Source organism: Oncorhynchus keta, chromosome 12 (assembly GCF_023373465.1).
Source record: "Oncorhynchus keta strain PuntledgeMale-10-30-2019 chromosome 12, Oket_V2, whole genome shotgun sequence".
In the NCBI taxonomy this organism is placed as follows: Eukaryota; Metazoa; Chordata; class Actinopteri; order Salmoniformes; family Salmonidae; genus Oncorhynchus; species Oncorhynchus keta.
Genome location: NC_068432.1, coordinates 20,341,941 through 20,486,119, shown reverse-complemented (window position 1 = coordinate 20,486,119; position 144,179 = coordinate 20,341,941). Strand labels below are relative to the sequence as shown.

The 144,179-nt window shown below is 42.2% G+C and overlaps 2 protein-coding genes and 1 pseudogene across 4 annotated transcripts; all 3 read right to left on the bottom strand.

Annotated features, from left to right (window-relative positions):
- Positions 1-25,770: 25,770 nt before the first annotated feature.
- Positions 25,771-82,335, bottom strand: LOC118391103 (protein phosphatase 1E-like). 3 transcript variants are annotated; one of them, XM_035782128.2, is made up of 7 exons: positions 82,048-82,335; positions 35,254-35,375; positions 32,550-32,749; positions 30,401-30,589; positions 30,053-30,196; positions 29,722-29,815; positions 25,771-26,821 (listed from the first exon to the last, which is right to left on the bottom strand). In XM_035782128.2, the coding sequence occupies exons 1-7, from the start codon at positions 82,227-82,229 to the stop codon at positions 25,896-25,898; spliced, it is 1,857 nt and encodes a 618-aa protein (XP_035638021.1). In that variant the 5' UTR covers positions 82,230-82,335; the 3' UTR covers positions 25,771-25,895. The 3 variants fall into 3 exon arrangements, with proteins under 3 accessions (XP_035638021.1, XP_052313791.1, XP_052313792.1); XM_052457831.1 differs by lacking the exon at positions 82,048-82,335 and adding an exon at positions 45,383-45,649; XM_052457832.1 differs by lacking the exons at positions 35,254-35,375; positions 82,048-82,335 and adding an exon at positions 32,945-33,035.
- Positions 82,336-87,376: 5,041 nt separating this feature from the next.
- On the bottom strand, positions 87,377-111,741 carry LOC118391777 (DNA repair protein RAD51 homolog 3-like; annotated as a pseudogene).
- Positions 111,742-113,635: 1,894 nt separating this feature from the next.
- Positions 113,636-138,851, bottom strand: LOC118391102 (spindle and kinetochore-associated protein 2). The gene is made up of 7 exons (XM_035782127.2): positions 138,751-138,851; positions 117,567-117,656; positions 117,197-117,373; positions 117,006-117,080; positions 116,681-116,723; positions 116,280-116,421; positions 113,636-116,090 (listed from the first exon to the last, which is right to left on the bottom strand). Exons 1-7 carry the CDS (start codon positions 138,781-138,783, stop codon positions 115,964-115,966), a joined length of 687 nt encoding a protein of 228 aa, XP_035638020.1. The 5' UTR covers positions 138,784-138,851; the 3' UTR covers positions 113,636-115,963.
- Positions 138,852-144,179: the final 5,328 nt, after the last annotated feature.

Here is a 144,179-nt window from a genome sequence, read left to right as displayed (position 1 = left end):
TCTGCCCAAATAATGGACCTGGGGTTTAAAGAGATCACACTTACTTGGTTTGAGTTTAATGCCATACTCTGAGACGCTGCAAAACTTTTCGCACATCATTCACATGGCTGTTGAATGTTTTACTGAAAACTAGCGTGTCGTCCAGATAAGGAATGCAGATGTTATTCCGGAGCCCTTCCAAACACTCCTCCATACACCGCTGAAAAGCTGCAGGAGCGTTCATGAGGCCGAATGGCATACGTATCCACTCATAGAGTCCCCACGGTGTCACAAATGCTGTCAGTGGTCTGCTTTCTTCAGAGATGAACCCCTGGTGATACGCTTTCCCCTGATCTAAGAGGGAGAACCAGGAATTACCACCTAAACTGTCCATGATGTCTTGGACCCGAGGGATGGGCTGGCGGTTGGGATGTGTCTTTCTGTTCAGGTCTCTAATCTATACACAACCGGAGGGTCCCGTCCTTCTTACGAACGCACACGACAGGTGAAGAATATGAAGAGTTTGACTTCCTAACCCAGCCCTGAACTATGAGGTCATAAATGTAACCCTTCATCTCCTGATACAGTGGCCTGGGCACTGACATGTATGTGCGCTTTACTGGTTCAGAGTCCTTTAGAGAAATAGTCATTTTCAATCGTTCAATGCAGCCAATGTCATTGTCTGATCTGAAGAAGGAGTGACACACTTCTCTAAGCATTTGCCTAACAACCTCTCTCTGCTCTTCGGTTAGGTGAGTTAAACCTACTGGTGGATCCCACTGTTCAGTAGCAGTACATGGGGTTCAAACGCTGGTGTGATTCACTGTGGCTGAGGTGAGTTTTTTCAAAGTCTTGGGCAGGTAACACAGTCATAATGGTTTGTACTGTACCGATTATTGTGCGTCCTAGCAGGGCAATGTCGTGGTCAGTGGGGTTAGAGACATCAAGCAGGATAACTGGAAAAACATGTTTCCTGACTCTGACTAGTGTGTCAAAGAACTCAAGGTCGTCTGGCCACTGCGGGTTCAGGTCTGGCTGGAAAAGCATTGTCATGTCATCTTTGAAAGGCTGGGAAGCTACACGGCACTCAATCTGAATGCTACTGTGTTTTGTACAGCAACCTTCTCTTTCTTGGTTTTCACTGCGTATTCATCTGTGTTCTGCGCTAGCAGCCTGTATAAAAGCTCTCGCCTTGTTTCTTTTGAGGCTTGGGAAAGCTGTTTTTACTGTACTGTATCGTTTAGTCTTTTCGGTCATTGTCAGGATGTGCTCGATAACATTGAAACCTATGATGGGATGAGATAGGTGACAGCCTTTCATTACCAGCACCGGGATGATCAGTTCCTTTGTTTGGTCAGTTTCAGAGGCTAGCCGAAAAGTTGTTTCAATCCATCCCAGGTACGGCATTTCAGTCCCATTTGCTGCAGTCAACCTTAGATCATCAGGTGAGTCCAGGATTTCTGAAACATCTCTCAGCCTTGCGTTTGGGAGAGATTCCTCTTTCCATCGGTCATCAATGACCGATACCTGAGAGCCTGTGTCCCATAGAGCTTGGAGGTGGTGGCAATTCAGGTGACACTCAATAAGGCACTGTCTGCCGACTAGCGAGGTGACCTTACGGGGGTGGCAACCTTGAGCTACGGATGGTAAGGAGTGGGCATTTTCCTCTGTGCAGGAAAACCTTTCACTGGTAGAGTACATTTTCAGGTGAGTGCATTTTTCCTTATGTTTAGTCCAATAATGGTTTTGACATACTTTGGAACAGTACAGTGTCTCTTTACATGATGAACATTGTTTCAGGTTCTCAAATGAATCTTCTCTGGCACAATTTGCACATTTCTGGGACTTTTTGGTAGCTACGGTTAACACTCGTCCCTCAGCGGTAACCCGTTTCCGTTTAAAGGGGCCTCCCTTGATGGTCTGGCTCCCCGGATTTTACATCCAGCTTGAAAATGTTCTCCACTCCCACATTGGAAGCAGTGTGTGCAGCGTGCATCTGTTCTGGACTGCTGGCAGACAAAACACCTCCTTGGAGCTTGAGCAGAGCGGTTGGTATACCAGTTAGGTGCATATTGATGCTGCGCAGGGTCAGGTGCTTGGGACCGACTGTAGCTGCTGTAATACTGCTGCTGGGAAACTGGCGGCTGGGGGTCCCTATCTGGCCTCCTAACTGGGGGTGGGGCATAGGCACAAGGCGGTGACTGAAACAGGCTGCTGTAATGTCTCCTTAATCTGAGCAATCTCTGCACTGAGACCTTTTAGAGAAGCTACACCTGTCGTAAGTTCAGCTAACTCTGTCAACAGTCCTGCGGGTATCTTAGCTTTGGCTTCCTTCACAGGACACTTTGCAGATGGCATATCTTCTAACTGGACTACACTTACAGTTGTAGCAGGCTGTGGGGCATTAAACTGCTTTTTGTTTCGTCTTTCTATCTCATTAGCACAAGCAATGTTAAGCTTCTCTAGCAAAACCTTATCTGATGTTTCGCTCTCTAGCAGGAGAGGCTGCATGTCTATCCTGATACTGTCACTCTGGAGACCCGTAAGGACTGTGTGAAAACACATGCTCTGGACTAGAGCAGGGTCATACTTAAGCCCTGATTCTGACTCCTGGGATGTAAACAGTACTTTTTGCCTCAAATCTAAAACACGCATCAGGAAGCTTTGAGGGGTCTCCTTGCTATGCTGTGCTTCTGAAGCTAGCTGTTTGTAAAAGCTCTTCTCTTGGAAGTGGGAACGCAGGATACATCTAAGTGTGGGAAGAGTTAGCTGGGGTTTACCTTCCAAGTAGCTGTGAGCCTGGAGAAATAGCCCTGACTACTGCGTCTACTATTTCTACCTCAGGATAGCCTCTGTTAAGTCCATTTTCAATCTGATGGGCAAGGCTGGAAAAAATCTGTTTTTCTTTCTGGCCCGGTTCACCTATCTGACCAGAAATTTTAAACTCTTTGCGCCAGTATGAGCTGGGCTGTGCAATGGGTGAGAGCGGCACGCTCCCCTGAAGATTGGCATGGTGTTGGGGCTGACGCAGAGAATCACTGGCTTTGGCTGCAGTAATCTGCTCAATTCCCACCCCTTGTTGTTGGGTTACAGTTCTCAGTTCCTCTATTCTGTGATGTGTTCCGGCTGTTTTGCCCTGTTTTGTTATCTATGCCAATGATCATCTCTGTCATTTCGTCTCTAAGTAGCAACAATTCCGACATGCCGCCATCTTCTAACTCTGCGACTTCCTCTCTTTCAAGGAACATCATAATGCGAGTCATTAATGATATGCGGGATTTGTCTTTAACATCTCTTCTCTGTTCGCCTGATATTTCAAGGAAATCACATATCTCTAGTCATTTGTCTTTAGTCAGGGTGTGCAATTCTCCTACCTCTTCCTGTAGTTCTTCCAAGGCGCTTGTCATGTTGACAGAACAGGAGGAACTTTTACTGTGCAGGAGTTGACTCTGAATTAGATGGTCCTTACTGTCTCTGATGGTCGATCAATGGCCTCAGTTGACACGTACTTAACCACTAACTTCCAACTTCCCCCAAACAGCAACACTTTCCTCACTGCAGCCTGCCTGAGTTGTTATGTGGAGATTTAGCTGGCTCGGAATTCAGCGACCAGGGTGTGGAAACTGGACATCTGAGCAGCTATCTCAGCGGAGCCTCCAAAAATGTTACGCCCCTGAAAACAGGGGAGAAATAATCCCGAGAGTGATACGGTGTTGTATTCTCAATTCAATTTTGAGTTCAATGAGAAAAGACCGAGATTTTCCCCAGGAATATGGGTGGAGACCAGAGCAATCGATCTCCGGCTCATAGATTAAGAGCATTTCGTAGATCACAGATTAACACTTTTAGGCACCACAAAATAAAGTAATCAATATAACGTTTACACATTACTCTCACAATTCGTACCCTTTGACAGATTTGAACTTTAACACAATTATATGAATGTTATCAATCTCTATCAACTAATACTGAATGCATATTTTTAACCTTAGATGTTTTAAGATACTCACATACTATGAATTTACTAATACTTTTTAATGTATAACAGGCTATGAATATTTCCTTTAACCTGTCACATATACTAGTCTGTCTGCACATCCTAACCGCACTATTTGTGAGCTGTTGTTGGCTTGAGCTCAGTTGCCAAAACCGGAGTAGGCGCATTTGCTGTTTAACAGTGACAACTATTGGTAGTTGAAAATGTGATGTAAATACGTTTTTAACTTTTACAGTTGTATTCGGTACAATTCAACTTGAGCGAAAAATTAATTTGTGTGCACTACCTCATCACGCACTGATTTTTATCTACAAGTCCATTTGGTGAAAACGCCACTGGTGGGAAAATGAGCATATTCATATTTTACAATACGCTATTTGCATTTAAATCTGCTGTCAGCAGTTGGATGGAAACCTTGCTAGTAATGACTCTGTTGGCTGCCATTGAATGCTCTATCTAGTTCTTTTGGATCTCAATGCTGCATTTGACCCTTGATAAGAACATCCTTGTTGACCATCTGGAAATGTGGGTGGGAATCTGGCTTGGTCCTCAACTAGTTCAGGTCCTATCTTTGTGGCAGATGTTTCTCAGTGAGCATGGGTGGTTCAGTATCATTCCCAGCACAAATAGCACCTACAGTGGACGCATCATAATACGCCTAAAACCCGGTAATGGTTCCAATTGTTTTTTTCACCATTCATTTTTGCTTCTGGAATTTTAGAACTACTTCATATAAAGTGCATTCGGAAAGTATTCATACCCCTTCCTTTTCCCACATTTTGTTACGTTACAGCCTTATTCTAAAATCGATTTAAATAATTCTCAATCTACACACAATACTCCATAATGACAAAGCGAAAACAAACAGGTTTTTGACATTTTAGCAAATTTATTCAAAATGAAAAACATTCCTTTGTTACATAAGCATTCAAACCCTTTGCTATGAGACTCGAAATTTAACTCAGGTGCGTCCTGTTTCCATTAATAATCCGTGAGCTCTTTCTACAATTTGATTGGAGTCCACCTGTGGTAGATTAAATTGATTGGACATAATTTGGAAAGGCAAACCGCTGTCTATATACAAATACCACAGTTGACAGTGCATGTCAGAACAAAATCCAAGCTATGAGGTCAAAGGAATTGTCCATAGAGCTCCGAGACAAGATTATAGCGAGGCACAGATCTGGGGAAGGTAACCAAAAAATGTCTGCAGCATTGAAAGTCCCCAAGAACACACTGGCCTCCATCATTCTTAACTGGAAGAAGTGTTGAACCACAGAGACTCTTCCTAGAGGTGGCACCCAGTCCAAACTGAGCAATCGGGGGGAGAAGGGTCTTGGTCAGGGAGGTGACCAAGAACCCGATGGGCACTCTGACAGAGCTCCAGAGTTCCTCTGAGGAGATGGGAGAACCTTCCAGAAGGACAACCATCTCTGCAGAACTCCACCAATCAGACCTTTATGGTAGTGGCAAGACAGAAGCCGCTCCTCAGTAAAATACACCTAAAGGACTCTCAGACCATGAGAAACAAAATCATCTGGTCTGAAGAAACCAAGATCAAACTCACCACTGTGCCAAGAGTCACATCTGAAGGAAACCTTGCACCATCCCTACGGTGAAGTGTGGTAGCAGCATCATGCTGTGGGGATGTTTTTCAGCGGCAGGGACTGGGAGACGAGTCAGGATCGAGGGAAAGATTAAAGGAGCAAAGTACAGAGAAATCCTTGATGAAAACCTGCTCCAGAGAGCACAGGCCCTCAGACTGGGGTGAAGGTTCACCTTCTAACAGCCCAATGACCCTAAACACACAGCCAAGACAATGCAGGAGTGGCTTCGGGATAAGTCTCTGAAGGTCATTGAGTGGCCCAGCCAGAGCCCAGACACGAACCCGATCAATCAAACATCTCTGGAGCAACCCAAAAATAGCTGTGCAGCACCACTACCCATTCAACCTGGCAGAACTTGAGAGGATCTGCAGAGAATGGGAGAAACTCTCCAAATGCAGGTGTGCCAAGCTTGTAGTGTCATACCCAAGAAGACTCGAGGCTGTAATCACTGCCAAAGGGGCTTCAACAAAGTACTGAGTAGAGGGTCCCAATACTTATGTAAATGTGATATTTCAGGGTTTTTATACATTTGCTCAAATTTGTAAAAACCTGTTTTTGCTTTGTCATTATGGGATATTGTGTAGATTGAGGGGAATAAAACAATTTAATCAATTTTAGAATAAGGTTGAAATGTAACAACGTGGAAAAAGTGAACGGGTCTGAATGCGCTGTAGGTTAATGAGACGATACAAATGTGATGTGACATAACTTAAAAGGCATTTAGTTGACTAAAATGGCCTACTGTTTTTAGCATTTTGACAATAACTAAACTCAGCAAAAAAGGAAATGTCCCCTTTTCAGGACGCTGTCTTTCAAAGATAATTTGTAAAAATCCAAATAACTTCACAGATCTTCATTGTAAAGGGTTTAAACAGTGTTTTCCATGATTGTTCAATGAACCATAAACAATTCACGTCCATTCCACAGGTGCATGTTCATTAAGACACTAACAGCTTACAGATGGTAGGCAATTAAGGTCACAGTTATGAAGAATTAGGATGCTATAAAGAGGCCTTTCTACTGACTCTGAAAAACACCAAAAGAAAGATACCCAGGGTCCCTGCTCATCTGCGTGAACGTGCATTAGGCATGCTGCATGAGGACTGCAGCTGTGGCCAGTGCAATATATTGCAATATCTGTACTGTGAGAAGCCTAAGACCGCGCTACAGGGAGACAGGATGGACAGCTGATCGTCCTCGCAGTGGCAGACCATGTGTAACAACACCTGCACAGGATCGGTACATCCGAACATCACACCTGTGGGACAGGTACAGGATGGCAACAACAACAACTGCCCGAGTTAGACCAGGAACGCACAATCCGTCCATCAGTGCTCAGACTGTTCGCAATAGGCTGAGAGAGGCTGGACTGAGGGCTTGTAGGCCTGTTGTAAAGGCAGGTCCTCACCAGACATCACTGGCAACAACGTCGCCTATGGGCACAAACCCACCGTCGCTGGACCAGACAGGACTGACTAAAAGTGCTCTTCACTGACGAGTCGCAGTTTTTCTCAGCAGGGGTAATGGTCGGATTCACATTTATTTTCAAAGGAATGAGCATTACACCTAGGCCTGTACTCTGGAGCGGGATCGATTTGGAGGTGAAGGGTCCGTCATGGTCTGGGGCGTTGTCACAGCATCATCGGACTGAGCTTGTTGTCATTGCAGGCAATCTCAACGCTCTACATTACAGGGAAGACATCCTCCTCCCTCATGTGGTACCCTTCCTGCAGGCTCATCCTGACATGACCCTCCAGCATGACAATGCCACCAGCCATACTGACAGACATGTCAGTGTTCTGCCATGGCCAGCGAAGAGCCCAGATCTCAATCCCATTGAGCACGTCTGGGACCTATTGGATTGGAGGGTGAGGGCTAGAGCCATTTCCACCCAGAAATGTCCGGGAACTTGCAGGTGCCTTGATGGAATAATGGGGTAACATCCCACAGCAAGAACTGGCAAATCTGGTGCAGTCCATGCGAAGGAGATGCACTGCAGTACTTAATGCAGCTGGTGGCCACACCAGATACTGACTGATACTTTTGATTTTGACCCCCCCCCCCTTTGTTCAGGGACACATTATTCCATTTCTGTTAGTCACATGTCTGTGGAATTTGTTCAGTTTTTGTCTGTTGTTGAATCTTATGTTCCTACAAATATTTACACATGTTAAGTTTGCTGAATATAAACGCAGTTGACAGTGAGAGGATGTTTCTTTTTTTGCTGAGCTTAGACAAAATCATTATTCAACTGACAAAAATGCGACTAAGCCTTAATGATATTTTAGTCAAAACAACTAAGACTAGACGACAACAAAAAATGTGAAGTTCCAAAATTAATACTGCACTATCGACAGCCACTGTCAGTTTTTATACCCACATACATTTATAACTGTCACTTTCGTGTTAGTTTCCTTACATTATGCATCATTCCATTCCATTGTTAGTTTACCTTTCTTTCCTCTGTCACGTACGTGGTTGTTCCTGAAGATCGCTTGCCGTAGTGGATTATATTAGGCTAATGTATTACATGTTGTGCAATAATATGGAACATGTAACCTATATGAATCATTATGATACGCAGGCTATACATAGCAGGTTAAGTTTGGAGCCTGTTGCACGGTTCACTGATGACTGGAAAGTTGTCATCACAGTTCAAATGACATTTTATTGGCCACATACACATGGTTAGCAGATGTGATTGCATGTGCAGCAAAATGCTTGTGCTTCTAGTTCTGACTGTGCAGCAGTATCTAACATGTAGTCTAACAATTCCACACAACTACCTAATACACAAATCTAAGTAAAGGAATGGAATAAGAATACATATATGGATGAGCAATGACAGAGCGGCATTGGCAAGATGCAATAGATGGTATAAAATAGAGTATATACAGTGGGGCAATAAAGTATTTAGTCAGCCACCAATTGTGCAAGTTCTCCCACTTAAAAAGATGAGAGGCCTGTAATTTTCATCATAGGTACACTTCAACTATGACAGACAAAATTGGAAAAAAAATCCAGAATATCACATTGTAGGATTTTTAATTAATTTATTTGCTAATTATGGTGGAAAATAAGTATTTGGTCAATAACAAAAGTTTATCTCAATACTTTGTTATATACCCTTTGTTGGCAATGACAGAGGTCAAACGTTTTCTGTAAGTCTTCACAAGGTTTTCACACACTGTTGCTGGTATTTGGGACCATTCCTCCATGCAGATCTTCTCTAGAGCAGTGATGTTTTGGGGCTGTTGCTGGGCAACACTGACTTTCAACTCCCTCCAAAGATTTTCTTTGGGGTTGAGATCTGGAGACTGGCTAGGCCACTCCAGGACCTTGAAATGCTTCTTACGAAGCCACTCCTTTGTTGCCCAGGCGGTGATAGTCGTTTAGTTCAGTTACCTTTGCCTTCTTGGGTACAGGAACAATGGTCACCTTGAAGCATGTGGGGATAGCTGACTTCGTTCGTTATTAGTGTAGGTTCATTGGACTAGTGTTCAACCCATATTGTACGCTTTTCTCGCCTTCCAATATTTCATGGATTGAACCAATGGATATAGTAACTTTCTGGATGAATCAAACCACTGTATTTTTGATTCACCGATCTTTATCCAAACCTGTTTTTTAAAATTATTATTCATAAATACTTTCCTAACCCTAAATAAGGTAAAGATCGGAGTACCAGTCAATCTACCAATTGGTGCTGAAAAGGAGACTAATATGGGTGTATTTACAATACATGGCTTTCTTTCATTGACCCCTTATTCTGAACAGTTATCTCCTAATGTGTCTTGCTGACATCACATTTTGGATGTCTGACCATTTTCTCTACCTTAATGATACAAAATCTGAGGTTTTTATTTGACCACCACCTTGAACTCAGATGATAGATAAACTTGGTAATTTGTCCACAAATGTAAAGCCTACAGGCAGAAACCTTGCTGTCGGCTTTGACTCTGACCTAAATCTTGAGCTGCATGTAAAAAAAAAGGTTGTTCAGCCCTGCTTTTATAATCTAAGAAATAATGCTAAAGTCAAGTCTTATCTCAGTCACTGATCTGGAGAAACATATTCATGCTTTTACGTCGTCATGCCTGGATCACTGTAACTCTTTCTATACCTACCTGTCTCAGTCAGAAATCAGTCAATTCACAGTTAGTTCAAAACGCTACAGCTCTTACTAGCTCGCTACCTTTTTGAGTTTGGATCCTGCGTTGCAGTTGGCATCAGTTTCTGAGACTGCTGCTATCGGTCCAGGGATCCTGCTGACCAAGGGGTTTGATGAGCTGCTTGGCCACTGGATGCCACTGTTAGCTGCCTATCAAGCTAGTGGGGTTTCCTTGAGGGCTTGAACGCCGCCCGCGACGGGGTTAGTCATTGTGGCTGGGACAGTGGATTGTCCCGGGCTTGTGACGGCTAGATCTCTGCTGTTTGTTGCTTCCCTGTGACCTGAACTGCCAGGAGTAACAGTGTAACCCACGTTGATACCATGACAAAGACCAAAGCTGGTGGGAGTACCATTGAGGACAGTGGTGTCTCTCTATCACAGGTGAAGGGTCTTTTAAACTAAAACAAAAATTGTTCAACAAGCAGTTGTTACAACAACATGAAAATAGCTTCAAGTGTTGTGTCCAAATACTTGTGAAGTCAACTAAAGGAATGGACGACCTGACCAGAAAGGTCCAGTACCGCACTGACCTAAATGACTGATTAGTTGAATGATAATAAGAAGATTGTGGGAGCTGTACTGTTAGATTTCAGTGCAGCCTTTGATATTATTGATATAACCTGAAAAGTGAGGTTTTATTGCTTTTCAACCTCTGCCATATTGTTGATTCTGAGCTATCTATCTAATAGAACTCAGAGGGTTTTCTTTATTGGAAGCCTCTCTGTCAAACATGCAGGGTGTGGTGTACCACAGAGCAGCTCTTTAGGCCCTCTACTCTTTTCTATTTTTACCAATGACCTGCCATATACGTGTCAGCAACCTTCACATTTTCAAACAGTACATTTATATTTTCCACTGAGGAGGTTTTTTATCACCTGAGTAGCCTCGTTTCACTGCCAAAAATAAAATTAAACCATCTAGTGTTTAGCGAAATAACAACACAATGTCAAATACAGGTAGCCTAGTCAAATAATTAAAATCCAATCACATTAACCGTCACTCTCTCATGGGAAACCTTCAAGCTTGCGCAGACATTTAGAAAGTAAACATGACAATTTAAAAAAAATAAGCCACAGGACTTTTTTGAGTGGGAATAAAAACAACTTTCAAGTAGTAAGATGTATAAAATCAACAGATACCATTAATAAGAAGGGGCTAGAGACGTATTATATGGTGAGCTACCGAGTGGCAAGGACAGGCAAGCCCCATACTATTGTGGAGGACTTCATTCTTCCTGCTGCCGTGGATATGGCTGGGACAATGCTCGGGAAAAAGTTTTTAAAAACTATACAGACAATATCTTCATCAAACACTGTTTCACAATGCCTCAGTGACATGAAAGGGGATGTTTTGAAACAATTACTGCTTTGCATACACGCCAGTGAATTATATGCGTTACAGCTGTGTCATGTCTTTGGCATCATTAAATTGAAGACTGTTATTTTATCAAATCAATTCTCTGTAATTATTATTACATGATTAAACTAATCATGTAAATGTAATTAACTAGGAAGTTGGGGCACCAAGGAAAATCTTCAGATTACAAAGTTATAATTTTCCTATATCTGATCAATTAGTCTTCTAATTAATTAATCTGTACCTCACTTTTTTTAACCTTTATTTAACTTGGCATGTCAGTTAAGAACAAATTCTTATTTTCAATAATGGCCTTGGAACAGTGGGTTAACTGCCTTTTTCAGGGGCAGAAAGACAGATTTGTACCTTGTCAGCTCAGGGATTTGATCTTGCAACCTTTCGGTTACTAGTCTACCGCTCTAACCACTAGGCTACGTTGCCACCCCACATTAGTCTCATTCTCAAACAAACAAATATTAGATATGGTTACAAGGAAATGATAGGGGAGGTTCCCTAGTGGGTTAAACTGATATGGCAGCTTGGTGAACAAAGGGAAGTGGGTGTGGACTGAGAAGGGCGAGAATTACAAGAGTCACTACACAGTTGATAATTATTAATTGAAATGCTAATCCTTTGCACATGAATGCTCACTCTTTCGGGATAATAATTTTGCACGCCCAATTTTTCAGTTTTTGATTTGTTAAAAAAGTTTGAAATATCCAATAAATGTCGTTCCACTTCATGGTTGTGTCCCACTTGTTGTTGATTCTTCACAAAAAAATACAGTTTTATATCTTTATATTTGAAGCCTGAAATGTGGCAAAAGGTCGCAAAGTTCAAGGGGGCCGAATACTTTCGCAAGGCACTGTATATTTACGCTCAGTGTGTCGTCAGAGATCTCTGTTGGAATCATCCGTCTTTCTGTTGGAAAGTTCATCCGCTCGTCTCTCCATCTGCTTCCAAAACGTCTTTCGTGGTTAGAATGGTTACTTCAGAGTCCCATTCAGAGATGTTCTTACAGAATAGAATTTTGGCGGTTGTCGGTCCTCACATTCAATGTACATCATTTCTAGCTGCAGACTAGTAATTAGTATCGAAGATTTGCTCTTATTCTGTCGGGATCGATGGTCTCGGAGTTAAACCATTTCCACCAATGTTCCACGTGGTTTGGTTAGGAATTCAACAACCATTACAACCTTTAGCTTATACTGAGGTTTTTGTGGTCTCTACTCAAACCTTTGCCCTCTCGGTGACCGAGGTACGCATGGTCTGAAGTGGGTTTCTTCAGGTGGGGCTTTTATTCGTAACAGTAGAAAAGGGCTGTCCCATGAGCCAGATCATGTCTGTGCTCATGGGGGCGGACCAATGACTTAGTTAAACTTTGAAGGGAATAAAATTCTCTCACATTAACGGTTCAACATCACCTTACATAATTTCACAAATAGTTTCATCTTTACTCATTCATTTGATACAATAATTAGACGCAAACCTCATAACGGAGGCTCCTGTATAAACAGAGTCATGGTAATGTAGCTGTATTGTCTTTCATGAGGTCACAACATGAAACAAAACGGACCGGGTCATTGCTGGCTACTCCACCGACACATTCTCCAAAACATGGATATTGTTCGGTTCTCAAGTTCTGTGATGTAGACGAAGTTCCTTTGTTCTACTATGAAACTCTCTCTCTCTCTATACTGCATGGCCATGAGGAGAGAGTCTCCTCCAGGAATTTATGACCTGAGATAACAGAACCTGGATGAAGGAGGGAGAGAGAGGTGGTGAGAGAGAGGGTGATGGTACTCGCTATACCCAAAGAGGGCCACGTCATGACAGCTCGATGAGTCAACAGACGTGGCGGGCCTGGCACAGCTCCTGGTATATATCCGTTACGTTTATGGGGGGAGGTCAATTAAGGAAGACATCCTCTTCTGCAAACCACTGGAAACGAGGACAACATTCAAGGATATTTTTAAAGTACTGGACAGCTTTGTGACATCAAATGGTCTTTGGTGGTCAAGATGGTCAGTGTTGCTATCTCTACTGATGGCGCAAAAGTCATGACAAGGAGACATAGTGGAGTGGTAACACGCGTGGAAGCAGTTGCTCCCGACGCCACATGGATACACTGCAGCATCCACCGAGAGGCTCTTGCGGCCAAGAGAATGCCTGACAGCTTCAAAGACATTTTGGACACTATAGTGAATATGGTTCACTTCGTTAAAGCAAGACCCCTGAACTCTAGTGTATTTTCTGCATTATGCAATGATATGGGCAGCGACCATGTAACGCTTTTACAACATACAGAAGTGCACTGGTTATCAAGGGGCAAAGTACTGACGCATGTTTTAATTGAGAAACAGGCTTAAAGTTTTCTTCGCTGACCATAATTTTCCCTTGTCTGACCGCTTGCATGATGATGAGTTTCTCACACAACTGGCCTATCTGGGTGATGTTTTTTCTCGCCTGAATGATCTGAATCTAGGATTACATGAACTCTCCGCAACTATATTCAATGTGCGGGACAAAATTAAGGCTATGATTAAGAAGTTGGAGCTCTTTTCTCTTCTCTGTCTGCATTAACAAGGACAACACACAGGTCTTTCCATCATTGTATGATTTTTTGTGTGCAAATTAACTCAAGCTTACGGACAATGTCAAATGTGATATAGCGAAGCACCTGAGTTAGCTGGGTGCACAATTACGCAGGTACTTTACTGAAACGGACAACACAAACAACTGGATTCATTATTCCCTTTCTTGCCCTGCCTCCAGTCCACTTACCGATATCTAAACAAGAGAGCCTCATCGAAATTGCAACAAGCGGTTCTGTGAAAATGGAATTTAATCAGAAGCCACTGTCAGATTTCTGGATAGGGCTGCGCTCAGAGTTTCTTGCCTTGGCAAATCGTGCTGTTAAGACACTGATGTCCTTTGCAATCACGTACCTATGTGAGAGTGGATTCCCGGCCCTCACTAGCATGAAAACTAAATACAGGCACAGACTGTGTGTGGAAAATTACTGAGAAAGACTGAGACTCTCTCAAATACAACCCAACATTGCGGAGTTATTAGTATCCTTTCAAGCACACACTTCTCATTAACCTGTGGTGAGTTATTCACAATTGTTTATTCACAAATAAGATCGCTAAATAAAGATAAATTATTGATTATTATATTATTAGTTGTGCCTGGTCCTATGAGAGCTCTTTGTCACTTCCCACGAGCCAGGTTGTGACAAAAACTCACACTCATTCTTATGTTTAATAAATTTATCATATAGTGTTTGTGTGTGTGGCAGGCTTACAAATGACATTTAAGAGTGCGCTGACCCTGGTGCTAGAGAGTGTACGAGGCTGGAGGTTGAATGTTTGAAAGGGTACGGGACAATAAAACATTTGGGAACCGCTGCCTTATACTGTAACTCAGTAAAATCTTTGAAATTGTTGCATGTTGTGTTTATATTTCTGTTCAGTATAAGAGCATTGTATTTGGTACAAATCATTCCCTTAGCTCTAGACCTCAGCTGAATCTGTTAATGAATGGTATGGCTGTTTGACAAGTTGAGGAGACTAAATACTTGTTACCTTAGATTGTAAACTGCCATGGCCAAAACATATAGATTCAATGGTTGTAAAGATGGGGAGAGGTCTATCCGTAATAAAGAGATTCTCTGCTTTTTTGACACCACACTACAAAAAGCAAGTCCTGGAGGCTCTAGTTTTCTCTTATCCTGATTATTGTCCAGTCGTGGTCAAGTGCTGCAAAGAAAGATCTAGTTCAGCTGCAGCTGTCCCAGAACAGAGCGGCATGTCTTGCTCTTCATTGTAATCAGAGGGCTAATGCATGGGCTACCATGCATGTCTTCCACTGCATCACTTCTTCTTTTTATAAGAAATATTGTGTTGAAAATGACATTGTTTGCAGTCATCTTACACACAACTCTGGCACACACACTTACCCAAGCAGACATGCCACCAGGGGTCTTTTCACAGTCTCCAAATCCAGAACAAATTCAAGAAAGCGTACAGTATTACAGTTGAAGTCGGAAGTTTAAATACACCAAATCCATTTAAACTCAGTTTTTCACAATTCCTGACATTTAATCCTAGAAACATTCCCTGGCTTAGGTCAGTTAGGATCACCACTTTATTTTAAGAATGTGAAATGTCAGAATAATAGTAGAGTGATTTATTTCTGCTTTTTATTTATTTCATCACATTCCCAGTGGGTTAGAAGTTTACATACCCTCAATCAGTATTTGGTAGCATTGCCTTTAAATTGTTTAACTTGTGTCAAAGCTTCCCACAATAAGTTGGGTGAATTTTGGCCCATTCCTCCTGACATAACTGGTGTAACTGAGTCAGGTTTGTAGGCCTCCTTGCTCTCACACATGCTTTTTCAGTTCTGCCCACAAATTTTCTATAGGGTTGAGGTCAGGGCTTTGTGATGGCCATTCCAATACCTTGACTTTGTTGTCCTTAAGTCATTTTGCCACAACTTTGGAAGTATGCCTGTCCATTTGGAAGACCCATTTGCGACCAAGCTTTAACTTCCTGACTGATGTCTTGAGATGTTGCTTCAATATATCAAAATGATTTTCCTTCCTCATGATGCCATCTATTTTGTGATGTGCACCAGTCCCTCCTGCAGCAAAGCACCCCCACAACATGATGCTGCCACCCCCGTGCTTCACGGTTGGGATGGTGTTCTTCAGCTTGTAAGCCTCCCCCTTTCTCCTCCAAACATAACGATGGTCATTATGGCCAAACAGTTCTATTTTTGTTTTATCAGACCAGAGGACATTTCTCCAAAAAGTATGATCTTTGTCCCCATGTGCAGTTGCAAACCATAGTCTGGCTTTTTTATGGAGGTTTTGGAGTAGTGGCTTCTTTCTTGCTCAGCGGCCTTTCACGTTATGTCGATATAGGATTCATTTTTACTGTGGATATAGATACTTTTGTACCTGTTTCCTCCAGCATCTTCACAAGGTCCTTTGCTGTTGTTCTGGGATTGATTTGCACTTTTTGCACAAGTACATTAATCTCTAGGAGACAGAACGTGTCTCATTCCTGAGCGGTATGACGGATGCGTGGTTCCATGGTGTTTATACTTGCATACTATTGTTTGTACAGATGAAAATGGTACCTTCAGGCATTTGGAAATTGCTCCCAAGGATGAACTAGACTTGTGGAGGCCTACAAAAAAAAATGGAGGTCTTGGGTGATTTCTTTTGATTTTCCCACGATGTCAAGCAAAGAGGCACTGAGTTTGAAGGTAGTCCTTGAAATACATCCACAGGTACACCTTCAATTGACTCAAATGATGTCAATTAACTTATTAGAAGCTTCTGAAGACATGTATTTTTTATAAGAATTTATAAGAATTTTCCAAGCTGTTTAAAGGCACAATCAACTTAGTATGTAAACTTCTGACCCACTGGAATTGTGATACAGTGAATTATAAGTTAAATAATCTGTCTGTAAACAATTGTTAGAAAAATGCACAAAATAGATGTCCTAACCGACTTGCCAAAACTATAGTTTTTTAACAAGAAATTTGTGGAGTGGTTGAAAAATGAGTTTTAATGACTCCAACCTAAGTGTATGTAAACTTCCTACTTCAACTGTATATAGAGCCAGTATTGCATGGCACTCCCTTCTGTCTCATATTGCTAAAACGAACAGAAAACCTGGTTTAAAAAAACAGATAAAGCAACACCACATAGTACAATGCCTCTCCCTTATTGACCTATATATGTTGTGTGTATGTATTGATATGTAGGCTATGTGTGCTTATGTAGTTCTGTCCTTGAGCTGTTCTTGTATATTAATGTTCTGTATTATATCATGTTTTGTGTATACCCTAGGAAGAGTAGCTGCTGCTTTTGCAACAGCTAATGGGGATCCTAATAAAATACCAATACTAAATACCATACCTTTTAATGTATGATTTTAAATAACTCTTGTTTTTGTTTCTTTGTTAATACTTTTATTTTATTATTCTATGATGTGAAACACTTTTACTTGTACTGAAAAGCACTATACAAATAAACGCGTCTGGAGGGCGGTGGGGAGTGGGGGCTCAGTCTGCCAGGTTGGCGCGGGAAGAGCTCAGCAGAGATTACTTGGGTGAGTGAACGTTGGCACTGGCCATGTCCTGCTTGCATCCGGTCCCCACCAACTCTCCCCTCTTTCAGAGGGCCACCATGCCAGGAAGCAGGGCTTCATTTAGGAGGGTTGGAGAGGAGGACATGTTGCACATTAGTCTGCAGCCCAGAAAACCCCATAGGAATTAGCATGACTCAAGTATATTTATTCACATTACCAACTAAGATGTAACGTGTGAAGACACTACTTTAAGCTTTATGATTAATTTAATGTCATGGCATTAAGTTCCATCACTAATGCTCCACCTCCACACTTTTTCTTGGTTAAAAGCTCACATTTAGTTTTAATTGATTCTCGATTCCTCATGAATAAGTTGTTTCGAATAGATAGATTTTAACAGCTTTCTAGGCCGATTAAACCAGTGTGTAGTTTGGTTAGTGTGAAGTCTTTTCTTCAATCTTTGTCACAGTTAAGGCCACATAATGGACCGGTCATATTGTACACAGGTCTCTTACCATCATGTTGACAGTTTTAACCTGTAACCTGTTAAGGTTATGTTCAGGAAGCTGCTCCACTCAAAATGTCTTTCTTGTAATCCCCCCGAATTTCATCACCCATTGCTTTCACCCAACTACAACGACGGATTGAATAAATCCAGATTAAGTGTTGAAGCTGATTATTCTTTTTATAGCGACAGGAGTCTGTTGACGACTGCCAAACCGAGCAGCTCTGACTCACGCCAGACTCCATTGAAGTGGTCCCTATTACAGCCTTCGTTTAATGACCCTCTCGCAACACTGTACATCTCCCACCCTTATTCGTAAGCACTCGCCTAAATGAGAAAATGGGGCAATTTGGTCTCTGATGCCCGAAATGTCCTTTAATTGATCACTAATGTGACTCCTCGATTAAAGCCATGGCTTTTCCTGTGGGGTTGCCTCTTGATTACATTTGGAACACACAATTCTCTGTGAACCCTGGTGGATATTAATGCACACTCATCTGTCATGTCAGCGAGTAAACCGCATAGTAATTAAGTAGTGTGTGAGTGTCCTCAAGCTGATGAACAACATTACTCATTACTTGAGTGTGTCTTAAACCTTCACATACATACAAGAACCTGCACATTGGTCTAAATTTGAATCCTTCAGAATCCAGCTTTTGCCTGACATGACGTGGCCTGCAGCAACAACAAAAAGTACAAAAACTCAGCTGTGGTGCTGCTACATGATGTAAAAATATAGACCACATGTTGCGTGCGCGAGCGTTGCAAAATAAATGTGCACGTTATTCAATCATTTCATCCAAACTGCTTGCGCGTGTCATCGGTTTTTACATGCATACTAACCCACATGGGTGATTGAAAGATGAAGGAGAGATTATTCAAAGAAAACTAACTAAAAACGAACTAGGTTTAGCCTTTTATCTGGGTATTAATTGTCAGAGTAGAAAACACACGTTTTTGTACGACTCAAAATGGGTCAAAATTCTACAAAGATCCAGCAAAAAAAGGACCATATGAATTTCAGGTAAAATAACAACCCCAGTGTTCATCCCCTGGACACATGAGCTAGCAACTGCAAGCTAGTTAAATGTCCATGAGTGTTTCATGTGTTTCGACCTGTCGTCAGATTCATATAGTTGGTTCACAGTTGGTTTTGGTATTTTAACCTGCATGAACGCATCTGGTGGAGACAAAATGAACATGTACACTCGGAGATATGTGTGGGTTCGGTTTGGTCAAGGTATAAGCAGCTTCCGCACATACCATACTATATGTGCAGCACAAACTTTTAACGTATTAAGTCTGAAAAGCTGTTTCCGAAATTCAGGTGGGATTTGTGAAGTGTTCTTGACCTATAATGCGTTTTAAAAAGGTATACATTAATAAGTAATGATGATTCATGTTTTATGATGCCAGAGAACAGATAAATGGACATCTGACTGCACACCATTCATTCCACCTGGACGGTGAAATAGAAACAGCAATGTTTCCGTTTCTCTGCTTGAATGTTAACAAGGGAATGCCCTCTTCCTTTTCCAGTATATTTGATTAAAACGCTGTAGCTTGCCATCTGTATTTTCTATCTGAAGAATGCTTGATGCACTTTACAGGGTGTTGGCATTCCTTTAATGGAAAACTACACCCACAAACTATCTTTTAGTATTTGTTGCATGTCAGCAATTGAGAAATGCATCATATGGGCCAGATTTCTCTATTTTGAAAGTTACATATCTTGAAAACTTGATTACTGACATGCAAAATATTGTGGGAATATATCAATAATGGACTAATGAAACAAATACCAAAAGATAGATTTTGGGTGGAGTTTTCCCTGTAAATACTGGCCATCGTGTACATACATGGGCATATGTGCATATCACCACAGGACAGTTGGAGGGCTTGATTAAAAAGCATCTTGGGTAGTTAATTAAATATGGCTGTTCTATTGCCACAGCTTGACAGGTGGAGGCTGAAGACACTAAGTCCCCTGGAGCTGTAGGTGGAGCAACTGGAGCCACAGCACACACACCTGAGTGCCTACACACACACCAATGGTGAGAGTAACACCCCCAAAAATGTTTGGGAAAATTCAGGTCTAATTCAAATCCATCCGGTTGCAGAAGAGGTCAAATAAAACCATTTAGACAAAAGACTTGGTCTAATCTTTATACATGATAATAGTCACCGTTAAGATACACATTTGTATACTACGAGAACAACACAGAAGATAGAGATACTGAAACTTTTTACTGGTTTACCTAACCTGCAGGTTGGGGAAGAGCTGGTCATGGGTTTGTCTTCAGAGAAGCCTGGCATACAGAGTTTGAACCACCCTGTCACATGGGGACTGGCCAAGCTTAGAAACCCTTTCTAGTGTTTCTCTTTGAGACTAATTCAATGTGGCCGCCAAACGTGGTAGTATTTTATATACATCGACAACTTTCTACGGGGTACATCATAGGTTGTGTCCCATTCTACCATCGAGCAGAAGTAAAGTGGTGTGTGCCCATCAATGTGAATGTGAGCACTGGTGAGAGTTTAGGAGGGTGTCTGTGGTTAGTTTGATCTGGCTATAGCTCCCTCCGCCTTGCTCAGTGAAGACAAACCCTCTGAACAAAAGCCTTTCCATGCGCGACTTGTAAAGATTCATTATTGCTTACAGGAACAAAGCATTTTGTGTACATGGACACACAGTGCAGAGTCATGGAGAGCAATGGAGTGGCATAGGAAAAAGGGGAGAGGGGGGAACAGACCTGAACAGCGTGGTCTGTTTCTATCAGCATGGGAAGGGTCATACTGGCATGGGGTTTTAAGGGAAGGGTCATACTGGCATGGGGGGGTTAAAAGGGAAGGGTCATACTGGCATGGGGGGGTTAAAAGGGAAGGGTCATACTGGCATGGGGGGGTTAAAAGGGAAGGGTCATACTGGCATGGGGGGGTTAAAAGGGAAGGGTCATACTGACATGGGGGTTAAAAGGGAAGGGTCATACTGGCATGGGGGGATTAAAAGGGAAGGGTCATACTGGCATGGGGGGGTTAAAGGGAAGGGTCATACTGGCATGGGGGTTAAAAGGGAAGGGTCATAATGGCATGGGGGGGTTAAAAGGGAAGGGTCATACTGGCATGGGGGGGTTAAAAGGGAAGGGTCATACTGGCATGGGGGGTTAAAAGGGAAGGGTCATACTGGCATGGGGGGGTAAAAGGGAAGGGTCATACAGGCATGGGGGGGTAAAAGGGAAGGGTCATACTGGCATGGGGGGAAAGGGAAGGGTCATACTGGCATGGGGGGGTTAAAGGGAAGGGTCATACTGGCATGGGGGGGTTAAAAGGGAAGGGTCATACTGGCATGGGGGTTAAAAGGGAAGGGTCATACTGGCATGGGGGGGTTAAAAGGGAAGGGTCATACTGGCATGGGGGTTAAAGGGAAGGGTCATACTGGCATGGGGGTTAAAAGGGAAGGGTCATACTGGCATGGGGGTAAAAGGGAAGGGTCATACAGGCATGGGGGGGTAAAAGGGAAGGGTCATACTGGCATGGGGGGTAAAAGGGAAGGGTCATACTGGCATGGGGGTAAAGGGAAGGGTCATACTGGCATGGGGGTTAAAAGGGAAGGGTCATACTGGCATGGGGGTTAAAAGGGAAGGGTCATACTGGCATGGGGGTTAAAAGGGAAGGGTCATACTGGCATGGGGGGGTTAAAAGGGAAGGTTCATACTGGCATGGGGGTTAAAAGGGAAGGGTCATACTGGCATGGGGGGTTAAAAGGGAAGGGTCATACTGGCATGGGGGGTAAAAGGGAAGGGTCATACAGGCATGGGGGTAAAAAGGGAAGGGTCATACTGGCATGGGGGGTAAAAGGAAGGGTCATACTGGCATGGGGGGGGTAAAGGGAAGGGTCATACAGGTATGGGGGTAAAAGGGAAGGGTCATACTGGCATGGGGGTAAAAGGGAAGGGTCATATAGGCATGGGGGGTAAAAGGGAAGGGTCATACAGGCATGGGGGGTAAAAGGGAAGGGTCATACTGGCATGGGGGGGTAAAAGGGAAGGGTCATACTGGCATGGGGGGGTAAAAGGGAAGGTTCATATAGGCATGGGGGGTAAAAGGGAAGGGTCATAGGCATGGGGGTAAAAGGGAAGGGTCATATAGGCATGGGGGGTAAAAGGGAAGGGTCATATAGACATGGGGGGTAAAAGGAAGGGTCATATAGACATGGGGGGTAAAAGGGAAGGGTCATATAGGCATGGGGGGGTAAAAGAGAAGGGTCATATAGACATGGGGGTAAAAGGAAGGGTCATATAGGCATGGGGGTAAAGGAAGGGTCATATAGGCATGGGGGGTTAAAGGGAAGGGTCATATAGACATGAGGGGTAGAAGGGAAGGGTCATATAGGCATGGGGGGGTTAAAGGGAAGGGTCATATAGGCATGGGGGGGGTTAAAGGGAAGGGTCATATAGACATGGGGGGTAGAAGGGAAGGGTCATATAGGCATGGGGGGGGGTTAAAGGAAGGGTCATATATGCATGGGGGTAGAAGGGAAGGGTCATATAGACATGAGGGGATAGAAGGGAAGGGTCATATAGGCATGGGGGGTAAAAGGGAAGGGTCATATAGGCATGGGGGGGGTTAAAGGGAAGGGTCATATAGACATGAGGGGGTAGAAGGGAAGGGTCATATAGACATGGGGGGTAAAAGGGAAGGGTCATATAGGCATGGGGGGGGTTAAAGGAAGGGTCATATAGGCATGGGGGGGGGTAGAAGGGAAGGGTCATATAGGCATGGGGGGTAAAAGGGAAGGGTCATATAGGCATGGGGGGTTAAAGGGAAGGGTCATATAGACATGGGGGGTAAAAGGGAAGGGTCATATAGGCATGGGGGTTAAAGGGAAGGGTCATATAGGCATGGGGGGGGTTAAAGGGAAGGGTCATATAGACATGAGGGGGTAGAAGGGAAGGGTCATATAGACATGGGGGGTAAAAGGGAAGGGTCATATAGACATGGGGGGTAAAAGGGAAGGGTCATATAGGCATGGGGGGTTAAAGGGAAGGGTCATATAGGCATGGGGGTTAAAGGGAAGGGTCATATAGACATGGGGGTAAAAGGGAAGGGTCATATAGGCATGGGGGGTTAAAGGGAAGGGTCATATAGACATGAGGGGGTAGAAGGGAAGGGTCATATAGACATGGGGGGTAAAAGGGAAGGGTCATATAGACATGGGGGTAAAGGGAAGGGTCATATAGGCATGGGGGGGGGGGGTTAAAGGGAAGGGTCATATAGACATGAGGGGGTAGAAGGGAAGGGTCATATAGACATGGGGGGTAAAAGGGAAGGGTCATATAGACATGGGTGGGTAGAAGGGAAGAGTCATACCGCAGAAGTGGATGAGAGAGAGAGGAACTATGGGATATGTGATCAAGCAGGTTTAGCTGGGGAATTATAGCATACACTTTTCTGTTTATGGCTTGAAGATTCAGCGTCTTATGAAAGACTGCAGAGTTAGAGGACTGCGAGGTGGGGGACCATTTTGACATTTCAGTGGAAATGTGGCCCAGCATTTGAATTCCCATGTTCCCTTGTCACTCAAGCACTGCTAAAGTACACAACTCTACTTCCAAAGGTGACACATGAAAAGTACTGGGGGCTGGGGGCTGTGAAGCTTGATATCAACACAGAATATTGTTCCACCATCCTGCTGACTTTACAGTGTTGATTTTAAATAGTAGACTTATAAGACAGACCACATGAATACCCTCAACACGTATACACACACCCACACGTACGCCTTCACACATTCATACCTACATGTACATAATATGTGAAATTACGATAAATTCCAATAAGCAATTGGTGCCCCATCCGAGGAACATTTAAGATGGAAAAGATGTGCGTTTTTTTTGCTCTCAAAAAGAAGCAGAAAGCTTTGAAAAAGCAGTTGATGTGGGTGGTGGTGGGACTGGGGAGGAAGTTGGGGGGGACTCGGGGCATTTCATAACTACCCTTACATATTCGACTTTCTGGTTGTCTTTCATAACTGGTCAGAAAATGTCAATTTGTGTGGTCCACTGTTCCAAGAGTCAAAATGCAGGTGTTGCTTACGCAAAGGGAAAGATACAGAAGCATGGGCATCTTTCTGCCTGAGAGTCAGTGTGCTTATCCACATCCTGCTCTCTCAGAGTGGAACACCAGGATAGAATACTCAGATTTGCGAGGATACGGTGGATAGCTGATAAAGTATCTCATGATGAACAAACGCCTCCAGAATAGTGTGTCCTCCAGGTGTACCGCATCAAGACACGGTTGTCTTACATCCACAGTCCAAAAACCCCATTACTGTCTCAGTCCTACTGGCCCATCTATGAAGGTCCCGGGAGAGCTCCATGTACATTCGACAACTGGAATACATTCTACTTTCTGGGGATCTTTCACGATGACACTGTCCAAATGGCCTTCTGTAAATGACTACCATGTTCTTCAGTGGGGAGGCCACCAGGCGACCAACGGCTAGGTGTTTCAGGGTAGCAGTAAGCAATGACAGTGACTGGGAACTGACTGACTGGCTGGGGGTATTTCTCTGTGTGCCTGTGGGTCAGTGAGGGGATTTGGCCTCTCATACCCTGTGTCCTTGTCTCCTGCTCCTGGGAACTCAGTGGGATTGGGGAGGGAAGGGGGGGGTAAGTATGGAAATGGCACAATGTGTTAGTAAGAGTTAAAAATGTCAGGAATGGCACAAACAATTCCTGTTTTCTTAAAGGTGAAAAGATTGGGAGTTTTTCCAACAGCAAGACTGAACTGTCTTTGATATATATTAAACAACGGTTGCCTGGGCCAGGAGAATGGAGGCACATTTTACAGAACCTAGTCATTGCTACAGTATATAGCATCTTCTATGGAGTTTCAATATAAAATAAACATTCACATTTGAAAGGATGGTGAGATTAAGATTCATTTACTATATTTGTCAAACCAGAGATGAAGTCTTTGACATTCATCATTCTTATGCTCTAATGTTGTTAGTGAACTTAAAAACCAGGATAGTCAGTCGTTGGTTAAGTAGCCCCTGTAAGCGATATGAAACACATGGGTCCATATTGTAATGGGAAGCTTAGAAAGGGTTTTGTTGACTGAGGCTCAAAATTCCCATAAACTTTTTCTTGTTTAGGGAAGGCACATGTTCTGCTGAGTCGTCTGAACTATCTTGGCCAAGTAAGTCTGGCAACTTATTCACACCCAGTCTGTTGGGAATGATTTCTTGTCAATGAGAACACATCTCGTGTTTAGTTTTATGTAAACGTTACCTCAATTTGACAGGCATGGCAAGGACTGACTGTCTGCTCTTGGATGACGTCATCCCCAAAATTATAAATAGAATATAATTTCTTAATAATATCCCTTCTACATGCCATTATCCTCTATTGTACTCCCATCTGGAATACATATCAGTCTATATATGTTGGGTTTATTCAGGTAAGTGACCACTACTTATAATCCTGTATTAAGTACTCCCATCTATGAAGATAGAGTGGGCGGATAATGTGTTTTGCCATTATGAATCGGAAAGTACAGTACAGTGTGTGTTTGCAATACGGGCCAGGAGCAGGAATTGTTATTGCCTCCTGAATGGGGCTGTGTGGGTATGGGGAGGGGTAGGTAGATTGTCTCCTGAATGGGGCTGTGTGGGTATGGGGAGGGGTAGGTAGATTGTCTCCTGAATGGGGCTGTGTGGGTATGGGGAGGGGTAGGTAGATTGCCTCCTGAATGGGGCTGTGTGGGTATGGGGAGGGGTAGGTAGATTGTCTCCTGAATGGGGCTGTGAGGGTACGGGGAGGGGTAGGTAGATTGCCTCCTGAATGGGGCTGTGTGGGTATGGGGAGGGGTAGGTAAATTGCCTCCTGAATGGGGCTGTGTGGGTATGGGGAGGGGTAGGTAGATTGCCTCCTGAATGGGGCTGTGTGGGTATGGGGAGGGGTAGGTAAATTGCCTCCTGAATGGGGCTGTGTGGGTATGGGGAGGGGTAGGTAGATTGCCTCCTGAATGGGTCTGTGAGGGTATGGGTGTGGAGCCAGTGTCCTGGATGGGGAACTCATGATGGATGGATGAATGAAATAATGACTGTAGTCAGATAGAGGAAGGGGCAGGAGATCGAGGAGCTAGTGAAGATTAGGTCACATCATCAGATTCTGCTGCCGTGGGGCAGGTGGGGAAGGGCCACCCCGGGCCTCCTCTCGGGGCAGCGCTGGGGGTAGGGCACACTACAGGTGGAGTGCAGCAGGCCAGGGAGCTCCCTGGGGGCACGGCCCCAACGCCGGGACACCCACCCCCACCTGGGGCTCACGCACTCCATCCTCCGGGTGCGCCTCCCCGCGTGGCCAAACAGGGAGGCCGCCAGGGGCCATTGTCCGTCTGAGCTGGGTTCCTGGCAGGCGGGGACACAGGGTTTAGGCTGGGACTTGTGCCTGGAGCCCTGGAGCCCCTCCTCTAGGCAGGGCAACCAGGCCGCCCCATGGCCCTCGGTAGGCATGAGATTCTGGGTGAGGGCTAAGGAGGGGGTAGGGTGTGAGCAGGCAGGGGGGAGCCTGATTCGACCATCCTCTCCCAGCATGGGCCCCAGCAGGCCTAGGCTGGTTCTGTCTGTCAACGAGTCTGTGCGGTCTTCATAGCCCAGGTCGGCTGGAGCCGAGCACTGCTGCAGGAAACAATGACCCTTCCCCCCAACGTCCGTGGTGCTCCCGTCCTGGCAGCCCATCTCCCCTTGACCTTCTTCCTCCACCTCCGCCACTTCCTCATCCTTTCCCTCCTCCCCCTCTTCATCCTCCTCTCCTGGCGGGGGCGCGCGGAGGTCTCTGAGGAAGACCACAATGACTGAGATGTTGTCGCTAGAGCCGGCGTCACGGGCCGAGGCCACCAGCTTGTGGGCCACCATGGTGCTGTCGCCGCTGTTCTCCGTCAGGTGGTCGCTGACCACACGCACCGCCTCTTCGGGGCTGACTGTGTCGTAGAAGCCGTCGCAGGCCAGGATCAGGTAGTCCTCCGTGCCATCCAATGGGACGATGTGTTGGTCAGCAACGCCAGAGATGTAGGGCTTGTGCTCATTGTCACCTGTCAATCACCAAGATAAAGAGAGATAAGAAACAAAGAAAACAAATCATGTATTCTATATATTGTCAAATGTTTCTCATTGAAGCACTTTTTATAAAAACAGGAACCTGTTAAAACCTCAAAGAGCTGACAACAACTTAATGTGATATTCAGTGCTGCTTTATCTGTCAAGTCCACAAGGCTATGCATCTGTTTTGAAATCATGGTTGAGAAAAACAAAGAATAAATGTTCATTTAAAATGTAATAATAAATGATACATCTTCTACTTGCCACCTTATCACCTAAACGTGTTGTTCAGTACTCCAAACCGAGTCAAGAGCGCCTAAACGTGTTGTTCAGTACTCCAAACAGAGTCAAGAGCGCCTAAACGTGTTGTTCAGTACTCCAAACCGAGTTAAGAGTGCCTAAACGTGTTGTTCAGTACTCCAAACCGAGTTAAGAGCGCCTAAATGTGTTGTTCAGTACTCCAAACCGAGTCAAGAGCGCCTAAACGTGTTGTTCAGTACTCCAAACCGAGTCAAGAGCGCCTAAACGTGTTGTTCAGTACTCCAAACCGAGTTAAGAGCGCCTAAACGTGTTGTTCAGTACTCCAAACCGAGTCAAGAGCGCCTAAACGTGTTGTTCAGTACTCCAAACCGAGTCAAGAGCGCCTAAACGTGTTGTTCAGTACTCCAAACCGAGTCAAGAGCGCCTAAACGTGTTGTTCAGTACTCCAAACCGAGTTAAGAGCGCCTAAACGTGTTGTTCAGTACTCCAAACCGAGTTAAGAGCATCTAAACGTGTTGTTCAGTACTCCAAACCGAGTTAAGAGTGCCTAAACGTGTTGTTCAGTACTCCAAACCGAGTTAATAGCGCCTAAATGTGTTGTTCAGTACTCCAAACCGAGTCAAGAGCGCCTAAACGTGTTGTTCAGTACTCCAAACCGAGTCAAGAGCGCCTAAACGTGTTGTTCAGTACTCCAAACCGAGTTAAGAGCGCCTAAACGTGTTGTTCAGTACTCCAAACCGAGTCAAGAGCGCCTAAACGTGTTGTTCAGTACTCCAAACCGAGTCAAGAGCGCCTAAATGTGTTGTTCAGTACTCCAAACCGAGTCAAGAGCGCCTAAACGTGTTGTTCAGTACTCCAAACCGAGTTAAGAGCGCCTAAAGGTGTTGTTCAGTACTCCAAACCGAGTTAAGAGCGCCTAAATGTGTTGTTCAGTACTCCAAACCGAGTTAAGAGCGCCTAAACGTGCTGTTCAGTACTCCGCTATTCACCTGCTATTCGTTCCGGGTGGAAATCTAAGAAATTAATGTGTGGCAGAGGTGTGTCTACAGATACGCCTTATTCTGACCTTGACTTAAATCCTTCATAATTCCACCACCTTTATGCGAGAGGAAACCATGAATAAAGTTGAGTGAATCTGCAGTTTCCAAGTGGAAAAAGCATCCACTTAATTTTTTATGATAGAAATAACATAATTCTCCATGCACTGTAATTTACAACTTGATACCCGCTATTGATAAGAGCTAGGTAAATGAGTAATCCGTTTGGAGAAGGGAATTGTAAATATAAATGATACTTGTTTTATTTCACCTGGAGACAAATGTGAAACCAGTCATATGGCAGCAAACTGAAGCATAACATTCCCACATTAAAGTTTATGAAATACTGTGCCATTATGTCGAATTTTAATTGTACAGCCTTTAACTTGCAGGGATAGGAACTCTTGAATGGCTTAATTATAGGCTACCCTAACACCAGGTGGTGCTAAAACGGAGACAAATCTGCATATATTTAGATGGCTTTATTTGATTGATCCTTACTTCCTTAACCCGTTCTCTTGATGTATTCTAGTCTGTCGACAAAATAAAAGGTACACCGTATTTAAAGGGATGGCTTCAGATAAATGTACCGAAAACCCTATTGAATGAAAACTCCACGAGAAAAGTTCTGCGGTTGAATTACATTTATTCAGGGAACAACACCTGCAAAGCCCGTTACGCACCTTCATAAAGTACGTTTGAAACTGCTGAGAAGTGCATATGAAAGGCTGCGTAAGAAAAGCGTAATTTTCGGTCCTTTGTGACTAATGTATTTATATATACATATGAATATCAGTGTTGCAATATCTGTCTTCTCTCCTCTCCTTCATGCAGCAGGTATTAAACCGTTGTTATGTAGCAGCCATTTGCTGTCGAGGAAGCGGTTGTTTTGATATCAGATTAGTGGAGCTTTAGGATTAGGGAACAGCAGGTCACAGTAGGGCTTTCTCACTAGCCACCACTAAAATAACTATCAGGAAATAAGACTAGAAGCTAGCCTCAAGTTACCTTGTGCATCAAGGCTGGGGGTCAATTAGAATTGAGGTCAGTTATTTCCATTTTTTGGGGGAAATAAAATCGAATCACTTCTTGAATAGACTTCAATTCAAATTGACCCCAACCCTATTGTGTATGTAAATGAGTACAGTTGGATTCTAAGGAAGTCTTTACAGTGGATTCCAATGTAAAGGCCATTTGTTTTCAAGAGAACAACAGTATTGTTGTGATTGTGATGATGTATTATTGGAGCTGTGAGATTATTCCATCTAATCCCATTAGGATTTTAAATACCTGCTGGAAAATCAGACTGGTCACCTAACCTAAAGTTACATACACTTGTGTATGCATAAAGTTACAGGAAACCCTCAACCCCCACCTCTGGGTTGCTATTTGTCTCCCACTCAGCACAGTGGCAGCTGATCCTTGGCTGTGGCACTCAATCACCAAGATAGTTTAGACTGATTATGGGCCTCCTGCTGAGTGGTGAGTTGCACACACACACACGACACACACACACTCTCTGCTCGACACACTCCGACCTCTTGTACTTCATACGGTAATTGTATAAATACAAGGCATAGAGTGATTGTTTGCACCTATGGCTCTGGATACGGACAGGCTGCCATTAACCCTCCACGTGCCGAACCAGATGACACAGCCTCCCAGAGCCTCAATACGCTGCTTCTCATCCTGCAGAGGGAGAAAGAAAGATAGTATTATGTACAATGATATGTGGTTGTATATGAGACAGACATCTATGCTCAAGTGATGTTAACCACTGTGTGTGTGAAGTGAACAGTGATTAAGTGAGTGTGTGTGTGTGTGTGTGTGTGTGTGTGTGTGTGTGTGTGTGTGTGTGTGTGTGTGTGTGTGTGTGTGTGTGTGTGTGTGTGTGTGTGTGTGTGTGTGCGTGTGCGTGCATGTGACCTCTCGGTCAGGCTTGTGAGGTTTCATCAGTTCCACGGCCTGGCCTTTCTTGACCAGCATGACCTGAGAGTCCCCTAGCCAGGCCACATACAGGGTCCGTCCCCTTAGAAAGGTCACCACCCCCGTGGTGCCGCAGCGCAGGTTCTGTAACACACAGACACGCACAGACAGACACACACACATATACATACATACGGGTGGAAGCACACACACACATTTAGACATAAACATTTATGAATGTCCGGTAACGTGTCTACTGGGTCTTTCCATTTGATTTCAATCCGTTTTTGACCACACCCCATTTGATTTGAATGAAAATGTCCATACTATACCAATTTCAGCCCTTACCTCCATCTTAGCTTTACGGATGAAGCGTTCATCGGTGACTCTGAAGGCGCGACACAGGGCCTCCCCCGGATCTTGGCTGAAGCACTCCTGGTGCACCATATTGACGTGAAGGTGGTTGGCGGCGTAGATGGCGGCGTCCACGCCCCCATGGCCATCGAACACGGCGAAGAAGGCCTGCTCCTCCTGGTCCTGAAAACACACACACAGGTCAAAGGTCAAAACAGTATGACAAGAGGATGAGCCTGCAATGTCTTAGAGCTTCAATACTTTCAGGAAGCACTCTTATTTCTGCACTTCATTGGAGTCATCACCTGTTCTAACATGATATTAATTCATGTATAGACTCTCATCAAGAGTATGAAGCAATGCAAAGCATTCATCTGTCTCAATCATTTTTACAACAAGCTTCCATAAAGAAATTGAACTCATCATAGTAATGTTTTCTAAATTACAGTTGCTTCTACAGCATAGTTCGTTGCGTGTCACTCTCGTGACGTTGTGTGTTTTCCATGATGCCAGTTGGCTCAGAGTGGACGTAAGGGGAGGGGCCATAATCGTTGGGGATGACTGGAAAACTAATAAGGATAGGACTTCAATGACTGATTGACTCAGTGTGGCTCAGATAACATGCTATTATCTGGCTGGTGTGTCTCTGTCAAATCAAATCACATTTGATTGGTCGCGTATACATATTTTGCAGTTATCACAGGTGCAGCGAAATGTTTCTAGCTCCAGTTCTATCTGTCTGTTTGCCTCTCTCTGTGTGTGTGTGTGTGTGTGTGTTTATGTGTGTGTGTGTGTGTGTGTGTGTGTGTGTGTGTGTGTGTGTGTGTGTGTGTGTGTGTGTGTGTGTGTGTGTGTGTGTGTGTGTGTGTGTGTGTGTGTGTGTGTGTGTGTGTGAGGGTGTGTTGTTCAACTTCATTGAAATCATTTCCTTCATGCCCGAGGGGGCACGTTAGAGTGCTGTAGCCAATAATGCTATTAGAAGCATTTCATTCACCAGCGGCTACCTACTGTGCTATCATTTACTGTTCTTATTGGGGTTGTAATGGGAATAACTCGTATAGGGGAGTTTTATTGATCTCCCCCCATAGTGAAGTGAGTCGATAGCTTCCCAGCTGGGTTAGCCTACTCAGTGAGGGGGGTCTCTTCATTAGCTGATATACACAGAATAATAAAATGCTCTTTTTAGCCAGTCGACAGCGATTTTGAAGAGTGCCTCGACAGGGTTGGGGTCAATTCCATTTCAATTCAGGCAATTCAGGATGTAAACTGAAACTCCTCAATTTAGAATTGGAATTTCAGTTTACTTCCTGAATTGATGGTGATACTGTGTTTTACTGTTCTTGCATCAAGTGTTAGGCCAAATGTTGCTAAGAAACATTCAAACAATGACAGACATCCTGGAGTCTTTGATAGGAGGATATATTTTGAGTGTGGCCAAGAACAAGGTATTGATTTTGTGGTCGATCAGGATGCCATCCACCATGTGTCTTGGGGTTTCTAGAGAGCCCTTTTAGAGTAAGCACTTTAAAGGCCACTATAGGGTTGAGCAGTATCCATATTTCATACCGTTTCTGTACCACACTGGGATATATGGTATTACCGAATGTAAAACACCAGGGGGGCGCCGAATGTAAAACACCAGGGGCGCTATTTCTTTAAAAAAGTGATATTATAAGCAGTGGCGTAGCACGCACCCCCCGCAGCCCACATTACTTCTATCTATATATCTTTTTTGTAATGATATTGAAAATCATAGCGTCGTTATGTCTAAATACCCCGGTATAAGGTATATCACCCAAGCCTAGCCCACTAGGGAGAAGCCATAGGGCAGGGCTACAGTAGTGTTCGAGCCCTCTTTTCCCACCCTTTCCTCCTATGCTTTACCAGAAACGGCAATCAATTGTAATTGAATGTAAAGAGTCCATATCCCTTTAATGGTTACGGTAAGAACTGGAGGGTCATCTGATCCTAGATCTGTGGTTGAAGGCTGCTCTCTTCATCAACCTAGCGACATGCTGGAGTCACCCGTACCTGTATGTTGAACTGATCCTAGACCTGTGGTTAAGGATTACTCTGTTCATGCTTACCTGTATGTTGAACTGATCCTAGACCTGTGGTTAAGGATTACTCTGTACATGCTTACCTGTATGTTGAAGAGGGTGTTGAAGTCGGGAATGACGATGTGTTTGTCCTCCATCTTGCGGCGCATGTTTTTGATGGCGTGGATGGAGGTCTCGTAGTAGGGCTGAGGGCGGCGGCGGTAAGGGAAGTCTTTCAGCCACAGGCAGCATGTTTCACACAACTTATTGAAGATGAGCCGGGCAAAGGCCACCGACTCAATCTCTAAAAGAGAACACACACAAACCGCACATGCACGCACATAAATGGCATGTGATTAGACCTCAGGCTAGCACACATATATATTATACACGCATGTATCCATGCATAAGTGCACATGTGAAAATATTGCACATCATTTACAGCCTCCAGATGTATATTCACGTTAGTTCACATTAAAATACACACATGTAGACTCACATGAAACCATACACACGTAATCACACATACGCAGGCACACACACACATTTGTTTGCAATCAGTCCCAATTAACCTGGTAGTCTGGGACACCTGTATTCCATACTAGAGCTCTGTCACACTTGAACCCAAAGGCACTCAGGTAAGTCAACAACAGGGTTTATTGGATTACTGTCAACGTTTCTGATGATACATTTTTGGTTGCAATAAATATTCTTGCATTGATATTGACATTTTGCATTGATATTGCATATTTATTGACATTGAATTGTTTAAATGCAACTGTATAATCTCTCCTGTCATAAGTGACATAAACATGTTTTGGTTGGTTATCATAGTCTGTGTACCTACAGTACTCCCATTAGAACAGAACGCATCAATCATTTGAGCTTCAATTTGGATGTTTGTTATTTCTGTATGTTTCAAAAATGTGTTCATAGGTGAATAGAAATGGCTTTGGGGTTTTAAACAGCATCGGTGTGAGCTCACTGACGGAATTTCGAGGAAGTTAACTCACTTAGGGCTCGAAAGTTAAAGGTCATTTCCAAATGAGCCGACACAGGCAGCGTTTACCGTGAATGGAGTGTCCGTTAATGTGGGAACATTGCCTTTAAACTTATATCGTGCTGTAGCGCAGCTCTTCAGGACTACGGATTGAATCAAGCCCTTAGCCTTATTCTTCTCTGTCACAGTGGGTCGAGCAACAGAGAGGGACTCAGGAGACAATGTTAAAGTGTTTGATTATATTTTGATGAAATTGAAATATCGATAAATCTCTCTAAGTACTCTGTTTCCTAAGTTACCTTGGTTGTTGTTAGGGGGGATTAACTGGGTGACTGACATTCGGAAGAAAACTTGTGGGCTTACTGTTTGTTGCAAAGGGCTCACCAATTGTTCATTCGTAATATACAGAATAGTAGCGGTTGTAACTCGTCTTAAGAAGCTCTGATGCTTACTATAGAGTCCTATGTTTTACTATAGATACCTATAATCCTATAAATACTGTGAGATTCCAAGAGTTAAGTCGTTTTTCTACTTACCTAGAGAACTCATGGATACCATTTTTATGTCTCTGCATTCTCCTCTCAAAAACAGGGAAATAGACCTAACTATTACAAAGCTTGGTGGTTAGCACTTGGTCCTCTATGCATTTTTTACAAGTTCGTTTGAAACGATAATATTTAGATTATAGTTGTTTTAAATGCATTTTTACTTTACTATTTTCTCTGATGTACGCATTTCATTCATCCACTGTGGGCACACGGATGACAGGCTGCGCGCAACCTCTCAAGTCAACACAGTGGCCAGATGCGACAGCGGGACAGAATGAGGAAGTTGATAGTTTATATGAGTTCATTTGACTCAGCGCAAGTAGAAAAACAACCAAAATCTCGCAGTATCTTTTAAAGACTCCATAGCTTCTGTAATGAATATCTGGACGAGGTCATTTTGAATGAATTCTCTGCTCCACCTAGTGGAACTAAGGACTTAGTCTTTCCACTCTCCAATCCTCCTCACTCTCCTTTCTTCCCCTTCTCTCTATTCCTCTCCATTCCTCTCCTCCTCCTCCTCTCCCTAACTCCCCAGGCTCTGTAGTTAAATTTAACCTCCCATTCCATCTCAGAGCCCTGTCAGTGAGCAGTGGGAGCTCTGTGTGTGTGGGTGTGTGGGTGTGTTCGTGTGTCTCCTCTGCCCTGGGCCTAGATGGCCAGGCTGTCTGCTATCCTCTGTTCTTACCCACTCTTACCGCCCACCTGACATTCACCAACCCACCCTCCGTCCCAAGACAGCAACCCCGTCACGCAAATCACCATAGCCAAAATGATCTTTCCCCTGCGTTCTCTTTTTGCCTCACTCTCTCCTCCTCCCTCTCTCTCTCTCTGATAAGAACACAGAGATCTTAAAGGACTGTCGCAGGGTTATTCATTGCTGTTCCCTTCTATTCTAAGAGACCTCTGCTCTCGCCCGCTCCACAGAGTGCTTTGTTTTGTAACTAACAAAGTAAAGGGAATTCTAAGTGACAGCGGTTGACATCAAGCTGTGGTATAAAACAAGTGAGCCAGGAAGCGCAACTGTTTTAATGCTAATTATTCGCTAAGAGATTGTAGCAGCTGTGCCACAAATACAATGTGTTTGTGTTAAAGTTGGTGATTTTCTCATTTGTCCACGGTGTTGAATAAAACAACACCTGAAATGATTAAGGCTTTGAGTCAATATATTGAATAAGAAATACCTCTGTCCTTTCAGTAGCCTAGCTAGGTCAGTACATGACCTGATTTTGCATGTCATGCGCAGGCTGACAGGGGACTCACGGGGGAAAGGGTCTACTCCATCCTCGACGGTCTTCTGGATGTGGTAGATGGAGAGGTCACTCTGCAGAACACTGTCTGCCGTAGCCCGCGCCAGGGCAGCCGCCAGGGAGAAGGGGCAGTTACTGTAGTAGAGAGAGAGAAAAAAGAAAATGAAAGGGGTTAAAACATCCATTCAACACCAGGGAGGAAGTAAGATAAAAGCCTCGGAGGAATAGATGGAAGGAGGTATAGGACGATTATACTGTAGCAACCAGATCTAACAATCATATAGCGTAGAGATTGAGAGAGAATGATGGAGAGAGAGTGTGTGCTAGGTTGTAGCTGTAACATCCCCATCAACCTTACTTGAGTTATCATACTCCAAAGAGACCAGCCTATAGATTTACAGTCCTCAATGACCAGCTCTCACTTCAACCATTAGGCCTACCATCAATTCATTCCACTGAAGTAATTCCCTCAATCGAGCAGCTTTAACCAATCCCAGAGTAGAAGTCTGTCTGTCTGTCCTTTGGCATGAGACAGGCCTGTTAATTTTCTACGTTCCAATCGCTTCTGGGTTGTAATTTTTTACCCCCTTTTTCTCCCCAATTTCGTGATTACGATTTTGTCTCATTGCTGCAACTCCCCAACGGGATGAGTGACACGACCAACCTTTGGGATCCAATGGAGGAGTTTCCTTACACTGGCGGGGGATCCTGAGCATTGTTCTGCCACCACTCTATTTAGGATCTTTTAGTTGCGTATTCACCTATGATGCCCTGCCCACTTGACCTACTTCCTGATCGAACACAGTTGTTTCCCTCCTTACATTTTAGGTTCTCGGCACCGGATAGCTAGCTATCTAGCATCAAGTTAGAGATGGCGCCGCTAGATCAATTGGCATGCAAGTTCTGAGGAACGCTGCCGGAAGTAGGAAAACATTCACAGTAAATGGACACGCCCTTGTTCCCTGGCACCGTAATGTGGCAATTGTATTATATATGGCAATTGTATTGGAGTCTTTTTGCAGGCACTAACTCTACCATGGTACTATGGTGTTGAACGCTGAGCTATAGTCAAAGACCAGCATTCTAACGCAGGTTGGAGAGGGCAGTGTGGAGTGCAATAGAGATTGCGTCATCTGTGGATCTGTTGGAGGCGGTATGCGAATTAGAGTGGGTCCGGAGTGTGTGGGATGATGGTGTTGATGTGAGCCATGACCAGCCTTTTAAAGCATTTCATGGCTACAGATGTGAGTGCTCCGAGGCGATAGTCATTTAGACAGGTTACCTTGGCGTTCTTGAGCACACCTGGGCACACGGACTATGGTGGTCTGCTTGAAACATGTAGGTCAGGGAGAAGTTGAAAATGTCAGTGAAGACACTTGCCAGCTGGCCAGCACATGCTTTGAGTATGCGTCCTGGTAATTTGTCTCCTTGTGAATGTTAACTTGTTTAAAGGTCTTACTCACATTGGCTACGGAGAGCAAGATCACATAGTCATCCGGAACTCCTGGTGCTCTCATACATGGTTCAGCGTTGCTTGCCTCGAAGCGAGCGTATAAGGAATTTAGCCCAACTGGAAATCTCACGTCACTGGGCAGCTCGTGGCTGGGTTTCTCTTTATAATCTGTGATAGTTTGCGAGCCCTGCCACATCCGACAAGCTTCAGAGCCGGCGTAGTAGGATTCGATTTTAGTTCTGTATTGATGTTTTGACTGTTTGATGGCTCGTCAGAGGTCGTAGCAGGATTTCTTCTAAGTGTCCGGATTAGTGTCCCGCTCCCGCGGCCTCTATCTTTTAGCTCAGTGTGAATTATTTTGCATGTAATCCATCGCTTCTTGTTGGGTTATGTACGTGCCGTCACTGCAGGGACATCATTGTTGATGCATTTATTAATGAAGTGGTTGACTGATGCGGTAAACTCCTCAATGTTATCAGATTAATACCGGAACATATTCCAGTCTGTGCTAGCGGAACAGTCCAGAACAGTCCGCTGGTACTTCCTGTTTGAGTTTTTGCTTGTAAGTAGGAATCAGGAGAATAGAGTTATGGCCAGATTTGCCAAATGGAGGGCGAGGGAGAGCTTTGAATGCATTTTTGTGTGTGTAAAAGTTCCGCCTCTGTATGTGCATTTTCTTGTTTGCTTATGGCCCTATGCAGCTCGTTGAGTGCGGTTTTAGTGCCAGCATCGGTTTGTAGTGATATATAGACAGCTACGAGAAATATAGATGAAAACTCTCTTTTGGTAAATAGTATGGTCTGTAGTTTATCATGAGGTATTCTAACTCAGGTGAGCAAAACCTTGAGACTTCCTTAACATTAGAGATGTCAGTAACAAAGAGACACACACCTCCCCCCTTAACCTTACCCGAGGCTGCTGTTTGGTCCTGACAATGCATAGAAAAACCAGTGATGTATAGTATCCATTTCATTGTTCAACCACGACTCAGAGAAACATATAGTCTCAAACAGAGCTCATCTAGTTTGTTCTCGAGTGATTGTACATTCAGGTAACCGGCTTGTTTGTCTCACTTGCGCCGTCTTTTCCTCTTTATAGTCCTGGGGATTAGGGCCTGGTTCGAAATGAGCAGTACATCCACAGCTGCTGACTCGTTGATGTAGAAATCTTCATCCAAATCGAGGTTAGTGATCGCTGTTCTGATGTCCAGAGGCTGTTTTCGGTCATAGAAATTGATGGTGGAAATATTATGTACAAAAATGTTAAGATCAGCGTAAAAAAAACTCACAAAATAGCAGAATTGGTCAGGAGCCCGTAAAACAGCAGCCATCATATTAACTGTCTGACATTATTTTACAGAACAAGATGTATTAGATCTCCTTAGCCTGTGTTAACCTCAGAATGTATTTTCGGCATTTATCCCAAAACCTTATTCTTTCCCAATAGGAATGGCTGAACAAACTAGAGGTAACTCATTTCCATTTTTTAGGATTACAAGCTGGCGAGCTCTATAGGCACTCTACCGAGCGCTGGGCACTGTCATATTACGAAATCTAGTGCTCGCACATGAGCCTGGCCGAGCTTTTGTGTTGTTGTTCAAATTCTATCAACTGTAGCTGCCATGGGAGATACAGATCCGTACAGTAGCCCTTTCTTGGCGGCTAACAAGGGTGAAGCACCTGGATTGATTCAAAGGCAATGCCAAACTATTTCAGTGAAATCTTGTATTGCAATCAAAATATTAATGAGGCCCTTGAACTAGCCCCATTGTGATTTCTATACTGCAGAAGTCACATTGGGGCTAGTCCCCAGAGCAACTTGGCTCAGAGACCCAGTGGAAAAATCCAGTTTTTAAGTGTCGTTATACTATCACTGCTAAAAGTACAATGACTTTTAAGGACAGTATATAACCATGCAATCATGAAAGCCTTACTGGACTGATGAGAAAACAGCAAAATACATAGAACACATCCATTTAGAAGCTCCTTAAGCAAACTAGACTGAGAGATATGTCCTCTTTATGTTGTTCCAATAGAAAAGAAAAACGACAAGTCAGATGAGAAGAGACAAATACTCTCCCTCTCCAGAGATGTGCCAGTATAGATCTGTTTGTCTAAACTCAATCCATGTCCCTGTTGGAGGGGAAATTCATTGAGTGATTCTACTACTATTGAGCTATCAGACCTCCCCGCGGAACTGTGGTTATGGTGACCAGTTCATTTTTAAATTGTCCTTCAAAACCATGCAATGGCCGCAATTAGAGGAAAGTCATGAGTGAACCATTCAAATGTCTACATCTGGGTACTCTCTAGGTTATGTACTGTACATCAATGTGCTCCCTTCAAATAGGCCTAGGCCTAGATTCAGTATTTAGCAAGATTTACATTTAAAGGTCATTTTCAGATTGTGACAACATATGCATCATTTACCGTGAATGTGGTCTCCGCAAACATTGTCTTTAAAACGTGCATAGCATTTAACATTGCCTTTAAAACGCGATAGGAATTAATCTGGCCCCTAGCCATGATTCCTACTTACCCTAAGCTGAAACATTCCAGTGCACTGATGCCAATACATTGCCTTTAAAACGTGCATAGAGGTTAACATTTCCTTTAAAACGGGATCGGATTGAATCTGACCCCTAGCCCTGATTCCTACTCATCCTAAGCTTAAACATTCCAGTGCACTGATGCCAATACTTGCCCCGCCTGCAAATAGAACTACTCAGCGCTGACGAGGTGTAGCGGAACTATGTGTTCAGGTGCACCCTGGGAGCCTCAGGCAGCTTGGAGGGGGAAGAGAGGGTTTGGGTCACATGATCTTGGTCCAGGTGCTGCCTTCATCTGGGCAGGTTATACGCCATTGTGGCACTGAGCTCCTGTACCCATGGTAACCTGAGACACCCAGTGTGTTGACAGCCGATGATGGGGTCCCCATTACATCTGCACTGCCTGGCAGTGACAGCAGGTACAGGAGGTTCATTGGGCAGGCGGCATGCCCACAGTCTACCTCAGAAGGCTACAGGTATTGTGTGTGTGTGTTTGTGCGTGTGTGCGTATGCAGCAGGGGGTGACCTTACACAGCCACTATAGCCCCAGAGACAACACAGGGGGTGAGGATGAAGGGATAGAGGAGGAGAGAAAGGAGGGAGGGATAAGCCCTTCCCTTGTCTAAGGAAGTGGAGAAGCAAGCAGCTCAACAGGCAGCGAGCGAGGGGAAAGTGGAACATTCTCAAACAAGGACAGTCCACAATGACAGGCTGCTGCTCTACATTAAGGTGATCCGGGTCACCTCTATAGTGGGTATCATAAGTATTCACCCCTCTTGGATTTTTCACATTTTGTTGTGTTGCAAAGTGGGATGGAAATGTATTTAATTGTGAATTTTTTCTGTCACTGATCTACAAAAAAAATACTCCATAATGTCAAAGTGAATGTATGAATTAATAAAAGATAAATAACTAAAATGTCTTGGTTATTAAAGTATTCACCTCCTTTGTTATGGCAACCTCAATAAGTTGAGGTGTAAAAATCTGCTTAACAAATCACATAATAAGTTGCATGAACTTACTCTGTGTGCAATGATAGCGGTAAACATGATTTTTGAATGACTACCCCATCTCAGCACACCATACAGTATATACAGTTACCTGTAAGATCCCTCAGTCGAATAGTGAATTTCAAGCACAGATTTTACAACAAAGAGCAGGGAGGTTTACACTGCCTTGCAAAGAAGGGCACCGATTGGTGCTTAATTTAAATTTTTTAAAGCAGACACTGAATATACCTTTAAGCACGTTGACACTATTAATTAAGCTTTGGATGGTGAGTCACTACAGAGATACAGGCGTCCTTCCTAACTGAGTTGCCCAAGAAGAAGGAAACCGCTCAAGGATTTCACCATGAGGCCAATGGTGATTTTAAAACAGTTAATGAGTTTAATGGCTGTGATAGGAGAAAACTGAGGTTGGCTCAACAACATTGTAGTTACTACACAAAACTATCCTAAATGATGGCGTGAAAAGAAGGAAGCCTGTACAGAATAAACATATTCCAAAATATCCACCCTGCACCTACAAGTAATACTGAAAAGATGTCCTGAATACAAAGCATTATGTTTGGGGCAAATCCAACCAACACATCCCCAAGTACCACTTTCCATATTTTCAAACATGGTGATGGCTGCCTCATGTTATAGGTATGCTTGCCATCAGCAAGGAGTCGGACTGCAGAGTTTTTTGGGATAAAAATAAACAGAATAAAGTTAAACACATGCAAATTGTAGTGGAAACCCTGATTTAGTCTGCTTTCCACCAGACACTGAGAGACAAATTCACCTTTCAACAGGACAATAACCTAAAAACCCAAGGGCAAATCTACACTGCTTTACCAAGAAAACAGTGAATGTTCTTGACTGGCCTAGTTACAGTTTTGGTTAAATCCACTTGAAAATCTATGGCAAGACTTGAAAATGGCTGTCTAGCAATGATCAACAACCAACTTGATAGCGCTTGAACATTTTTGAAAGAATAATGGGTAAATATTGCACAATCCAGGTGTGCAAATCTCTTAGAGTCTTACCCAAAAAGATTCACAGCTACAATCGCTGCCAAAGGTGTTTCTAACATGTATTGACTCAGGGGAGTGAATTCTTATTTAATTAAGGTATATTTGTGTTTTTCATTAATTTTTTATTAATTAAAATAAAATGCTAGAATTGTTCATACACTTTGAAATTACAGTATATTTTGTGTAGATTGTTGACTAAAGAAAATTAAATACAATTCAATCCATTTTAATCCCACTTTGTAACACAATACAAATTGAAGATATCTACGTGGGTGAATATTCATGATAGGCACCTAGGTATATTGAGGTAACCAAGGTAACTCGGCCTAGTTACTCTATAAGAAGAACACTTAAATTAACATGAGAAGATAAATGATCTCAGATAACAGGCTAAATTGCCAACCACGGTCACCATTCCATCTTATTGCGGGTAACCAGCGATAACCAGTCTAGTTACAATACCTGTTTAATGTATTTGGTCAATTGTAACAATCATCATCAGGGAAGTTGATGATACAAGTAATCTTATCTTTCAGCAGAGAATAGAAAGTTAAACATTTTGCAGCATTCCTCTGAAATGTAGGTAATTTTGAAAGTGCAGCTACATTAAATACATTTGATAGCAAGGTCACAGGTTATTTTGAAAGTGCAGCTACATTAAATACATTTGATAGCAAGGTCACAGGTTATTTTGAAAGTGCAGCTACATTAAATACATTTGATAGCAAGGTCACAGGTTATTTTGAAAGTGCAGCTACATTAAATACATTTGATATCAAGGTCACAGGTTATTTTGAAAGTGCAGCTACATTAAATACATTTGATAGCAAGGTCACAGGTTAAGTGCAGCTACATTAAATACATTTGATAGCAAGGTCACAGGTTATTTTGAAAGTGCAGCTACATTAAATACATTTGATATCAAGGTCACAGGTTATTTTGAAAGTGCAGCTACATTAAATACATTTGATATCAAGGTCACAGGTTATTTTGAAAGTGCAGCTACATTAAATACATTTGATATCAAGGTCACAGGTTATTTTGAAAGTGCAGCTACATTAAATACATTTGATATCAAGGTCACAGGTTATTTTGAAAGTGCAGCTACATTAAATACATTTGATATCAAGGTCACAGGTTATTTTGAAAGTGCAGCTACATAAAATACATTTGATAGCAAGGTCACAGGTTATTTTGAAAGTGCAGCTACATTAAATACATTTGATAGCAAGGTCACAGGTTATTTTGAAAGTGCAGCTACATTAAATACATTTGATAGCAAGGTCACAGGTTATTTTGAAAGTGCAGCTACATTAAATACATTTGATAGCAAGGTCACAGGTTATTTTGAACTGCATACGAATCTAAGTTAGATAGAGACGTTCAAAATTAGTTAAAATTGATCTCAAGCCTAAAATGTGATTATTTGGACTCCAGATACTACAGCCAATTAAATTAACTCAGGCACAGATTGTTTGACAGAATCCTGGTTGTATTGTAAATAAAGATTTGTCCTCGTTGCAGATGTCTTGTGTAATAGACTCTCATGGTCTGAGCGAAGTAGCCTAGTTTGGTGGAAAGCAGATGGCACAGCCTATTAAGAAGAGTTTACTCAGTACAACGCTACTATCAGTGCTTACGTAACTCCTGTGTTACTAGAGAGCAGTAAGCAGGATATTCTCTGGGGTTTAAAGTTGGTGGTGTGTCCGTGTAGAGAGCTGGACAAGAGAACTTCTCTGACAGACACACTCCTGTAAGTTGCTCTGGATAAAAACATCTGCTAGATGACTCAAATGTAAATGTAGCATTTTATTCAGCAACTATCTAACTCCAAAACAACCCACTTTCCAGTTGGACCCACTTGCTTATAAAAAATACTATTCTATTTGAATGTTATGCCCCTATTAACCGACTCCATTTCAACAGTTCATAGGTTGTTAATGAGGGTACACTATACACAATAAGTAACAGTGCCCACTGCAGTTCTCTTCATGCTCAATTTCTAATCTGACTAAAATGCAATGTACCTGGACCATTGGGTCTCTACTAATTGATAACTTCTTTATTGAATCAGTAGAGAGGAGGGGATGTGGAGAGGACAGGGAGTGAATGTGTAAATGCCCTGAGGGTGTGTGCGTGGGTGGGTATGAGGGTAGTGTATGTGCATGTGTGTGTAGGAAGATAATATGGGGTTGGGGGGTGGGTCTGTGGTTAGTGGTGTGCGTGGGCATGCATGTGTGTGTAGGAAGATAATATGGGGTTGGGGGGTGGGTCTGTGGTTAGTGGTGTGCGTGGGCATGCATGTGTGTGTGTGTTTTTATTCATGTGAAGAAAATATGTGACAAAGGTAAGGCATGGTCTCCTTATATGGGATTGAGAGAGAGAGAGAGAGTGAGAGGGAGGAGAGAGAGAGAGAGAGAGAGAGAGAGAGAGAGCGAGAGAGAGATGCTAACAGTCTCATCGGTCTCCAGCTGCCATGCCAATGGCTGGGCTGCACTCTGCGCTGTTCCTCCTCCACATTTCCATTCATAGAAATTCTCTCTCTTCCGCTCTTTTTCTCTCTGTCCTCTTTTCACGCTCACTAGCTCACATACTCCGTCACTGCTTGCCCAAGATGGGTGGGTGCCGAGGTGTGGGGCCCTCATTGGCTGAGGGACTCCAGCACATCCGTCGGTAGCCAATAAGGTCCCTCATCTACTTGTGCGACACAGTGAAGTCAGATCAGTGTGAGGAATTGGGATTAGGAGGAGAGAAAAGCTTTTTTCACACAGCTATCTTTGTGAATTCTATTTCACAAACCTAACAACGCACATTGCTTTTATAGTGACAACAACAGATACAACGCGTTCGAGCTTCACAGCTTGCAGTATTTTTTATCTATTGGCTGACTCCTTTACTGGGTTATTTCTATATATACAGTATATTCCATATACACTGAGTGTACAAAACATTTCCATTAAATAGACTGACAAGGTGAAAGCTATGATCCATTATTGATGTCACTTGTTAAATCTACTTCAATCAGTGTAGATGAAGGGGATGAGACAGGTTTTTTTTTTAATTATTTTTAATCCTTGAGACATTTTAACCTTTATTTTACCAGGGAGTCAAACTTAGACCAAGGTCTCTTTTACAGATGAGCCCCGGATTACAGACATTACAGAAAATACACACACACATGTATTGTGTATTTTCTCTTCCCCTCCCCCTGCCAGCTAGCCTATAGCGAGCAGTTTTTCACCCTTTCGTTATCGTCATGGGTGATGTTAGCGTTTGCATGGTGTATGCCTATATTGACATGCATAGTGTAGCAGTGAGGCTGGGAGAGACAGAGCATAGCGCTGAGGGCTTTACTGCAGCTTACTGCAGCTGCTGTCTGTGGAAGTGAGAGATCTGGGTCAGGAAGCCTCGCTTTGACGTCACACTGAGAGAGAGGAGGCTAAGCCCGGTTTCACTACTGCATAGAGGGAGGAAGAGACAGAACAAGAGAGACAGGAAGCGGGAGAGACAGTGGGAGAGAGATAAAGAGAGAGAGCATACCCTCGGATTGATAAACGAGTAGTTCTCTCTGCAGCGTATTTCTCAAACTAATGGAGAAGACTGCTGGCAGCTCCATTGTTTAGGGTTTGAGCCTCCCAGAGACATCTCTCATTGGAAAATGAACATCACATAACTAGGATCCCAGTGAACCCTGTAGCAGGTTACGTTGTCAAGGTTAATGCTATGAGGATCTCTTGAAGTCATAGGCATAGCTGCATGTCAGAGAGTTGAGTGTGTATTGAAGAGAGGGCAGCTGTGCGATTGGGTATGTGTCAGTTGCATTGGTGCTGATTTTGAGGCATCGTGTATCAGTGCAGAGTGATCCCAACAACAGCGTCACAGGCAACTGTGTGTGAGGGCAGTGCCTGAGCTCAGACCCATCCCTGCAACTGTGTGTGAGAAGGCAGTGCCTGAGCTCAGACCCATCCCTGCAACAGTGCGTCACAACCGTCTCTCAGGGGGCTCCTGTTCCTACATTAACTTTCAACTGTCCTTGACAGAGACTTGGCAAGATCTCTACACACCCACACACTGCAGCCTGAAAGTTTGTCCTTACATAGAGTGTTCCTTCTATTACATACCTGTATAGAGAGCTTCATCCAAACCTTGACTCATCTTATGACAATACAAATTCCCATACATACAGAACTTGTAGGGATAAATGTACTGGGCTGTCTTGACTTAGGGCTGTCCTCCTCCCCTCTTGCTTGCCAGAACTGTGAATGACACAGTCGTGTCCACTGGACGTCACTGGTGCGTGGCTGTGATGCTGTTCACAGTGCAGACCATAGCTAACGTCACAACGCCCACCTCTCCTTCACATACACACTCTCTCCATCACCCACTCTCTCTTTATCCCTCTCTGGCGTCAGTGCGTTCTCTCTCTCTTTACCCCTCTCTGGCGTCAGCGCGTTCTCTCTCTCCTTATCCCTCTCTTGCGTCAGTGCGTTCTCTCTCCCTTTATCCCTCTCTCGCATCAGTGCGTTCTCTCTCTCTTTCTTGCTAACCTGAGTTTTTCCTCTTTGCTCTCTTTTATATATGAATTCACCTCCCGAGTCACAGGGGGTTTGATGGGCTCTGTGTTCCCTTAGCTGAGCAGGTTAATCTACAGCAGTGTGTGTGTGTGTGTGTGTGTGTGTGTGTGTGTGTGTGTGTGTGTGTGTGTGTGTGTGTGTGTGTGTGTGTGTGTGTGTGTGTGTGTGTGTGTGTGTGTGTGCGTGCGTGCGTGCGTGCGTGTGTGTGTGAGAGAAACAGCTATGACTCGGCTGGGGGCAAGGTGGGTGGGAGTAGATCGATCAGACTTCTTGTATTTCTTGACGTATTGTATTGGGGCAACATAGGAAAAGTGGACAACAAGTAGTCAACTTTGGGCCGTAACATTTTCTGTCAACATCACGGGGAACCACTAAATGTAGACATGGTTAGATTTGGTTTGTTTTATGGACTGTATGTGTGTTGTGGTTTTATCAGACTAAAAATGCCATTGAGCTCTGAGCTCAGTGCCAAGTAATTAAGTAAGTCATGAATCCATCCATGTGGAAGGAGCTGGCAAGCACATTGAGTAGACATTGTTATGGATGCCTCGTATCAAGGAGGAGCCCCTAGGGTTTTTTGTTAAAGTTGGCGGAACGAAAGCACCTCCATCGTCGCATGACTGTGGCCTCAGCCTCAAAGAGGACATTCCTGTGGAGAATCAAACTGCTATGATCTACATTAACCGGACTGTGCTACAATTCCTCCTGGGCACTATTGGTATTCGATATCTATAGCTACGCAGTACGTCAGACTATTAATCAGTGACAGTAGCTTTGTTTGAACAGATCCGGTTGTGAAGTGAGCTTCTTATTGGCTACTTTTCAGTGTAGCACGAACCTGTGACATGGCTGGGGGACTCTAGCAAGGCTCTGGCAACTGACTATGTATTGAAAGTAAATGAAAACTAGACTGAGCTGTGCTTTGACTCAGGCACAACCGAAATGGAAGTCCTCGTGTTCCTGGCACTTGGAATAGACAGCTCTAATAGTCTGGCTGAGGATGGACTCTCAGTCTCTCAGTGATGTTGGTCCAAACATTTGGGGTGAATGATTTCAGCATCACTCCCTGCCACTCCCTAAATGTCTTTACTGTTGATGGTTTCATAGATTTACGTGAGCTCTTATTCAAAGCGATAGACATTGTAATAATTCACTGAATTTAAGGATTTCATTCCCATTAGTTGAGAATATTTCAAATGTAGCATTCATCAATAGGGGAGAGTGGAGCAAGTTGTTTCTAGGAAACCAGACACAAAATGTATCATTTGACCAAATATTTAGGAATATGTCATAATGTTATGGAGTCTGTGAAGGAAGAAACCACATGGAAAAAGTAGTTAGCAAGTTCGGTCCAAAAAACAGATTTTCATCATTGAAAGGAATGTATTGTGTTTCGTGATGTATCTAAATTATATAATTTTAAGATTGTATCAGTTGTATCAGTTAATGACAAGTTGAGCAAATTGAAGTGTTTTCTTCCCAGGTGTAATGCAAGGCAACAACAGGGCCTGGCCTATATGAAAATTGTAAACAAGGTACAAAGTGTTTGTTAGGTGTTAAGCTTGTGTTAAAATATGCTTAAAATGTGATTATGTTGAATTGTGTTTGGGAAATAAAGATAGACATTGTTTTTAAAGGAAGTGGTAATATTTAATTCAGAACAGAAATGTGTAGGCAGCTTAATTTACCCTGTCCTGCAGCCCATAAGCTATGTTGTCAAATGATTAGATGAATTCTGATTATTTCCATGGATACACAACATCCTGAAACATATGTAGATATCTTTGTTAGAAAGAATACTCCTCTTTTCTTGACGGAGTGATAGAGAATGTAAAACATGGCTCAACTGAACCCACTCTCCCCTACAACATAGTCAAACCAAAGCCAGACCAAAGAGAAAGTGCTGATCACTTTGCAGGGGTTTGTTTGTGCATCTTGTCTAACACAGTCTTTGGTAATAAAACAAGGACAAGTAAGTTCATTGCCTGGCATTGTGGCTTGGGAAAGAAATTTGAGCTGAATGTTGGTGATATGGGCTGGCTTAACTCAATTTGTTATCTTATATATCGTGTTTGGTCCTGTGACCACCCATGTGGATACACATATAGGTTTCAGCTGTGGCGGTAGTGACGGCATTATCTGCAAACGCTTCCGAATACAGGAGGTTCACTCTTATATCATATAGAAATGTACAGATGCCACAACTAGCAACTCTTGAGGGCAAATGGCTATTTTTACTCGTAATGGCAAGCCATTCTCTCTTTCTCTACAGCTGTCCTTTTATTCCCCTCTTTCTTTCTTATCAAAAGGTCAGAACACTGGAAACACGTCACTAGCCATAAGATCAGCATTGATATTCTAATCTAGGGAGTTGATGTTTGTTCCTGGAATGCAGGGAAACAGCATACAGTGTGAATTAGATTGATCGTGGAAAAGGAAAATGTCTCTGAGATAAATATATATATATATATATATTTTTAGGCCTATTTAATCCCCGTCTTCAACATCTTTATGAACATCTTGTCAATATATGACCTGGAAATTTCAGCATTTATAAGGGCCACTTGAATAGTAGCAAGCATAAAGTCAAGGTCGTCTTGTTTATTAAGCAGTAGATTGTATGATAGAGCCATCACAGGCCCAGAGCTAGCTTTGCCGAAAGCTTGGGAGCAGATCACGAGGGGCTGTAATACTGAATGTAATACTCTGTGCAGATACCAGAGCAATTATCTTTGCTCAAGATACTCATGGATTAGAAATGGAAATGTTCCTTCATCAAGGGTTACAGATGTAGGATCTTAATTTCATCACCCTCTCAATTCAGGAAATGTAAAACTTGTAGTGTATTTGAGATTTAAAAAGCCTTCTGAAGTTTGTAATTTCCACTTTGAAATGTCAGACTTTATTTTCCCTCATGAAAAATGTCCATTAATTATAATCCACATAATAATTCACATTTCCTGTTGCTGCAGGATTGTTTTCCTGCTGTGGCAAACCGGCTCAAATTAAGATCCTACAACTATATAGGACAGGTCACATTGCTATTATCTTTGGAACAATACATTGATATCCTGTGACAGTAAGACAATCAAGGGTAAACATTGCCTACTACGGGTGAAAGGTTGAGTTGAGTATTAGCCATTTTGCATTGGTGTTGTGGTGGGGATGCATGTCTGGTTCAAGTGTGACAAAAACAATGGTAACTAATGGGACAAATCTCACTCGCTTCGAAAGTATTTGCTTGGGCCCACAGCAAATTTGTTACCAAACTCTGGTTCCAATTCGTAAAAGGAGCATTTAGGCTGAAATTAAAGCCAGGAAGAGGACACACCGACATGTCATTATGGGCAAACAAAGATGTAAGGTTAGCTTTGGAGCCAAGTGTGAATACTGTAAAACTTCCATTAAATGCAGTCTCAAATAGCCGCCTGTACCTTTTAATAGCCGGGCAACGACACACATTTCAGCAAATAAACGTTTATTTCAAATAAGCTGTGGGTCTGAATGAATTGTTTATGAGGTTACCATGAATAGTGTACGAGGTTTAATGTTTGATTTGTTACATAAAAAAATGATGGCAATCCTCCGTTTTTATTGGCAGTAAGAAACTGCTTGCCATTGGCTGCTAAGAGCTGAGAATGGCTAACTAAAGCAGTCAACAACTTCGGGAGTACAGACCCCTAGAAATTGTCTGATCGCCCTCTAGTGGCGAAAGTAAGAACTCCCAAAAATGCAGTCAACGAGGAGAATAATTATTCTGTCAAGGAATGGTTTTTGGAATTTCTTTATACAGGCACACTGTGAGAAAGGAAATGTGACACAGTGTGTAAACGATAACACATTAGTGAAGGAAATTAAGAAATTGATTAAAATGCTGGAAGTGAATGCTGGAATGAAACAATTAACTATGCAAATGAGCAAAAGCTGTGTGCATTAAGGAATTAGATACCTGGCTCAAATAGAAGCCTGACTCTAATAAGCGCCTGTTGTGTTCAGTGATTAAAGCAAATAAACACCCCGATTAATTAAATACTTCACATTATATGTGTTGAGTAGTTTTTCTAGTGTAGTGAAGGTGTAAACAAGGTGAGACGTGTCAGATCTGAGATTAACCGAGCAGTGAGACTGGCTCTATTTACGAGAGGGTGACTTAGCTGGGCCAAAGAGGACAGTTATTTGGGCTGTTGTGACATTGAAGGATGAGGAGCTCTACATCCCGGTATTTCGGCACTTAAGGAAAGAGGCTGGTCGAAAGTCCCCATGCATCACAATCAGAACTGCATCTTATACAGCAGTGACATACCATATAGAGTGGGCCTGATTTTGACATACTCTGAACAGAGATTATAGTATGGAGAACAGATGAACTTGGGGTTGAATGTATTGATTCTGTATTGACTACACCTCAAAGCAAGTTCACTCAACTTTACTTGTTTATCATGTCAGTCATGATTCATGAATAAACATATGAATCTAAATCATATTATTTATACACAATCATGTTGACACAACATGAAGAAAATCAGCTTTCCTAAAACCATTCCAGTATCATGTAGCCTGTTCTCGTTTATTCATCTCAAATCTCTCTTCACACACAGTTGGTCTAAGATAGTGCCCTAATTGGATATTTGCGTCTTCGTTCAAGTAGAATCTGCGATCAACTTTGGTTTGGGAGAAGCAGTTACATAATCTTGAGATCTTGAGAGACATTCCAAGCTCGCTAACTTTTTTTTAGGATATTTCTCCTGCAGCTATAAAAGCCTGAAATACAGTAGCTGTCTCTATCAATTTCCTGTCAAACTCACACAAAGACTAAAACAAATGTTTACATACTGTCATATGAAAGAGAGAAAGCAATATTTGTAAGGTCACAAAAACTCTGGGCTCGTACTAGTGACGCTGGAACACAAGCATTTCGGTACACCTGCAATAGCATCTGCCAGATATGTGTATGTGACCAATAACATTTTAATTTGATTTAATTTAGTGACGCTGTATGCCAGGGTCGGGGAAGCTGATAGTTTCAGTCCACCTTTCATTCTATAGTCAAATAGGATGCCTGGCTTTCTGGAAGAAAAACTGCACTGGGAAGAAATGCCCTAATTATTTTGTTTAAAAATGCATAGTGACAGGGTCAGAGTTAATGTAATTGTTTTACAACTGCACCCACTGTTAATTGTTTCAGTCCTTCATCAATTACTTTCATCGACTGCTATATTTGGGCACAATATTGCAGGGAGCGTTGACAGGCTGTACTGATAAAATGGAGATAAATTGCTTGAATGCTATGAGATGTTTTGGAGAGGAATACATTTACCAAGTACTCTTGTGCAGTACTTGGTACGTGAGTCATGCATTGATCCAGGGTTTGCTTTATTGTTATGCCAAAGCACTTGTTCTTTCTGAAGAACTAGCCATCACAGGTCAAATATAAGGTTGTCATGGTAACTCAGATTTGTCATTTTGAACTGAAATTGACAAGAATTGACGCTCGGGGACCAAATTATTATTTAATTTTAGGATATTTTCAGCGTAAACAAACCATTTTCAACAGATGACATTAATTCAATCAGTCGATCTGCTCTTTTGTATGAAGTACACATTGGAAAACTCCATCACTGCTGATCTGACACACACAATTCCCCATTTCACCTGGATGGGCAGATAATCTTGTCAGTCGATGGCGTGTAGTGATGAAGAATGGAGGTTGATGATGAAAGACAGCTAGGGAATGTTCTCAGAATGAAAATGAAGATCCTTGAGGCCTTTTGCAAGATTGATGTTCTTTATCTTTGACTCCAGGCATGACATTTTACCTTCATATATAATAACAATGTATGAAGAGCTGCAGGGTTATAAGCCTGATAAGAGTGTGCCCTGTGCTGTCGGATGTTAACAGGGGCTTGAATCGGAGAAACCAGCTGGAACCGCACAACACAAACACTCAACAATCAAATCTATTCAGAGCCATTTTGGGTCATTTTGATCCCTAATGGACATTGCCCAGCAACAACAGCATGTGAAAGCAGGGAGGTTTTTCCTCTCACCTGCATAAGCCATTGTTCAGTGGCTCCTCATGGGGTTGTTTGTGTTGTTAGTGTGGGTTAGACTCATTTCCCTCTGCTCTATTCGCCACTAAAAGCCTCTCCAGAGTGTGTTTGCACAGCGGGGAACACTGAGCCAAGTGGCTCTGGAAAATCCCATGTGAAGCAGCTCTGAGCATTGAGAGCAATGCCATAGATGGAGGACTATTACAATAGAATGGAATGATACCAAACTATCAGTCCATTTCTATCATTTTATTCTGTCTATCAAAGAACTCTCTGGAGAGGCTATATCTACACATAGTTAAGGAGTGAATCATATTTCTAGTGCTACAGATAGATAATACCATGCAAAGAATGATCCATTAACATGGACAATTGACATGGTAGTCGTGTGCATGTGGAAATGTATTGGAAAATGTGATTATGGGTCACTAAAACATAATGACAGAGGTGACTCTTTAGACAGTGCTCAGATGCTGAGTAGCCTGCCGGGTTTCAAGGAAACAAATCAGCAATATCTTCCTCTGTGTCGCGGCCTGGGATTAAATGTTAAATCTCTGGGATTATGGTGCGCACTGTTTTCCACCATTGTATCGCCAATGAGAGCCCGCTTTCCAAACCGCTTTCCATTCCAATGGCAAATTCATACTTTTGCTGTCCTGGGAAGTAATCCATTTCTGAAACAGTGACATGGAGATTATGCCCTGCCTGCCTCCTCAGAGACAGAAGTTACGTAACGGAAGCGCGCTGGGAAGTGAACATGATAGAGACACAGAGTCAATGTAGGTTGTATCTTGGTTGTAGATCTGGTATGCATTTATTTTTGTACTTCTGTGTAATCCAGAATTCTCCATAGCACTCCCACTAGCACAACCCTAGACATTCATCTAATAAATTGACGTCCATTTCATTTTTTCAACAAAACATCCCTAGAAAATATAGGAATCATTCCTGCGTTATTATCGTATACCTGCCCAACCCTAGTATGTGTGCATTGAGTCATTTTGAGAAAAGGCATTTTGAAGGTTGACTCCGATAGCCTTTGTTTCATAATGACACAGATGACACATTTGTTGGATGAAAAGAGTAATAAATCTACTCTTCATGAGCTATGTCACATTGATGTATATTGTAGAGCATAATAGTGTGTACTTTTCTCCCACTGACAGTCTGCCTTATCAGACGTTAGGCATTGTGGAATTTCTCAAAGGGTTAAATTGTCAACCAGCTGTCACGGGCCACAGGCATGATGCACACTCATAAACACTCCACCACACAAACAGGCACAAACAACTAGGGCTGGGAATTGCCACAGACCTCACAATATGATATTTTCACTATACTTAGGCGGCAATACGATATGTATTGCGATTCTCACAATGATTTTAGTTTTTTTGTAAGACTGTATTTTATCTTTTATAAACAATACAAAACATACACATACAATCGACAACATCATACAAACATAAACTACATCACACCTGCCCAGACTCACTAGCACACACCCCCATCTCCAAAACCCGCATCACTCTCCACCACATGGCCTGGAACATCACAATCACAGTTTCTCTCCGTAGGCGACGCCCTTTCAATATTTCACTAATAAATCATTTGATATTTCCATTGTGTTAATGATGGCGAAGTGATTGATTTTCACGTTTTTGGTCTACATTTTCTCAAGATGAGTAATGAGTACCCATCAGATATCTCACTACACCCCCATATACCATGTCTTGAAATATGCAGACTGACTGATTAAAAGTATGTTTACATTGTAATACTTCTGTCAGCTTGGCCCACAACTTTTGGACTTTATAACATTCCCAGAAAGCATGGAATATTGTGTCATTGTTAGTTTTACACTTAAGACATGACTGCCGTTGTACTGTAGAATTTGTGAATTCTGTCTCTTGTATAATAAATCATTTACATGATCTTATAATGGAGTAAGCATATATTTTCGTCAACTGTAATTTTGTTAGTTATACTTTCCCTCCATCTTGTGCCAACATCAGTTATTTTTAAGCCTTGGTTCCAATAGCTAATTGTCAGTTGGATATGCTCTCCTCAAGGTGTTTTCATGCAGTATCTTCCTTATCATATGAACATCCTTTCTGACTCAAATAATATTCCCTCAAGGTTGCTCTGATGTCCAAAAGATTTCAAATAGACATTTTGTGATATGTAACTTTAAAGTTGCATGTTTTTGAAACTATCTACATTGGTCAGTCCAAAATTACTTTTTAATTCTGTCATGGAAATAAATGTATTTCTTGTTACAAAGTTTCTATGGCTTCAGTTTTTCATTGTGGACCAATTTATCTGTGAATTTGGAAAAGCTATCCAATGATTGTTCCACACAAGGTTGTGTTTTTAGGACGTGATATTGGTTCTTGTAGAATACGTTTAATTTTCTTCCGAATTGTTATAGTGTTCTTAACTATCAAGTTGTTAATGTAACAACAGACACGTAAAAAATATTCTGGGGATGCGCATAAACATCTTCAATATGTACCCATGGTTCTTCTTTAGTGCATTTAACTATATGTCGCAAGTAAAAGCCTTGGGTTGATACAATTCCAAGTCTGGAAGGTTAAAACCACCCTCGGACTAAAGATGTGAAATGTTCCTTTTTATTCTATGAATTGTATTTGTCTGTTATAACCGAGTATACTTTTTTAAAGAACGTCTTCAGTGTGGTAATTGGTATTACCGAAAATAAATACAAAAACTTTGGTAGCCAAGCCATTCTAAAGAGGTTTATTCTACAGTACCTGTAAAATGTGTAGAAAGATTATTCCATTTAATTAGATCTGCTTTCATATTTTTGAGTAATGGAATAAAGTTAACTTTATATATTTGTTGCTTGTTGTCACGTATCAAGCATCCTATGTTTTTAAAACATGTTGTGGTACACTTAAAGGATTGCTGTAGATCGTGAGTTATTTTTTTATTTTTCCTATTGCCATTTTTTTTCTCACAGAAATGTTATATCCTGACATTTTTTTTGTATTCTGAAAATAGTTTTAGCAAAGGGATCATTGAGTTTTCAATATTCCTGTCACGTTGGTCATATGAAGGAGACCAAGGTGCAGCGTGGTATCCGTACATTCTCTATTTATTAAATGAACGCCGAACAAAAACAATAAAGAACAAGCGAAACGTGACGCTACTGGAGTGCACAAAGAAAACTTACTGTAGACAAGATCCCACAAACACAAAAAGGAAATGGCTACCTAAATATGATCCCCAATCAGAGACAACGATAAAAAGCTGCCTCTGATTGGGAACCATATCAGGCCACCATAGACATACAAATTCACCTAGACTTACAAAAACTCTAGACAAACAAAAACCCTAGACAATACAAAAACTAGCATACCCACCCGAGTCACACCCTGACTTAACCAAAATATAAATAAAACAGAGATATCTCAGGCCAGGGCGTGACCATTCCAAATTGAATCTAAATGTGTTTATCACATGCACCGAATACAATACAACAACCTTACCGTGAAATGCTTACTTACAAGTCCTTAACCAACAATGCAGTTCAAGAAATAGTTATGAAAATATTTACTAAATAAACTAAAGTAAAAAAATGTATAAGGTCAGTCGATGTAATTTGTACATGTAGGTAGGGGTAAAGTGACTATGCATAGATAATAAATAGCGAGTAGCAGCAGTGTAAAAACAAAGGGGGGGTTCAATTTCTTGGGGGTAGAAGCTGTTAAGGAGCCTTTTGGACCTAGACTTGGTGCTCCGGTACTGCTTGCCGTGTGCGGTAGCAGAGAGAACAGTCTATGACTTGGGTGACTGGAATTTTTGAAAAGTTTTTGGGCCTTCCTCTGACACCGCCTAGTATATAGGTCCTGGAAAGCAGGAAGCTTGGCCCCAGTGATGTACTGGGCCGTACGCACTACTCTCTGTAGCCCTATGGTCAGATGCAGAGCAGTTCCCATACCAGGTGGTGATGCAACCAGTCGGGAAGCTCTCAATGGTGCAGCTGTAGAACTTTATGAGGATCTGGGGACCCATGCCAAATCTTTTCAGTCTCCTGAGGGGGAAAAGGTGTTGTCGTGCCCTCTTCACGACTGACTTGGTGTGTTAGGACCGTGATAGTTTGATGGTGATGTGGACACCAAGGAACTTGAAACTCTTGACTCGCTCCACTACAGCCCCGTCGATGTTAATGGGGGCCTGTTTGAACCTCCTTTTCCTGTAGTCCACGATCAGCTCCTTTGTCTCGCTCACATTGAGGGAGAGGTTGTTGTCCTGGCACCACACTGCCAAGTCTCTGACCTCCTCCCCTTAGGCTGTCTCATTGTTATCGGTGATCAGGCCTACCACTGTTGTGTCGTCAGCAAACTTAATGAAGGTGTTGGAGTTGTACTTGGCCACTCAGTCGTGGGTGAACAGGGAGTACAGGAGGTGACTAAGCATGCACCCCTGAGGGGCCCCAGAGTTGAGGATCAGCATGGCAGATGTGTTGTTGCCTATCCTTACCACCTGGGTGCGGGCCATCAGGAAGTCCAGGATCCAATTGCAGAAGGAGGTGTTTAGTCCCAGGGTCCTTAGCTTAGTGATGAGCTTTGTGGGCACCATGGTGCTGAATGCTGAGCTATAGGCAATGAACAGCATTCTCACCTTTTCTCGAGGTGGGAAAGGGCAGTGTGGAGTGCGACTGAGATTGCGTCATCTGTGGATCTGTTGGGGCGGTATGCAAATTGGAGTAGGTTTAGGATTTCCGGGATGATGGTGTTGATGTGAGTCATGACCAGCCTTTCAAAGCACTTCATGGCTACCGACGTGAGTGCTACGGGGCGGTAGTCATTTAGGCAGGTTACCTTTGCTTTCTTGGGCACAGGCACTATGGTGGTCTGCTTGAAACATGTATGTATTATAGACTCGGTCAGGGAGAGGTTTAAAATGTCAGCGAAGACACTTGCCAGCTGGTCCGTCCGTGTACGCTCTGAGTACACGTCCTGGTAATCCGTCTGGCCACGCGGCTTTGTGAATGTTGACCTGTTGAAAGGTCTTGCTCACATCGGCTACAGAGACTATGATCACACAGTCGTCCGTAACAGCTGGTGCTCTCATGCATGCTTCAGTGTTTCTTGCCTCGAAGCGAGCATAAAAGGCATTTAGCTTGTCTGGTAGGCTCGCGTCGCTGGGCAGCTTGCGGCTGGATTTCCCTTTGTAGTCCGTAATAGTTTGCAAGCCCTGCCACATCCGACAAGTGTCAGAGCCGATGTAGTAGGATTCAATCTTAGTCCTGTATTGACACTTTTCCTGTATGATGGTTCGTCTGAGGGCATAGCGGGATTTCTTATAAACGCCCGGATTAGTGTTCCGCTCTTTGAAAGCGTCACAATTCTCATAATTCTATATGTATTGCAATTCAATACTGTGATTTTATTGCGATTTGATGTTCCAAACATATTGCTCCTCATAAGTCTTCTGCAGGGGGACAAGAGAGAGAGCCATGAGATAAGAAGTTTTGAACAGACATGAAAATGAAGGAAAAATACTGGAGTTTCGGTGCAGTTAACCAACTAGAGCAAGAATAACATTGTGATATTGTCAAAACTATATCATATATCGTCAAAAATAATACTCGTGGCATAGACTCTACAAGGTGTCGAAAGTTGGCTGGATGTACTTTGGAAGGTGGACCCTTCTTGATACACACGGGAAACTGTTAAGCGTGAAAAACCCAGCAGTGTTGCAGTTCTTGACACAAACCAGTGCACCTGGCACCTACTACCTACCATACTCTATTCAAAGGCACTTTAATCTTTGTCTTATCCATTCACCCTCTGAATGGCACACACACAATCTATGTCTCAATTGTCTCAAGGCTTAAAAATAATTATTTAACCTGTCTCCTCCCCTTCACCTACACTGATTGAAGTGGATTCAATAAGTGACATCAATAAGGGATCTTAGCTTTCACCTGGATTCACCTGGACAGTCTATGTCATGGAAAGAGCAGGTGTTCATAATGTTTTGTACACTCAGTGTATAGTAACTAAGGCTGAAATGAACCATCACCCGCCACGCAGACACACAAAAACACACCCATGGCTGTCCCTTTAACTGTCAGGGAGGACGTGCACGGACATGATTTCATTCCACTAGCTTCAGTCCCCTGACTGGTTCGGGTGCCTCTAATTCCTTCCTTCACCAGTTATTGTTTCCTCTGGAGCACCCACTTGTGTTTTCTTAATTACACTACAGAGACTGTCATTAGGCAGCAGGCTAGTTTAATTGTTGTTCACTGGAACATCGTCAGGAGGACCATTGCTCAGAGCTAGGAAGTCACTTGTCCTCCCAAGACCCTGCTGCTGGTTCACCTCTTTCCCTTCTGACCACTTCGTAATCAGCCGTATCAAAGATTGTCTATTATATTGACAAGATATTCAAGGGACTACTCTAACAATGAAAATACATGTCCTCAAAGATGGAAGGCAAGTGGAAGGAGGCGAGATCAGGTGGGACCATTCTAGCAAATGAGAGGGTAGATACGCCCCTACCAGGTGACGTGGAGAGGATCTGTGTCTGCACCACGCGCTCTCACTACTGGTGTCCCCTAGGGCTCAGTTATAGGCCCTTTCCTCTTCTCTCTATACACCAAGTCACTCGGCTCCGTCATATCGCCTATCATTGCTACAATTTTCAGCTTCCCCATTCTGACACCCAGGTGGCGACACGCATCTCTGCGTGTCTGGCAGATATCTCAGCTTGGATGTCGGCCCACCACCTCAAGTTCAACCTCGACAAGACAGAGCTGCTCTTCCTGCCGGGGAAGGCCTGCCCACTCCAAGACCTTTTCAACTCCACGGTGTCCCCATCCCAGAGTGCAAATAACCTTGGCCTGACCTTGTACAACACCCTGTCATTCTCTGCAAACATCAAAGCAGTAACTCACTCCTGCAGGTTCATGCTCTACAACAGTGGTCACCAACCGGTCGATCGCAATTGACTTGTCGATAATCAAGGCATTCCTAGTCGAACACTCAAAGCATTCCTAGTCGAACACTCAAAGCATTCCTAGTCGAACACTCAAAGCATTCCTAGTCGATCACTCAAAGCATTCCTAGTCGATCACTCAAAGCATTCCTAGTCGATCACTCAAAGCATTCCTAGTCGATCACTCAAAGCATTCCTAGTCGATCACTCAAAGCATTCCTAGTCGATCACTCAAAGCATTCCTAGTCGATCACTCAAAGCATTCCTAGTCGATCGCCAAACATTTCTGTAGAACAGCCAATGATAAAGGCTTGTGCTCCTTTTCTTTTTTTCTTGTTGTGCTGTTGGCTGTAGCTGTTCGTGATTCATAAGCCCTGCGTACCGGATAGGCAAAATATTCCCATTTTGAATCATTTCCTTTTGTCTGAAAATACAAACCCCGCCTACCCAGTGGACCAGGAGTTCTGTGGCTAAATTGAGTTGCGCTGGCCAATCGGTTAGCTCAAATCACCGTGCCTACAGCTTCCATGACCCGGCCACAGCAACGTTTGATAGTCTACGTGAGATTTCATAACTTTTAAACCATGACCAGCGAGAGACTGTCAAAGAATATAGCAAACAGCTGCTGTTTTTATGAGTGAGTTCATGTTTAAGTATTGAAGCACTGTCAACACTGTTTTTATTCAATACTATTACAAAACATTAAACATGCTTTTTCCTACATACACTTGTGCTGCAGCTGCAATGATATCTAGAAATATTTCACTTTCTCTGCCCACAGGAAAAACATGAATTTGTGCATGATGCAGATGCGATGCGACTCCAGTTTCGTAATCAGTTGAAAAACAGTGCCCCCACTCTCTGGTCAGTCTCACCGAAGGAAAGGAAGGAAAGAGCAGCAACCATGAGAGATGGATCCTCTGCTGCGCTCTTCCTCCCTCCGCTGAGACTAATGACTTGTTCAAAACAACTGGGAACTCGGAAATCTCAGACTTCCGACTGAAAAAAAAGAGATTCAACTATTTTTGAACAGTCACCCAACTCGTAATTCCAAGACGGAAACTCTGCCATCTTTCTAGAGCTTCGACTTTCCGACCTGAAGATCACTGATGTCATGATTTGACATAGTTCTCAGTTGTATTGAAAGCATCATGACAGATGCAGGTACCAGTCTAGTAAAATAAAAAGCAAATGATTTAAATTTATGCTCAACTGTGCCTCGCAAGTGCTACACCAAATGATCTATTTTGTTTTCAAAGCTTGAGCTTTGAAATATAAAATGATCTGAGAAGAACAATATTGTCAGGCCAAGCATGTATGCCAATATGCTGTGATAATGTTTTAGACCTACTGCACAAACTTAATTTATACAAAATTACTTATATTTGCTTAATGTTACATTTAGGTAATGTTTTAAAAAATCTGAGCGGTAGATCTCGGCTTGCTTTTTGACTGCAAAAGTGATCTTAACTCAGAAAAGGCTGCTGACCACAGCTCTGCAAATCCGTAGAGTATGACCCTACCTCACACAGGAAGCGGTGCAGGCACTAGTCCTCTCCTGTCTGGACTACTGCAACTTGCTGTTGGCTGGGCTCCCCGCTAAACTTTTGTTAGTGACCAAATACTTATTTTCCACCATAATTTGCAAATAAATAAAAATCCTACAATGTGATTTTCTGGATTTTTCTTTCTTGAAGTGTACCTATGATGAAAATTACAGGCCTCTCTCATCTTTTTAAGTAGGAGAACTTGCACAATTGGTGGCTGACTAAATACGTTTTTGCCCCACTGTATATGCTTTCTTGAGCAGGGGAACCTTGCGGTCTCTGCAGGATTTCAGTCCTTCACGGCGTAGTGTGTTACCAATTGTTTTCTTGGTGACTATGGTCCCAGCTGCCTTGAGATCATTGACAAGATCCTCCCGTGTAGTTCTGGGCAGATTCCTCACCGTTCTCATGATCATTGCAACTCCACGAGGTGAGATCTTGCCTGGAGCCCCAGGCCGAGTGAGATTGACAGTTCTTTTGTGTTTCTTCCACTTGCGAATAATCGCACCAACTGTTGTCACCTTCTCACCAAGCTGCTTGGCGATGGTCTTGTAGCCCATTCCAGCCTTGTGTAGGTCTACAATCTTGTCCCTGACATCCTCAGAGAGCTCTTTGGTTATGGCCATGGTGGAGAGTTTGGAATCTGATTGATTGATTGCTTCTGTGGACAGGTGTCTTTTATACAGGTAACAAGCTGAGATTAGGAGCACTACCTTTAAGTGTGTGCTCCTAATCTCAGCTCGTTACCTGTATAAAAGACACTTGGGAGCCAGAAATCTTTCTGATTGAGAGGGGGTCAAATACTTATTTCACTCATTAAAATGCAAATCAATTTATAATGTTTTTGACATGCGTCTTTCTGGATTTTGTTGTTGTTATTCTGTCTCTCACTGTTCAAATAAACCTACCATTAAAATTATAGACTGATCATTTCTTTGTCAGTGGGCAAAAGTACAAAATCAGCAGGGGATCAAATACTTTTTTCCCTCACTGTATGTCTAAACAAAATACTCTACTATGCAAGTAACCATTTCACTACACCTTCTGTATCCTGTCATGTGACAAATCAACATTGATTTTATTTGATACATTATGTGTTTTACCAGAGACGGTAATGTGAAGAACATGACCTGCACCAAAGTCAAATTAGGATGAAACGTTTGGTCAACGAGACAGTGTCCAAGTTCTAAAATCCTTCAGTAGAATGCCCTGATTTTATTTTGTCACACTCACAACCTATTTTCTGTCATTTGTTCGCCATTAACTTGTAAATAATGAACTTGTTGTGAGTTTATTTTCCTGTAACAATGAACCTGGTTGGTTAGCTAAAATGAAGACGTTGTCAGCTATATAATATGGTCACTATTTGAACTGGCTAGCCAGCTAATTTAACATTAGCTAGCGAGCTAACAAGCTAAAAACTAACCAAAACATTGTTTATAAAGTTGCATTTAGTTGCCTGGTTTGCTAGATTGACATATATTAAATTCATTTTTAAAATGGGTGGATTTATTGGTGTTAAAATACACTAGTTATGATATTTTGGACCACCGGGCTGCTGATGTCATGCAGCCTGTAGTTTTTGTATTTATACTTTTCATAACGACAACGACAAGTTTGATGTCAGATGACAATAGATTGTTCATGATGTCATTACGACAACTGTCGATAGACAGTATAAACCAGCCTTGTTTTGTACACGGCCTCACATGTGAATCATTAAAGAGATGAGTCGGGCTAAGGCTTAAGAGGGTGGGAACGATGCTAAATGGGTGTAGACAAAGAAGAGCTCTCCAGTAGGTTTACCAAAACATTCAAGGGCCATTTCCTCAAAAGTGAGGTTGCAAGTTTATCAACTTTCAAAGCAGAATTACTTTCCCATTGTTCCTCAACTGTAGCGTATAATATACACTTTTCTAGCTCTGAGTCTCTACTTTTATCCAAAGTAAAAAACACAATTTCAAATTTTGCTACATAGGACCGAATTGAGCCGGTCGGTCACACATACAACTTTCCTGAATTGGATCCTTTGTTCGTACCCCCCAGAGCAACTGAACTTATTCCAGAGGCTGCTCCAAGACGCCCTCGATGGAGAAGAGTTATTCGGAGTGGAAATGTAGTCCAAGTCGGGAGGCGGGCACACCATCCACAGCTTCCGAGAATATTACTCGCTAATGTTCAATCCTTGAACAATAAAGTAGACAAGCTCAGTGTGAGGATCTCCTTCCAGAGAGACATCAAGGACTGTAAAATACTCTGTTTCACGGAATCATGGCTCTCTCCGGATATACAGCCTGCTGGGTTCTCAGTACATTGTGCAGACAGGAATAAAGAACTCTCCAGAAAGAAGAAAGGCAGTGGTGTGTGATTCATGATTAACTACTCATGGTTTGATAGTGATAACGTACAGGAACTCAAGTCCTTTTGTTCACCCGACCTAGAATACCTCAATCAAATGCTGACCGTATTACCACCCAAGAGAATTCTCCTCGTTTATAGTAACAGCCGTGTATATTCCCCCTCAAGTTGATACCACGACGGCCCTCAAGGACCTACACCACCCTTTGTGCAAACTGGAAACCACATATCCTGATTCTGCATTTACTGTAGCTGGGGATTTTAACAAAGCAAATTTGAGGAAAACACTACCAAAGTTCTAACAACACATTGCCTGTGGTACTTGTGCTTCAAAAACTCTCAACCATTGTTACTCTTCCTTCCAGGATGGCTACAATGTCCTCCCCCGCCCTCCCTTCGGCAAATCAGATCACATCTCCATTCTGCTCCTCCCTTTCTATAGGCAGAAACTCAAGCAGGAAGTACCTGTGCTAAATCTATTTAACGCTAATCTGACCAATCAGAATCTATGCTTCAAGATTGTTTTGATCACGTGGACTGGGATATGTTCCAGGTTGCCTCTGAGAATAACATTGACGTATACACGGACACGGTGACTGAGTTAATCGGGGAGTGTATAGGGGATGTTGCTTCCACTGTGACTATTAAATCCTACTCAAACGAAAAACCGTGGATAGATGGCTACATTCACACAAAAATGAAAGCGCCAACCACCGCATTTAACCATGGCAAGGTGACTGGGAATATGGTTGAATAGAAACAGTGTAGTTATTCCCTCCGTAAGGCAATCAAACAGGCAAAACGTTAGTTCAGAAACAAAATGGAGTCACAATTCAATGGCTAAAACATGATACATATGTGGCAGGGTCTACAGACAATCACGGATTACAAAGGGAAAACCAGTCACATTGTGGACACCGACGTCTTGCTTCCGGACAAGCTAAACTCACTTTTCGCCTGCTTTGAGGATAACACAGTGCCACTGACGCGGCCCACTCCCAATAACTGTGGGCTCTCATTCTCCGTGGCTGCAGTAACACGCTTAAATGAGAAAGACATTTAAGCGTGTTAACCCTCGCAAGGCCGCGAGATGGCTGCCCTAACCGCGTCCTCAGAGCATGCACAGACCAGCTGGCTGGAGTGTTTACGGACATATTCAATCTCTCCCTATCGTAGTCTGCTATCCCCACTTGCTTCAAGATGTCCAACATTGTTCCTGTCTCCAAGAAAGCAAAGGTAACTGACTAACTAAATGACTTTCGCCCTGTAGCACTCATTCTGTCATCATGAAGTGCTTTGAGAGACTAGTTAAGGATCATATCACCCCCCACCTTACCTGACACCCTAGACCCACTTCAATTTGCAAACCGCCCAAATAGATCCACAGACGATGCAATCGCCATCGCGCTACACACTGCCCTATCCCATCTGGAAAAGAGGAATACTTATGTAAGAATGCTGTTCATTGAATATAGCTCAGCCTTCAACACCATAGTATCCTGCAAGCTCATTATAAAGCTCGGGGCCCTGGGTTTGAACCCAGCCCTGTGCAACTGGGTCCTGGACTTCCTGATGGGCTGCCCCCCAGGTGGTGAAGGTAGGCCACAACAGCACCACTACACTGATCCTTAAAACAGGGGCCCCACAAGGGTGCGTTCTCAGCCCCCTCCTGTACTCCCTGTTCACCTATGACTGTGTGGCCACGCATGCCTCCAACTCAAACACCAAGATTGCAGATGACACAACAGTAGTAGGCCTGATTACCAACAATGACGAGACAGCCTACAGGGAGGAGCTGAGGGCCCTGGCAGAGTGGTGCCAGGAAAATAACCTCTCCCTCAACATCAACAAAACAAAGGAGCTGATAGTGGACTTCAGGAGACAGGAGAGCACACCCCTATCCACTTCGACAAGACCACTGTGGAGAAGGTGAAAAGCATCAAGTTCCTCGGCATACACATCACTGACAATCAGAAATGGTCCACCCACACAGACAGTGTGGTGAAGAAGGCGCAACAGCGCCTCAGGAGGCTGAAGAAATTCAGCTCTAAGACTTTCACAAACTTTTACAGATGTGCAATTGAGAGCATCATGTCGGGCTGTATCCCTGCCTGGTACAGCAACTGCACCGCCCACAACTGCAGGGCTATCCAGAAGGTGGTGTGGTCTGTCCAACACATCACCGGGTGCACACTGCCTGCCCTCCAGGACACATACAGCATCCGATGTCACAGGAAGGCCAAAAGGATCATCAAGGACATCAACCACCAGAGCCACGGCCTGTTCACCCCGCTACCATCCAGAAGGCGAGGTCAGTACAGGTGCATCAAAGCTGGGAACGAGAGACTGAAAAAACAGCTTCTGTTCTCAAGGCCATCAGACTGTTAAATAGCCATCACTAGCCGGTTACCACCCGGTTACTCAATCCTGTACCTTAGAGGGTGCTGCCCTATGTACATAGATATTGAATCACTGGTCACTTTAATAATGGAACACTAGTCACTTTAATAATGTTTACATACTGTTTTACTAATTTCATATGTATATACTGTATTCTACTGTATCTTAGTCAATGCCGCTCCGACATTGCCCGTCCCAATATTTATATATTTCTTAATTCCATTCTTTACTTTTAGATTTGTCTGTATTGTTGTGACCTGTTAGATACTACTGCACTGTTGGAGCCAATAACACAAGCACTTTGCTACACCCGCAATAACATCTTCTAAATATGTGTATGTGACCAATAAAATTTGATTTGATTTGATGCCGGTTGGACGTACTGCCAAATTCTCTACAACAACGTTGGAGGCGACTTATGGTAGAGAAATGAACATTCAATTCTCTGGCAACAGCTCCAGTGGACATTCCTGCAGTCATCATGCCAAAATGCATACTCCCTCAAAACTTGAGACCTCTGTGGCATTGGGTTGTGTGACAAAACTGCTAATTTTAGAGTGGCCTTTTATTGTCCCCAGCACAAGGTGCACCTGTGTAATGGCCATGCTATTTAATCATCGTCTTAATATGCCACACCTTATTTGGTCGATGAATTATCTTGGCAAAGGAGAAATGCTCACTAACAGGGATGTAAACAACCAGGTGCACAAAATGTGAGCGAAATAAGCTTTTTGTGCATATGGAACATTTCTAGGATATTTTATTTCAGCTCATGAAACATGAGACCAACATTTTTGTTCAGTGAAAATTGTAGCTTTAGACCTGGTACGAGAGTGCCTAGTTTCCACTATCAATGATCCAGCAAAACTCATTCCCATACTCGGCAAGATTGGGAATTTAAATGTACTTCGCTTGGAGGCATTTGAGCGAGCTCTGTGCAGCTCTACACAGAGCCTCAAGATAGTATTATGTAATCCACCAGCTGGCAGATCAGTTGTTTCATAATAGCCTAAGGGGTAGCTAAAACGTGTCCACGGCCTGCCTAATCGCAGGGACTCTTGACTAGCCAAGGCTCCTGGGTCCTGACCCCACACTAGTGATGTGGGAAAAATTGATACAGTTACATATTATTTTTGGTGATATATCGTATTGTTTTGACAATATTATTTTTGCGCTAGTTTGGCTGTACCTGCACCAAAACTCCTTCATAGCTTGTTTTCCATCTTCTTTTTAATTAGGCAGTCATTTTTCTCAGCACTTTTATTTCCACGACTGATCAAAACTTGTATTCTCATGGCTCTCTTGTGCCTCTGCAGCAGACATATGGTGAGCAATATGTTTGGGACACTGAATCGCAAAAAAATCGCAATGTATATAGAATCGTGAGAATCGCAATACATACCGCATTGTCACCAAAGTATCGTGATAATATCTTATCAGCCCCACACTACCACTTGACCTAATATTATCAAAGCATAAGAAAAGGATCCAATGGTGCTCGTAGGCCTATAGTTACCATGGGGATACGGAAAGACAGGGTGGATGGTGGACAGAGACGAGGCTAGGGTGTTAGTTAGCCCCTAAAACTATAGGCACTGTTGGCCCTGCTGAGGAGAAAGCCAGCGAAGGTCACACTGAATCACTGCCAATACCTGGGGGGACATGCCTCCCGTTATTCACCGGTGACTCATGGCTTCTGTGGATGAGAAGCTCACTTGACTAAAGTGAAGCAGCTAATCGCTGGGCTTTGGAGCGCGTCAGCCTGTCAGCACACTGCCTATTGTGACTCAGCCCTCACACAGCAAGCTTGTTTACCTCTCTTTCGCTCTCTCTCTGGGTGCTGACAATGTGAAGGCCACCACAGAGGTGGGGTAATAATGTGAACTCATGTTCAGCGTATGCAGTCCAGCAAAAGACCGGAGGGGTCCTCACAGGTCTGTCTGTGTGCCACACTGCAACTTGCCACACACCTGTGTTACCCTAACCATGCAATTTTCAGAGGTTGTCCAAATCAACAGGGATTATTTCACATGTTAGCTTGGGCATGCCTGTTTGTAGTTTCTTTATGTATACATTTATTTTCGTCACTATCTGAACAACACAACAAACCGCTTGGACTGGCCGACCAAGAGCTTCTTCTCCCGATGCTGCACTTCCCCTTTAATTTCCCATTAAATAGCCAGCATCGGATGCGCAACGGGGGTGACGTGGCGTGAGAGACGTAGTTCCAACCTTCTGTTCCGAAGCTCCTTTACTCCGTTTTGTTTTTGTTCTACTTAAAAGTGTGCATTGCAGTTGTGTCGCAAGATCAACAAGGATCGGATCCACTCATTTTATTGTTGGACTACACATCTCCAGTGGTCTCGGCTGTTCTCCGTGGCCTTTCTCCGCCAGAGATCTGTTGGCGGATTGACTGACTGACTGACTGACTGACTGACTGACTGACTGACTGAATGACTGAATGAATGACTGACTGACTGAATTACTGACTGAATGAATGACTGACTGACTGACTGACTGAATGAATGACTGAATGACTGAATGACTGAATGACTGACTGACTAACAACTTTTCCTAAGCGGTGTTTCATGTATTTTCTTGTGATCTACTCCAGTTTGGGTTGGTTGATATGTTCAATTGTTGGAGAAGAGTAATGTGAGTCCTGCTGATCTTTATTTGTTGTGTGGAACGGGAGATTTGTGATCTGAATGTATAATGAGACCGGTTTTCTGCCTCACATTATGAACGAACATTGCGTGACTGAGGTCACTTGGGTTCACTTGGATCATTTACAGAGCCGGACCATTTTTTATGTCCTAGCTACGGGACTTTCCCTGAGTAACTTCTATTATTATTTTGTGACAATTGTTTGTATGATTATTATATTTTATATAATACAAACAATTCAAAACAATCATTGTTTTGAAATGATTTCTAATGTTTTTAAGGGTTTATTACTTTTTCACGAGTCCTTTGTATTGGTCTCTAGACTATGACGGATAGATGAGACCGACTCACAAACTTAATGGAGAAATCAAAAATGTCTCTGGTAGGCACAACCGACCTGGCACCACTAAGAAACAATAACCTCAAGTCAAAACCATTACAATGTGCATCCAACATGGTCCTGAAACAATTTCTCACATAGATGCACATCTTAAATCAGGTTGCAGACCAGTTAACTAGGCTTCATAACATTATCACTAAAACGCCTTTGTTCACAAATTAAATCAATCCTGCAGATCCAATGAACTGGATCTAAGAACAAACAAGGCAATTATAATGAGAGCCCAAAGGAAAAACACACTTTCTGATAACCATGCAGCATAGAGAACTAAATCAGATGGGGCTGAGCTTTTTGTCATGGGGGGGAGAGGGAGCACTGTAAGTTAATAGCACAGCATCTCTATTAAATATGTAGGCCTTGGTGGAAGCTGTCTCAATAATGCAGACTTACTTTCTCTATCCTGTTTTGCGGTGTCATAGCCAGGATACCAAACAAGGCCTCAGCCATGTCTATCTGCCCCACAGCAAATGATAGAGGGTAGAGCTGTTTAGAGGCCGAGACTGGATAAGAGAGGCCGCTGCCATCTAACACAATAGGCCAGACTGGGCAATGTGCTCTGGTGGGGGTGTGGGTGGGGTTCATATTGAGAGGAATCTGAAATCTCCCCTGGTTTAATGTGTTCTTTACGCATTCACTTTATTAGATGCAGCCGACTGTACTTTCAGTGAAGAGACTATCAATGAATCAACAGACGCACATTCCACACATCTTTCTGCGGATTGTCTTCTGCTGCATCGCTCATTTTGTTGTCATGTCACAAGGTCGGTTGAAATTTGTGTTTTGTTGAATGTTTTTCTACAGAAACTACACAATACATATTGTTGAAGCAGTCATGCACTGTAGTTAATTGGGCACATAAGCACATCTAAAATGGAAGCGCTAATAACCCGTATAGACAGATTTATTGACTTATTATGCATGACTGCTTATGTCGCGTTCAAATCAACTGGGAACTCGGGATTGGGAAGTCAGAAATATCCCACTTCTGACTTCAGTGCGTTCAAAATAACTGGGAAATTGTTAAAAAAAAGATCTCTTGACTGGGAAAAAACTATTTTAAACTGTCATCCAACTCGGAATTCCAACTTTCGGGCCTCTTTCTAGAGCTCTGACTTTCCGACCTGAAAATCACTGACGTCATGATTTGACCTCGTATTTTTCGAGTTCCCAGTTGTTTTGAACGTGGCATTAAGACACGGGTGATATTCAATGTTGGTATTTCTTAAAGAAACTTGCTTACCTGATCTCGCCTCAGGTATGGCTTGTTTTTATGCATTTCTCTTAAGAGCAATAAGTTGCCTTTTTCGCATGATTGGATTCGTACATGGACTGGCATATTACCTGCTGGAGGAGGCAGACTCCCTCTTTTTGCATTCTATTCAATGGCAATCATTTGCATTCTGCCAGGATAGACAGAACACTAGGTGGGCAGGTAGGGATTCCAGTCTGTCAGTCGGAGCAACTGCTTTGCATTTGCTTCTTCTGCTGCAAACATATGACTCAACATTTGACTATGGGCTGCTCATAAACAAAGCGGCTGGATATACTGGCCAAGAGCAGACAGGAAAAACATCTGCACATGTATCTATAATATTGTTTCAGGGAGAGAGACAAGAGGAGAAAGAGGACATACAGTAGAACAGTTCAGGACGTTTTGAAGGTCATTTTACTTCCACAATTGGGCCACCTGCAGAGCTGACATTTTACAAAATAAATAACCTGGACTCAACACTTAAATTATTATTTCAAAGATTGCTCGGATTTTAGCACAATAAATAAGGAAAATACCTACTGAGATAGAACTACTGTTTCAAAGGTGATGGCATCATTACATTCCCCCTCTACAGGAGCAGCTTTGCAACCAGCATGTGTCTGATTAATGGGACCATAGAAAATAATCCCATTCATAAATCTACCATCATTGCCCCCAGAATAACATTGATTATCCCTGCCCCCTTAATCCACCATTCAGGTTAGCTTTACTGTCACGCCAGTAGAGCTGATGTAAGTGCCCATTAGTGACGCTGGGAACTTGTTAACCTTGGGTAAGAGATTAATAATAGTTAAGAAACCACATGCTGGCTGTCCAACCAGCCCTTTGCTTTTAGGTCTCTCCGGGGACACGAGACACTCAAGCATCTATGAGGAAACCACAAGTAAGTCTGATGGAGGTTGAAGAGGAGAACTAGAAGCTCCAAGCCAGACGCTGGCAGAGAGGCGCTAAAAAAAGAATGTTTTCAAAACCCCGGAGAGGCTAGGGAAAGTAGGCATGGCCGTGAAGGTACAGCTCCCAGGAAGCATTTGCTGCTTATGAATGTAGGGCAACCATCTCCCGCCTCCACGCAGTCCTCTTTCCAATGCCTGAGGAGCGGTGGTAGAGAACAGCCGGCGAGGAAGAGAACTCGCAGACGAGCAGGTCATGTGCATCACTCAAGTTTGGTCCACTTTGTATGCCCTTGACTGGACCATTTTACAGAGGGAGGCTTGTGCTTCACATACCCAGCCCTACATACTGAGACACAGCAACCTCAGATAGAAACACAATGTCAAGTGTTTGGAAACTGTTGCGTACAACTCATCAATGTATGGCTGTCATCCATGTAGATTTGGTGTTAAATGTGCCCACAATGACCAAATAAGCTTTAAGGCAGCGGCACAGTGTTGAATTCTTCAATCAAGTCAGTGCAAAAGCAAGGTTTGGCTGTGAATCACTGTGACTCAGCGGTTGTGATTTCCCACTGGGCAAAAACTGGTTCAATCAATGTTGTTTCCAAATCATTTCAACCCCAACAATCTATGTGATAACATTGAATCAACGTGGGAAACTGATTGGATTTGCAATAAGTCATCAACGGGCTCCCGAGTGGCGCAGCAGTCTAAGGCACTGCATATAAGTGCTAGAGGTGTCACTACAGACCCTGGTTTGATTCCAGGCTGTATCACATCCGGCCGTGATTGGGAGTCCCATAGGGTGGCACACAATTGGCCCAGCGTTGTCCAGGTTAAGGTTTGGCTGGGGTAGGCCGTCATTGTAAATAAGAATTTGTTCTTAACTGACCTGCCTAGTTAATAAAGGTGAATTTTTTTTATTTTTAATGTAAGGGCATATAGTCTTTTTTCGTCAAACTTTTAACATAGTGCAACCTGTTTAGAAAGGAAGAAATACGAATGATTTTGTCAGGACAGATTGGTAACGTCAAATGTTGGGCTTAACGGAGATTAACTGTGCTTACTGCCTTTGGCATTCCTCTTCATAAGACTGACATTTGGAATAGCCAGGATAAACAGAGATTTGGTGTTCCCAAGCACTAGAAATATCTTACCAGACTGCTACTGAGACCAAACTGGACCTAAATGTAATCTTCAAGCAAATATAATAACCCAGACTGCCAAGGCGTTATTAACTCATAACTAACTCAACAACACTGTGCCCAAGTAAAGATATCCATCAGCAGAGGCAGAGAAGAGTCAAATGTTTCAGTGACACATGGTCTTTAGACTCAGTATACCCATGTATGAACATGAATGCTATTCCCTGAAGGGCAGAAGCTCCTTGGGGTTTTCCAGAGCTCTGAGGTCATGGTAAAACCAGAGCCGGAGGCCAATGGTGGAGGGCCCTGTCCCTGCTGCCAGGTAAAGGCACTGTGCTGTGCTTCTGCCCTGGATCCGCTGAGGGGTTAAGTGACCAGTGAGGACAGGGCACTGTCTGGGCTTGTTAATCGCAGGGAGAGACACTGATTAAGGGATTTGCTCCTGCAAGTCATTTCTGTACCTGGGGTAGCCCAACCACCAGGAGCCAGAGGAGGATGTGAAAGGGCAAGGGGTGAAGGGAGACCAGGAGAGGGGTAGCTTGGACACCCCTGTACCTACATCTGGGGTAAAGATAAGCTGAAACCTGGTGGACAGCTTATCCAGGATCGCCAAGCAGCCTTTGATGTCACTGTCTGGTTAGTGGCCCTTTAAATAATAGTAATTGTGTCAGACATAGCGGCCAGGCCTAAATAGCACTAAGATAGGAGAGCTCTAAGGAGAGGCAGGTGCCGATGGGACCTGTGCGGCTTCAATTTGCAGTGGCGTGTTCTAGAACTTCTCTGTGCCAACTTCTTCACAGCAGACCAAGTAATACCGGGTGTGCTGAAATACCCTGGCCACAGCTTCCAATGGGATGTTTGAATGTGATCGCTGTGTGCACAACGAGGCCTCAGATGTTTCATGTCATTCCTTTGGACATTGAACTGCAAGCAGCCATGGTGGAAGAGCCACAACTGCTACATTGCTCACCATGCGTGAATTTTTCATCATCCCATTGTTTAACCTTCAGGTCTTGTGTTTCCTGCAGAACTGATGTTAATGTCAACACATTGGGTGTGAATTTTCATCAAGAATGTACAATTGTGCTACTGTGGGAGACCAAAATGATCCTAGCTTTGACAGCAACATTATGATATAAATTGGTCTCTTAAAGGGGAACTCAGCAGTTGCTACATCCATTGTTTGGACTTATTAATTATATATACCCATTGATTCTTGAAGAATATAATTTATAAATGTGTCACTTTGGCATGAAGAGATTCGGGAGACAGGCGCAGGAATGTGTAATATGGGTTTTATTCAGCCCAAATTACGGCGTGCCGTGTAAAGGCACGGGGACGAAGACCAAACAAACACGTAACAAAAACACAGGGTTGAAACTCAAAACAAAAGAGCGAGGAGTACCTAGAATAAATAAAACACCCACACAATGACTAACACATGGGACGAGAACAGTAATCATCTACGCAATCCACAAGGGCACGAAAGCCCAAAACACACAACACAGGTACTCACACGCACCAACGGACATTGTAACAATAATCGACAAGACCAAGACTAATCAGTGGGAATAGGGGACAGGTGTGCGTGATGAAAGTTCCGGAAGGATATGTGACAAAATGCCTCAAGAGCTTAGTTCAACTGTCCTACCCCATCAGAACCAAAAATATAAGCTTGTTTAACTAATGTTTGTAAACAAAGTAAATATAAATAAACACTATATGGCCTCAAAACATGGTTACAACTATATAATGTTTATACCATGGATGGTCAGTCCTTGCATCCATAGCTCTGTCTATGAATTTTAGAGTGGTTCCATTTCTCCAGCCTCATCCCTCAGCTTTTTACCCAAACAGGACAGGGAGAACGTTTTGTTATTGTTTCTATTGCTGATTTCCCCTTTAAACTTTCACAAATGTGAGGAGGGTACATCCATTGTTTTAGATTCTGAAACTAGTTCAATGCAAAAAGAGGTCAGATCATCCTGAAACAGTACATTTGGGACTCAAGTGAATGTTCTGATTAGTCTGCTATAAAATGACAAAATATTCTAACGATAATCAACTGCAGTAAATGAATTGTTCTTGATATGCACTACGTATTGAAAGGCATTTACTTTATGTTTATGAAGATCATGTTTAGTAAAAGTAAGGCAAGCCCCCTCTAGGCATCACAAAAGATAGACCACTGGTTCTGCCCTAATATCTGGTTTCTGCTTTTAAATCAAATTTGATATTTCAAATGTATGCTGCACTACGGGCCTGGGAGTGACCTTCCACATTCTAATTTAAATGCAAAATCTTGAGCGTCGAGACCATGTTTGACCTGCGGAAGATGTATAGATGGAAACTGGCGTCAAATACACTCAGAGTAATTGCTGTGTGGCGGGCAGGAGGAGACCAAATCAATCATATTTTCATCCAATTAGCAAGCCGGTCATCGCAGAGGAGGTGCCAGACTCCTTTTGCACAAATGAAAAGCTTGGGGGGGGAGACAACCTGGGAGGACCCTGAGGGGTGTCCGTATGTCTGTAGAGTTGCCAGTTATTATAAAACAGAGTGCATTGCACAACACTTTGAAGCAGAGTGCTTTTTGTGGTCTGCGGCTCTTACGTAAGGCCCATCCAGGTGCTAGGTGTTTTTCGGTTGTTTAAATAGACAAACCTTGTTTATGCCAACCTTGATGCCGATTACATCATCTCTTTTTCTCATCTGCAAACACCAGTGCCTTTAATAGACCTACTGACAGATACAGTCATCACCCAAACTCACCTTTCTCTGTGGAAAATGGTTGACTTACCTGTGAATTCAGAGCCCTTAGCAACTCTCTGTTTAAGCTGCTGTATGTCTATGACAGTACCCAGTTCTGCTCTGAATGATAGCAGGTTGCTGGGTATGTTCAACAACCATAACAGTCTGTAATGATCTTTTCCTGTTAATTAAACAAATTTAAGTGCTGGATGACGATTACTATGGCAATTACTCTAAGTGAGGGCTAATTGCCAAACAATTGTCCATCTAGGGTCATGTTTGAGGCATGCAGCGAACCTGCCGCTCAATTTAACAGCATGTGCAACTGTCTTTAACGCTCCCCTGCTTCTTCAGCTCGAGAGGCCAAAATATACATACAAGTGAAAAAAAGAGGCCAACAAAAGGTCTGACACAAAGTAAATTAAAGACAAGGCAACAAATATAGTGGTATATGCTTCATCAGAATGATCACCAGAAATCAGTTGTGCCACTAGAGGTTCTGGGAAGAGGCCCTGAAGACTAAAGCAAAGTTCAGAGACATCACTAGTGTCGTGAGAGGCCCAGAGTCAGAGAGCCCCAGGGATCTGAAAAATCCTTAGGCAGATGGACACTGTTCTCTGGGAGCTACGACACAGCAGACATAAACCTCTGACCCCAGACTTGTTTCTCGGCGGAACAAGATCATTCATGGCAGTACATATAAGCAGAGGACGCTTTCATTGATTTGGAAGTAATGACTTGTGAATCCTTGCGGATCCCTTTTCTCTGTCTCTCTGTTACCCTTGTTTAGCCAAGCCGGGCATTCTAAACTGAGTAGCATCGATTGCAAGTGTGAAAGGCAGTTAATTGTGTCTTTGGCTAGAATAAAAACAGGCATTGAGGAGACGTGCTCACTCCTACCGCCTGTGTCCTGGGCAAGTCATGGCAAGGATTCAGCCTGAACTGCTGGGCCTTTTTTTGAAGAAGGATATAAAAAAAACTCATACTGTGGGTCAAGGTACGACATAGCCGAGCATGGCCATTAGTGCTTCGTTGCTTTGATGTATCAATCCCATTAAGCAATGCATCCCGTTAAGCAATGCACCTTCATTGGAAAAGAGTGTAGTGGAGATCAACCCTGGTTGTAAATCTTTGGTACTGATGACCTCCCTCTGCTGAGGTAATGTGACTTGATCTCACCATTTTAATTTGTGATTTGTTGAGATCAAATGTTTTGTTCGCTCTTATCCATCAATTCTCACTGGGCTCAAGTGTCAACAACTCATCTGGACTTCTATAGCGACCCAGTCTGTAAGTTATAAGTAAAACTTGAGGGTCATTTAGGGGTCTAAATCAATTCAATGACTCGATTAGCAAAAATCCCAAATTACAGCCAAATAAGTCTATTGGGAGTTGCAGGTGGTGTAGTAAATATGCTACCGCATTATGGACAGTAAATCTAGCTCGCAGAACCCTGGTACATTTACGTAACACCACCTTAACTTCTAGACACAAATAGCAATGTCAGACTCAAACAAGGAAAGGTTATCTTTGCCTTTTATCCTGTATCTCGTCTCCAGATTTATGACAAACGAGGGAGGCTGAGAGATGCCCTCTTTCTCTCTGAATCAGAGGCCTGCTCTGTGTCTACTTTAAAACCTCTATCTGATTATGGTGTGTGTGTGTGTGTGTGTGTGTGTGTGTGTGTGTGTGTGTGTGTGTGTGTGTGTGTGTGTGTGTGTGTGTGTGTGTGTGTGTGTGTGTGTGTGTGTGTGTGTGTGTGTGTGTGTGTGTGTGTGTGTGTTGGAAGCAGCAGCTGTCAATGTTGCTGAAGAACAATCACGCTCTTAATTCAATGCCCAAAAGCTCTTAGCTGAATTTTGTCTTCACACAAAAGACAAACAGGAAAATGTCATAAAGGCTCTCTTGTGCATAAATCAATTTGTTTTCATGTAAACCAACAGTCTTTGGTGTGAGAGCTGAAAAATGTATGGAATTGATCATTTGGAACAGCGCATATCTCATTTGTCTTTTGTGGGTCTGTGTCAAAATGAGATGGACAAATTGTAGGCCGCGTTACATTTTATATCATTAACCCTGAACAAGTGCAAGATTGCACTAACATTGTAATTACATTGTAGTTATTAAGATATGAATGGACAGCAATGCTTGATCCGGTAAAACTCTGCGACACTGTCGTAGTCCATTAGGACTGAGGCACTTTCGGGTGAGGGCACAGATGACCCCCTCTCTTCCTGTTGTGTTATGAATGAGAAGTTGTGGGGAGATGAGTGTGTCCCCTGCTCCTCTGATGTCCAATCCGGTCGCACAGCAGTGCTCATTAACGCAGCCGTCAGCTGCAGCGCTTCCGACACCACACACTGTTCCTGCAGCAGTGTGCGGAAGCAGACTGTGTGTGTGTGTGTGTGTGTGTGTGTGTGTGTGTGTGTGTGTGTGTGTGTGTGTGTGTGTGTGTGTGTGTGTGTGTGTGTGTGTGTGTGTGTGTGTGTGTGTGTGTGTGTGAGAGTGTGAGAGTGTGTGCGCGCGTGCGCATTTGTGTGTCTTGGAGGAATCCGGATGTGCGCGTGGTTGTTTACAGCTGTGGGAGACGTGCCAGTTTAATGAGGTTTAGGAGAGCTCCCCTCTCTCAATTATCGGCGCTCCCAGTAGAGGTACCGGGGGCAGTGGGAAACGAGGGGATGGAGGGAATGGGGGTAGGAAGGAGTGAAGGAGGAAGGAGGCTTAGCCATGGTTCTCCTCCATCCCTCCCTCTATTGTTACCCACCCTCAAGATGGCCTCTACAGCCGTTCCCAACAGAACTAGCTCTCAAAACACTCAAAGAGTGAAGTCAGGCAGTAAGCAATGTCTATCTTTAGCCATCACAGCATATGTGTTGAATTATGTATTGCATACTGTATATTGCATAGGCTCCTCCTATGGTTATTTTTCATCATAATGACGTGGTGGAATTGTGAGCGAGGACCAATGAGCCTGCTGACACGTATGCCTGCATCCATTATGCTCCTCTCTCTCTCACTCCCTAGTTAACAGCCATCATTAAGGAGTGTGAGGAAAGCTTGACACTTTGAAGCTGGACAAACAGAGCAGCTTTTCTACCTGCCTTGTCAGATGATGAAGCGATGAGGAGAAATGGAGGCCACGAACGCATGCCTCAGGTGAAGGCTTCACACACAAGCCGACTGGGATTGTAACGCCGAGCTGCTTTCAGTATTAGAATTGTTATTGGATTATTAATCAGCTGCTCTGAACACACACACGTACACACACACACACAAAATACTATTTAAAATATCTCAATTACTTTCACGTACATTCAAAGTAATTATTCAGATATATTTTAATTGAAAAGACATGGTAGATGGATATTTGAATGTATTTGGAAATACACTTGGAAAGTATTTGACAATACTCAAATACACTGACTCAAATACACTTCCATGCATTTGACCAGGTATTTAAAAATTGTTTTTGAAATAAATATTTGAATAATACTCTCAAATACAATTTGGTAGACTGTTTGGATTTTACAAACCAAATAAAAGTACTTGTTTTGGGGTGTATACTCAAATACACAGAAAAAAGTATTTTAAGTATTTTAAATACTAGATACTAAAATATTTTAACCATGTCCGACACACACACCACACACACTTTCAAGGAAATGTACTGCTGTATGGGGAGAGAGGTGGCCACTCGCTAGCGATAACTGAGTGAGGTCTGTGTTCTATTCACATTGCACATGACAGTACTGCTTCCAGCATATTCTGGCAATTACAGAGTATGGTGCAAATGTGTTAGAACTACAGAATTCAAATGAAGACCAGGTCAATGGTCCTTCTGTGTTTTTAGATGGTTGGATAATGATAATTTTTCATATTTGATGGATGTACGAGTACATTATCTTTGTGTATAGTCCCTCAGACATCCAAACAGACAATAATCACAGGCTTCCTAGTTGCAAAATCAAAGCATTCCTGTCACTTAAATCGTGACTCTTTTCTTTTTTTCATACCCTACTATTTTGGGTTCAATTCAAAAGTAAGTTGTCATTAAATGTGACAGCCCCATCCCTGTGTCGTGCTTCCCTTATCCTCCAGAAGTATCATTACACGTCAGCCATGACAATTTGAGAGGAGGGCTGTGTCTCACCCACACAATGAGCCAGCTGACACTGGGCGGGGCGTACCATGTCACCCCCCCCCCTCCCCACACACACACACACAAATGTGTGCCTCTGATACCTCAGGCAGGGATGGGAGTGTGACAAAACATTATTCACACTGTCGTCATTGCACATATACACACAAGTCCAGATCTGCACAATCTGTGTTCATCTCCACCTTTTCAAATACATACATACCCACACTGTGAGCCTCTCCTACCCATCAATACAGCACCGCTGCAAAACACACACACACACACACACACACACACACACACACACACACACACACACACACACACACACACACACACACACACACACACACACACACACACACACACACACACACACACAGGGACCTCCACACAGGAAGAGCAGAAAAGGAGACCTCCACCTCTCTCCCAGGTATATTATTAGATCTTCAACCCAGAGACAAAATAATCACATGTTCAGCTGAAACACAACGGAAGGACCTGATCCTCGCAGCACAAAGTGTGAGAATGGGTCTCACTTCGTGCCGAATTACAACATTGCTCTCCTTCAAAAATACTATCATTAGCACTGCAGGAATGATCCCATGGAAAACAAATAATTAAACTGTGATCGCTTTAGAGAGGGAACCAGGAACCACTGCAAATATCCATGAATGGAAATTGTTATTGTGTAATAAATACATAATATGTGAGTGTTTCCTTCTAATTAGATAGACTTAGGACTATCCATGGGGTCAATTACATTTGATAACTGTCAATACATGAACACTACTGTAGGTATGGATCTGTTCTGGTAGTATGGGCAGCATCCAGAGCTGAGTGCAAAGTCACAGACAATAAGCTCTTTGTGCGGAGCAGATCTAGCAGACTGATACTGCTACAACCCTCTTCTCAAAGACGGGGAATTGGTGACATCGACACAACAAGTGTTGGTCTTTGAAATGGAGCAGGGGTGAACATCAAAATAGTGTTTGTTGTATGATAAGCCCTGTAGGCTATGTGGGACATGACGAAACCCAACATAACACATTGGGTTCAGTATTGATTAACTAGCTCTCAGTAGAGTAAATACATACAGTGCATTTGGAAAGTATTCAGACCCCTTGACTTTTTCCACATGTTGTTACGTTAGAGCCTTATTCTAAAATGGATTAAATTGTTTTCATCAATTTACACACAATACCTCATAATGACAAAGCCAAATCAGGTTTTTGAAATGTTTGCAAATGTATTAAAAAAAATAAAAACTGAAATATCACATTTACACAAGTATTCAGACCCTTTACTCAGTACTTTGTTGAAGCACCTTTGGCAGTGATTACAGCCTTGAGTCTTCTTAGGTATGACGCTACAAGCTTGACACACATGTATTTGGGGAGTTTCTCCCATTCTTCTTTGCAGATCCTCTCAGGCTCTGTCAGGTTGGATTGGGAGCCTCGATGCACAGCTATTTTCAGTTCTCTCCTGAGATGTTCGATCGGGATCAAGTCTGGGCTCTGGCTGAGCCACTAAAGGACATTCAGAGACTTTTCCCGAAGCCACTCCTGCATTGTCTTGGCTGTGTGCTTAAGGTCGTTGTCCTGTTGGAAGGTGAACCTTCGCCACAGTCTGAGGTCCTAAGCGCTCTGGAGCAGGTTTTCATCAAGGTTCTCTCTGTACTTTGCGCCATTCATCTTTCCCTCAATCCTGACTAGCCTCCCAGTCCCTGCCGCTGAAAAACATCCTTACAGTATGGCCACCACCATGCTTCCCCGTAGGGATGCCAGGTTTCCTCCAGACGTGACGCTTGGCATTTAGGCCAAAGTGTTCAATCTTGGTTTCATCAGACCAGATAATCTCCAAACGGTCTGTCATGTGCCTTTACTGAGGAGCGGCTTCCGTCTGGCCACTCTACCATAAAGGCCTGATTGTGGAGTGCTGAAGAAATGGTTGTCCTTCTGGAAGGTTCTCCCATCCCCACAGAGGAACTCTGGAGCTCTGTCAGAGTGACCATCGGGTACTTGGTCTCCTCCCTGACCACGGCCCATCTCCCCTGATTGCTCAGTTTGGCTGGGCGGCCAGCTCTAGGAAGAGTTCAAACTCATGGCTTGGTTTTTGCTCTGACATACACTGTCATCTGTGGGACCTTATATAGACAGATGTGTGCCTTTCCAAATCATGCTCAATCAAATGAATTTACCACAGATGGACTCCAATCAAGTTGTAGAAACATCTCAAGGATGAAAAACAGAATGGAAACAGGATGCACCGGAGCTCAATTTCAAGTCTCCTGGCAAAGGGTCTGAACACTTATGTAAATAAGGTATTTCTGTTTTTATTTTTAATACATTTGGAAACTATTCTAAATACCTGTTTTCGCTTTGTCATTATGGGGTATTGTGTGTAGACTGATGAGGATGATTTTTTTTAAAAATCCATTTTAGAATAAGGCTGTAACATAACAAAATGTGGAAAAAGGGAAGGGGTCTGAATATTTTCCGAATGCACTGTAGCAAACATAGTAAATTGTAAGCTCAAATTTTCAAGGTCAAGAATGAATTATTTCCAAGCACTTGTGCGCCTGGGTGCCTTAAATGGCTCTATTTTAGACTGTGTTTGCTTCTTGTTGGGTCGTTTATTGGTGATGGTGATCTCACAATTACACCTGACGTGTCAAATTGCAATCGTCCTCGACAGGCTTCAGTAATTCACCATTGTCTTTTAGGTCTCTTCAGTGGTTACATGTGCTATTTATGGATGTGAGTGTGACGTAATATATCTGAAAATGCTCAACCCTTCCCAAACACATTTTGCTTTGAATTTACTAGGGAGCCTGCGCCGGTGAACTGCAAGTCCGCTTCATTTCAGTTGTACTCCGGTTCTTCTCTGTTTCCATTCGTTCATGATCCTCCATCCCATTTATCCGATGTCCGTTAATGTGAATTTCCCTTCCTTTTTGCGTCGCATGACGTCATTTCATTCGTAGGAAGAAACGATTGCATTCCTCATAGTTACCATGGCAGGCTTTTCTCATAAGAGGTGCTTTCCAATTCATACAGCTTTGTCGATGTCGGCTATTTTACATGACAACACTACGGGCACACTTTGTTCAGTATGTCCTAATTTTCCCCTCTGTTCCCTATTTCAGTGTATTTGCAACCATCCTGAAATGTATTTGAAGTTTCGTCTTCCCTTTGTTACAGAATTTTTTGCAACATGCCCAATGACGTCGGCGGCAACATGATAGATGAGGATGTCAAGACATTGTGAGTGGCTTCATATGATACCCGGCAAAACTGACCGGAGAGCAATTCTGTATAAACTAATTCCGAATTGCTCACTGCACCTAGAATGCTACTTATTTTTTAAATATAATTCTATAATTTATATTAACTGTGTTTGCGCAACAGTCCTGCCAATTCGTGTAAAATATATTTAGCCGGCAAAATTAGCTTTCACTTTTGATGACTCCAAATTCCTATTCTATTCTATTCGACTCCAAATTCCTATTCTATTCTATTCCTATTCTCGTCTGAGATTGTCTTGCAAAAGACAAACATAAACCATTAGTTTAAACTGCATACAAAACCATTTGTAACATCAAATCGGTAGCGTACTTACTATTTGCACAAGTGCTGAAGACACATATCGAGGCATTCCCCTTCAACTTCGTCCTCCGAGGTGAGGTCAGACAAAGGGCGCATTGGGACAGGGTCATTCTCCTGGAGTGGTGGTCTCATCTCTCGGAGGAAGAGCTCCAAGAACCTTCGGAAGGTTTTCTCCTCAGTTGCAGAGCCGGCCATCACTTCTCATTCCTGGACAGACAAGAGACCGCACTTGCCGGGCAAGAAGACTACTTCAAATCGCTTGCTGGACAGCTCCCCACTCGCGCCGGTTGGGAACGCGCGCGCGTGAACAAGGTTTTCGCTCAATCACAGGAGAGGGTGGGTGGATGATGACAAGAGAGGGGAGGGAATTTTGAGAAAGCGGGAGAAGCATCAGGTTTGTGTTAGGTTCGGGAACGCGTACGCACCCTCACATGCGATACGTGCGTTTTGAACGCCGATGGAGGATTAAATGAACCCACTGCTTTGAAAGAAGCACTAAAATTAGGCAAATTGCCTTCACTGTGGAGGAACTGTAACAACTAACGGCAATAGCGTTTTTTTAAAAGTGCATAGGACATGTAATGACTTATCCAAAAATATACAGTATTTAAACAATATAAAACACATATGATAGGTGGCGCATGGGTCTAAAGCACTGCATCTCAGTGCTAGAGGCATCACTACCGACCCTGGTTCGATTCCAGGCTGTATCACAAGCGGCCGTTTTCGGGTGGCGCATAATTGGCCCAGTGTCGTCCGGGTTAGGGAGGGTTTGGCCAGTGTAGGCCGGCATTGTAAATACGGATTTGTTCTTAACTGATTTGCCAAATAAAATAAAAATCAAGGTTGGGTAGGTTCATTTCTGAATGTAATCCGTTACATTTGCTAGTTATCTGCCCAAAATAGTAATTACTAACATTACTTTACTGAGTTTGGTTAATCCGAAAGTTATCTGAGTACTGACAAAAGGGATCCATCAAATCCATTTGGTTTGTCATCATAGTGTTCAGGTGGAACAACATTACATTTAGGCCTTTTTTAAATGCGGAATTGAATGTCATTGAGAAAACAGAAAGGTTTCATAATGTAATCTTTCACAAACATTCTTATCGAATTGTAATGTAATCCAAAAAAGTATAATGTTAATGATTATAGTATAAGTATAATGATTATAATATCTCTGCTGGTAATTTAATTGATTACGTTAGTTTTTTTATAATTAGATTGCATGTTTTTTTATTTTTTTTTATCAGAATACATGTAATCTGAAACTCAACCCTGGTTACAAAAAATTATACTGAACAAAAATATAAACACAACATGCAACAATTTCAAAGACTGTCCTGATTTATAGTTCATATAAAGAAATCAGTCAATTCAAATGAATTAATTAGGCCATAATCTATGGATTTCACAAGACTGGGCAAGGGCGCAGCCAATCAGAATGAGTTTTTACCCACAAAAGGGCTTTATTACAGACAGACATACTCCTCCGTTTCATCAGCTGTCTGGGTGGCTGGTCTCAGACGATCCCTTAGGTGGCTGGTCTCAGACGATCCCTTAGGTGGCTGGTCTCAGACGATCCCTTAGGTGGCTGGTCTCAGACGATCCCTTAGGTGAAGACGCCGGATGTGGAGGTCCTGGGCTGGTGTGGTTACACGTGGTCTGTGGTTGTGAGGCCATTTGGACGTACTGCCAAATTCTCTAAAATGACAATGGATGCAGTTTATGGTAGAGAAATTAACATAGAATTATCTGGCAACAGCTCTGGTGGACATTCCTGCAGTCAGCATGCCAATTGCACGCTCCCTCAACTTGAGACATCTGTGGCATTGTGTTGTGTGACAAAACTGCACATTTTAGAGTGGCCTTTTATTATCCCTAGCACAAGGTACACCTGTGTATTGATCATGCTGTTTAATCAGCTTCTTGATATGCCACACCTGTCAGGTGGATGGATTATCTTGGCAAAAGAGAAATGCTCACTAACAGGGGTTTAAATAAATTTGGGCAAAACATGTCAGTGAAATAAGATTTATGTACGCATAGAAAATGTCTGGGATCTTTTATTTCAGCTTATGAAACATGTGACCAAAACTTTACATGTTGCGTTCATATTTTTGTTCAGTATATATGGATAGGGCCTTTATCCATGATAAAACAGCACTCTTAGCATTCATCAACAGCTTGGCATCAATAGTGAGATTCTATGGCTTAAATGTGTATATAGGACACCAAGCACCCATGCTAAAAATATCCACTGTAGTGGATTTCACTCAGAATGAGAATTAACCATTTCAATACCTGCAGAGATGTTCGGTTAAGCGACAAGTGCAATAATCAGTGGTTTTAACCCTTTAACAGGCAGCTCAACGAGGCGGTTAAGCAAACTTTGACAACCAATTTGAAAATAAATGACATTTTGTTTGGCATATTTATAATCTCAACCAATGTCATTTAGTAAAATTATCATGTGGTTTTCATTATCGAAACACCCATATTTTTTTACATTGAAACATGCATTCAAAGATGAAAACCAGGAAGTGAACAAGAACAGAACTGAACCTCATTTACAACATTTTCTTTTTTACTATACTGAACAAAAATATAAAAGGCAACATGGAACAATTTCAAAGATTTTACTGAGTTACAGTTCATATAACAAAATCTGTCAATATAAAAAAAATAATTGGGCCCTGATTTATGTATTTCACATGACTGGGAATACAGATATGTCTGTTGGTCATAGATACCTTTTTTTTAAAGTAGGAGCGTGGATCAGAAAACCACTCAGTATCTGGTGTGACCACCATTTGCCTCATTCAGAGTGACACATGTCCTTCGCATAGAGTTGATCAATGTTGATTTTGGCCTGTGGAATGTTGTCCCACTCCTCTTCAATGGCTATGCGAAGTTGCTGGATATTGGCGGGACCTGGAACACACTGTCGTACATGTCGATCCAGAACATCCCAAACATGCTCAATGGGTTACATGTCTGATGAGTCTGCAAGCCAAGGAAGAACTGGGACATTTTCAGCTTTCAGAAATTGTATACAGATCCTTGCGACATGGGGCTGGCTGTGCATTATCATGCTGAAACATGAGGTGTTGGCAGTGGATGAACGGCACAACAATGGGCCTCAGGATCTGGTCACGGTGTCTCTGTGCATTAAAATTGCCATCAATAAAATGCAATTGTGTTCGTTGTCTGTAGTTTATGCCTGCACATACCATAACCCCACCGCCACCATGGGGCACTCTGTTCACAATGTTGACATCATCAAACCGCTCGCCCACACAATACCATACACGCGGTCTGTGATTGTGAAGCCGGTTGGACGTACTGCCAAATTCTCTAAAACTATGTTGATTCCAGCTTATGGTAGAGAAATTAATATTCAATTATCTGGCAACAGCCCTGCTGGACATTCCTGCAGTCAGCATGCCAATTGCATGCTCCCTCAAAGGTTGAGACATCTGTGGCATTGTGTTGTGTGACACAACTGCACATTTTGTGGCCTTTTGTCCCCTGCACAAGGTGCACCTGTGTAATGATTATGCTGTTTAAACAGCTTCTTGATATGCCACACCAGTCAGGTGGATGGATTATCTTGGAAAAAGAGAAATACTCACTAACAAGGTGTTTAAACAAATTTGGGCAAAACATTTGAGCGAAATAAGCTTTTTGTGCATTTGGAACATTTCAAGGATATTTTATTTCAGCTCATGAAACATGGGACCAACACTTTACATGTTGCATTTATATTTATGTTCAGTGTAATTGTGTATACAATGGGAAATTGCAATGTTGTAAAATGTTGTTGTAAAACATAATTTAAGAATGATTAAATTACTAATATGTTGTTTTACAAATGTAGGAATATGCTCTATCAGGCAGTTGAGTTGCCCATTAAAGGAATGCTATTAACTCAATTTGTGAACATGGACAACGGAGAAATATTGTCAAATATTTATTGTTCTGATTTTGTACCTACTACCTACTTTGGCTTGTTGCAAATGATCAAATGTAACATTGACCCAAGGAATCAATACCCCCATAGGTTAAGTTTACTTGGAGGTCATGAGAGGTTTTCATGAAGTAATGGTAAACTTCTTAGGCTACTTATTGGGTTCAGAAAATGATTCATTGATTTGCTCTCTAGTCATGTGTGTGGACAGTGTACGTTTGTGCACAATGTGTGCAGGGCCGGGTCCATGCATAAGCAATCTTGCAGAGGGGCCCCAAAAGGCAAGAGCTGGCTCTGAGTGTGTGTGTGTGTGTGGGTCTTGGAAGCAGCTGCTGTCAATATTTCTAAAGAACAATCACGCTCAAATTAATTGCCAAAAAGCTCTTGGACAAATTTTGGCTTGACACAAAACACGAACGAGACAATTTCGTGTGTGTGTGCGCCACAAGAACAGCATACCATCCAACAGAGTTCTATATTTCACCTTACTTCCAATGTCATCATGTATGCAGTATTTGACATATAACTGTGAGCGGAACATCGTTCATCCTGAGGATTTGTCCACCTGAAATGAGGTCCAAATCAAATCAAAGTTTATTGGTCGCGTACACAGATTTGAAGATGTTATCGCAGGTGCAGCAAAATGCTTAAGTATCCAACAATACAGCAATATCTAGCAATACAATAACAATACACACATAATCCAAAAGTGAAAAAAAGAAGAAATTAAGACATTTAAAAAATTATAATATTTAACCTTTATTTAACTAGGCAAGTCAGTTAAGAACAAATTCTTATTTAAAATGACGGCCTACCCAGACGACATTGGGCCAATTGTGCAAGCAATAGAACAAGCAATATCAATGTGAGCAAAGGTGTTCGTATTTCACCTGCCTTCCCACTGCTACAGAGGCCAGCTGTAAAGTGTATAATTTCATTACAGAGATGCATTACCAGGCCTCTCTCAAAACCACTTGACTGGTGCTGGATGTAATATCTGTGGCTGAGCAGGAGAGATGCACTCAGGCATCTCATTATAATTTGGTTGTTGAGGAACCGCCCAAAACTGACAGTCCAAATCACTTGATGGTGTGGGTGCACAGAGCAAGGATTATGTTTGGGTGTCCGAGTTTATCTAGTCTGCCAATCCATTGTGAAAAGGAGGTCTATCAGAAGACCATTAAAGGCCCAGTGCATTTCTATCAGACCTCAGGATAAGACCCAGCTGCAGACAGGTCGAAGTAACAAAAGTTTATTACAAAAACGGGGCAGGTAAACAACAGGTCAAGGGCAGGCAGAGGGCAGTAATCCAGAGCAGAGTCCGAAAGGTACAGAACGGCAGGCAGGCTCAGGGTCAGGGCAGGCAGAATGGTCAAAACCGGAAAAACTAGAAAAGAGGGACAAGAGAGCAAACAGAAGTACGGGGCATATACAGGACGAACTGGCAACAGACAAACAAATAACACAGGTATAAATACACAGGGAATAATGGGGCAGATGGGCAACACCTGGTGGAGACAAGCACAAACACACGTGAAATCAGGGGTGACAATTGAGGTTGGAATAATACTACAAAATTGTGAAAATTATATAATGCCCTTTAAGTGTTTGAAAAGATCGCCTGAAATGTCAGCTTGTTTTGGTGGTATGACATCACCAGGCAGTAAATTAGTTAATAGTTAGGTCGTTTTCAATAAAACATCACAATAAGGTGCAGAGCATTCAATTTGCCTGATGGGGGGGCGTCGCTGGGCAAATTGTGTGTAGTAGAGGTCGACCGATTAAGATTAATCGGAACATTAATTAGGGCCGATTTCAAGTTTTCATAACAATCAGAGATCGGTATTTTTGGGTGCCGATTTGTATATATATATTTGTATATATATATTTGTATATATATATATATATTTGTATATATATTTTTTTATTTTTTATTTTTTTTATTTTACCCCTTTTTCTCCCCAATTTCGTTGTATCCAATTGTTTTAGTAGCTACTATCTTGTCTCATCACTACAACTCCCGTACGGGCTCGGGAGAGACGAAGGTTGAAAGTTATGCGTCCCTCGATACACAACCCAACCAAGCCGCACTGCTTCTTAATTAACACAGCGCGGCAACCTTGGTTGATGATATTACTATATATTATCTAGCATGTCCTGCGTCGCATATAATCTGACTGAGCATACAAGTATACAAATATCTAAGTATCTGACTGAACGGTGGTAGGCAGAAGCAGAAGTGTAAACATTCATTCAAACAGCACTTTTGTGCGTTTTGCCAGCAGCTCTTCGTTGTGCGTCAAGCATTGCGCTGTTTATGACTTCAAGCCTATCAACTCCCGAGATGAGGCTGGTGTAACCGAAGTGAAATGGCTAGCTAGTTAGCGCAATAGCGTTACAAACATCACTCGCTCTGAGCCTCCAGTAGTTGTTCCTGCTGCTTCCATGGTGGCTGTTGTTGTGTTGCTGGGTCAAGCCCAGGGAGGAGCAAGGAGAGTGCCGGAAGCTATACTGTTACACTGGCAATACTAAAGTGCCTATAAGAACATCCAATAGTCAAAGGTTAATGAAATACAAATGGTATAGAGGGAAATAGTCCTATAATGCCTATAATAAGTACAACCTAAAACTTCTTACCTGGGAATATTGAAGACTCATGTTAAAAGGAACCCCCAGCTTTCATATGTTCTCATGTTCTGAGCAAGGAACTGAAACGTTAGCTTTCTTACATAGCACATATTGCACTTTTTCTTTCTTCTCCGACACTTTGTTTTTGCATTATTTAAACCAAATTGAACATGCTTCATTATTTACTTGAGGCTAAATTGATTTTATTGATGTATTATATTAAGTTAAAATTCATTCAGTATTGTTTTAATTGTCATTATTATTCATTTTTAATCGGCCGATTAATCGGTATCGGGGGTTTTGGTCCTCCAATAATCGGTATCGGTATCAGTGTTGAAAAATCATAATTGGTCGACCTCTAGTCTGAAGTGACGCCTCTAGCACTGAGATGCAGTGCCTTTGACCGCTGCACCACTCGGGAGCCGTCCTTTTCATCTAAGGCAGGAATGAGCTTCGATTGGCTAATTCAAACCTTTGAAGTCTGATTGGCACGAATAACCTAAACACGAAGGAAATTAAAGTTCATCAAAAGGAAACTGGCTTCTGCAGAAACATGACAGAGGCAAAAACAAGACAACAGGCAAAATATATTGTGTTAATAATTTCACCCTGATAGAAAAAGTAAAGGTAAAAAGTCCTCTTCAGTCTCATTGATGCAATGGTATGTTCTGAGAAAAGAAGAGTTTGTCAATGAATAAAACACATCCCTCCTTAACAACACATTATTAGTGGCACCTTCTTTTTTCCACTTCAATTGCTGTCCTTTACAGCTGTGAGGCTGGGGGACCCAAAATTATTGTGTAGTGTTTATAATTTCCTGCCTATGTGTTGATGCTCCATCCATCAGCAATACAACCGGCATGTGGTATTGTCATTTCAGACTGAGAGACGACATTGGAGATGGCATTTAGACTAGGTTATTATGTGGACTTGTGCACCGAGTAACACAATAATAGGTTTTGTGGACTTAGGTATTGGTAGACATACAGTAGGAATGTACTCAGCAAACATAGAGACAGGTCCTGTGGGCTTGCATCAGGATGAGTCATACTCTCCCTCTCTACAGCAGAGCAGCAGAAAAGAACTCCAGCTCTCCACAATCAGAGGATCATTACTGGTATGACTGTACGGCAGGGGCCTTCAACCTTTTCTTGTCCAGGGACCCCCACCCAGAGAAACCGGTGACCCAGGGACCCCCATCCTATCTTAGCCCACCAAAAAAATCACATTCCTTGTCTTATCATCAGGTGAGTGATAAATGGCAAGAAGAAGTAATGACCATTTTTTTTAATGAAAAGATTTGGTAGACAGTATTTCATTTTTTTGACCACCCCACATTATAATTGGAAAAGGAAAACTAAACTAACATCGCTGACCGCTAGCAGTACCTCCATGGACCCCTAGGGTCCCCCCGCTCACATTGGAACAGGTTGTCCTGTCGACTGCCTTTGTTGTTTTTCCTGTGTGTCCTCCAAGGGGTCCCTGAGTGCCGCCAACCAACAAATTACTATAACAAAGTGAATTTGCTCCAGGGCTCATAAGATAACTCTTTTGCTGATTAAAAACTGTGCAGCGCCATCCTGGCATGGAGCGGCCATTCCATTTAGATCCCGATCTACCTGGCTGCTTAAATCAGCATTGCACTAATAAGAGCCTTTTTATCTCTTGGAATGAGAGTGCTTAGTCTAGATGCGTGGTTGGATTGGGACCGGAGATGGGAGGTAGTAAATACTGAGTAGGGACAGAGAGACATAAAGCAAGTCTGGTGAGCATAGTTTTGGTTGGGCTTGAAAGGATGGCTCAGTTATGGCTATTTACTATACATTATAGTAGTTTGCAATAGGGAGTAGGTAGATAGGCTCTATAAATTATGGGAGGATGTGGTTGTAAACTGGACTCTTCTTGGTTGTTATTGCTCCTTTAAATGTGTTTTTACCAGGCCTAGAAAATAGTTATCACCAGCTAAAAGGAAGACAGGTTAAGAATACAAGGTGGACAATGTCAGGTCATACTGCGACATTGCGATTGGTGGCCATCTGGATGAGTTGCTGGGCGAGGCTGTTCCGGAAGCGGGTCCTCTGGGAGAGGTTATCAAAGCAATGGTGAAACAGGAAGGCAATGCTGTCAATCACCACCAGCTGGACCTGGATTTGACCAATACAGGGGCCCAAGTTAATATACAAAAGCCACAAGCAAAGTATTTTATTGATGCTGTCTTTGCTCTTCCAGTTTTTCTACTATTCTATTTTGCTCCAGTCAATCCCGAAATTTAGCCATAATGTTCTATGAGCATTTCAGTTAAGGAATTCCATTTCGACTCGTTCCTTGAAATTGACTGGAATTGAAATGGAACGGAGCCCAACCCAAAATGGAGGTTGTAGAAATAACCCCTTTGGATTGGTTGGATATTTTGGGATCAGTGACAGTATTGGTAGGGATTAGTACCTCAGGGTGCTGAGCCAGGAAGTCAGCCAGGAGATACATCTCCGCCAACAGCTCCACGTAGTCATGGTAACGGACGAGGACGAGGGTGGAAAAGATTGTTTCCACAGTCAGCTCCTTCAAGGCCTCCTGCTGCTCTGGAGAAGGAAAAAATTAAGACAAATAAATCAGAGACAGTGAAGTGAAACATTTCTCCAATTAAGCTTGAATCTAAGACGGAACCCTTCTCTAAACCATCTCTATTGTTGTACATTTTGTCATGGCTCACACATAGTGTATCCATTAAAAGGTGTGACGAAACGAGCAAGCAGTGATTGAATGCATGCAACAGTACTGTTGATCCCCTTATGTAAGCATTTACCAAATAACAGAACAATACTACAGTTTTTCATCAGTAAACCATTCTCTTCATAGCCTAGTATGTATGACAATGTAGTGACAACTACCGATGTGACGAATATGTGTAACATTTGAAAGTCTTTCTTAAAACTGCATTGTTGGTTAAGGGCTTGTAAGTAAGCATTTCACTGTAAGGTGAATTCGGCGCATGTGACAAATCAAATTAGATTTGATTTGACTCATAAGCACTAAATAGATGCTTAAGAAATCAGTTATAAGTCATCCTACATGATGGATGATATAAACGTTCAGTCTCATTGTTTTTGTTCTGTCCTGTACTACTTAGTTACGTGCATCCTCTGCTAGCAGCCCATAGTGGTCCACAGCTGCCTGGGCTAGGTCCACAGCCCTCTGGACCAAGAAGCTGCCCTCTGTGTCTATGTACAGAGCCTTGTCTCCCAGCCCCCCAAAGCACATAGGGATCTGCACATCTACTGCCAACTGGATACTTAGGGACACAGAAGGAGGGGTTTAGGTGTGAATGTATGGTGCAGTTATTTTACTATGTTATTATTACATTATACGGAACTGGTGAGTAACTCTTCCACACAGAGGTACCAGAGCTTACCAGAGCTGGGTATTTCCCACTCCAGGCGCCTCGCAGGCCTCAGTGCTCTTCGCCACCGGCAGGCCCCCTCCCAGGGCTGTGTCCAGCGCTGAGCAGAAGGTAAAGATGGTGCCCAGCTCCTGATCTTTCTCCAGAAGCTCCTGTGCCGTTAGCCTGCCTGCTGCTGCTCTCTCCTGGCCAGACTCACACCTCACAGGCTGCAGCACCTCTACCGCCTCCTTCTGGGAGCCTCTACAAATACAAACACAGGGATGGAGCTGAAGAGGACAAGATAGAAAATCTTGAAGGGGAGAGATACAAATGTTAATGCACTGTAAGACACATTGGGGGAAAAAGTTGGCACCACACATTGACAAAAACAACATATTTGGGATATTTAGGTGTAATTCGTTTCACCCAGTTCATGTCCTGTAACTGTATTATAATCTACTACTGTGATAATGTTTCATCAACAACTACAACAACTGTGACTGGTTGGCTAACTTTGCTTAGTTGGAGGTTGCAAGTCAAACACGTCTGCAGTGGAATGAAACCCAGATTTGAGCAGTTTCACTTTGACAGGAGGCGCGGCGTAGCTTAACACAGCCCTCTGCAACCTTCTCTTTCTTACCCATTTCAGCGACCTGAATGAGATGGATACGGGCAGACAAATTAAAAAGCTAGCATGCCACTTGCCAGTAATGATAATTTGCTTGATACATTGAACCAGTTTCTAACACTGTTAGAGGAATTAACTCCTACATGTTCATTAACCAATTCAATTAAAACACTCTGTCCGTTTCTAAGAATTTGTAAGATACTTATTTGCATAAAATGGACAGAGACCAGTCTCAAAATTAATCAGTAGTGTTTATTTCCCGAGAGCTCTGGTCATAATATCATGTACATTGATTTATATACCTCACATTTCGTCATAAATGTCTCTCCTCCTCTCAGATAAAATGACAATATAGTTCCCACATTGTCTGCCACCTGTTAAACAATCTACTACAAGCCCAAGGTCTCTCCCCTCCCCGGGTAGGGACAGAATGTCCTGTAAGGAATACAGTATTCCAGCCGGTCTGACTATGTCTCCATTCATTTCTAACAAGGAACAGAAAGTCCTTGTTATAATTCTTGACTAAAACTACACACATTATATTCAGTATTATGATTATAATAAGATTCATACAGTAACATAGTAGTATTCTGTTTAGTTATAGTTCTAAGTTAAATTTATACATCATTTAGCCATTATTCATAAACATCCCATAACAAACACCTCAGTGAAAATGCCTAGCTCAGAAAATATTACTTTTATAAAACTCCAGTTTTTCGCTTAGCTACCTCCTCAGTAAGACACGTTTTACTTCTACAGAAGCTGGAGTTAACTAGACACCTGCTAGCTAGCTATGAGAAAAGCAACTTGCAAGTAAGTAGCTAGCCGTTTTCAACGATCCCTCCTAAATTGTGTTCACGAGCTCCACCGACCTACGTTACATTATGTCGCCCCCGTGTGGTCAATGAATGTAAACCCAGGCAAGGAGAAGTAAATGAACAGTATCAATCAATCACTCAAATATCAATCAATCAAATTTATTTTTAAAGTCATTTTTACATCAGCATATACAGTTGAAGTCAGACGTTTACATACACCTTAGCCAAATACATTTGAACTCAGTTATTCACAATTCTTGACATTCAATCCTAGTAAAAATGTTAGGTCAGTTAGGATCACCACTTTATTTTAAGAATGTGAAAGTTCAGAATAATAGTAGAGAGATCGATTTATTTCAGCTTGTATTTCTTTCATCACATTCCCAGTGAGTCAGAAGTTTACATACACTCAATTAGTATTTGGTAGCATTGTATTTAAATTGTTTAACTTGGGTCAAACATTTTTGGTAGTCTTCCACAAGCTTCCTACAATAAGTTGGGTGAATTGTGGTGTAACGGTTTTCTAGGTGTGGTGAAGGAGAGTCGGACCAAAACGCAACGTGTAGATTACAATTCATGTTTAATGAAGAAAACACACTAAACACAAACACTACAAAACAGTAAACGTAACGAAAACCGAAACAGCCTAAACTGGTGCAAACTAACACTAGATAGTTACAAGGACACTAAGGACAATCACCTACAAAACAACCAAAGAATATGGCTGCCGAAATATGGTTCCCAATCAGAGAAAACGATAAACACCTGACTCTGATTGAGAACCACTCCAGACAGCCATAGACTCTGCTAGATCACCCCACTAGCTACAATCCCACTATATACCAAAACCCCAAGACAAAACACACCACAATACAAAAACCCCATGCCACACCCTGGCCTGACCCAATACATAAAGATAAACACAAAATACTTCGACCAGGGCGTGACAGAACCCCCCCTAAGGTGCGGACTCCTGAACGCACCTCAAAACAATAGGGAGGGTCCTGGCAGACTGGCGGATCCTGGCAGACTGGCGGCTCCTTGCAGACTGGCAGCTCCTTGTAGACTGACAGCTCTTTGCAGACTGGCAGCTCTGGCTGCTTCATGCAGACTGACAGCTCTGGCTGCTTCATGCAGACTGACAGCTCTGACTGCTCCATGCAGACTGACAGCTCTGACTGCTCCATGCAGGCTGGCAGCTCTGGCTGCTCCATGCAGGCTGGCAGCACCTTGCAGACTGGCAGCTCCTTGCAGACTGACAGCTCCTTGCAGACTGACAGCTCTGGCTGCTCCATGCAGGCTGACAGCTCCTTGCAGACTGACAGCTCCTTGCAGACTGGCAGCTCCTTGCAGACTGACAGCTCCGGCTGCTTCATGCAGACTGACAGCTCTGGCTGCTTCATGCAGACTGACAGCTCTGGCTGCTCCATGCAGACTGACAGCTCTGACTGCTCCATGGAGGCTGACAGCTCTGGCTGCTCCATGTAGACTGCCAGCTTTGACTGCTTCATGCATTGGGTCTTCTGGCCTTCTTGCCTGTGATTGCTGACAGTGAGTTAGGGCAGGGGGACATTAACCCCTCCTCTCCTTCACCTGTGGCTCCTTCATTACCATGACCAAGTAACACCACTGGGGCCTGGAACCACATCTTATATAACTCCTATGGGATCGCATCAATTAAGAAGCTAAAGTCTTTGATTTTGTCCACTAAGCTGGATGTTACAGCTGGAAGGGCTGCATGGTCACTTTAAAGGAGCTGCAGTCCCTCTCCGCAGTCACTAAATTGATCACTAACAATTTGGAGCTGAGCCATTTGTTCGTGTTCTGCTTCTCAGTATAGTCATATCTGACTAAGATCATAACATGGTGTCAGAAGTGCTTCAACCTTGTTAAATATAAGACAGGAGGAATTATTTCATTGAAAATAATGTTCCTTGAGTTTTGTCAGAGTTTAGAGTGCCCGAAAAGTAGCAAACGGCTAAGTACAAGCGGAGCTATGGAGACTCACAGACTCAGAGCCGCTAAGAGCAAAGCGCACGCAGAGCGAGTGACAGACATCAAGGAGCAGCTAATGGATTTACTAATGGAGGAAATTATTTCTGATTTCTGGTTTTTGGCAGGGCCGGGCCTTAAATTTGGCAAAAGCAAATGGGCCTGGGTAGGGTAGTGTCTGAATGTCATGGGCATGGGTAGGGCTCAGGCTTAAAATGCATGCCTGCGCAGGGCTTTACTACCTGGATCTGCTGCTCATTGAGCTAGAGTTCTCCAGGTGAGAAGACATCAACAAAATCTGTTTAAACTTTTTTAAACCCCTTAAAGAAAATATGAAAGAACTGCTGCGTTGAGTTTCCACTAGTGTTCCTCCAAATGATAGTCTTTTACCTAAATCACACCTGTCATTTCAGTGGTATTGACGCTGTCGTCTAGGGATATAGGGCCTAACCCTGTAACTACAGTGTGACTGTATGTTACATCCCCACCTGCTTCAGCTGATGACAGTGGGCATGTCCAGTGACCTGCTAAGGGTCCGCCTGTTGTTTGAGAGGATCTACGTTAGCTCCCTGCACAACTTGCTGCACCAGAGGGTAATCCCCACCAGTCACACAGGCGCACACACACACACACACACACACACACACACACACACACACACACACACACACACACACACACACACACACACACACACACACACACACACACACACACACACACACACACACACACACTTTCAACATTTATCTGTGTTTTATACTTAAATATTTGGATAAATGAAATGCATCCTTAATTGTGCTCCTCCACACCAGCATGAGCATGAGAGTTCCCAGTGGTGAGTGCTGAGACCATGCTATTGGTGGTGCTGCAAGTGTGTGAGGCTCTGCTCTACCTGCATGGTGCTGTGAGCTCTCTCCCGATACAACGTCCTCCTCACACACCCCGGCATGGCCAAACCTTCCGGCCTCCACTTCATGGTGCCAAGGTAGGGAGAAGGAACAAACAAAACACATGCTGCCCAAAACTTGCTCTAGTAGGTATTTCCTCCTCTTTTTCCCCTCTACTTTGTTTTTCAGTTGTAGTCCTTGCACCTGCAATGAAATACTAAAACATAACATAAACGTACAGTTGCGGTCAAATATATTGGCACCCTTGCACAATTCACTATTTCGTGTAAAATAAGTTGAAATTGAAAAAAAAAATGTTGGACTTGAGGATTATAACAAATACCGTTTTGATGTCATATAAGCAAACCACATACCCGTGAGTCCAAATATGCCCTTCACATTTCCATATTTGAAAACTTGTGTAATTTACAGTATCAACATTTATGATTGCAATGTTCGATCCAGACATGTGTGATACCCCATGTTGTCCTGAACAGAATGAGCCTGTTTGTCTTATTGTGATTTTTTTTACCGTGGAACACGCAATTGAATGCACTCATGACTTCATTCTATTCACACCAAAATTACAATATGTTTGTATGAAGTGCCTTGAAAGCCTAATACTGTTAGATATTATTTTATAACTTAGTTGGCCATTAGGCAATAGAATAAGCTTTCAAATGATTCCCACCTGACCTAGATTGGGATTTATAATTACATTTACATTTAAGTCATTTTGGAAGGTTTCTGGATTGTATAATGTGAGGGTGCAGAGCTGTGTTACAAACAAACAAAAAAACTACAAGCGCGCTTGCTTCAGTTCCTCAAAAGCAAAGCTGGGAGAGCTCAAAAAAGCACCTTATAGCTGAAGACTCTTCTTTGAGTCATAAAAGTGCATTGAAATTACTTAGGAACTGTGGACAGTTAGGTTGGAGGTGTGTGGTGACTTGGATATGCCAGTTAGACCTCTCACTCAAACCCTTGTAATTGTTTTTTCTTATCTTGCACTTACTCAAAAAGTTACATTAATATTCATATTATGGTAATGAATGTATCCAGAGTATTTTCAGATTTCATTATCGACAAATGCTGTGAAAGGTACAGTAAATGTAAAATGCACATAAAATCAACAGTGGAATGTTTAGATTCAGTCTTGTGTCAGGTGAACTGTTGTGTCCTCATCTTTGGTCTGATAATTTCCCATAATCTCCAAAGTGTTCTCTTTCAATTTCTACCATGGTCATGCATATGCTTTTTATAGTTCTTCTGTTCTAAACATTTCAATTTGGCCCATATAGGCCAATTTCCACGAGTGCAAAACCACATCTAAGACTCATACAAAATAAGAGCATACAAAATAATTGTATTAAATCTAAACTGTTTTAAAATATAGATGGATACACATAAGGGTAAATCTGCTAATCTATGGCCATAATATTGGGTCAAATACATTCATTAGATCTATGATTATTTATTCATTACAGCTAAATAATTTTATTTATTAAAAATGTATTGCTAATTTACAAAACAATTTAAAACACTTTGAAGCTAATTTTTTAAAGCTTCAATATTGTCCTAGTCTAAACACCATAGAAATAGAATAGTCTATCTATCTATAGGCTTGGGCGGTATCCAGAGTTTCATCCCTGGATTTACAGTATTACCGGCATAGCAACCAAGAGTGCTAAAAATGCCACAAAAAAAGCCCATTGGGCCTCCATTACCAAAATATTAACACAATTAGCACAAGTCATAGTGAAATCACAGAGACGCTGTTAGCTAAAGACTAACAAGCAAAAACAAACAAGACTAATTGCAAAGACAGGCAAATCCAGCTCATAAAGTTATACAAGCATAGCTATTAGCTACCAAATGTCATTTTGGGTGAATGTGGACATTTCCAAGCGAAAGTGAACAAGAGAATTTGTGGAAAATGAACAAAGTTGTGATTCATGCTTTTCTGAACACTGAGCAGAGGGGAGAAAAACGGAGGAGGTAAAAACTCAAATGACAGCTGTATATATAACTCAGGTAACAGAGTTCTTTGAATTCTAAAACATGGCAAACCTTTGGTAGTGAATTGCATACAAGTGTAACTTCAACACCTAATGTGCGCTTCACAACAGAGACTCGCCAATAGAATGCTATGGACTCACCAGTTCCCGCTTTCTCTTGTGTGCTCTTTACAAATGAACACGTGACTGACTCAGCTGTTCTAGGGGACTAGGGTAAGCTTCATAATGTAAAATAATGTGACAAGTGAAATAAAAAAAGCAATCTGCTTTATCTCCTAACATATTGCAAAAGTTGACTGCAAGTATTAACTTAAAGTAGCTACAAATATTAAAATGTATTGAAAAAAATAAATAAATAGTTTTGAAGGTATTTATGGTATTGAGAAACCATCCTGTGGCTTTTTCCTAATACCCCAGTATACAGTATATAAGGCATACTGCCCAAGCCTGATGGTCTACACAAAATACTACTATTCCCAGAGTACATTTCACCTCCCAGGGTGCAATCAAGCACCCAGTGTTCGGTCTGGAGCATAAAGTCACTAGTTCTGCTGGTCGGCTACTGCATAGCAAGCTAGTGGAGCCTAAAGCCCTGGTCTGCCCTAGAAAACCTACTTTAAAAAAAAATTTGTATGATCAAGTTCAATCCCGACCGTGAATTATTTTAAAGTTCGCTACAAATTGAGATATTTTATTAAATTGTGTTCCATTCTTATTACATCATTAGTCATCACACATGCTGACACAGACCAATCAAAGGTCGGCAAGCTACAAAGAGGCTCCCGGTTGACTCTCTCAGGCAGGAGGAAAACAGCTACATTTACATTTAAATTCAAGTACTTCCGGGTTCATACGCCATCGGGGGTTTTCCATAGGTATTGTGGATGACATCAGCGCTATCACTATCTACTGGTTATAATGTGCAATGCTCCGCCCAGGGCTGCTGACTGGCTGGCTAGCAAACCCAGACAAGTAGTCTAAATATATTGCTGTCATAGTTAAATTCTGAGTGCAGTTTATTTGCATTACAATGCAAATGTGTAAAACAGTTTAAGATATAGTTTCGGAATTAAACCTCCCTTGCACTGCACTGCTTTGTTACACCTTTTGCTTAGTTGTTTCAGTGGTCTGGCACTCATCATCTGATCTATAAGCAAAGTATTTCCATAGTCCGCTTCTGGAGTCAGTTTTGTCAACAAGCTGCGGTCATACAGTATGATGTTATCAATAGAAGAAGAAGCCATGCTGTTGGCATTCTCTCGCTATCCTCTTGCTTCTCAAAAGTGTCTTGCGCTATGTCAGCTGACTCTCCGTTCTATAAGCAAGTAGGCTGGCCAGATTACTACTGCTCCCTTGAGAAGAGTCAGACAAAATCCAGACAGACTCCATCCTCTCAATCAGTATACGGTGTGAGACACAAGTACTAAAAGTAACAAAGAATCTAGTACTGAACCGTTTTTCATGCTCTAGTATTGAAAAAGTACAGAAGTTTCGGTATATCTTTCTGCAATTGTTGTTATTTCTGTAGAACAAAAAATCAACAACGAAGTTGGCGCCTTTACAATGGGGGCGAACGGGAAAGAATGTTTGTTTTCCCCAATTTGTGGGCGTGGTCGAAGGGAATTAATTTTTTATAACATGAATATCGACATGGTGTATAGGGAAATAATGCATGCTCTAGAATTCCCGTCAAGACCATCAGAAATTAGTATTCAACAATGCTATGGTACAATTAAGTGACAATGCCCGAGAAGCCGGTGTTTGGAGGATATATTGGCACAGGTGTTGTTCAGCCGGAGATAAAGTTGAAGGCTGGAAAACATGCCAATATACAGCTGAAGTTGGAGGTTTACATACACTTAGGTTGGAGTCATTAAAACTTGTTTTTAAACTCCACAAATTTCTTGCTAACAAATTATTGTTTTGGCAAGTCGGTTAGGACATCTACTTTTTGCATGACACAAGTCATTTTTCCAACAATTGTATACAGACAGATTATTTCACTTATAATTCACTGTAACACAATTCCAGTGGGTCAGAAGTTTACATACACTAAGTTGACTGTGCCTTTAAAAAGCTTGGAAAATTCCAGAAAATTATGTCATGGCTTGAGAAGCTTCTGATAGGCTAATTGACATCATTTGAGTCAATTGGAGGTGTACCTGTGGATGTATTTCAAGGCCCAACTTCAAACTCAGTGCCTCTTTGCTTGACATCATGGGAAAATCAAAATTAATCAGCCAAGACCTCAGAAAAAAAATTGTAGACCTCCACAAGTCTGGTTCATCCTTGGGAGCAATTTCCAAATGCCTGAAGGTACCACGTTCATCTGTACAAACAATATTACGCATGTATAAACACCATGGGACCACGCAGCCGTCATACCCCTCAGGAAGGAGCGGTATCCTAGAGATGAACGTACTTTGGTGTGAAAAGTGCAAATCAATCCCAGAACAACAGCAAAGGACCCTGTGAAGATGCTGGAGGAAACGGGTACAAAAGTATCTATATCCACAAGTCCTATATCGGCATAACCTGAAAGGCCGCTCAGCAAGGAAGAAACCACTGCTCCATACCCACCATAAAAAAGCCAGACTACGGTTTGCAACTGCACATGTGGACCAAAGATCATACTTTTTAGAGAAATGTCCTTTGGTCTGATGAAACAAAAATAGAACTGTTTGGCCATAATGACCATCATTATGTTTGGAGGAAAAAGGGGGAGGCTTGCACGCCGAAGAACACCATCCCAACCGTGAAGCAAGGGGGTGGCAGCATCATGTTGTGGGGGTGCTATGCTGAAGGAGAGACTGGTGTAATTCACAAAATAGATGGCATCATAAGGGAGGAAAATTATGTGGATATATTGAAGCAACATCTCAAGACATCAGTCAAGAAGTTAAAGCTTGGTCGCAAATGGGTCTTCCAAATGGACAATGACCCCAAGCATACTTCCAAAGTTGTGGCAAAATGGCTTAAGGACAACAAAGTCAAGGTATTGGAGTGGCCATCATAAAGCCCTGACCTCAATATTATAGAAGATTTGTGGGCAGAACTAAAAAAGTGTGTGCAAAGCAAGGAGGCCTACATACCTGACTCAGTTACACCAGCTCTGTCATGAAAGAATGGGCCAAAATTCACCCAACTTATTGTTGGAAGCTTGTGGAAGGCCACCCAAAATGTTTGACCCAAGTTAAACAATTTAAAGACAATGCTACCAAATACTAATTGAGTATATGTAAACTTCTGACCCACTGCTGAAATAACTCCCTCTCTACTATTATTCTGACATTTCACATTCTGATTGCCCACCTCAACAACAGCCCCTTCACATTACACTCCTTGCAGTTTGGCTTCAGAGCAAAACACTCCACAGAAACGGCCATCTGCTTTCTTCTGGAAAATGTGAAGTTCAAGATGGACAAAGGGGGCGTAGTTGGGGCTGTGTTTCTGGACCTAAGGAAGACTTTTGATACTGTTAACCATGAGATTATCATCACAAAATTGTCCAAGTTCAACTTTTCCCCCAATGACTTAGGATGTATGAAATAATACCTTGATGGCAGAACTCAGTGTGTCAGAGTGAGCAATGAGCTGTCGCCCACTCTTAGCTATGGTGTGGGTGTGCCCCAAGGGTCAATACTGGGGCCCTTCCTGTTCAGCCTGTACATTAATGATCTGCCCTCTGTCTGTACTGGTTCAAATGTATGCAGATGATACAGTGATATATGTGCATGCAAAGAGCAAACAATAAGCTGCACAATAACTCACTACTGTATTGGTCCAGTTTACAAAGTGGCTCAGTGACCCGTGTTTGCATCTCAATGTGAAAAAAACGGTCTGCATGTTCTTCACAAAGAGGGCAACAGATGCTACTGAGCCAGATGTCTATGTGTCAGGGGAGAAGCTCCAGGTGGTATCTCATTTTAAGTACCTTTACATCATACTTGATTCCAACCTCTCTTTTAAAAAGCAGGTGAAAAGTTCCTTCAAATAACCAAATTCAACCTAGCTAATTTCCGATGTATATGAAATTGTTTGTCTACAGAGGTACAGAGCTGCTTCCTGTGCTTGGCCCTCCTATGTTGAAAATAATAAACGGCTCTCTATCCACCAAACTCACTCAAAGTGGCAGTAATAAAGCCTCTCTTGAAAAAGCCAAACCTTGACCCAGAAAATATAAAAAACTATCGGCCTATATCGAATCTTCCATTCCTCTCAAACATTTTAGAAAAAGCTGTTGCGCAGCAACTCACTGCCTTAATGAAGACAAACAATGTATACGAAATGCTTCAGTCTGGTTTTAGACCCCACATAGCACTGATATTGCACTTGTGAAGGTGGTAAATTACCTTTTAATGGCGTCAGACCGAGGCTCTGCATCTGTCCTCATGCTCCTAGACCTTAGTGCTGCTTTTGATACCATCGATCACCACATTCTTTTGGAGAGATTGGAAACCCAAATGGGTCTACACGGACAAGTTCTGGCCTGGTTTAGATCTTATCTGTCGGAAAGATATCAGTTTGTCTCTGTGGATGGTTCTCTGACAAATCAACTGTAAATTTCGGTGTTCCTTAAGGTTCCGTTTTAGGACCACTATTGTTTTCACTATATATTTTACCTCTTGGGGATGTCATTCGAAAACATAATGTTAACTTTCACTGTTATGCGGATGACACACAGCTCTACATTTCAATGAAACATGGTGAAGCTCCAAAATTGCCCTCGCTGAAGCCTGTGTTTCAGACATGAGGAAGTGGATGGCTGCAAACGTTCTACTTTTAAACTCGGACAAAACAGAGATGCTTGTTCTAGGTCCCAAGAAACAAAGAGATCTTTTGTTGAATCTGACAATTAATCTTGATGGTTGTACAGTCGTCTCAAATAAATCTGTGAAGGACCTCTGCGTTACTCTGGACCCTGATCTCACTTTTGACGAACATATCAAGACTGTTTGAAGGACAACTTTTTTCCATCTACGTAACATTGCAAAAATCAGAAACTTTCTGTCCAAGATTTATGCAGAAAAATTAATCCATGCTTTTGTTACTTCTAGGTTAGACTACTGCAATGCTCTACTTTCCAGCTACCTGGATAAAGCACGAAATAAACTTCAGTTAGTGCTAAATACGGCTGCTAGAATCCTGACTGTAACCCAAAATTTGATCATATTACTCCAGTGCTAGCCTTCCTACACTGGCTTCCTGTTAAGGCAAGGGCTTTCAAGGTTTTATTGCTAACCTACAAAGCATTACATGGGCTTGCTCCTACCTATCTTTCCGATTTGTTCCTGTCGTACATACCTACGTGTATGCTACGTCACAAGCCGCTGGAGGCAGGGCTTTCTCCTATAAAGCTCCATTTTATGGAATGGTCTGCCTACCCATGTGAGAGACGCAGACTCGGTCTCAACCTTTAAGTCTTTACTGAAGACTCATCTCTTCAGTGGGTCATATGATTGAGTGTAGTCTGGCCCAGGAGTGTGAAGGTGAACGGAAAGGCTCTGGAGCAACGAACCGCCCTTGCCGTCTCTGCCTGGCCGGTTCTCCTCTCTCCACTGGGATTCTCTGCCTCTAACCATATTACAGGGGCTGAGCCACTGGCTTACTGGTGCTTTTTCATGCCGTCCCTAGGAGGGGTGCGTCACCTGAGTGGGTTGAGTCACTGACGTGATCTTCCTGTCTGGGTTGCCCCCCCCTTGGGTTGTGCCATGGAAGAGATCTTTGTGGGCTATACTCAGCCTTGTCTCAGGATGGTAAGTTGGTGGTTGAAGATATCCCTCTAGTGGTGTGGGGGCTGTGCTTTGGCAAAGTGGGTGGGGTTATATCCTTCCTGTTTGGCCCTGTCCGGGGGTATCATCGGATGGGGCCACATTGTCTCCTGACCCCTCCTGTCTCAGCCTCCAGTATTTATGATGCCGTAGTTTACGTGTCGGGGGGCTAGGGTCAGTTTGTTATATCTGGAGTACTTCTCCTGTATTATCCGGTGTCCTGTGTGAATTTAAGTGTGCTCTAATTCTCTCTTTCTCTCTTTCTTTCTCTCTCTCGGAGGAACTGAGCCCTAGGACCATACCTCAGGACTACCTGGCATGATGACTCCTTGCTGTCCCCAGTCCAACTGGCCGTGCTGCTGCTCCAGTTTCAACTGTTCTGCCTGCAGCTATGGAACCCTTACCTGTTCACCGGACGTGATATCTGTCCCAGACCTGCTGTTTTCAACTCTCTAGAGACAGCAGGAGCGGTAGAGATACTCTTAATGATCGGCTATGAAAAGCCAACTGACATTTACTCCTGAGGTGCTGAGGTGCTGACTTGCTGCACCCTCGACAACTACTGTGATTATTATTATTTGACCATGCTGGTCATTTATGAACATTTGAACATCTTGGCCATGTTCTGTTATAATCTCCACCCGGCACAGCCAGAAGAGGACTGGCCACCCCTCATAGCCTGGTTCCTCTCTCGTTTTCTTCCTAGGTTTGGGCCTTTCTAGGGAGTTTTTCCTAGCCACCGTGCTTCTACACCTGCATTGCTTGCAGTTTGGGGTTTTAGGCTGGTTTCTGTACAGCACTTTGAGATATTAGCTGATGTAAGAAGGGCTATATAAATAAATTTGATTTGAGGTAGCAAAACTGTACTTCAAATCTATGATACTCCCCCACTTAACATACTGCTTGACTAGTTGGGCCCAAGCTATCTGTGGGGTGGCAGGGTAGCCTAGTGGTTAGAGCATTGGACTAGTAACCGAAAGGTTGCAAGTTCAAATCCCCGAGCTGACAAGGTACAAAATCTGTCGTTCTGCCTCTGAACAGGCAGTTAACCCACTGTTCCTAGGCTGTCATTGAAAATAAGAATTTGTTCTTAACTGACTTGCCTTGCAAAATAAAATAAATAAATAAAACATTAAAACCTATTCAGTCTGTTTAAAAACAGGCTCTCAAAGTGCTTGATAGGAAGCTGTCGTGGTAATTTCCTGTATTACTAAATGAGGAGAGTTTACAAACCACACACAATTCAGTTATATTTTTTTCTCCAGTTTTTTAATTGGAATTTCACAATTTTCACCCGTATTAAGAGATACAACAACAGAGACAAAGCAGAAAAAAACAGCACTCACTTACACATACCTGGGTACACACACACACACACACACACACACGCACACACACACACACACACACACACACACACACGTACACCATTTTCCTCTCCCCGCTCGGTGCTTCTCTCACCCCATCCCCATCATTGCGTCTCTCAATACATACATTTTAAACAAACTTACAAACAGAAATTAAACAAAAAAGCTCAGTTTTAACAAAGAAGTTAGGTTCCACACATGGAACGTACATTGTAATTCTAAAATAAATCTGTTTTAGAATGCAACGTACATGTCAGATATTCCAGAGACACCCATTCAAATAGTATCATATGCCAATCTTTAATAGAAGGAACCTTATCAATAATCCACTGTAAAAGGATGTTTTCCTCGCTGCGAAGGTAAGGATGTTGTAAAGCCTCCTCTTACCCACAGAAGTAACATGCCTACTAGGGAGACCCAACGGTAAAGAAACTGGGTCCAATTCTAGATAAACCTCTAGGATCTTTTCAATTTCTTGCGGAACACCAGACCAGTATCTTTGTATTTTGGTACATGACCATAAGCAATGTGTTAGGGTGCCTATATCAGTTTTGCATTTAAGACACTGAGGAGAAGAGGAAGATGGGCTAAAAGCATGTCTGCGATTTGGGGATATATGCAATCTGTGTATTATTCTTAATTGGATTGTTCTAGTACGATTACATATATTGTTTTTGCATATTCCAAATGTCCTCCCACATCTCTTCGTCAATAGTAACATACCATTCTTTCTCCCACACTTGTTTCACCAGCTGTGTGTTGACAGCGGAAAAGGACCTTAAAGCATCATAAAACAGACTTAGACATTATCCTTTGTGGTAAAAAAAAAAACAATTTCAGGGTTACCAATTAAGGTGGTGCTCTTCAGAATATAATGTCTTACTTGTAGGAAGTGGAAGAAGTCCTGCTTTGGGAGTCAATATTTCTCGACCATCTGCTCAAATGACAATCAAATCTTCTCAGCAAATAAGTCATTTAGTCTGCGTATGACCTTATTAAGCCAAAATTTAAAGCCAGCATCCAGCAATCCTGGACCAAAATCTGGGTTGTTAAGAATTGGGGTAAGAGCAGAGGTTAGTTTGGACCTTCCCAGGAAACGTTGAACTGACCTCCATACTTTGAGTGTGTTAAGTGTAATGGGATTATTGCAGTGATCTTTTACAGACTTGAAACTTCTGAAAAATAAAAGATCATGTAAGGGGTATTTTGAAAGAGAAGTCTCAATGTCTAACCAAATAGAGGAGTCATTGTTTGTGATCCAGTCATAAATATAACATAGGTGGGCACACCACTGATAGAACCTGATATTGGGCAGATCCAAGCCACCCATAGAACGTGGCAGCTGCAGTATTGCGATCTTAAGTCTTGTCTTGCGTTTACTCCATATAAAAAAACCTAGCCATCCATTTTCATCCTGTATTACCTTGGAGAGTAATACTGTAAAAATGTTCATTTTCAAGAGGGATATTCTACCCAACCAAGAAATCGGGAGAGAGTTCCAGTGCTCCAGATCCTGTCTTATTGTATCAAACAAGGGAACAAAATTGGCTTTGTACATTTGTTGGAATTTAGGAGTTACAAATATACCCAGATACGTAAAACCTGAGGGAGACCATTTAAAAGGGAAGGGGGAGAAGTATTAGGTACAGAGTGAAGGTTACCAAGTGGCATAGCCTCTGATTTAGTTAAGTTAATCTTATAGCCTGAGAATTTGCTGAATAATTCAATAATATTAATAAGATGTAATTGAAGTCTCGGGACTAGAGATGAATATCAGGACATCATCAGCATACAAGCTTATATTATGGTGATCATCACCAATGAGCAGCCCCTGTATAGCCGGCGTTACCCTGATGGCCTCGGCCAGTGGTTCCATAACGAGTGCAAATAGGAGAGGGGACAAAGGACAGCCCTGTCTGGTACCTCTGTATATAGAGAAACTTTTTGACCTTAGCCCATTAGTAAGGACAGCAGCCTGAGGATTATCATATAAAACTTTCACCCATTTTATAAAGTTGTCCCCTAGACCAAATGTGTTTAGAGCAAAGAATAAGTAAGACCACTCCACAAGATCAAATGCTTTCTCAGCATCTAGGGAGAGCACAAGACCATCCATAGAACTTTGCTGGTAGGCTTGAATTACATTAAGAAGCCGCCTGACATTGTTGCATGACTTGCGGCCCTAAATGAAGCCAGTTTGGTCTGCTTTCACAATTAGTGGCAGTGAGTCCTCTAATCTTGTGGCTAGAATTTTAGAAAGCAATTTTCTATCCACATTCAGAAGGGAAATTGGTCTGTACGAGGTACAAGACTCTGGACATTTTCCCTTTTTGAGAATAATTGATATGTTGGCTTCTCTCAGCGTTTGAGGGACCTGGTCATTTGAAAATAAGGGGTTAAACATATCACGCAATGGCTAAAGGATCAGGCCATGGAACTCTTTATAGAACTCACTACAAAACCCGTCTGGTCCTGGGGCCTTACCATTTTGCAGATTCTTAATCGTGAACATGATCTCTTCCTCGGTAATAGGAGCATTAAGGAGAGACCTCTGTTCTTCGGAGATAGTATGGAGCTCAATCTTAGTAAATAAGTTCTCCATTAATTTGGGTGCATCATTTGGCAGTTCTGAGGCATAAAGATTCGCACACAGTTTCTTAAATGAGTCATTTATCAATTTATTTTCATATAAATGATTGCCATCATAATCAGTAATAGTAGCAATTGACTGTGAGTCAGCTCTCTTTTTAGCTCGGTACGCCAAATACTTTCCTGGCTTATCGCCATGTTCATATAGCTTTTGCCTGACAAATCTCATTTTCTTTTCAGCGTCCTGTGTTAGGAGAGAGTCCAACGTTGATCTAAGGACTGATATTTCCTTTAATAGGGCAGGGGTGGGAGTTAATGTAGTCCTTCTCTTTAGTTCCTAATTCACCCTCTAACGTCTTTTGCTTTTCCCGCCTCTTAGTGGTTGTGTTTGACATAATCAGACGCCTGTGGTACGCTTTACAGGTCTCTTAGTGGCTGTGTATGACATAATCAGACCCCTGGCGTACGCTTTACAGGTTTCCCAAAGGAGCGAGGGGTTATTGGTTGATTGAGAGTTAATAGAGAAAAATGCTTTAAACTCTGTAATAAATATGATGTGAATGTATGGTCTTTAGGAATGGTTGTATTCAACCTCCAATGTCTTGACAGATTGAATCCCCCGTTGAGTTATGTCCAGGATCAACTCCGCATGATCAGATATGACTATGCTTCTTATCCTAGAGGATAAAACAGACTGCAAAGACGTCCTGTCCTGGGCATGAAAAAGTCATCTATTCTAGTCTGACATCCATGAGGTGCAGAAAAAAAGTGAACTCTGTTGGAGGGATGAAAAGTTCTTCAAACATCAGCATATCTCAGATCATCACAAATAGCTTTAAGTGACTTAGCTTGAGGAGAGAGTGAAGCTATACCGCTGGGAAACCTATCAATAAGGGGGTTCAACAAACAATTAAAATCTCCTCCAACCACTGCAGTGTCTGAGTTTAATTCTGAAAAGTCTAGAAATAACTTAGTGAGGAAATCAGGGGGGTGGGGGAGTAAATATTCATTATGGAAATGTTCTGCCCTTGTAAAGTACCATTAATTATAACAAAGCGACCAAATTTATCTTTCACACAAATCAAGACCTGACGTGGTAAGTTCTTTTTCACAAAAATTGCTTCACCTCTACTTCTGGATGTAAATGATGAGGAAAACACTTGACCAAACCCCGCTTGTTGTAATTTCAGATGCTCCTCATCCAAATGAGTTTCTTGCAACAGGGCAATATCAATCTTTTATTTTTTCAAAAAAGACAGTACCTTCTTCCTTTTAATGGGGTTATGACTCCCTCTAATGTTCCATGTACATACACGCAGTCTGTTACCTGCCATTGCACTTTGACCATTCAATATCCAGACTGAATCCTACTATAAAATTGGGGTGGTACCTTTTTCCATGCGTTGAACTCTTCTATCTCACGGAGCATAAACAAACGATCTGAACTCAAACTATACTAAACCCAAAAATTAAACAAGTAAAGATCCAAAAGGGGTTTTTCCAGCTAGCTAACATGCTTGGGATTTCAACTTTCCAATGTAGACTCGTAAGTCCACATTGCCACTCAATTGCCTCATCCTTTATATACAGTGGAGCAAAAAAGTATTTAGTCAGCCACCAATTGTGCAAGTTATCCAACTTAAAAAGATGAGGCCTGTTATTTTCATCATAGGTACACTTCACCTATTACAGACAAAATGAGAAAAAAAAATCCAGAAAATCACATTGTAGGATTTTTAATGAATTTATTTGCTAATTATGGTGGAAAATAAGTATTTGGTCACCTACAAACAAGCAAGATTTCTGGCTCTCACAGACCTGTAACTTCTTCTTTAAGAGGCTCCTCTGTCCTCCACTTGTTACCTATATTAATGGCACCTGTTTGAACTTGTTATCAGTATAAAAGACACCTGTCCACAACCTCAAACAGTCAAACTCCACTATGGCCAGGACCAAAGAGCTGTCAAAGGACACCAGAAACAAAATTGTAGACCTGCACCAGGCTGGGAAGACTGAATCTGAAATAGGTAAGCAGCTTGGTTTGAAGAAATCAACTGTGGGAGCAATTATTAGGAAATGGAAGATATACAAGACCACTGATAATCTCCCTCGATCTGGGGCTCCACGCAAGATCTCACCCCGTGGGGTCAAAATGATCACAAGAACGGTGAGCAAAAATCCCAGAACCACACGGGGGGACCTAGTGAATGACCTGCAGAGAGCTGGGACCAAAGTAACAAAGCCTACCATCAGTAACACACTACGCCGCCAGGGACTCAAATCCTGCAGTGCCAGACGTGTCCCCCTGCGTAAGCCAGTACATGTCCAGGCCCGTCTGAAGTTTGCTAGAGAGCATTTGGATGATCCAGAAGAAGATTGGGAGAATGTTAGATGGTCAGATGAAACCAAAATATAACTTTTTGGTAAAAACTCAACTCATCGTGTCTGGAGGACAAAGAATGCTGAGTTGCATCCAAAGAACACCATACCAACTCTGAAGCATGGGGGTGGAAACCTCATGCTTTAGGGCTGTTTTTCTGCAAAGGGACCAGGACGACTGATCCGTGTAAAGGAAATAATGAATGGGGCCATGTATCGTGAGATTTTGAGTGAAAACCTCCTTCCATCAGCAAGGGCATTGAAGATAAAACGTGGTTGGGTCTTTCAGCATGACAATGATCCCAAACACACCGCCCGGGCAACGAAGGTCTCCAGATCTCAACCCCATAGAAAATCTTTGGAGGGAGTTGAAAGTCCGTCTTGCCGAGCAACAGCCCCCAAAACATCACTGCTCTAGAGATCTGCATGGAGGAATGGGCCAAAATACCAGCAACAGTGTGTGAAAACCTTGTGAAGACTTACAGAAAACGTTTGACCTTGTCAATGCCAACAAAGGTATATAACAAAGTATTGAGATAAACTTTTGTTATTGACCAAATACTTATTTTCCACCATAATTAGCAAATAAATTCATTAAAAATCCTACAATGTGATTTTCTGGATTTTTTTTCCCTTCATTTTGTCTGTCATAGTTGAAGTGTACCTATGATGAAAATTACAGGCCTCTCATCTTTTTAAGTGGGAGAACTTGCACAATTGGTGGCTGACACTTTTTTGCCCCACTGTATATGGAAATGAAAATCAATAGAAGAATATTGAGGCTCTTCCAACTAAAACCAAGCCTGGGCACCAATATAGATTCACACATACCTCAGCCTGAGATATAGCAGCAGTTACTTTAGCAAGAAAAATAATAAAGATACGAATATTACTGAACCGGAGCACGTGAGAACTCACACCACTGTCTCATGATCAGATGAAAATTTTAAAAAGTTATCCAATGCTGCGGAGGTGCAGCTTAAAGTTATTTACCCGAGAGAGTCAATAAACGCAGCAGCCTCTTCAGGTGTGTAGTTTTTTAGGCGATCAGTTGATCATAATCTTCAATGTGGCTGGGTACAGCAGTGCGTAGTCCATCTTCATTCTCTTGAGTCGAGCCTTCGCCTCATCAAACGCTTTGAGTCTTCGTACAACCGCTGTGGAATAATCATTGAAGAATGAGACCTTTGGACCTTTACGTTGACTACCATCAGAGCCGATGTTTCTAGCCGCGTCCATGACGCGCTGCTTGTCAGTGAAGTTGTGGAACTTTATAACCATAGCGATGGGCTCTGTCCAGCTTCACACGACCAGCCTTTGTGTCCATTTGTAGGTAGCCAGGGATCCATTCCTCAAAACATTTTACTGAACGTGTCCCTTCAGAATTTTCCAGGAGTCCCACAACACGAACATTGCATCTGCGTCGATTATCCAAGTCGTCAATGTGCTCCACCATTTCGCGCACCTGTTTCTCAAGTGCTTTTATCTTAGTGTCCATAGATGTAGTTTCCACTGTGGCAATTCTTCCTTCCGCCTCATCAACACGTTTGACAACCCTCTGTAGTTCAGCTGAATGGCCTGCTATTGCTTCCAAGACCGTTCTTATCTTAACATCGACCACTTTAGTAATGTTATCAGTCATCTTTTGAATCACCAGGTGTGCCTGGATCAGCAATGGGGTTAGCTTCGCTAACGTGCGCGAAGCTAACCCCAACTCCTATAGTTCTTTTGGGTATGTTATCAGAGATTTTTGAGAAATAGCTGTCAATACTCATTGTAGGATAACTTATTTAGCCAATTCTACGACTTTTTCAAGCTAGGAGATTAATGTAAAAATATAAATTTACTGGGCCAAGGGACTTTTCCCTAGAGAAGAAAGGAAAATGCAACTGCCGACAGTATAGTCCAAAAAATGACATCCTAATGACAAGTATCTCACATAAGCATATTATGAAAGTAAATAAAACATCTTATTTATCAATGTTACCTAACTAATTCTGATTCAGCTACGACAAAGCCCAATAGCCATCATCATGGTTACATCCTCAGAAAGCATGAGCTCCTGAGTTGGGAAAATCTTTTGCAATACACCGACGCATGTCTTGTATTCAAGATCCTAAAAGGCCTGGCTCCCTCTCCACTCAGTATTTTCGTTAAACAGAAAACCCAAACATATGGCAGTAGATCCACAAGGTCTGCCATGAGAGGTGACTGTATAGTTCCCTTAAGGAAAATCACCTTTAGGAAATCCGCTTTCTCTGTGAGAGCATCCCATGTCTGGAATACACTACCAGAAGACACACATAACTGCACCACCTATCACTTTCACAAAAAAACAAGACATGGCTAAAGGTCAATCAGATTTGTGAACATAATCCCTAGCTGCGTTTTGTCACTTTCCATGTTGTTTGTTGTCTGTAGCCACCACAGCCCAGACTGCCTCAGCCCCCAGCCAAGGCCAAATGGACCGGTGAGAACTCGGAAACACTTTACTTGACACCCAGCATCTTAACCATGTCATAATTGATGACATAACATGTCATAATCTGTAATATGATAATAACACTGTAATGACACATTTAGACTCATTGTGACGTGTTATTTTATGTCTGGTTATGACACCTACATACAGTGCCTTTGGAAAGTATTCAAACCCCTTGACTTCCACATTTTGTTACGTTACAGCCTTAAATGGATTTAAAACAATAATACTCCTCCGCAATCTACACACAATGCCACATAATGACAAAGCAAAAATAGGTTTAGAAATTACTGCACATTTATTAAAAATTAAAAACTAATACCTTTGGTAAAGTAAATTGATTGGATATGATTTGGAAAGGCACACACCTGTCTATAAGGTTCCATAATTAAAAGTGCATGTCAGAGAAAAGAAAAAAACAATCCATGAGGTTGAAGGAATTGTCCGTAGAGCTCCGAGACAGGATTGTGTCGAGGCACAGATCTGGGGAAGGATACCAAAACATTTCTGCAGCATTGAAGGTCCCCAAGAACACAGTAGCCTCCATCATTCTTAATTAGAAGAAGTTTGGAACAACCAAGACCCTTCCTAGAGCTGGCCACCGGCCAAGCAGGTAACCTAAACGTAAAAACAAAAATGTACCTCTTGTAACAGCGTTCGTCTGTTGAAGGAGAAGCGGACCAAAATGCAGCGTGGTGGTTACTCATGTTCTTTAATAAAGAATAAACGATACATGAAATAACTATATAAATACAAAACAACAAACGGAACGAGAAAACCTATACAGCCTGTCTGGTGAACAACTACATAGAGACAGGAACAATCACCCACAAAAACGCTCACAGAATATGGCTGCCTAAATATGGTTCCCAATCAGAGACAACGATAAATCACCTGACTCCGATTGAGAAACGCCTCAGGCAGCCATAGACTAATTAGTCACCCCACAAAACCCTAAGACAAAAAACACACCACAATAACCCATGTCACACCCTGGCCTGACCAAATAAAGAAAGAAAACACAAAATACTAAGACCAAGGCGTGACACCTCTGGCAGTTTACCGCTTACCTTTGTACGGTTTCACGTTATTCACTGGACATGAACTGCTTAAATTTTAATAAAAACGGGAAAAAATGGGGTGTTCCAAACCGTTTGACTGGTAGTGTATGCCACTACAGATATAAATATATGGGTCATGACAGTGTTATGACTATATTATGACAAGTTATGTCAGCTGTTATGACATATCTTGGGTGTCAAGTAGTGTTACCGAGAACTCACTATACTGGGCATATTATACATACATTAAACCAAAGTAAGTTACAGTTCACATAACACATCGACCTCCCTTAGGTGAGGTGTCAGAGTTGTTGGCCAGGATGAACCAAGGGTGGCTGCGGGGCCCCCTGGCAGCAGTGACAGTAAGGAGGAGGAAGACAGATTGGGACAGCGGTCAGCAGTTGGACCCCCTGGGGCATAGTGATAATGGCTACAGGTCCTCTCCAGCCCCATCCCCCGTCCCTGCCTCACAGCCCCATCCAGAGACAGCCAGGTCTAGTAGTTCTTAGTTCACGTAATAGTTATATGGTATAACATAACATAGGAGTAGCACACCCCCTTTAGTTAAATAAAGGTTAGGAGCAGGACCAACACAAGGTTCTATGGTAAAATCAACCGTACAATATATGATTATGTAATGTATTATGTGTGTTCCAAATAGAAGTTTCAGTGCAGATGAATGCTTAAGCTTTGTAATTCATAGGCGATCGAATAAACCCCCACTTCCTTCCATTCTGCTAGCAAACGTACAATCTTTGGACAAAAAAATTGATGATGTACACGGAAGATTAAACTACCAACGGGACATTCCAAACAGTAATATCTTATGCTTCATGGAGATGTTGTTGAACGACACTATCAACATACAGCTGGCTGGTTATACGCTGCACCGGCAGGATAGAACAGAGGCGCCTGGTAACATCTGGTGCACAAGATCTAAGGATATTTTCCAAATGCACTGTACTACAATTCGACCATTCTGTTGATTATGTTCTAACATTCTCCACTACAATTCACTCACCTGTTTGAAAATTGATCCTTTTGGTGGTAAAAACTATTACCTTTTTTAAGCACTTAAACATGTGGCATGACAATACATGTATTCTTTGGTTCTGCAATTCTGATAACTTATCATAACGGTTTTTAATTAATTTACCATCACTACTGTTAATACATTTATGTGTTACCTATTGTAATTTCACTCTGCCCTAGTGCATTACCAATTGATCAGATTTTATCAACACAAAAGCAAACTTAAATCAACCAATGTAATGGTTTGTTTGCATCTGCATTTTAAAACTTTTATGGATTCATTTAAAGTTCCTGTTCATTTTAAGTAATTGTTTTACATACTTGGGAGAAAGAGACTTTAAACTGTACATTGAGATGCTAATACATGTTTGCACGCCTTGTTAAATTCATTTTTGATTGGGTGTATACCTGGGCAGAGGGAATATTTCAATTTAATGAATGCTCATAAAATTCATTGACACTCGACACAAGACGTACAGTACAGTTGGAAAGTCAGTGGCATTAAATCGTTCATCACATATTTACAGGTGAAATGTATTTGGCTGATACATTAGCCAGAAAACACTACATACTTATCCAACATTAAACTCTTTACAAAAATAGTGCACCTTAATTTACAATATGGCCCAACAGCCTTCTACTTACAGCACCCTAGAAACATGTGATGACTTGATTGCATCTGGAATTCTTGCTTCTGATGTCAATTCCTTTTGAAAGAATATTCTGGGGTGTCATTTAAGAAAAATATCTAGCAAATTAAAATCGAACCACAGCATATGTAGGCATGAGGATTCAACTGAAAACCCTTCAATTAGGCTAATATGCCTCGCAAATGGACAAGGAGAGATGGGCAGAATCAGTCACTTTTCATCACATAGTGCGGTGGGGTCTTATATTTTAACCTCTCGGCTATGCAGGTTCCTCAGTCTCACATTAGCAGACGAACATGCCCTTTCTTGTCTAGCTCAATGAGAGAGAGGTGCTGCAACGTCTTCAGCTTGGCGTCGCTAACCTTCATGTTCATCTGCTTCATCTTCTGCAAACTGAGGGCACCACTGGAGAAAGAGTGGCAAAGTTGGAACTTGCAAGAACATCCACAAAATGCATACAACTTACTAAACATTCATATGACTCTGGTCCAGCAGTTAACTGTTCAGATTTAAAACAATTCGGACATTGCCTTGACAACTGGGGGTTTCTGTGTAAAGGTATATGCATCTCAGCACGAACATGACTCGTCTGACCTGTTTTTTCTGAAGGAGAAGTACTCGTGCAGCTGCTTGTAGAAGGCATTGAGGTTGACCAGCTTGACGTTGGCACGCATGCTGCACGGCACTGCCTCCAGTGTGGCTTCACTCAGCTCCTCAAACTCGCCCTCCCTCGAGGCTGTGGACAGAACACACTCACGTTCGCTTCAGTCGCCATATTCCTGTCTGTAGAGTGCGGAGCCCTTTTTTGGGGTTTCACATGGATTCCTTGAGGAGGGATGTTGTCATTTTTGGCTGTTATAGTATCAATATAAATTCTCCAAATTGAACATTTCCTATTTAGCTATGTACATAATATGTTGGTTACAAATGACTTCAATAGGGGTTTGTGTCTAAGACATATGCAGAGGGGAGACTTGGGGTTAACCATTACTTACACCGAGGCAGCTCTTGGGCTTGAAGCTCCAGAGACATCGGTACCTGTTAACAGACAAACATTGGCATATTACAGTTATATTACAATATATTGTAATACTGGGATATTACAAGACGACCATAACATTTCACTGAAGGAAAGAGTTGAGAAATCCTGAGCAGAAAAGCTATATATTTCTCTGAATAGCATGGGCCGTAAAATTGGACAATCAAAAGTAGTGCCCATACAAAGTCAGTGTTACACAGAATGACGTCTGTGAAATATCGTTCCTCCACACACTCTAGTCCTGTACGCAATGACACCTTAGCTCCAGCAAATGGACTTACCTCTGCTGTGTTTTGATTGACTGATAAACCAAGGAACTCTGCAGACTCCTGCTCAGTCTCAGTCAGTGTTGGAAGCTACAAAAAAGTACAAGTGCAAATATTAATTCTGAATTGCACATGATTTAAACCACCCTTTAACATTGAAAATAGTTGGTTGACATTGTCGGATGTACGTAGAGGGAATAGTCTACCTCAACGTCAGCAGCCTGCTGTAACTGTCGCACCAGCTGCACAGTGGTGTCGAGGTGCACTCTTATAGAGTCCATTGATTGCTTCTGCTCGGCTGCGATCTCCTGCACTTGTGTGCACAGGGCCGCATGCCTCGTCTTGATGGCTGACAGGTTCTCCAGCAGCTTCACAGGGTTTTCCTGTGGTCACGAGAATGTGCGTCATATTGATTTAACAGAATGTTGGCTACACTCTCTGCATGGCAGAAGTTCAGAGATATATTATATACACTGTAGCATTGCCTTTTGTGGATAGAGTGGAAAGGGGTTGGGTGACTTGTCTGTTGGTCTGTTCTGAGGACATGTTTGTAACTCAGTACTGTGGTGTATTCACCTCTGCTGCACTGTTCTCTGGAACATTAGTCAGGAAATCCAGCCGTAGCCGCTTCTCCATGTACTCCATGTCAGCCTCTGCCTTCTGGAACTGAAAGGACAGTTGGTTTAGTGTACTACAAGCCTGACACAATCATTATTACACACAGAAAATCATTGCATGTGCAGATCTGTCAATACTATGAACTATGGTTGCAAAGTGTCGTAACTGTGAGAGGACATTTCTTTTTTTGCTGAGTTTATATGTTGGGGTCATTGAAGGGTGAAAAGGGTTTATAAAGCATGTTTTACTCCAGCAACAATAACCTGTGGAGCAGCAGGAGAAATCCCGCGCAAAATAGGCTCTGTATGCTGTGCGCGTAGGATAAATAAGATAAACGATGACTAACAGATACACACACAGGCCAATTTAAATTACACAAAATTATGCAATTGAACCTATAGACCGATAAAAGCATGACAGTCAAATCCATTTCCATGGATTGGTATTTCCATCAATTAAAAAGCATTATTTCGCAATGCATTTTCCTTTCTCCCGGTAATTTTAATTTAAAAATCAGCTTTTCATAATATTTTTGGGCCAAAAGCCATGGTGTTCTTTGGATGCAACTCGGTATTCTTTGTCCTCCAAACACGACAAGTTGAGTTTTTACCAAAAAAGTTATATTTTGGTTTCATCTGACCATATGACATTCTCCCAATCTTCTTCTGGATCATCCAAATGCTCTCTAGCAAACTTCAGACGGGCCTGGACATGTACTGGCTTAAGCAGGGGGACACGTCTGGCACTGCAGGATTTGAGTCACTGGCGGCGTAGTGTGTTACTGATGGTAGGCTTTGTTACTTTGGTCCCAGCTCTCTGCAGGTGATTCACTAGGTCCCCCCGTGTGGTTCTGGGATTTTTGCTCACCGTTCTTGTGATCATTTTGACCCCACGGGGTGAGATCTTGCGTGGAGCCCCAGATCGAGGGAGATTAGTGGTCTTGTATGTCTTCCATTTCCTAATAATTGCTCCCACAGTTGATTTCTTCAAACCAAGCTGCTTACCTATTGCAGATTCAGTCTTCCCAGCCTGGTGCAGGTCTACAATTTTGTTTCTGGTGTCCTTTGACAGCTCTTTGGTCTTGGCCATAGTGGAGTTTGACTGTTTGAGGTTGTGGACAGGTGTCTTTTATACTGCTAACAAGTTCAAACAGGTGCCATTAATACAGGTAACGAGTGGAGGACAGAGGAGTCTCTTAAAGAAGAAGTTACAGGTCTGCGAGAGCCAGAAATCTTGCTTGTTTGTAGGTGACCAAATACTTATTTTCCACCATAATTTGCAAATGAATTACTTAAAAATCCTACAGTGTGATTTTCTGGATTTTTTTCTTCTCATTTTGTCTGTCATAGTTGAAGTGTACCTATGATGAAAATAACAGGCCTCTCATCTTTTTAAGTGGGAGAACTTGCACAATTGGTGGCTGACTAAATACTTTTTTGTCCCAATGTATGTTGAAAATGTTGTGGGAGATGCGATGGATCATTGGGGATCATTCAATATTCCCTTTATTTTGTTGTTCAGTGAAATCATCCAATGTGAAGAGTCAACTAATTTAATTAAAGTTCAATTCATAACGAAATAGCTTTTTTATTTCTATTGGAAGGATTTAATAATTTGCATCTATGTCTACTTATGTTTAGGTAAAAGGTTTATGTTTCTGTCTCCATATGATATGGTAAACAAAATGAGTGAAATAATCAATCACATCTGTCGAAGACTTCGGCCACAAAACTGTTGCTTCCCGAAAAAGGTGCATGATGAAATATTTGAGTGCCTTCTGTGAGGCTTTAACCAAAACACTGAAACCCTAAAAGCAACATTTCACTACTCAAAGTGGACAGCAGAGAAAATACTGATAGGGTTTCAGGACTTGGGATCAATCAAATGTTTTGTCAAAATGGAGTGGGGGAAAAAAAATTATCGGGGTTGAGTTCAATAGGCACGTAACACAAAACAGATTCACAAGGTGTGAAAGAGAGAACATTTAAATACAAATAATTGTCAATTTTTGTAAGTTTAGGTAGATCCTCCTCCTAATGAGAAATGGAAGCTGACTGGTGGGGACAAAAGTTTGACTTGCTTTGATAGATTTCTCGTCATTCCCTCTCCTGCAGAGTAAGATTATTGCTCAGTTGGACTCTGCCTGAATTAATAAGACCATTGATCTTCACTGCACATTTGAATGAAATAACAACCCCCCCAATCGCACCTATGCCTATTCCAGAGTTCTAATTCTTAATTATAAGCACATCCATTCCTTGAGGTGCAATGGGCTTTGCAGGGCTATTTGGGCTTTGCCCTATTTGTTTTGATTTAAGCGCTTCAGTAGTCGGTATTCAGACTTACCTTATGCAGGTGCGCAATGGGCTTTGGAGGAGTGGACCCCACTGATTAAAATTTTATTCAACCGCTGAAAACTCTCCCACTTGCTAGCCCACAGATTTCTTTGTTAACTTTCCATTCAAAAGGGGTTTTCAGGACATTTATCTAAAGCCATCCATTAAAATACAATGTACCTTTAATTTGAATTTTCGCGACAGAAGAAAGCCATCTAATTACAGTCTCCTTTTCAGCTATAATTGGTAGATCTAAAAATACTCATATCTTTTAGACTATTTAGGGTTAGGAAAGTGTTAATGAATCAAACAAACAGGGTTGGAAAGCCTTTATGCACAAAATGTATTGGTGAATCCTAAATACAGTGGTTTGATTCATCCTGAAAAGGTACCATATTCAATTGTTCAATTCATGAAATATTTGAAAAGGGATTAAAAGTGTACAATAGGGGATTGAACAATAGTCCTTTAAATCTACCCTAATCCTCATGGAACTGATGAAAACAATTCAGTTGTTGTGAACCATGCGCTAGGCTCCAGGTTTGAACAGCAATGTATGGTCTATGTTCCATATAGCCTATTCTTGTGTGAAGTTGCTATAGACCACCAAGTCCCAACAGTCAGTATCTGGATAATGTGGGAAAGACTTGATAATGTATGAGATCTCAACAGAGATGTACAGTGCATTCAAAAGTATTCAGGCCCCTTGACTTTTTCCACATTGTAAAGTTAGACTTTTTCTAAAATTGAAAATATATATATTTCCTCAACCTACACACATTACCTCATAATGACAAATCAAAAACAGGTTTTAAAAAATGTTTGAAAATGTGTTATTTAAATTAAAAACAAAGTCCTGAAGCAACTCCTGCCTTGTCCGTGTGCTTAGGGTCATTGTCCTGTTGGAAGGTGAACCTTCGCCCCAGTCTGAAGTCCTGAACGCCCTGGAGCTGGTTTTCAACAAGGATCTCTGTACTTTGGCCATTCATCTTTCCCCTCAATCCTGACTAGTCTCCCAGTCCCTGCCGCTGAAAAACATCCCCACAGCATGATGCTGCCAGGTTTCCTACAGATGTGATGCTTGGCATTCAGGCTAAAAAGTTCAATCTTGGTTTCATCAGACCTGAGAATATTGTTTACCATGGTCTGAAAGTCCTTTGGGTCATTTTACTGTGGGCTGTGCTGTAGGCTACTCTTTACTAGTTAACAAGGCTGTGCTGCTGACATGGCGGTCCTTCTGGAAGGTTCTCCGATCTCCACCGAGGAACTCTGGAGCTCTGTCAGAGTGACCATAGGGATCTTGGTCACCTCCCTGACCAAGGCCCTTCTCCCCCTAATTGCTCAGTGTAACAGCTCTCTTCTATCTCCTCCTCTGACGAAGAGGTGGAACAAGGATCGGACCAAAATGCAGCGTGATGATGATTCATGATATATTTTAATGAAGGAAAAAACTATACATGCAGAAACGACAAAATAATGAAATGTGAAAACCGAAACAGCCCTATCTGGTGCAAACACAAAGACAGGAACAATCACCCACGAAACACTCAAAGAATATGGCTGCCTAAATATGGTTCCCAATCAGAAACAACGAAAATCACCTGCCTCTGATTAAGAACCGCCTCACGGCAACCATAGACTTTCCTAGACAACCCTACTCAGCCACAATCCTAATACCTACTAAAACCCCAATACAAAAACACACCACAAAATAAACCCATGTCACACCCTGGCCTGACCAAATAAATGAAGACAAACATACATACTTCGACCAGGGCGTGACACTCAGTTTGGCAGTGCGGCCAGCTCTAGGAAGCGTCTTGGTGATTCCAAACTTCTTCCAGTTAAGAATGATGGAGGCCACTGTGTTCTTTAATGATGCAGACATTTTTTGGGAACCCTTCTCCAGATCTGTGCCTCCACAAAATCCTGTCTCGGAGTTCTACAGACAATTCCTTCAACCTCATGGCTTGGTTTTTGCTCTGGCATGCAGTGTCAACTGTGGGATCTTATATTGACAGGTATGTGCCTTTCCAAATCATGTCCAATCCATTGAATTTACCACAGCTGGACCCTAGTCAAGTTGTAGAAACACTGAGGATGATCATGGTAAACAGGATGCACCGGTTCTCAATTGAGTCATATAGCAAAGGGTCTGAATACTTACGTAAATAAAAATGTGCAAACATTTCTAAAAACCTTCTTTCACTTTGTCATTGTGGTATTGTATGTAGACTGATGGAAAAAATATATATTTTAGAATAAGGTTACAACATAAAAAAGGTGGGGAAAAGGGATATGAAAACTTTCCGAATGCAGTGTGTGTGTGTATATGTACAGTTGAAGTCGGAACTTTACATACACCTTAGCCAAATACATTTAAAGTCAGGTTCACAATTCCTGAAATTTAAGCCTAGTAAAAATCCCTGTCTTAGGCCAGTTAGTATCGCCACTTTATTTTAAGAATGTGAAATGTCAGAATAATAGTAGAGAAAAATATATTTAAGCTTTTATTTATTTCTTTCATCACAATCCCAGTGGGTCAGAAGTTTTCATACACTCAATTAGTATTTGGTAGAATTGCCTTTAAAATATTTAATTTGGGTCAAATGTTTTCGGTAGCTTTCCACAAGCTTCCCACAATAGATTAATTTTGGCCCATTCATCCTGACAGAGCTGGTGTAACTGAGTCAGGTTTGTAGGCCTCCTTGCTCACACACGCCTTTTCAGTTCTGCCCACAAATGTCCTATAATATTGAGGTCAGGGCTTTTTTTATTTGATTTTTTTACCTTTATTTAACTAGGCAAGTCAGTTAAGAGCAAATTCTTATTTTCAATGACGGCCTAGGAACAGTAGGTTAACTGCCTGTTCAGGGGCAGAACGACAGATTTGTACCTTGTCAGCTCGGGGGTTTGAACTTGCAACCTTCCGGTTACTAGTCCAACGCTCTAACCACTAGGCTACCCTGACCACTCCAATACCTTGACTTTGTTGTCTTTAATAGATTTTGCCACAACTTTGGAAGTATGCTTGAAGTCATTGTCCATTTGGAAGACCCATTTGCGACCAAGCTTTAACTTCCTGACTGATGCCTTGAGATGTTTCTTCAATATATTTACATAATTTACTTGCCTCATGATGCCATCTATTTTGTGAAGTGCACCAGTCCCTCCTGCAGCAAAGCACCCCCAAAACATGATGATGCCCCCCTGTGGGATGGTGTTCTTCGGCTTGCAAGCCGCCCCCTTTTTCCTCCAAACATAAAGATGGTCATTATGGCCAAACAGTTCTATTTTTGTTTCATCAGACCAGAGGACATTTCTCAAAAAAGTACTCTCTTTGTCCCCATGTGCAGATACAAACCATAGTCTGGCGTTTTTATGGCGGTTTTGGAGCAGTGGCTTCTTCCTTGCTGAGCGGCCTTTCAAGTTGTCGATATAGGACTTGTTTTACTGTGGATATAGATACTTTTGTACCTGTTTCCTCCAGCATCTTCACAAGGTCCTTTGCTGTTGTTCTGGGATTTATTTACACTTTTCGAACCAAAGTGTCTCTTGGAGAGAGAACGTGTCTCCTTCTTGAGCGGTATGATGGCTGCGTGGTCCCATGGGGTTTATACTTGCGTACTATTGTTTGTACAGATGAACATGGTACCTTCAGGTGTTTGGAAATTGCTCCCAAGGATGAACCAGACTTGTGGAGGACTACACGTGTTTTTCTGAGGTCTTGGCTGATTTATTTTCATTTCTCCATGATCTCAAGCAAATATGCACTGAGTTTGAAGGTAGGCCTTGAAATACATCCACAGGTACACCTCCAATTGACTCAAATGATGTCTGGAATTTTCCAAGCTGTTTAAAAGGCACAGTCAATTTAGTGTATGTAAACTGACCCACTGGAATTGTGATACAGTGAATTATAAGTGAAATAATCTGTCTGTAAACAATTGTTGGGAAAATTACTTGTGTCATGCACAAAGTAGATGTCCTAACCGACTTGCAAAAACTATAGTTTGTTAACTAGAAATGTGTGGAGTGGTTGAAAAACGAGTTAATGACGCCAACCTAAGTATGTAAACTTCAACTGTATCTCAAGCTTAAACGGAGAGATTTTGATGGGAATTCTTTGTATTATGTTACATAGATTGACGCACCGGAGCCTCAATAGACGCTTGGGGTTTTTAATTTTTGGTTGACAAGATTAGCAAAAATTTAGGCATGACATGCAAACAAACGCTGAGCCTTCATCTTCATGCATAACGGGCCAAATGATGAAAGACTGTAGCAATAAATTCCGCAAAGCTAGTGTGGAATAGTTTAAAAAAATATTGCCATCGATAAAAAGGACAAACCACCTGGAACCGACAACCTGGATGGTAAATTACTGAGATTGTGGGAGCTGTTATGTTAGATTTCAGTGGAGCATAACATATTGCTGAAAAAACATAGGTGTTATGGATTAACATCCTCTGCTTTATCATGGATGGACAGTTACCTATTCAATCGAACAGAGGGTTTTCTTTAATGGAACCCTCTCTAATGAAAATTTGGTGCAGTGTGGTGTGCCGCAGGGCAGCTGGCTTGGACCATTATTTTTTCTGTGTTTACTAATAACCTTCCACTGACCTTGAATAAAGCCTGTGTCTATGTACGCTGACAACTTCACAGTATACACATCAGCTGCAACAGTAAAATAAGTAACTGACACTCAATATAGATCTCCAGTCAGTTTTATAAATCGGTAACTAGCAATAGGCTGGTGCTAAAAACTAAAAAGCATAATTTTTAAGACAAATCCCTCGCTTAACCCTAAACCTCATCTGGATCTATTCTTGAATTGAGCAAGTTGAAGAGACTAAACTGCTGGGTGTCACCCTAGATAGCACACAATCATGGTCAAAACATATAGACTCAATGGTTACTAAAATGGGAAGAGGTCTCTCCATGATAACGTGTTGCTCTGCTTTCTTGATATTTCAGCTACAGGTCGTACAGGCCCTAGTTTTGTTGCACCTGGACTACTGTCCAGTTGTGTGGTCAGGTGCAGCAAGGAAGGACATAGGCAAATTGTAGTTGGTCCAAAACAAAGCAGCACATAGATGTACACGGAAGGGGTATGTCAATCTCTCCTGGCTCAAAGTTGAGGAGAGATTGACTGTCACTATTGATCTTTGTGCGAGGTGTTGAGGGTACCGAACTGTCTGTTCAAGCAGTCGACACATCAGTATCACACAAGACACCACAAGTTCTCAATGGGATTAAGGTCTGGGGAGTTTCCTGGCCATGGACCAGTTATCACTTTTGCCTCATGGAAATGCGCTCCATCATGCTGGAAAAGGCATTGTTCGTCACCAAACTGTTCCTGGATGGTTGGGAGAAGTTGCTCTTGGAGGATGTGTTGGTACCATTCTTTATTTATGCCTGTGTTCCTAGGCAAAATTTGAATGCGCCCACTCCCTTGGCTGAGAAGCAACCCCACACATGAATGGTCTCAGGATGCTTTACTGTTGGCATGACACAGGACTGATGGTAGCGCTCACCTGGTCTTCTCCGGACAAGCTTTTTTCCAGATGCACCAAACAATCAGAAAGAGGATTCATCAGAGAAAATGACTTCACCCCAGTCCTCAGCAGTCCATTCCCTGTACCTTTTGCAGAATATCAGTCTGTCCCTGATGTTTTTCCTGGAGAGATGTGGCTTCTTTGCTGCCCTTCTTGACACCAGGCCATCCTCCAGAAGTCTTTGCCTCACTGTGCGTGCAGATGCACTAACACCTGCCTGCTGCCATTCCTGAGCAAGCTCTGTACTGGTAACTGCTCTCCTTGAAGTTCTTGATGATCCGATAAATGGTTGATTTAGGTGCAATCTTACTGGCAGGAATATCCTTTCCTGTAAAGTCCTTTTTGTGCAAAGCAATGATGACGCCACATGTTTCCTTGCAGGTAACCATGGTTGACAGAGGAAGAAGAATGATTCCAAGCACCAGCCTCCTTTTGAAGCTTCCAGTCTGTTATTCAAACTCAATCAGCATGACAGAGTGACCTCCAGCTTTGTCCTTGTCAACACTCACATCTGTGTCAACGAGAGAATCACTGACATGATGCCAGCTGGTCCTTCTGTGACAGAGCTGAAATGCAGTGGAAATGTTTTTTGGGGGATTCAGTTAATTTGCATGGCAAAGAGGGACTTTGCAATTAATTGCAATTCATCTGATCACTCTTCATAACATTCTGGAGTATATGCAAATTGCCATCACACAAACTGAGGCAGCAGACTTTGTGAAAATTCATATTTGTGTCATTCTCAAAAATGTTGGCCACGTCTGTAGTGCTATGTATAATTTATGCATATTATGTATTTTATTTGTTATGTTGTTTCCTGTTTGGACCCCAAGAAGAGTAGCCGCTGCCTCGGCTGCAGTTAATTGGGAATCCTAATACAAAATAAAAATGATTCAAATAGGCTACATGTAATACTTTAGGCTTATATGATCCACTATTACTCGCAACCTTCAAAAACAACCACACGAATGTGATAGAGGAAAGAAAGGTAAACTAACGATGTAATGGAATGATACATTTAGGCTATAAATTTAAAGGAAACTAAAAATCACTGCACTAAAGTGGCAGTTATTAAGTACTGTATGTGGTTATTACTGACAGTGGCTACAGATAGTGGCTAATATTTAATACAATATGATAGAAATCGTTAAAAATATATATATATATATATATATATATATATATATATATATATATATATATATATATATTTAAAAAGTCTGGGCGGTAAGGGGGAAACTCACCTCATCCAACACCACCTGGGTTATGCACAGCATCCTATTTTGTGGCAGAATGCTCACCACACAAAGTGGAGAGGAGTGATATATGCCAATTAGGAATGAGGGGGATGATTAGGTGGCCATGATGGAATAGGCCAGGTTTGGAATTTAGCCGTGACACCGGGGTTAACACCCCTATGTGATATTTAGTGAGGACACCAGTTTAACATCTCATCAGAAAAACAGCACCCTACGCAGAGCAATGGTCCCCTTCACTGCCCTGGGATCTACTTAGACCAGAGGGAAGAATGCCTTTCCAGCAGCATCTGGTCTCCCATATAATTATGTAAAATATATGCAACAAATTCTCCACTAACAGGTTTGTTCCAACGCACCGCACCACAAGCAACGCATAACTGCATACCGATTACTGACTTATCATCATGGTTTGCATTTTCAACACCACAATCAAGTAGAATATGTCAAATCTCGACAAACAGAAAATACTCCCTACTCAGTATTAAAGGCTTGATTTGACAGTCTCAGAATGTCATTAAACCTTTATGTTTAGTAACAGATGGATTCAGTTTGGATGCTGGAATTATAATCGAGTGGAATGGATGAGCTTCCAAAGTATCCTGTAGGCTAATCATATTAAAACATTATGACTAGTTGTGTTTATGCCTCACACAAAAAGGTAATACATTCTAAAAGTTAAATGACAAATATGTAGGCCATATTGAAGCATTCGGTTCTAGGTCAAGGAATAGCCTCTCGGATCGGAAAGGAGGAAGAACGAGTATTAAGCTTTCCTGATTAACTGGGCTTGCTGGGAGCATAGGCCACAGGACGACTTTGGTGAAGGATGATCATAACAGACAGCGCATCAGTATCACAAGTAAAAATACAGCCAGACTGTCCTGCTACTGTAACTTTCTATAATCTGTCGAGAGTAGACTCGCAACTGATCCAAATGGAATGAAACATTCAAATAACAGGGCTTTTGGTAATTATTCAAATGACATTTTCACTGCAGTTTACAGGCTAGAGAATTGTACTCACTTGAAAACAATAATGCAATTTGTCATTGGATTTTGGTGTTGTAGGCTAGTCTAATTAGTATAATTGTATTGTCCCGAAAGAGCAATAGGGGAGCTTTTTAAATGACCTGTCTTCACTGTTCTTTCATGTGCAATGACGCACCTGGCCTCTCCGCTTGTGGATGGATATACAGTGCATGGATATACAGTGCATTCGGAAAGTATTCAGAACCCTTCGCCCTTTTCACATTTTGTTACATTACAGCATTATTCTAAAATTTGTTAAATAAAAATTCTCCACAATTGACACACAATACCCAATATTGGCAACGCAAAAACAAGTTTCGAAATGTTTGCAAATGTATAAAAACAGAAATAACGCATTTACATAAGTATTCAGACCCTTTGCTATGAGACTCGAAATTGAGCTCAAGTGCATCCTGTTTCCATTGAGTTTGCAAAAAGGCACCTAAAGGACTCTCAGACCATGAGAAACAAGATTCTCTGGTCTAATGAAACCAAGACTGAACTCTTTCGCCTGAATAACAAGCATCATGTCTGGAGGAAACCTGGCACCATCCCTACGGTGAAGCAGGGTGGTAGCAGCGGCAGGGACAGGGAGACGAAAGATGAATGGAGCAAAGTACAGAGAGATCCTTGATGAAAACCTGCTCCAGTGCGCTCAGCACCTCAGACTGGGGCGAAGGTTCACCTTCCAGCAGGATAACTGCCCTAAGCACACAGCCAAGACAATGCAGGAGTGGCTTCGGGACAAGTCTCTGAATGTCCTTGAGAGACCCAGCCAGAGCCCAGGTCTTGAACACATCTGAAAAACTGAAATTAGCTATGCAGCGATGCTCCCCATATAACCAGACAGAGATTGAGAGGATCTGCAGAGAAGGGAGAAACTCCCCAAATACAGGTGTGCTTGTAGCGTCATACCCAAGAACACTCAAGGCTGTAATCGCTGCTAAAGGAGCTTTATAGTACTGAGTTACGGGTCTGAATACTTATGTAAATGTGATATTTCAGTTTATTTTTTTCACCAAAAAAATCTAAAAAACAGTTTTTGCTTTGTCATTATGTGGTATTGTATGTAGATTGAGGGGGGGGGGGGTAACCTATGTAATAGATTTTAGAACTGCAACAGTAAAGTAACAAAATGTGGAAAATGTCAAGGGGTCTGAATACTTTCCAAATGCACTGTATATTGAAAACTGTTGCAGATTTGTATGATTTTGTTTGTGGTATGACCGCTAGTTAACCTATTGCAGATCTGGACAAACGATCCACCTACCACTATGGATAGAGGGCAGGCTAGACAGTCGACTGGTAGACTACATTTACCCGTGGTATAGTAAGCGCTCAGAAAAGCGTAGTGCACAAGGGAAGTACCAAACCACCTCGATAATGGAGGCACATACAAGTGGATGAAAAGATTTGGCTATATGGAAGACATAATAGTAAAACCTGCAAAATGGCAAATGTAAATCAGGGGGGGGGGGAAATAAAAAACGCACTACCCTCTTGTGCCAATTTTTTTTGTAAACGGATTACCTAAGTCTCATCAATAGCTCTTATCAATTTATAAATTACAGTGCAGAGAGATTATTATTTCCCCAATAGACATAACAGCAAAGCTCTTTTTTCAAATGGAACTGACAGGTTGATCGACCTTATTCATGGTTTCCTTGCGTGTTAAGGTCGTGGAATTAAGACAAGATCAGAATATGGGGTTTCTGTGATCTCCACCCCAAATGAATAACTGACTGACACATGAGTTGTCCCATGCTTAAATTCAAGGTCAGAATACTTGCACAGAGAAAAGGGAATAAGGTTCCATTTAAGCGAGTAACTCCGGTCTGATTCCCCCCCCTTTGGTGAGGAAAGTGGCAGCTTTCGCCACTTTGTCCTACAGTTTTTGCGGCTTCCAAAAGTGGTCTTTGCTGCTTTCAGATGCTTTGACAATACTATTGCACTGCTAGCTGTCCAATACAGTAGTGCAATGAAGTCAGAGCACCTGCAAACAGCTTTGTTGAGCAAAGGTTCACATCTACACCTTACAAAACCTCCTTGGGAATAATCCCTGGCCAATGCCCTTTTAACATTGCACTGCTTTCATTACAGGGTCACCAGTAGGACAATATAAAAAGGGGCACTGGACAAACAGACACAACATAATGGATTCCTCTTATCCTGTGTTATCAGTCCTGAAATAAAATTGGGGACATCCAACCTCCTGTCAAACAAGAGAAATAATTAACTACATGACAGAAACTTTAATTGGATTGGCGGAGCCAGATCAATAAAAAATATTAACGGGTGAATCAAATTATCTAAACCTCAAGTAAAACCAGTTTTGAAATGCAGTGATCGACAGCAGAGAGAAACAAGCAAGTGAAGCTACATGACTTTGGGGAGCTGAATAGATAGTGAATGCATCATATTTTAATAGTCTAGTTACTACCCACTGGGCACAAACTGGTTGGCAACATATTGTGACGTGGAATCTACGCGGAAATACATTTGGTTTAGAAAAAAGTAAATCAACTGTTGTTTTAAGGGTTGAATTTCAACCACAGGATTATGTCATCATTGTAACAAATTATCAACATCGAGTGACAATATCCACATTGTTATGGAAGCCAAGTTATACCGTGTATAAAAATAATTCACGATAGGTGTTATGGAAATAGGAAGTGTCGGTAGAATTTTATAAATGCGGACAGATCATTTGTTTGGTCGACATGGTGGGATATTTGTGTGTCGGTAAAATTAATTATGCGAGGAATGGCGGTAGAAACGCCTTTAAGTGCAACTACTGATATAATAACAATCATATCGAAGTAAAATTGGAATCACGCAACGATAGTGTCATCCTCCCACTACAACTCGGGAAACCTTGCAGTTTATTAGGTTACAGATTAAATCAATTATGAACTTCACAGGGTAGTGAAATGGCACGGTGATGAGCTTGATGCTCCTTTCCAATAAATATCGAGGGTCTTATTCTGGTGACTTAATGTTCAATGGTTGACAGCAGTTTGAAAAATAAAATGTTTTTGCTCGATCCATAGTAATCTAATCATGTCGACCGATTAATTAGGGCCGATTTCAAGTTTTCATAACAAATTTGGTTGCCGATTTGGCCATTTAAATTTTTTTTTTTTTTACACCTTTATTTAATCTTTATTTAACTAGGCAAGTCAGTTAAGAACACATTCTTATTTTCAATGACGGCCTAGGAACGGTGGGTTAACTGCCTTGTTCAGGGGCAGAACGACATATTTCTTTACCTTGTCAGCTCAGGGATTCAATCTTGCAACCTTACAGTTGACTAGTCCAACGCTCTAACCACCTGCCTCACGAGGAGCCCGTCTGTTACGCGAATGCAGTAAAAAGCCAGGGTAAGTTGCTAGCTAGCATTAAACTTAATCAATCATAATCACTAGTTATAACTACACATGGTTGATGATATTACTAGTTTATCTAGCGTGTCCTGTGTTATATATAATCGATGAGGTGCGCATTCGCGAAAAAGGACCGTCGTTGCTCCAACATGTACCTAACCATAAACACCAATGCCTTTCATAAAATCAATACCCAGAAGTATATATTTTTAAACCTGCATATTTAGCAGGCAATATTAACCAGGTGAAATTGTGTCACTTCTCTTGCGTTCATTGTACGCAGAGTCAGGGTATATGCAACAGTTTGGGCAGCCTGGCTCATTGAGAACTAATTTGCCAGACTTTTACGTAATTATGACATAACATTGAAGGTTGTGCAATGTAACAGGAACATTTAGACTGATGGATGCCACCTGTTAGATAAAATACGGAACGGTTCCGTATTTCACTGAAAGAATAAACATCTTGTTTTCGAGAGGATAGTTTCCGGATTAGACCAAATTAATGACGTAAGGCTCACATTTCTGTGTGTTATTATGTTATAATTAAGTCTATGATTTGATAGAACAGTCTGACTGAGTGATGGTAGGCACCAGCAGGCTCATAAGCATTCATTCAAACCTTCAAGCCTATCAACTGAGATTAGGCTGGTGTAACGATGTGATGTGAAATGGCTAGCTAGTTAGCGGGGTGCGCGCTAATAGCGTTTCAAACATCACTCGCTCTGAGAATTGGAGTAGTTGTTCCCCTTGCTCTGCATGGGTAACGCTGCTTCGAGGGTGGCTGTTGTCATTGTGTTCCTGGTTCGAGCCCAGGTAGGAGCGAGGAGAGGTACGGAAGCTATACTGTTACACTGGCAATACTAAAGTGCCAATAAGAACATCCAATAGTCAAAGGTATATGAAATACAAATCGTATAGAGAGAAAGAGTCCTATAATTCCTACAACCTAAAACTTCTTACCTGGGAATATTGAAGACTCATGTTAAAAGGAACCACCAGCTTTCATATGTTCCCATGTTCTGAGCAAGGAACTTAAATGTTAGCTTTCTTACATGGCACATATTGCACTTTTACTTTCTTCTCCAAGACTTTGTTTTTGCATTATTTAAACCAAATTGAACATGTTTCATTATTTGAGGCTAAATTGATTTTAAAATAAGTGTTCATTCAGTATTGTTGTAATTGTCATTATTACAAATACATTAAAAAAAATGTAAAAACATTTTTTTTTATATCAGCCGATTAATCGGTATTAGCTTTTTTGGTCCTCCAATAAATCGGTATCGGCGTTGAAAAATCATAAATCGGTCAACCTCTACAGCCTACCCGCACTGAATTTGAGAGCTATTTGCTATAGCGCAACTGCCAAGACCAAAGCAGGCACATTTGCTACTTAACACAAATGTTTGTGACAAAACGTATCGGTACATTTGAAAATGTGAGGCAAATACATTGAACTTTAGATTTTTATTCTGTACATGAAAACTTAAGCGAAAAATGTCCATGTGCAGTACTTCACGCACTCATTTCTATCTGCTACAAGTCAGTTTAGCAGAAAAACCACTACATTTTCTTTGATGCATATTTTAGAATATTAGCATGAAAGACCTGTTTTTGCTTTTTAATTATGTGTGTAGATTAATCAATTTTAGAATAATGCTGTAACATAACATGTGGAAAAAGTCAAGGGGTCTGAATACTTTCTGAATCCACTGTAGGCCTTGGTTTCAAACTTTGGCTGATTTCAAATGTAATCTTCTAGTTACTCATTAATATGTTGGATTCACATCTTCATCTCAACCAAAAATAAAGATAAAGAACAGTGTTTTCCACAAGCACATTGAGTAGCCAGCCAAATAGAAAAAGTAGCCAGATCCCACCCAGGTTAAGAATGTTTTGCTGAACAAGCTCTATTTTGGTGGCATCTGGTACATTCTAATGCCTTGATTCCATCTGAAATACACAGGAAAGTTATAGTTGGTAGACTATTGTGCACCGGGGCCTCCCACTCTTTCTATTCTGGTTAGGGCCAGTTTGCGCTGTTCTGTGAAGGGAGTAGTACACAGCGTTGTAAAAGATCTTCAGTTTCTTGGCAAATTATCACATGGAAAAGCCTTCATTTCCCAGAACAAGAATAGACTGACGAGTTAAAAAAATAAAAAAGGTCTTTGTTTCTGGCCATTTTGAGCCTGTAGTCGAACCCACAAATGCCGATGCTCCAGATACTCAACAAGTCTAAAGACAGTTTTATTGCTTCTATAATCAGAACAACAGTTTTCAGCTAACATAATTGCAAAAGGGTTTTCTAATGATCAATTAGCCTTTTAAAAATGATAAACTTGGATTAGCTAACTGGAACACAGGAGTGATGGTTGCTGATAATGAACCTCTAAAAATACTTGTTTAACAACTGACCCACAGATTTCAAGCTTCCTTTTAAGAGGTTCTCTCCACTATCCAATAGAGGTATGATTGACCAATGAAGCAGGTGTTAATCATGGGCTTTGCTAAACTGAAAGCAGCAGTTCACTACTCAATTGTCAAAATGTTTAGATCAGTAGACCTATATAAATATCTTTGGAAATACCATATAAGCATCATAATCTTTTTAAAACAATTCAATCGGTTTTCTTTTACCATATTTTGGACCAGAGTGAGGCAGTGATTTGAGTCTTTTTGGGTATGACGCCACAAGCTTGGCACACCTGCATTTGGGGAATTTCTCTCATTATTCTCTGCAGATCCTCTCAAGCACAGTCAGGTTGGATGGGAGCGTTGCTGCACAGCTATTTTCAGTACTCTCCAGAGATGTTCGATCCCAAAACCACTCCTGCATTGTCTTGGCTGTGTGCGTAGGGTCATTGTCCTGTTAGAAGGTGAACCTTCGCCCCAGTCTGAGGTCCTGACCAGGTTTTCATCAAGTGTCTCTCTGTACTCTGCTCCGTTCATCTTTCCCTTGATCCGGACTAGTCTCCCAGTCCCTGCCTCTGAAAAACATCCCCACAGCATGATGCTGCCACCACCATGCTTCACCGTAGGGATAGTGCCAGGTTTCATCCAGACGTGACGCTTGGCATTCAGGCAAAAGAGTTCAATCTTGGTTTCATCAGACCAGAGAACCTTATTTCTCATGGTCTGAGAGTCGTTAGGTGCCTTTTGGCGAGCTGTCATGTGCTTTTACTGTGGAGTGGCTTCTGTCTGGCCACAAAGGCCTGATTTTTGGAGCACTGCAGACATGGGAGAACATTCCAGAAGAACAACCATCTCCACAAAGGAACTCTGGAGCCCTCTCAGAGTGACCATTGGGTTCTTGGTCACATTCTCCCCCAATTGCTGTTTGGCTGGGTGGCCAGATCTAGGAAGAGTCTTGGTGATTCCAGACTTTTCCATGTAAGAATGATGGAGGCCACTGTGTTCTTCGGCACCAGAATGGTACCCTTCCCCAGATCTGTACCTCGACACAATCCTGTCTCGGAGCTCTCCGGACAATTCCTTTGACCTCATATGGCTTGGTTTTTGCTCTGACATGCACTGTCAACTGTGAGACCTTGTATAGACAGGGTTGTACCTTTCCAAATCATGTCCAATCAATTGAATTTACCATAAGTGGACTCCAAACAAGTTGTAGATGCATCTAGAGGACGATCAATGGAAACAGGATGGACTTGAGCTCAATTTCAAGTATCCTAGCAAAGGGTCTGAATACTTATGTAAATAAGATAGGGCTCAGTGGGGAAATTGGGGATGCCCTGCGTTGCTATCTATTGCCTAGGACAAAAAACAGCCAGGGTTTCACTAAATAAGCTATAAGTACAATTATTTTTATTGCATATTTAGGCCTAATTAAATTGACACGTTTGTTCATTTTCAATTCACTGGCACAGTGTAGAGTAGTTTAGCCATACTCATTGATAGCCTAATCCATACTTTAATATACTTGTGGTGAATTTACGAGGCATTGCGAGATACAAATCGTCAAATATATAGGCCTAGCCTATGTGCACACTTCCAACTGTCTGCCTTGCCCCTCTCTTCCTCGCTGGGTCGCCTGATCTATCTCTTCGCTATAAAAGATGCCAGTGTGTGTGTTCAGTCTTCAGTCCGTTGCATGTAAAATAGTTTACGGTAACCTAATCATAGATAGCCCCTACTTACTTTAGTGAACTTGCGAGACATTGCAAGCCAAGAAATTGCAAAATACAGCTTTTGATTACCGATGCACAGTTCTGACTGTGTGCATGGTGGCTGACTTGCCTACCTACCTACCTAGGGGCTGTGCCCCTCCCCTCTCTCTTGCTAACCCACGAGATTGTGTTCTCGAAGTAGCCTACGTATACAATCAGTCTCTTTCTTTCCAAAAATACTGAATCTTCGGAGTTGAATCTTGACACCACTAATAATCTCTATAAGCCAGAATGTTGAATAAAATAACATTTGAGGTTACTTTACCTGTTGTACATGCTGTTGGTCCTTTTGGTGGTAGGTGTAGATAGGGTCACAGGAAGGTGTTGTTCACCCACTTTCTGAGGCACCGTGGGTTCTGACGTTTATTACCAATCTCGACTCTTTGCACGTGATGCACAATATGTAAACATAGTCGAATGTAACCAAAAGTAGTCTCCCGAAGCACATTTCCTCGCAATCAGCTGGAAGTGTTTGCCGTTTGGTCTGTGGTTCATTTAGGCCAGTCCATACTGTGCAAGTGTTTGACACTGTGCGAATTGCATCAGTATTGAAAATAAAAACCTGGATGTACAAACCGATATACAGACCAGTGTACTGAAAGTCAGGTTAATAACACTTAGTGCTGAGCGATTAGTTATTTTTGAAGTAGGTTTGGGTCTTTAAAAAATTATCACGGTTTTCGATTTCGGTTTCCATTCTGTTGGTTGAATGCTGTAACAGAATAAAGCAATTTATAATTCCCATGATGGTAGTGACTGCCCATGAATGCTTATCACTTAATAACCATATTTTATTCACAATACTTTAATAAAATATTTCAGTTATTTATATTACATTTGTTTTACTTGATGGCTTTATTATTTCATTTCACCTTCTCATCTCTATTTTGTAGTTCTTCAAAGTAAATCAGGCAAACTTTTACGACTTCTGAATACTAACTATCATTCACTTTGATTGTGTATTTTCAGGTAGATACCTGGCGAAGCAATAGGTGCTCTCTATATTCCGTCATGATCACGCATTCTTCTCTTCCATAGCAGGCATAAAATAAACAGACCGGACAAGTAGATGTGCAAGGGATTTTGGTCAGTAACCATGTTTCCATCGACAGTAAAGTCATACCGTATTTTTTATATTTTATTATCACAACAGATGTGATGGAAACTGGAAGTTTCGGTACAATTTTATAGATGCCAACAGATCATTTGTTCATTGGACATGGTGGGATCTTTGTTTCGGTAAAATGTATTATGCGAGAAATGGCGGTTGCCTTTATATGCAAATACTGATATAATAACCATAATATTGACGCAAACCTGGAGACATGTGATGATATAGTGTCTGGTCCTCCACTACAACTCAGGAAACTATGCAGTTTATTAGGCTACAGATGAAGTAAGTTATGACGAACTTCACAGGGTGTTGAAAGTGCACACTATGAAGTTGATGCTCCTTTCCAATAATTATCAAAGGTCTTATTCTGGTGACAGAACACCCATGCATACCCCACAAGACATGCCACCAGAGGTCTCTTCACAGTCCCCAAATACGGAACAGACTATGGGAGGCACAAAGTACTAGAGCCATGACTACATGGAACTCTATTCCACATCAGGTAACTGATGCAAGCAGTAGAATCAGATTCAAAAAGCAGGTAAAAGTATACACCTTACGGAATGGCGTGGACTGTGAAGTAACACAAACATAGGCACAGACACATGCATAAACACACACATGATAATATACACACTATACACACACGTACATATGGATTTGACATTGTAGATATGTGGTAGTGGAGTATGGGCCTGAGGGCACAAAGTGTGTTGTGAATTCTGTAATGTTTTTAAAATTGTATAACTGCCTTCATTTTGCCAGTCCTCAGGAAGAGTAGCTGTTGGCAATTGGGGATCGATAATAAATACATGATTGATGCTCTCGCTCTGTATCTGTGAGCTGTTGACTAGAGCACATGTGCCAAGACCAGAGTAGGCACCTTTGCTATTCAACAGTTTCTGACAAAACTACTGGTAGAGTTGAAAATGCAACAGAAACCAATTTTTATTCGGTACATGAAAGTGCACACAAAATGTAAGTTGTGTCATGCACTGAGTTCTCTGCAACAAGTCAGTTTGGTGGAAACACACCACTGGAGGGAAAACATGCATATTTTCTTCATGCAGACTTAAGAATACTTGCATGAAGATCTGTAGCCAATTGGAAGGAAACCTAGCTATTATAGTTAATTACCACATTTTGTTGCACTAAACTATGTAGAATATTGGCCTGTTGGAAACTACAACTTTCTACTACATTGCACAGTTCATTCAGGCTGGATCGTATTTATCGATAGAGAAACTGTTCAAAGTGTGCATTAAGCTCACAGAAAAAAATGCAAATAATTGAACCAAAAATACAACATTTTGGATAAATAGCTCAGCACAAATAACATTACTCTGTCGATATTGTCTCAATTTTCTAGCAGCAGAAGGACAAACTGCACAGACAACCGGTAGAGCAAGTTTAAATGTAATTGTATTAAAACATTCTGGCTTGTATGGAACATTTACCTAATACTCTACATAAATGTCTCAGGACCTATATACCAATTTATTGTGTATAACAGCCTGATTAAATCAGACTAAGTGATACCACATTGAGATTCAACAAACTTCTGGCTGACTTTGAGTGAGTTAATAAAAGATTGAAATCTCATTGTTCAATGTCTCAACCAAATACTACCCAAATGTCCACGTTGAAATAACGTGGGGTGCCCAATCTGGCTAGTTTGTAACAGTTGCATACTGTACGTTTGATAAGGGCCGTGATTGGAACACCCACAAATGTTATCGTTCCAAACTCTCTCCTTTATCTTTCGATTGGCTAACAACGAATGTGTACAACTTTCAATTGATTGCGTGAAATGTCGCTTTTAAACATGAACGACCACGTACAACATGAACGACCACGTAAGACGAAGAGCGAGCGCGGGGACATCGTCTAATTTATGTCCTCTTTGCAGGCGCAGTCTTTCGTACTCATTGTGAAACGTGTGGCAAACAAGCCATCGAGATAGCTAACTACCTAAATAAACACTGAACATGAGCAACGTGACACAAGCGAACATTTTTTGCATTTTGGTTTTCATTGCAGAAAACACTTAGCTACAATGGTATGTTTTCGTGGTTTTTTTCCTGGAAATATTTTTTTCCTACGAAAATGGCAGATTTTTTTTATATTTTAGCTCCTCTCACTTTGCTAACGTTGCATTCCTATTTTTGACGCATTTCCTCAAATAGCTAATTGACCACAGAAAAGCCTAACTAAAGACTAGGAGCATAGGTTTACTTTCGCTGGTTTAGAAATTAAAGTGGTTGTAAAAGCTTACCATCGCCTCCAGTTTATCAACTGCTGTCTCCATGTTGAGTAGTTTACGTTCCGTCTTCTTCTATGGTAGTATGGCGGTCTGCAAACTAGCTATAGAAGTGCATGCCGCCACCTACCGTATGGGTAAACTATAGCAAAAATATCCAATGTAGGAAAAACCGACATCATACAAAATAAAAACCAGACATAAAACATCCCACTCCTTCAGTCATATTCCAATTCAAGTAACATCCCTACAGACTCAGGGGCCTGCGAGGGCAAAACATCTTTTGACAGGATTTCTTGCAATGGCACGGCTGTAAACTCAGAATCACAAAAAGCGTTCTGCTGCACTCACAATAATTCAAATGTTCTCTTATTTCTTCTTTCTTTGTGCTGTGCAGTTTATGACCATTGTAATAAATGCTACAACTGTAATATATCAGGATCGCACATTTCTACAGGCCAAAAGGACCAACCGCACAGACAACCAGTAAAGTACGTTAAAATATAATTTTATCCAACGTTCTGGCTTGTAGAGGTCCTGAGAGGAAAATGTCCTGATTCAAACACTAATTTTTGCCTGACATAGAATTCAATGCAATTCAATGTTGGGTTTCCAAGCAAATCAGGATCCCTTGATTGCCGAGAAACATTCACTGGTGCAGTCTCAATTACCATTGCGTCTTCAACGCCACTTACTCCTTCCACTCTTCTCACCTCCTCCAGATAGGAGACATGTTGGACAGCCCTTATTCTCTCCACCTCTGTCTCCTTCAACCTAACAGGGAAATCCAGGGACTCAGGCGTATGTTCGCCACCACAGTTGCTGCGTACAACCTCAGCTGGCATAGGATATTCTTCCCGTCTGCATACACTTGAGACATGCACAAATCTTTAGCATTTATAACACTGGAGTAGCTTGTCCACAAAAGCTCTTAGGGATGGATAGAAATGTACAGATTGGGTACCTGGAGGAAAATGGTGGAGGGTCATTTTCAAATTCAGTCAAGGGGAGGGTTTGGTGGGTCGGTTTGGATGAGATTTAACCCAACCCCTCTGAATCAGAGAGGTGCATGGGGCTGCCATAATCGACATCCACGTATTCGGCACCCGGGGAACAGTGTGTTAATTGCCTTATTAGGGGAAGAACGACAGATTTTTACCTTGTCAGCTCAGGCATTCGATCCAGCAACCTTTCGGTTACTGGCACAATGCTCTAATCACTAGTACAGAGAGTGAGAATGAGTGGGCTACAGTCATGAAAAAGATAGGCCACTCTATAATGTGTGGTTTTGTCACAATGCTTCAGGTGTCTCAAGTTTTGAATGTTCATTCCTCTATCTTAAGCCGCCTCCAACATATTTATTATTTTTTTACCCCCTTTTTCTCCCCAATTACGTGGTATCCAATTATTAGTAGTTACTGTCTTGTCTCATCACTATAACTCCTGTACGGGCTCGGGAGAGACAAAGGTCGAGAGCCATGCATCCTCCGAAACACAACCCAACCAAGCCACACAGCTTCTTAACACAGTGCGCATCCAACCCAGAAGCCAGCCACACCAATGTGTCAGAGGAAACACCACACACCTAGCGATCTGATCAGCGTGCACTGCGTCCAGCCCGCCACAGGAGTCGCTAGTGCACGATGAGACAAGGATATCCCTACCGGCCAAACCTTCTCTAACCTGGACGACGCTAGGCCAATTGTACGTTGCCCCATGGACATCCCGGTCGCGGCCGGCTGCGTCAAAGCCTGGGCTCGAAGCCAGGGTCTCTGGTGGCACAGCTAGCAATGCGATGCCCCTCCTCCAACATAATTTTGAGAATTTATCAGTATATCCAACTGGCCTCACAAATGCATACCACGTGTATGGCGTCATGTGGGCGTGCAGTTTGCTGATGTCAACGATGTTATGAACAGAGCGCCCCATGGTTGCAGTGGGGTTATGGTATGGGCAGGCATAAGCTACAGACAATGAACACAATTGCATTTTATCGATGGCAATTTGAATGCACTGAGATATCATGACGAGATCCTGAGGCCTATTGTCATGCCATTCATCCGCCGCCATCACCTCATGTTTCAGCATCAGTTTTTCCATGGTCTGCATATTCACCAGACATGTCACACACGTCAGCATTATTGAGATGCTCTTGATCGACATGTTCCAGTTTCCAACCATCTCTAGCTAACCCCATCGCAGTTGCTGTCTCTGGCTCTGAATGCTCGGGTATGAAAAGCCAACTGACATTTACTCCTGAGGTGCTGACCTGTTGCACTCTCTACAACTATTGTGATTATTATTATTATTATTTGACCCTGCTGGTCATCTATGAACATGCACTGTTAAAATATCAACCCGACACAGTCAGAAGAGAACTGGCCAGCCCTCAGAGCCTGGATCCTCTCTAGGTTTCTTCCTAGGTTCCTGCCTTTCTAGGGAGTTTTTTCTAGCCACTGCATACACATCTGCATTGATTTCTGTTTGGGGTTTTAGGCTGGGTTTCTGTATAGCACTTTGTGACATCGGCTGATGTAAAAAGGGCTTTATAAATACATTTGTTTGATTGATTGATTGAAGAGGAGTGGGACAACATTCCACAATCAACAACCTGACCAACTCTATGCGACGGAGATGTGTCAAACTGCGTGAGGCAAAGTCTTTGCCGATGACAAGCATACTCATAACATGATGCAGCCACTACCATGTTTGAACAGAATGAAGAGTGGTACTTAGTGATGGATTTGCCCCAAACGTAACGCTTTGTATTCAGGACATACAGTTAATTTCTTTTACACATTTTATTGCAGTTTTACTTTTGTGCCTTATTGCAAACAGGATGCATGTTTTTGGAATAGTGTATTTTGCATGCTGTGGTATCTAGCAAAATACACTCAGGGGCCAGTTTATTAAGTACACCACCCCGTTCACGAAAATGGTTTGCTCCTACAGACAGTGGGTCACGTGGCCGTGGCTTGCTATATAAAGCAGGCAGACAGGCATCAAAGCATTCAGTTACTGTTTGATTGAACGTTAAAATGGGCAAAACGAGTGACCTAAGTGACTTTGAGTGTGGTATCATTGTCAGTGACAGGCGCGCCGGTTCTAGTATCATAGAAGCGGCCAGTCTCCTAGCACGACAGTGTCTAGGGTTTACCGAAAATGGTGCAACAAACAAAAAACATCCAGTCAGCGGCAGTCCTGTGGGCTCGTTAATGAGAGGTCGAAAGAGAATGGCAATAATTGTGCACGCTAACAGGCAAATAACAGCGCAGTACAACAGTGGTTTGCAGAATGGCATCTTGGAACGACGGTCCTTATCACAGATGGACTATTGCAGCAGATGACCACACCGGGTTCCGCTCCTATCAGCTAAAATCAAGAAGAAGTGGCTCCAGTGGGCACACGATCACCAATAGTGGACAATTTAGGAGTGGAAAAGCATTACCTGGTCCAACAAATCCCAGTTTGAGTCAGAATTTGGTTTAAGCAGCATGAGTCCATGGCCACTTCCTGTCTGGTGTCAACGGTACAGGCTGGTGGCGGTGGTGTAATGCTGTGGGGAATGTTTTTATGGCACACGATAGGTCCCTTGATACCAACTGAGCAATGGCTCTTCTGGAGGCAAAGGGGGTTCCGACCCGGTACTAGATGGGTGTGCCTAATAACCTGGTTACTGAGTGTATATTCCAAAATATATTTCATAAATACATGTTGACATTTATTTTAATGAAGGAAAGATTTAGCTATTTACCTAACATACAGTAGCTAGGCTACATTCACATGCAATGTATAAAACATAAAAGTGAAGCACTATTACACAATAGCATGCTGTAGTATACTTTGAAAAGTCATGACTTTGACAATTAAAGGAGTGCTTTTAATAAAATTGAATTCTGCTCAAATAACTTGGTGCATTGTTGAATTGTGGCATAGGATACATCTGAAAACAAAACAGTGCACAAATTATCTCTGTGCACTTACAGTTGAAGTCGGAAGATTACATACACTTAGGTTGGAGTAATTAAAACTAGTTTTTCAACCACTCCACAAATGTCTTGTTAACAAACTCTAGTTTTGGCAAGTCGGTTAGGACATCTACTTTGTGCACAACACAAATCATTTTACCAACCCGTGTTTAGACAGATTATTTCACTTATAGTTCACTGTATCACAATTCCAGTGGGTCAGAAGATTACATACACTAATGTAACAGTATAATTTTAAACCGTCCCCTCGCCCATACCCGGGCGCGAACCAGGGACCTTCTGCACACATCAACAACAGTCACCCTAGAAGCATCGTTACCCATCGCTCCACAAAAGCCACGGCCCTTGCAGAGCAAGGGGAACTACTACTTCAAGGTCTCAGAGCAAGTGACATAACCGATTGAAACGCTATTTAGCGCGCACCGCTAACTAAGCTAGCCGTTTCACATCCGTTAGAGCACCCCATTTTGACCTTCCTCCTTTTCCGCAGCAACCAGTAATCCGGGTCAACTCCAGCATCAATGTAACAGTATAATTTTGGTCCGTCCCTGCATGGCCCATACGGGGCATGGGAAGAGGTGTCAGGGACCCTCTGTAAATGACAACAGTCACCCACGAAAACATCGTGGGTTTACCCATCGCTCCACAAAAGGAGCCCTTGCAGATGGGGAACTACTACTTCAGGTCTCAGAGCAAGTGGCGAAGATTGAAACGCTATTTAGAGCGCACTGCTAACTAAGCTGACAGCTTATCATTGTTATAAGTTGACTGTGCCTTTAAACAGCTTGGAAAATTCCAGAAAATGATGTCATGGCTTTAGAAGCTTCTGATAGGCTAATTGACCACATTTGAGTCAATTGGAGGTGTACCTGTGGATGTATTTCAAGGCCTACCTTCAAACTCAGTGCCTCTTTGTTTGACATCATGGGAAAATCAAAAGAAATCAACCAAGACCTCAGAAAAATAATTATTGACCTCCACAAGTCTGGTTCTGTCACGGCTTTCTTCCTGGGAAGGAGAGGCGGACCAAAACGCCGCGTGGTTGAAGTTCATGGTTCTCTAATAAGAAAACTCAAAACATGAACAAACTACAAAACAATAAACGTGAAAACCGTAACATCTAACTGGTGCATAAAACACAAAGACAGGAATATAAAACCACAAAATACCTGTGGGAGATATGGCTGCCTAAATATGGTTCCCAATCAGAGACCATGATAAACACCTGCCTCTACCAGTGAGAACCACTCCCAGCGCACAGTTGACTTACCTAGAACACTAAACTGAACACAACCCCATTTGCTACAAAACTTAGATAAGACAAAACACATAAATCACCCATGGCACACCCAAATGGAGTTGATTGGTCTGTTGACTAACCAAAATAATGAAAGCAAAACACAGAATGGGGCCAGGGCGTGCCCGTTTCCTCCCCCACAATGCCCCAGTGCGGAC

What these genes read in the sequence shown, in the direction of transcription:
- LOC118391102 (XM_035782127.2), bottom strand. Translation starts at nt 138,783, where the DNA reads ATGGAGACAGCAGTTGATAAACTGGAGGCGATG. An exon ending in TCAATCAAAACACAGCAGAG is followed by an intron (nt 116,724 to 117,005) that starts GTAAGTCCATTT and finishes GTCTGTTAACAG; the next exon opens with GTACCGATGTCTCTGGAGCT. An exon ending in TTCTCCTTCAGAAAAAACAG is followed by an intron (nt 116,091 to 116,279) that starts GTCAGACGAGTC and finishes CTCTTTCTCCAG; the next exon opens with TGGTGCCCTCAGTTTGCAGA.
- LOC118391103 (XM_035782128.2), bottom strand. Translation starts at nt 82,229, where the DNA reads ATGGCCGGCTCTGCAACTGAGGAGAAAACCTTCCGAAGGTTCTTGGAG. An exon ending in CTTCAGCACTTGTGCAAATA is followed by an intron (nt 35,376 to 82,047) that starts GTAAGTACGCTA and finishes TCTCTACTACAG; the next exon opens with TAACTGCCCCTTCTCCCTGG. An exon ending in GTCCGTATCCAGAGCCATAG is followed by an intron (nt 26,822 to 29,721) that starts GTGCAAACAATC and finishes GGTGATTGACAG; the next exon opens with GTGACAATGAGCACAAGCCC.